We start from the raw sequence: 129,914 nt of genomic DNA, 5'->3' as shown, positions 1-129,914 counted from the left end.
TCTTTAATTTTTTTATTTTCGAGTTTCTTAACGAAAACGAGCAAAAAAAAAAAAAAAAAAGGTGTCAAGAACGTCATCTCTTTCCTTTATAATTTCCTCTCGCCGACACTTTCGGATCATCAATTAATTAACAAAAAAAAAAATCGATTACTTTTTTATCGTAAAAAAAATTACAAATAAAGCAGAATCGTCAATTGCACAAAAGAAGAAAATTTTTCTCAGTGGACTTAACGCGGAATGCCTCGATATTTTTTTTTTCCGCGGATGATAGTAATAATATGTCAAAAAAAAAAATGTACAGAAGAAGAAGAAGAAGATTGCCGAGGGCCTTTATAATAAGAAAAAAAAAGAATACAAAGAACAAAGATTTTTCATGAGAATTCAAAGTATATTTTTAAAATCTCTTATTGTAATATGAAAAAAAAACTGAAAATGCGAAGAAACGTTTCATTGGCGTGGACATATATAGAAATCAAGTATTTTACGTCTTTATTCTCGCGAGTAGACTGACTTTTGCTCTAATAGGCAAACTTTTGCCATGAATAGCTAAAAACTTCTTGCTCAATCAGCGAATCCGAGTGTATATATATATATATTTTTTTTTTTTAATGAGAATTTTCACTGATGTTACGAAAACTTTTTCAACACATATCAGTGAAAAGTGCGGTGATTTACAAAAGTTTTCCAAACTTGCTCCACATCCCCATTCGAGTCGTTGATTTTCATTACCTTCATTTTTCTTACATATATATATATATATATATATATATATATATATATATATATATATATATATATTGTCACTATATATACAAATACGTAAAAATGTCCTTTCTTCGTAAGAACGAAAAGAAAAGCTACTTTGATTCACTCACAGAAAATTGTTTTCTTCACTTTCACTTTGTTTTTTGCCATTTGCTTCGTAAATATTTCTTTCATATTTTATTCTTATTTTTTTTTGTTGTTATTTTTGTAAGTTATATTTTCTATTTTGTACTTTTTATTGTTTTCTACCTCTAGAAATTTTTATAATATTTTATTGTAATTTCCTATCTTGTTTTGTAATTCTTAGATTGTAACAACTTATTTTATAGTTCTTAGTCTCCGTTTCATAATTTTTTACATCTTGTTTTGTAATTTTGTGCTTCTAAAGTACTTTAAAGTATTTTTTCAATTTCCTTATTATTATAGAGGTTTTTTTTTGTAATCTCCCTTGTTCCTTTTAAATTATTTCTTTTATCTACATAAAGGAAAAATCCTACATTAGCCGGGAATCGAACCCTCGACCCTAATATGCCCACAATCCGACAACTTAACCATCTAACCACGCACATACTTTAATTATCCTTGATAAAAATATTTTATTTCTCTTACTTTTGGTGTAAAATAATTTTTTAAAAAGCAATTTTCTCGATGCCACACAAAATGTGAATTATAGCGACCGAAAAAAAATATAATCCGCTTGATAGATTTAATATTTATTATAAATAATAATTATAACAATATAATGAAAGTATTTGTAATGCACGAAATAAATGGTTGGATAATTAATCGATGTTACGATTTATGGATGTGTGTCTAAAATTATAAGGTATATATAAGTATATAAAATATACATATTCAATTTCCATATAATACTTTTGATGAGATATATATATATATACCTATACATATAATATGAGTGTATATATTTACGAATATTTAATATATTCCTTATATATAACGTTATAGTATAGAACTGGTCGCGATATCACATTTTTCCGTCAAATCAAATATTATACGTATATAGTATTTTTACTTACTCGCGGGCATGATAAATCAATATAAGAATTTTCCTCTCTCTCTCTCTCTCTTTCTTTTTTTTCTTTTTTCTCTATCGCATAAAGAAAAATCCGGAAATATGCATTTCATATGCATTCAAAGAAAAATGTTGATTCTTCAAAGTAAATTTCATTCTTATATTTTGATGTATAAAAGAAAGAGATAATCTTGTCAAAAGAAAAATCTTATTTCTGATTTTTTTTTTTTCAAATAAAAGTTCTATTCGTAGTCAAGTCATGACATTTTTGTCTTAGAATACTAAAAATCCCTCTATATATATATATATTGAATTTATATAAAAAAAATAATATTTTCCTTTGATTTATTGTTTATTAAAATTTTTTTTACTTTCACGTGAAAATTCAAATCAAATGTTAAGATTAAAAATTCCTTGAGAAATAATGAAAATTTTCAGAAAAATTTATTTCCGTAATGAAAAATTTGAAAAAATAATTTTCTTTTTATAGAAAATGAAAAATAAAATTTTTGATTAAAATTACTATAAATGTTGAAAATGTAATTTATCAAAAAATTTAAACATAAAAGATGAATGAACAAATATAAAAATAAATTGTCTGATAATTTTAAAGTATATATATAAGAAATGAAAATATATCAATATACTTTTTTCTTTCATTCGAAGTTTATATAATAAAATACAAATTTGATATTTATGTATGAACATCGTATTGTTAACACACATACAATTGGAAATAGACATGTTTTTATTTTTATTTCATTTTTATAGGATATAAAGAAGGATATTCTATGAAAATATTTCAAATATACTTTTATTTATATATGTTTTTATGTTCATAAAAAAGAGAAAAAATTTTCCAAAACACATCATATAGGAATAATATTATCATTCTATTATTCTTTATATATATATATATATATATATATATATATATATATATATATAATCTGTGTGGGAAGATTTAAAACTACTTTTGATAAATCCAAGATTGTATAAACAATTTTAACAAAAAAAAAATGGAGAAAAAAAAGTATTTAACAACCATGAAACTTGAGACTTAAGAATATCTAAGTAAATATAATTATAAAGGAAAAGAAAGTTTTCTTCGTGCATCAATTAAACTTAATTATGCAAGATATCCAATACACTTCACCAATGTAGATGAAATTTCATTCGCGAAACAAGATTCCGCAATTAAACTTTTCAAAAGTAACTCCCTTTCTTGACTGCGAAAAGTCTCTCATCCTTAGAAGTGATATTCGAGTTTTCGTAATTTTAGAATATTTCTCAAAAATTAAAACTCTCATAATTAGCAAAAAAAAAAAAATAATAATAATAATAATAAAAATAAGAAAATAAAAAAGAATACATAAAATATGTTTTAAAATTTATTACAATATTATCTTTAAAAAAATAAAAATATTGATAATATAAGAAAAATATTACTAATAATATTAAAATAATAACATCTTTTTCAAGAATTTTTTTCATACAAAAGAAAGAGAGAAAGCGAAATTCGAAAAATAAAAATATTACATTTTGAAAGAATAAATAAAGAATTTTGAATTATTTAAAATTTTTAAGAGACTGTCCTTGATGGGAATAAAAAAAGTTTTTTTTTTTTTCTCAGACGGATAATACAAAGAAGTTTTTCTCCTCTGGTTATAATATATGTATATAAGAAAAAAAATGATCAATGGTGTGTGGCATCGAGAAAAATATGTGTAGGATGCTGAGCTTGATATTTGTTAGAAAGAGTCGCCCAGGAGGCTGGGAATCGTGAGAAAATATCCATCAGTATTTTTTCGCGTGTACTTTTCTAAATTAATTTTTAATCGCGAATGCAAATAATGAGAAAAAAAAATCTCCGTTTATGCAGCGCGGGCGATGCGACTGGATTTTTATTATTCAGTTCATCCTGAGCCTCCCGTGATTGTCATATAGCCGAGATTATTATAAATATTAATAAAAGAAAAAAAAATTTGAAAAATTTTTTATATATCAAAATTTGTCGATATAATAATTTTTAATCGACTATATATATAACTGAGAGGAAGTGTTCCATGATACCAAAGGGCTCTCGATTTAACTTATTCATATTCAGCTTCAATTTATATATTTCTTTTTAATTAATAATTTTAATTTTTTCAAAATTTTATTTACTTTTAATTAATAAATTTTTAATTAAAATTTTATTATTTTCCCTTTTTTCCATTTAATTTTAATTATTATATTTTTAACTTTTTTCTAGAAAAAATTTATTATTTTGAATTTAAATTTAATTTTCAATTATTTCTTGAGTAATATAATTAAAAGCTGAAGCAAACCCGTAATTATTTATTTATAATTTGTATATACGCTTTAGTAATTATAATTTATCTCAATATGAAAGATGCTTTTATACAAATTTCACTGGGAAATTTGTTGTATTGTAATTTAAATTCTTAATTAAAAATAAATTATAGAAAATTAAATATAATTTCATTGAGGATTTAAATTTATAATTAAATACTTTTAAAAAATATGAATTTTTTGCAAGCTTATATTAAAAAAAAAATTATTAACTGTTTTTCCTTTTTTTTCCTCTAAAATACTTTAAATATATTTATTTTCTTTTGCATGAAAGAAAAAAAATTTCTTGAAGTTTACAAAAAAAAAAAAAAAAAAAATGATACGAATGAAAATTGAAAAGAAAAAATAAGTAAAGGAATGAAAAATGAAGCTTTTCTCGTCGTTCTCGATATAACACGTAAAGTACAAAATAAATAATTTTCTTATTCTCCTGAACATCCGTAATAATCCCTTCCATCCTTGATAATTCCACGCGGATTTCGCGAAAGCGTGACAGTTATTAAATATAGAAAAAGAATGAGAGATTTAAGGTCATCTCTTTTGTATTCCCATTGGACCATTTTTCTATTCATCTACTGTACAATTTCATTTTTCAAACTCCTTTTATTTGATAATCTTTAATCAAACAAAATGTATCTCTTCTTATCCTCAATATACAAATCCCTGATTGAACAATTTCAATCTTATGATTTTTTTTTATTATTTTCTCTTTTGAAAAATTTAATTAATTTTTTTTTTTTATCACTAATTCCCACAAAAGTAAATTTCGGGAAAAAGATGATTAAAATTTTCACTCTACAGGAAAAAAAATGTATTATTTTTCGAATTTTTTTAAAAGTACAATTAAAAATTTTAATCTCAATTCAAAATCGTGTTAAATTAAAAATATACTCGGTACAAAAAATAAAATGTCTTTCGATCAAAGGAAATTGAGTCCTGTTGATTAAAAAAAAAAAAAGTCCCACGCGTTTTTTGAAAAACTCGATTGAGAGATGTGTGATGCATTATCGAAGAAAAAATGATTGGCTTTTTTTTTAATTTAATTAAAAATATATTAAAATATAATTTTATAATTATAATTATAATATTTACAATATAGTAATTGTATTAAATTTAATTATATTATTATATTTTAATAATTATCGATTTTGCATCACTAATATTTGTAAAATTAAGAGGCAAAAGTTATAAAAAAAAAAAAAAAAAAAAAAAAAAAAAAAAAAAAAAAAAAAAAAAAAAAAAAAAAAAAAAGGGGGAACGATGAATGAATGAATCTAAAGCGTTCAACATTTTTAAATAAAAAAAGAGAAAAAAAAATTCTACATCACGAAAGCGAAATTTCGATAGAAACTCGATTGTTCGATACTATGTAGGATCGAGTCGATTTGAGGCTCCTAACTACTTAGAGTGTAGGGTTTGTACTTAGGTCAAGTTCGATCGTGATAGTACGCACCAAGATCAGGGTTTTGATCAGGCTTTCCATTAAAATGTCGCTTTTTAGAAATGAGATGCGCGCGCATAAAGAACATATACGTAGATGACGGCTGATTTAAAAAAAAAAAAAAAAAAAAAATTAAATCGATTAGAATATAGATCGCGATATCGTATAAATACCATACCGATTATATAATACATGTAAATAAAATCACACATACGAAAAAAAATTAAAATCCAAACTTTTTTTTTTCAAATAAAGGCTATTGTGGGAGAAGGTCAAGAATCGATTGATCATCAAAAAACAACCGGATTAATTATAGAAAACAATTTTTCTAAAGATGGCAATTTTTTTTAATTATTATTTTAAAGTTAAATTATTATTGTAGATGAAATAATAATTATTATTTTGAAATTAATTAAAAATCATCAATACTTTTTAATAATAAATCAAATAAATTTCTTCGATTATTTGAACAATGGCTATATAAAAAGGCGATAAAGCTTTAGAAAGGTTTTAATATAAATTTAATGTTTGAGGAAAAATGATTTTTTTTTACACAGACAAGTTTTTATATCTTGTTAAATGAAAAAAGTCGATTTTTCTGTGCAGATAAAAAACAAAATCAAAAATTTCATTCTTTTTTTTAATTCGGAGTGAAAAAGGAAAATTTTAAATATATAATAAAAAAAAGTAAATATGTTTTTCGTACATAAAAATATTTTCTTGTCCCACAAAAATATATACAAGGGATAATATTTTTCTAATTCAATGTTATTTTTCTCATCGTAACAATTAACGAGACATTTCCCTCTTTATTTATTTAATCATTAAAAACTTGAATTAAAATATTAATTATTGCATATTCTATATTTGAAATTAAAAGAATTTAAAAAAATAGAAATTACTTTTTAAATAAAAAAATCTAACTTTAAATAAAATTTGTGTAAAAATTTAATTTGAATCATTTTTATCCAGACGATAGAAATGAGTTTTTAAATTTCTCTATGTGCTATCAAAAACTTCATGTTAAAATCAGTTTTGGTTGATAAAAAACAGAAAAAAAGAACTTCAAATTCAAGTAATTACACTTTTTCACCCGAGGCGTTTTTTTTATTGCATACAAAATTTGCCTTATCGGTTTTGATAAAACGAAATGGACTGGAATGAAATTTCACAATCTTTTTTTTTTCTGAATATAACATTTTTAATGCAGATGCACAAAAAAAATCCCTAACCCCATTTTATGGAGAGTCGAGTCTTTAAATATCATTTTTAGTAATATAAAATATGGACAAATAAAAAAAATATATTTTGTGCAAGAGGAAAAGGGAAATTTTTTTTAATAAATGAGACACAATTTTTCAAAAAAAAAAAAATGAAAATATTTTTTAAAAAATTAATATTCTAAAAAGCTTTTAAAAATAAGATTTTTTATGAAAGCAATTTTTTTTAACGGGAAAACATTTTTTTTAAATAAAATTGATAAAACAGTATAAAAAAAAATTATTTGAAAAATTGGAAAAACGTTTTCAAAAGATTGCGGAATAAATTTTTAGGTAAATATATATATATATAAAGCTATATACAAGTTCTGTCAAAATATAATATATTGGAATATAGGAATAAAAATTTCCGATGTATCATCGATGTTATACTTTTATGACACTTTTGAAATTCGAAATGTTGCGGATATTTCCCCGAAAAAAAAAACTTTTACGATGTCACGAAACGTATTGGGATTCAACTCTTTTATGCATTCAGTCAACATTTTTACGCGACACATTTTTGATGATACTATATATATATATATATAGTTTATTATCCATTTTCATATATGCATTTGTATAATCGACTTTCCATAAAGTTTATTGTCTAATTTTATTGATTCAATTATTATTGAATTACAGGTTTTTAATTACATATAACTTTTTGATAAAAAGTTAATGAATTGAAAAGATTTACAGGATACAATAAATTTTGTTTTTATTTTCCGGCAATTAGAGAATTAGAAAAAAAAAGATTGTGAAAAAATGTTATTTCCATTGAGATTCTTATTGATATCTGTAAATTCTATTAACATCGAAAAAAGGAATTCTTTTATGAAAATATAATCTTGGCCTCTGTTTATGAATATATACAATTTTATTCTTACCAGTTAGAATATTTATGTTTAAAATAAGAATACTATTTTAGTATAAGAAACATTTCTTAAATTAAGAAAAAAAAAATTGAATTTTTTTTTCAAGCGGAAACAATTTTTAAATTAGGAAATATTATTTTAAAAATAGTATTCTTATTTTAAAAATATTTCCTTATTCTTACAGTTAGAATGTTATGTTTAAAATAAGAATACTATTTTTAAAGTAAGAAACAATTCTTAAATTAAAAAACGGAAATTTTTTTTTTTTTAAGAAAAAAAACAATTCTTTGAGGAAATATTCTTATTTTTAAAAAACAGTACTCTTATTTTAAGAATATTTCTCATTTTAAAAATAGAATTCTTATTTTAATAATATTTCCAATTTTAAAAATATTCACATAAGAATAAAAATTATTGTATACATAAATATAAAGATTACATATGTGACGTTCCATGAGGAAAGGGACCTTAGCTGCAAAAAAATGAAAATTGAGTTTTTGATATCAGTCGATAGATCTTGAGTTGCTCTTTCAGATACAAAAGTTAAAAATTGTACTTTTCTATTTAGTTTTTTTGTTATAAAGCATTAATCATTACCATGTTAATCGCGTTCCAGCACGGACTACAGAAACCATCCCCACCACTTCTACACTAGTATACTTGTCGTAAGCGTGAGCTGTAGGAACGATGTAGTAGTAAGGTGGTGGGGCTGATTTTCGATGGAGGGTCTCAACCAATCAGGGACGCTCTACTTTAAATATCTTTTCTGGAAAATGCGTCTATTGCAGCTAAGATCCCTTTCCTCATGGAACGTCACATATTCTTAAATTGAGAATATATTTTTTTTTTATCGATGATTGTGAGTATTTATGTAAAGGATTTTGGTCTCCAGAATGATCGCCATCATCGTTACTCAAAATATAACTTGAACGCGCATCTGAATCCTCATCTCTCAATGGAAAATTAGTTTATGGGCAACTATTAAAGGAAAGATATAGTCCTTCAATTATTGTTAGTTATACATTACTATATCGCACTCTCTCTGATGTGTGTACTAATTCCGTTTTCCATTATCTATGACCGCGTGCAATTCACCCTATAAATTTCATAAACATATATATATGTATATACATATATATATATATATATATATATATATATATATATATATATATGTTGCGTGGGTTCACTTTCAATTTCCCGAGATGTAGAACAATCAGTATAACAACCATCCAGGGTTAATGATTAAACGGAGCACAAAGTACCTGCCAGTTAGAGAGTGGTGTATGGTTCAGCCAAAGTTTCAACCCCCCATTCTGCGACCATTCTATATAGTTTCATCACACAACATTATCGCCTATCTCTCATCTCGCATATATGTATTTTCATCTCTATATTCTAAACCTGAGAATAAATTTTCCATACCTTCACCTTCTTATTATCGAAACTCGGCGACATTTATGATTTAAATATTTTTCCTCTTTTTTTTCATTTTCTTATTATTATTATTATTATTATTATTATTATTATTACTTTTTCTTTTGAGGGATTTTTACACTGAGATAAAAATAACTGAATATCCCACCTGAACTATATTTCTTCATCTATTTTTTATGTCAGTCGTTTATTATCCTTATGAACTGTAAATTACAACATGACATTCTTTGCAAAGTATGCTTTCTCAATTTCTATTTTTTTATAATAAGAAAGTTGTTTTTTTTGCATTAAAAAGTATGTTACAAATTAATAATTATGTGAGGCCTATGTAATTTTTAAATAAACAATAAAATTCTTTCGGATAAAATAAATATATTAATTAAAAAATATTCAATTCTAAGAAATTAGTTAAAACTTTTATTTCATCAAATTTAGAGAGTAAATTTTTTTTAAATTGAGGATCAGTATTTTTATCATGTTACTTATTTTTCTGCCCGTTTTTCTGTTGAAATTTTTGATTTTTTTTTTTTTTGTAATCGAATTTAATTTTTCATTTAGACAAGACTGTGATTTTCCTGTTTTTGTTTTCCGTTTCTCAATGACATTTTTAAGTGTTAGAATACACACGATCTTAGATCGAATTGTTAAATATATATATTGTTTAACCATAGACTGTTATTGGATTATGTAAATTGTTATATAGCAGTTCGACTGCCACATCAGTCACAAATTTATAATTAAAAAATTAATTAATTAATAATAAGTCAATTTTAGTAAATTAATAATTAGTTATTTCTTAATTAATTTTAAATAAATATTAATATGTGTTTACTAATATTAATTATATTATTATTAATAATAACGACTGTTATATTAATTAATATTACTAATATTAATTAAAATATTAACATAATTAATTATTAATATTAATATACAATAATTAAAAATTAGTTAAGAGTTAAATTAGTAAAGATGTGTATTATAGAATTTCATATTTGTGACCGAGTGGCAATCCCAGGTGGAAATTGCAATATTTTTCATTTTAATGATTAATGTAAAAAAAAGTATATTTAAATAAAGTGGGTGAAAAATTGTTTCTTCAGTAAAATAATTGTTAATTAGATATTAAATTTATGTATATATAAACTTATTTTCATAAACATGTTTTTTGTATTAATTTTTTTCTTTCTCTTTTCACCTGGGACATCTTTTGACTGATTATATATACAGACTGACACTTGTGTGTAAGTACTTTATGTGCATACACGCCCTAATTAAAGCGTGCGACAATACATATAATATCCTTTAATTCATTCTCATTCATCAAGAATTATATTATAAATTATATATTTTTATGATTAATTTTTCAATTCAAATTAAAATTAAAAAAAAAAATTTAATTAATATTATTTATTATCTTTTGAATATTTTTTGTTATTATTATTATTATGAAATTGTTTCAATTTTTTTTCTCAATGTCATTTGTCCTTTTCACCAATCACCTCGATAAATAAAAAAAAAATACAAACAAAAAAAAAAAAGAATATAAAAAGCTTGTCATGCAGAAAAGCAAGGATATCATTTGCTATTCGCATTTTTGTGAAGCACACACTCCATTGAAAGGAATAAGTCATAAATTCGAAAACAGCTTTCTGACTAAATGAATTTTCCACGTTTTGTTCATATATTTCCCTTGGGATGCTCCCTATTTTTATGAATTTTAACGTGAGCTTCAAAATAATCAAAATCCCATACCCGAAAAAAATTTATAAAATTGCCTGTACACATTTCCTGATGTAGAAAAATTTATTAACTTTTTTTGTTTTGTTTCCTTTTTTAATTTCTAGTTTTCTACTATTTTAATAATATAGAATTTTTATCACGTATTCCTTTTTTTTTATTTTTCAAGAAAAAAAAATTCTTTTGTGGTTTTTTTCTTTTTAATGTAAAAAAGAGTTTTTTATTTTTTAAAAAAGAAGCCTTTATTCCTTTCTAGCAAAACACACAAGGAAAATTATGTTGCTTTTGTGAAATTAAAAAGAAAAAAAATAAAAACACCTGTGGTCGCGCACGAAAAAAAAAAGAATATCAAGAGTTTACTTGATATTGGTAAATTAAAATACTATATGTGTTGTATAATACAACAATAAAGAGCCGGGTAAAGAAAATTTGATTGACGACTAAAAAAAAATCACAAGGGATTTTATTCGTCTTAAAATAATTAATCGATATCGAAGACAATCTTTAAAAAAAAAACAGAAAAAAAATTAAAAATATAACTGACATTTTGCAGGATTTGTCGAAAGTAGAAGAAAGAAAAAAAGAGGGATGCTGAAAAATGACGAAAATTAATTTTCATCTTTTCTAAATAATATATAAATATAAATGTATATATATATGATAAAAAAAACATACTTGACAAATTATAATTTTACCCTCTTTGTTCTTTCTTCGACCCCTCAGATTAATTCTCGCTTTTATCTCAGTGTATCAAGAAAAAAAAATAATAAAATAAATTCTACGTGTGCGGTATACAATATAAATAAACAAAAATATATATATACGTTTTTCACTATTCGTCGTAATTAAAATTCTCGCACGATGATTAAATTATAATTAATAATTTGTGATTGATTGTAAAATATTGTTATCATTATTTTTTAATATAATAATTAATTATTACTGAAACAATTGTCATAATTCAATAATTAACTATTTATTAATTGTTACTGTAATGAATCTTATAATTAATAATAATGATCAATATTTTAATTTTTAAAATTCAATATATTATTAACTAATTATACTTGAGTGTAATTATATTAACTATAATGACTGAGTTAATTAATTAATAATTAATTCAAAAAATTTTTTTTCAATGAAGAAAATTTGCACGATTTTTGAAAATTGGCCCAATGTGGTTCCCTTCTTCTACTTAAGACTGCTCATTAAAAAACGAATCGAATTTCTAAGATATTATTTGAAATTTCTAATATATATTATTTTAATCAATTATTATAATAAATAATTATTATTATCATTATTATTATTATTATAATAATAAAAAAATATTACAATTATATAATAAGAAAAACTCTTTGAAATTCGATTCAAAAAATATAATTCGTTAAAAAAAAGGCCATCGTCTACAGGTGTATAATGATACAATCAATTAAATTTATATAATGATTAAAGGGTTTACATATGTCAATCTAATCCTGAATTTGATATAGGTAACATAATATTAAAAGATCTAAAGAATAAAACGAGTTATGATATATTATTATATATATAAATAAAAAATATATATGTGACGTTCCATGAGGAAAGGGATCTTAGCTGCAATAGACGCATTTTCCAGAAAAGATATTTAAAGTAGAGCGTCCCTGATTGGTTGAGACCCTCCATCGAAAATCAGCCCCACCACCTTACTACTACATCGTTCCTACAGCTCACGCTTACGACAAGTATACTAGTGTAGAAGTGGTGGGGATGGTTTCTGTAGTCCGTGCTGGAACGCGATTAACATGGTAATGATTAATGCTTTATAACAAAAAAACTAAATAGAAAAGTACAATTTTTAACTTTTGTATCTGAAAGAGCAACTCAAGATCTATCGACTGATATCAAAAACTCAATTTTCATTTTTTTGCAGCTAAGGTCCCTTTCCTCATGGAACGTCACATATATGTAATATGGGTGACCCTTAATTTGGACAGAGATTGGTGTTTTTGTCAAATAGATTTTTTCAATTAAATTCTATTACAAATTTTTTTTCTGACGACACTCCATATATTAAATATATATATATACTTATATATATATATTCTAACAGAGAGAATTCTCGAGCCTATATTTTATATCGTATTCCTAATAATGAAAAACAAAAAAAGATAGCAAAGTTTTCCACTTTTTTTTTCTTGCGCGCACATTTTCAATGAAAATAAAAGTAATAATAAATAATATATACAAAATGATTGATAATTTTAAATAATAATAATAATGAAATTTGATACTTAATGGAAAATTTAAAAAAAAAAAAAAAAATTTATAGAAAAAAGAAAAAAATAATGGAATTCTTTGCACAATTCGCCTAATTCGTAAGGGACGCGAAAGAAAGAATTCAATATATTTTGTTTCTCTTTTGCTTTTATATTATTTTGAGTGGGCGATTCCGCAATTAATTTCAAGTATAGGTCATTTTTAATTAAAAAGCACCTCAAGTCGATGAATCCAAACTGATTTTTTTCTTAATTTTTCTAATTTTTAAATTAATAAAAAATTAATTTTATCACAAAATTAAATATTAATTTTTTATTTAATAAATTTTAATTAAAATTATTGTGTTCTTTATAAAGAAATAAAAAGAAAATTTATTTCCGACTCTTCCACTTTAATGTATAAAAATAATTATATATAGGATTTGACAAGAGGCGGCAGTCGTTTTTTGTTGTAAAATAACTTTTTATTATTAATTGCAAAATGGCAATTATAAGTTATTAAAAAAAATATATATATATATATTACCGAAAAAAAAGAATAATAAATATTACATAAATTGTAAGATATTAAAAAGAAAAGTGCGACGAGAGAAATGTTTAATGTGTAAAATCAAAAAAGCTATTATAGAGTTTATTGAGAGTATGCAAAAGAATTTTGTAATATAACGTAAGACTATTACTATTTTCAATGATAATTGTTTTTAAAAGAAAAATATTAAAAAAAAATCACCTTAACATAAATATTTTCTCTGAGTTGTACCATCATGAAACGTAATTATCACGATATTATGAAAAAATAATTGTTTAAATGAATTATCGTTTGTTTATTTAAATAAAATTGAGAACTAAAAATTGTTAGCTAATTAAATATTTTTAATTAAATAATTAATTTATTGAAACAATTATTAAGTGAATTAAATAATTATTTTTAAAATAAATTAAAAAAGAAGTTTTTAAATTAAATTCTACTTAATTATTATTGATTATTATTAATTGTTTAATTCATTTAATAATTGCATGTAGAATTAAAAAATATTTTCAAAGAAAAGTAATTTAATTATTTATTTCATTAGTTGATAACAATTTTTTTTTTATTTATTAATTAAAGAATTGCTTCAATTAATGAATAGTAATTTAATTACTTATTTCATTAGTTAAGAATTTTTTTAATTTGAAATATAAAATTATTTAATGGCAGAATTAACTTAGTTATTGTAAAATATCATCTATATTTGCAAGTGAAGAAATTGAGTTATTAAATATATTAAAATTTTTAGTATTTTTTTTTTCCCCAAAATTCGGTACTATTTTAGAAATATAGACAAAGTGTAATTGTATGAAATGACTCACAAGTGCTTTTGGAAAAAAAGTAATGTTTAATAATATTTTATATATAAAATTAAATATTAAATATTAAAAATTATATATAAATTTTATACTTGTTTGATAAACTTTTGTTTTAGTTTATTTGTTTTTTTTGTTTTTTTTTTTTTTGCTATATTTCGAGAAACAAAATTATTTTCACTTTATAATGTTGCGTGACTGAAAATGTGATAATAAAAGCACTATGTGGGTCGTTTACCTGCAAATAATGAACAGTGTGTTTAATACGACATCAAAAATGTTATGTGGTGTGTGTTGGCGAACGAAAATATGATTAGTGGAAGTCATCTAATTATTATAATGTATGCATATATTACTATTATAATGTCGATGTTCTAAAACTATAAGGTAAATCAATTACCCTGTTTATCGTTACACTTAAATATATAATATGATTAAAATTTAAATTTACAAAGCACGAATGCACATATGTGACGTTCCATGAGGAAAGGGATCTTAGCTGCAATAGACGCATTTTCCAGAAAAGATATTTAAAGTAGAGCGTCCCTGATTGGTTGAGACCCTCCATCGAAAATCAGCCCCACCACCTTACTACTACATCGTTCCTACAGCTCACGCTTACGACAAGTATACTAGTGTAGAAGTGGTGGGGATGGTTTCTGTAGTCCGTGCTGGAACGCGATTAACATGGTAATGATTAATGCTTTATAACAAAAAAACTAAATAGAAAAGTACAATTTTTAACTTTTGTATCTGAAAGAGCAACTCAAGATCTATCGACTGATATCAAAAACTCAATTTTCATTTTTTTGCAGCTAAGGTCCCTTTCCTCATGGAACGTCACATATATATATACATATATATATATAAATAAAAAAAAATCTTTACGCGACAGTTGCGTTTATGATGTGTATAACTATAATAGAGATTCAAAAATGCAAAAAAAATTTAAAGGAAATTTTTCAATTGTTAAAAAAAACAAATAAACAAACTGTCGTCTCGTTTTATCGATTCGAGGTGTTGAAATACCTTATTAATTATTAATTATTAATTATTAATTATTAATTATTAATTATTAATTATTAAATACATTCGTCGACAAAAAAAAAAAAAAAGAAATGAACTTGGTGTTACATTAACTATACTCTGAAGAGGCAGACTGAAGTAAATAATATATAAATATATAATAACGTTGTATACTTTAATGATATAATATATAAATGACGAACGATTAGCATTTAATTTTTGCTTAACTGATCCTCGTAGCGATCGATGGTTGCAATCTACGTCCTCCTAATTTTTCTATTTCATTTTATTTATTATTAATTCTCTATATAAATAAAATTCCAGACAGTATCTGTAAATTAAAGGGTCCCGGAAGAAATATATTTAAAAAAAAATGAAAAATAAAATTATTAGTGGCTAGCCTGCAATTGTTAATATTTCAATCGATATATTATATTATATCAGTAAGATGATATTATACATTACGATAAATATATGAATTATGTGTATATTTTACTATTATGAAAGCTAATTAACAAATTAATAAATAATAATAATAATAATAATAATAATAATAATGTGAAGAGATGGTATAATTGTATACCATTATCAAAAAATGAATGATCAATGTAATACAAAATAAACTTATGGAGATATATGGAATTATCATAATGTTATTGTGGAATTTTTAGTGGATACGTATGGTAGCATATGTATAATCTGATATGATGCCTACCAAAAAAAAAAAAATTGGCCAGATCAAAATGAAAAACCTGAGATACTGAAATAAATAAGTATATATGTATAAAATAAATGCCTCAGCCAGTGAAGTTGATTAATTTCTCTAATTCCCTTTAGAATTTAATTTAATTATAAAAATTGCACGTACAATTTTATTTATTAATCGTAATTCAGAAAAAGTTCGATAAAAACTTTTTTTTGTTATGCGATCAACTAAAAATAAATAAACTGCTTGATCATATAACAATAAAAATTTGATTAATTAAATCCTTATTTATTCTATTAATTAATTTTTTTAAATTTATTAATATTAATAAATATGATGACGTTTATTTATTATTTTTTATATTTTTAAATTTTCACTAAAATTAACTTTTATTTTATTCATATAAATAATAAAAATAATAGTTTAAATTTAAACGAATATTTATAATTTAATCATTAAAATTTAATATAGTAAACTTTATGTATAACTTTTATAAATAAGTAAAACGATAGTTCTATTTTTTAATATATTCTAAGTAAAATAAATTATAGAAAAAAAAATTCCTTTTTTTTACGTATTATTAAATAATAATTAAAATATTTCTATGCTTTTTTAGTTATATAAGGAAAACAATTTCTTTAATGATATTTTTTGGTTTATTTTGTACAAAATTATTGTAATTACCATTCAATGAAATTAATTAATAAATTAATTACAAAAATGTTTTAATAAATTTTGTAAATTTTTATTCATTTTGTAAATACTATGTTAATAAATTTTTATTATACCTAATTTTTTAACTAAAATAAAACATTAAAAAAAATCAATAAAATTGCCTGACCTTTAAGTGCACCTTATTTAATATTTTTATTAATATAATTTCGTATTGATTGTAAATTAAATGAGATTTTTATATTTCCTGGATAGAAATTGATTATAATTTTTTTTATGCTTATGGGGACTGAAAATAAAGCTTAATTATTTCTGCGACACGTGTACGTCGAATAAATAAAGTAACCATTAAATTAATTAATTTAAGAGTCAATTACATATATTATTTTTTAAATATTTTTTAATTTGTCATAAAACATAAAATAAAATAATTTATTTAATTTAATATAATCAGATTTATAGTATATATATGCAATCTACCTGGAGGGACAATCAGTTTTATAATAAAAAAAAATTTTAAGTTCATTATCTACACACAGTATTATTTTAAAATTCAAAAATAGTTTTTAAAAATAAAATATATTACATATATTATGTAAATTATATGTAAATTAGAAATAATTCCGTTTAATTAAAACTATTATTATCCCCATAGCATTAGATGTTATCCCTTAAATAAGTCACGTGAACAATTGACGTCAGCGGAAAATAAAACATTTAAATAACTTACAACTATATTCCTGATGATCAATATGTTGTTTAAAATTTTATTTGATATAAATTTTTTGAAATTTCGAGGATTTAATTAAAATCACTAAAGAAATTTTAGATTAAAAATAAAAAATTTCAATGAATTTTAAATTTGAATTTAAAACTTGTTTCTTTTTTACCGACAGTAAAAAATAAAATCAGGGTTTGTTAGGTATGATTTTATACGTAACATCTCGGAATTTACGTGTATTTACAAAGCATACTGTTGATTGGTTATTTGATTCAACATTCAAATTCCCCGCTATAATTTTAACAAATCGAAGATAATTTTTTTTTTTTTCTAAACGTTTGCAACCCTGATTTTCGCCACGCAAGTAATAACCTCAAAATTCTAAGTGTCATTACTGTCAAACTTATGTATAAAAAAAAATAATATTTTCTTCAAGTGATATATTAATTTATTTATTCGCACAAATGAGCGAAAATGAGCAATTCGAAGATAGTTACTGATAATTTAATAAAATGGGACGATTCGTCAATTAATGCCCTCGCGCCATTGACGATAAATCAAAAAGAATGGTTAGAAAATTTAGAGGAACAAATTTCATTATCTGATTCTGTTAATTTTATTGAATCAAATGAAAAAATAAATTCAGAATCAAAAAGTAATATTAATGGTACTGTCGAGAGAATTGAAACTTGTCAAGAATTATTACAATGCTATACAGAGTTGGAGAAAAAGTAAGTTCATTTGTTAATTGTTTTATTAATAAAATAAATGAAAAATAATTTAATAATGTAACAATTGTACATTTTATAATACTATTTAATTTGTTTATAAGTAATTTTTATAAATTAAAATTCGTGAATGAAATATTATTGTTTAATATTTTTTCGTCAGATACATTTTGGCAGAAGATGCAAAATACATGACTTATCTCGAACAATTGATGTGTCGTCGAGAGGAATGTGAAAATTTACATTCACAAATTGGAAAATCGCTGGATGATTTTACATCGCTCTCGAAACAATACAGTTTGGTCTCGGGTAAAACAACATCTCTCTATGATGCTAGTGAACAATTAATTGCCGATCAGGAAACATTAAATACTTTAACGAATAGTGTCGCTGAATATATTAAATATTTCAAAGAAGTGGACATTATTATGGATAAATTAGACGCACCAACACTCTCTGTTAATAGTGAAGTATTTTTCAATCTAATTGAAAAAATCGACACTAATATGGATTTTATGCAAAATAATTCAACTTTCAAGGAGAGTGCAATGTATTTAATGAAATATCGTCATTGTCAATCGAAGGCAATTACATTGATGACAAATTATATTTTTAAATCGTTAACAAATGCAACGGAAAGTATTTTAAATACAAAAAGTGGTGGTTTAGAGGAAAATTCTGATACAACATTGGCATTATTTTATGGTCGATTTCAATCGACATTGCCAAAAGTCAAATTAATTATTGAAAGAATCGAAACAATGTCATATAAACGACAAGAGTATGATACACTTTTGACTGAATGTCATCAGTACTATTTAAGCCAAAGAGGATTAGTTCTTGGACCAAGTGTTCAAAGGGCATTACAATCAGTCAAGGATAAATGTAATGGTGATCATTGTAGTCTTGTACGACATTCATGTGCATTACTTCTTCACGCTTCTATTGATGAACATAGATTATTTTATCAATTTTTCACTAAATTTTCACCAAGTCTCACCGCCTATTTGGAAGGTCTTTGTACATCACTTTACGATACTTTAAGACCATTTATTATTCACATTAATCATTTAGAGACACTCGCTGAAATTTGTTGTATTCTCAGGATAGAAATGCTTGATGAGCATGTACAAAATAATTTCGAACCACTACAGGGATTTGGAAATATTTGCCTTCAATTATTACATGACGTACAAGAACGTTTAGTCTTCCGTGCACATTTATATTTACAAACAGATGTTGTTGGTTATAAACCATCGCCTGGCGATTTATCATATCCAGAAAAATTGAAAATGATGGAAGAAATAGCTCAATCAATTCGCGAAGAAACTAGACAAATTAAATTAAAAAGAATATCAGTTTCTTCAATGGACAGTAATATTTCGGAGCAAATATCAAGAACACATTTGACAATGGATCCAATTTATCAGCGAACTAATATGGGTAATTCGCCGGCTGATCTTCATGGAATGTGGTATCCAACTGTGAGAAGAACACTTGTTTGTTTATCGAGACTTTATCGATGTGTTGATAGGCCTGTTTTTCAATCTCTTAGTCAGGAAGCAATTACACTTTGTGTTCAAAGTATTGAAGAAGCTAAACAACAAATACAATTGAGAGCTAGTCAATTGGACGCTGAACTCTTTCAAATCAAACATCTTTTAATATTGCGGGAACAAATTGCGCCCTTTCAGGTAAATATTTACTAATTTTATGTAAATTAATTTTATTTTTTTAAATGTGATTATCGTTTCTTAGGTGGACTTTACAGTCAAGGAGTATAGTTTAGATTTTTCAAAAGTAAAAACAGCAGCTTTTGGATTACTCGAGAAACGTTCACGTTTATTCACTCTCTCGAATAATGCACTTTTGGAATTTCTTTTGGAAGGCGCACCTCAAATGAAGGAACATTTAATCGATTCTCGTAAACATGTTGACGCAAAACTTAAATCAACTTGTCAAAGACTGATTCAGTACTCAACGAATTTATTAATCGAGCCAGTATTGAAATTGCTAGAAAAAGCAAAATCAACATCTTCTTCGGGAGAAAATAAAAATCCAGAACTAGGAACTGCCCAAGATGTCGCAACTTCCGTTAGCGACGCAATAAGATTAATAAAATTCAAACTACCAGGTCTTCAACAATCAATGCAATTATATTTGGCAAACAAAGAAACTGAATGCATTTTATTTAGACCAATTAAAAATAATATTGTCGCTGCTTTTACGCAATTATTGCAAATTTTAAATACCTATTATAATTCCGAAGATCTCATGTTAATTGCCTGTCCAATTCCAGAGCAAATTTCGGTAATGTTAAGCTCATCGAGTCTTATAACGCAAGGAAAAATAATTGATCAAGAGCAAAAACAAAATGTCATATCTGACGTTAGTTCACCGAATGTTTCCATTGAAAAAGACGAAACGTGAATTTTTTTTGTCTAAGAGCTTTTCTTAATATAGAAGACATTGTAAATATTGTTTTCAAATTGTTTTGCTATAATAGAATATTTTCAAGTATTTTTTACTGTAAAAAAAAAGAGAGTCGAATGTAAATATACATAGTGTACAGTTTTAAGGGTGTGTAAAATGATAATTTATACAGAAGAGAAAATTATTAAAGCTGAATATTGAAAAATAATGATTTATTATTTTTTTTAGAATTTGCTTTACATATATATACTAAATTTAAGTTAATAAACTTATATAAGTTTTTTTATAAACTTTATTATTAAAGAAAAATAAAAACTTTTTTCGATATTTTTTTTTAATCATCGCACAGCCAGAAATGATTTTTATAAACTTTAAATTATTAATACTTAACTTTCTTTTTTTTCAAAAACACTTTTTTGTCGTAAGATATAGAAACTAAGTTAATATTCTCTGTGTATATAATTGATAAATAGTTTTGCTTATAACTGGCCCTATTTGCCGTTTGGCCAAACCATATTGCAATGGCTCTAGAAGATTTTCTCCTCTACTTTCTGAATCGACTAACGCAGTATAAAGTAATTTTGGCGTTGGGAATATTTCCCCAATTGCCACAGCTTTATCGGCGGAAACTCCTTTTATTTGTATAAGTTGTCGTAAAAACATTTCTTTTACTTTTCTCGGCTGAAAAAATATAGAAATTTATTTTTAAAAAGAATTCTATCTTTTAAAAGTGTAATTCTTCAATAGGTGGGAAAAATTAATAATTATGTTCCCAATAAATTCTTTAACGTACCTTTGTTTTCGCATTATCTTTATCGAATTTTTCGAATACCATTAGTGATTCTGAATTTTTAGAAGTATTAGGGGAATTCAAATCCTTTTTGTCACAACTTGACAAACGTTTACTCTGAAAATAAAAAATAAATATAATGAAATATTGAAGATGAAGAAATTTTTTAATTAAATTTACTTTTGTACCTTATAAATATTTCTGAGATTTGTTGTTAAAATTGACAAATACAACATAGAATCCTGATGACTATCCGTGTATTTTACAATGAAACCATCTCGAATAAGGGTATTTACTGACAATTGAAAGAGAGTATTAATATCGATGGTGGTATGTTGATTTTTAGCATAACTCTCTATCAAGTAAATCAGATTCTTGATTCCCGATTGCTTTAATCTTACCTGTAAACAATTTTATAGTTTAAAAAAAGCAATTAATAAGATCATTCTTAAAGAGTCGAATGACATTTTTTTTTACCTTTTGTTCCTTATACCTCGAGTCTTTTAAACTTTGTTCTAAATCGTCTATTCGTTTTCTTTCGACAATATGCGGAAGTACAAGTTCTCTCTTTGTGGTTCTACATCTTGCAATCCACATAAAATCTCCTACATTCAAACGTCGAACTTCAAATTGTTGATTCAATGATCTTAATTCTGTGTAAGTTGGATCATCCTTTTGTTTTGCTTTTCTAAAATTAATTTTCAAAAATATAATTATAGTTTTTTAAATAATTCTTTAAAATACAGTGATTTGAATGTAAAACTAAAATAATTACTTTACCCGCTAGTTTCTTGACTATCAACCAATAAAATAATGTCAAATGTATTGGGTTCAAAGAAGAAAATATCTTTTTCTGGCGACGTTCTTTCCGATTGTTTCGTTGAAGTTGACGGTATATTTTCTATGTTATTATAAAAATTATTCAAACCAAAATCGGAATTTGATTGAGGTTTCGATTGTTTCCTTGATGTTGACGGTATGTTTTCTATATTGTCGTAAAAATTATCGAGGTCAAAATGAGAAAATGATGATAGTGGTTTCGACTTATTCGTTGAAGTTGATGGAATATTTTCCACGTTATTAGAAAAATTGTCGAGAGCAAAATTGGAAAGTGCATGCGGTTTTGGTCTGATATATATTTCCTCTTCATCTTCAGATGACAAAATATCAAAAGTGGCTACATTATCACGAGTAGTTATTACATTTCCATTACGAGCATTGCCTTGATTATTTGCATTTTCAATGGCTTCGGCAAGCTTTTTTCCTGCCTCTGTGAGACGAAACCTTAAATACAAGAATCACAAAATCATTATTTTTAATAGCATTCGATAAGATTTTTAAAAAAATATTCTATAATATGGTTTTTTTTTATAATTACTTTGCAGGATTGGACCAAGTTAGAACAAGTCCTTCTTTTTGAAGTGTCGTCATTGAATTCCAGGCAGTATAAAAAGTACCTGCTTGCGCTTTTTTCAATGATGTATCGCATAGAGGCTGTGCTTCAGCCTGTAACTGTGCTTTTGTCATGAATCCTAATATTAAAAACAAAATTCAAATTTATTTTATAGGAAATTTGTAATTTTGTAATGACAAATTTAGTTAAATAATTAATTTTTTTAATTTATTTACCTTTATTTCCTGATGGTGTTTGTCGATATAATGTTAGAAGTAACGCATGAGCACCTGAACCAGGTTTCGGAACGTAAGTTTTTGGAGTCTGAAAAAAGTAACATTAATTTTTAATTTTTATAATTACAATAAATATAATAAAAGTAAATAAATAATAAAAAATAAATTATTACTCTTTGATTTTGAGCTCTCCTGGGAGTTTTAGCAACATCATCAAAAGGTCCTGGCAGATTACCATTCTCCTCAATATGTTGATCGAGTCTTTTTTGTAACATAGCGCAAACTTTTGGTCCAAAATATTTAAGTTTACCGCAATCTTCACCACTATAAAGTGTCTCTCGGCATTCTTTGAGAGATTTAGCGGCTTTCATTAAGCATTGTTTAAGGGATTCTTTTTTCTCCCTCGCTGCCTCTTCCTTCCATTCCAGCAGCCATTTCAAAAAAAGTGGATTTGGATTAGGTTCACTTCGCCGCCTTTTCATATTAGTTTTTACTGTAAATAAAATATATTTCATTTTATTTAAAAAGTTCAAATAATCTTTATTCAAAACGTTTAAAATTTATTTTATATACTAAAAATTTACATTTTTAAAACATGAATATTACAATAATTTTAAGTTAAGGAAATTGTTTTATAAAATTAAATTAATTATTCATTCAATATTAAATTAAAATTGTATCCTTTCTTGACGTTTAAAATAACTTTTAATTTGAGGTTATGTCACCTTGTCATTGTTTAACCGGCAAATAGGTAACATTTTTTGAACTACAAAATATAAAGTTAAATGTAAATATTAAAGTAATGTTTATAAATTTCTTTTTATATTTTTTATAATTACTTACCGTGATGAAAACACGAATAAAAATCAGTGTAAAACAATTAAATTGTCAAAAAAATTAAGATTTCCTGGTTTGTCACTTGTTTGTTTGGTTTAATTGTTCACCTTGTGTCAGCAAGAGTGCGCCACTATCATTTCCGGTTATATTTAAAAAATAATAAATATAATTATTTCCGAAATAAAAATATTTATACTCAACGAAGCCAAATTGGTTTATTTTTCAATTTAATTTTGTTTATTTAATTTTAATCAATAATGTAAATTTACTAGATTAAAATTAATTAAATTAAAAAATATATTAAATTAATTTGTTCAAAAAACAAATAACAATTTGTTATTAAACATAAACTTTTATTATTTCAATAGATTTAATTGCATACTAAAAATCGCAATTTTTATATGCAAATTTGAAATGTTTGTTAATGTTTCTACCTTTTTTTTAAATTGAAATAAAAAAGCTATAGGTAATATTTTGAAATTTCTTCCATTTTTAAAAATAAAAAGTTTTTATCCAATTATTTGATGTCAAACATATCGATAAACATTTTCGATATCAAAAATAAAGTATAAACATAAAAATAAATAATATGCAATTTAACCATATTAGTTATATCTATGAATAATATTAATCATTTAAATGATGTTCTGTTTATCTAATCTAACAATTTCTATGTATTTTCTGGTATAAAAAAAAGTAAAAAAAAGGGGGGGTTCAGTGATAGTTGAACAAATATTTATATATAAATAAAACTATTTGATGAAAACGGATAAAATGAATAATCATAAAAGATGACTTGCACCTGTTAGAACGTTCAATTTAAGTCCAGTGACCAATCAAGAACATTATAGAAAAAAATGTTTATTCATCGAAATAGTGAAAAATAAATTTTAATATTTATTTTTATAATCAAAATTTATTTTTAATATATTTTGTTTTTAAATTAAATTCTACAGATGAGACTTTTTGTATGGTGCGTCAAATAAATAATTGTCTGACTATTAAATATATTTGTTTAATATGACCTTGTCAACAATGAAATTTACCGAGTTTTCATCTCGATTTTAGGTTGATTATTGATATAATACGCAAACAAAAATGTATTCCTAAACATTAAATATGACAATTTGAATGACAGTCACCGTCAGATTAGATCTGTCTGGAAATATTAACATGCAAGTTCAAAAAAAAGAAGAACTGAATAATATTACTTTTTTACTAGTCTCATTCTATACTCGTTATGGTTACTTTATTTTTTTTATTATTATTGACAATAAAATGAAATTTTGTGCAATTTTAATTTTCGCTATTTTGTGCCAAACAGTAGTGAAATCGACAATAATTCACAATGAAATTAATAATAATATTACATTTATTGAGGATATTAAAAATTGGTTAAAAATAACTCACGTGATTATTTTATATGATGACACTAGTGATAATGGTAAGTTACAAACCTGAAACATAATAAAATAAAATAATAAATAAATCTAATAATTTTAATATTACTAAAATAATAATATATAATAATTAATTTATAGATTCGGAGGAAAGTGTTTTTATTTTTGAAATTTGTCGACAACTCATTATGAAACAAATTCAAACCGTGACATTAAAATTTACAAATCTACAAGAATTAAATGTTATTTATGAAAAAAGTTCTAATCAACCATTAATAATTGTTTATTTAACAAATATGAATTCGTTAAAAAATTTTCAAAATTTTTCCGCAAAAGTCAATATGAAATGGGCAACTTGGCTTATTATTTTTACAAAAACATCAATTACCAATAATTGTTCAAATCAATTGGAAAATATTTTTCATCTATCGTTCAATAGTAAAATGATTGTCAAATGTTTTAATGACAATAATCTTTATAAATGGTATTCAATCAATGAAAATCAAATTGAAATTCGTAATTTAGCGAATTGGAATTTAGAAAATCATATTTTTAATATGACAACAACTAATATTTTTTTTGGGAAAAATCATAATATTGGTGGTAAAATATTGAAAAGTGCTACAATCGAGGTGAGTGATATTAAAAAAAAAATTTAATAATAATAATAATTATCAATGATTAATTTAAAAAAAAAAATTGAATTTGCATTTTTTTTCTCAATATTTTTAAGGATAAAACAAATTCATCAAGAAACAGTTCGGAACTTTATTTGATAGTTCTTGCTGAACTTGGAAGAGTAATGAATTTTACACATTTCACAGTATCAAAAGAAAGTCAATTTGGAACATTTGAAAATGGAGTTTGGACAGGAATAATGAATAAAACAGCATCAAATGAAGTTGATGTTGCAGCTGTTGGAATGTCAATGACAGCAAAAAGAATGCATCAGGTTGATTTTACACAACCAATTATTGAATCATATAAGGGATTATATTTTAGGCAGCCAAATGGCACTCAAATACGAAGATTTGGCTATTTTCAGGTTAATATTATCATTAAAAATTAATTAAAATAAAATAATAATATTAATCAATGAATAATAATTTTTTTAAAAATATTTATAATATTTAACTTTTTTTTAGGCATTCAATTCATATGTTTGGGGAGTTTTAATATTATTATTAATTACCATTCCATTATTTCTCACTTCAATAATGATGGGAGGAGAAAATAATAGATCTTTACCACTTTTGTTTGAAGAAAATTTTTTAGAGATTTGGCGTATTTATTGCCAACAAGGAATTTCAGGTATGGAGTAAAAAAAAATTATTAATTAAATAATAAAAATTCATTAAAACAAATATATTTTGTTTTTACAGATTTTCCAAAAAGAGGCTCATTGAGGATTATTTATTTTGTTACTTTTATGTTATCATTAGTATTATTATCAGCTTATTCGGCAGCTTTAATAAGTCGCCTTGCAGTTTCTTCACCAATTTTACCATTTTCTTCTTTAAAACAATTTATTTATCAGGATAAATATAAAATGATAGTTATTCATAAAGGAGAGACATACGATTCTATAAAAGTAAGAAATGAATGCGAAAAAAAAACTATTTTGCTCTTAATTAATTTTTCTATTATAAATATTATTTATCTGTTATTAATTTAGAATTTTAATGATAATTACGCCAAGAGAATGAATAAATTATTAAAAAAAGACAATGAATTGCCTCTAACTTTCACCGAAGGATTTAATATGGTATGAAAATTAAATTAAATGACTATATAACTAATTATAAATTAAAAATAATTCTATTTGATACAGATTTGCAAAGACAAATATTCAGTATTTTTGGTCGAACAAAGTGCAGAAACATCTATTGATAATTTTAATCTTTGCGAATTAGTAACAATTCCTACAATAAGAAAAATTTCTCTAGCTATGTCACTACCGAAAAATAGTCCTTATACAGGAATGTTTAATTACCAGTGAGTATTCTAAATAAAAAGGTATTATTTATTATTTATTTATTATTATTGAAAATAAATTTTCTATTTTAGCATACAGAGATTTAAAGAATTTGGAATACTCAATCGATTAGTGCGTCAAAGATTGAAAAGAAAATCAGATACTGAATTTAGAATTGTCGAATCAATATCTTTAGGTGGTGTTGACACGGTATTTGAAATTGTCCTATGTGCTTTTATATTGTCAATTGTTATATTAATTTTAGAAAAAATTCACTTTAATTATCATGAAAAAAAAGAAAGACAGAGGAGAAATAATATGATCGCTCTTTTCATTCGCAAAGACAATAGGAATAATTATTTTCAAAAAAATATTTCAGTTGATTAATTATAATCACTAAAAAAAAAGTTGTAATTACATTATTTCTATAATTGTAATTAAAAAAAAATGTTTACTTAATTTTTTACATGTAAAATAAATTTTATGCAATGTTAAATTGTTTAGTGTTAATTTATTTAAGTGTTTGGCCATCCTTTAATTTTTGCATTAAAGGAATTATTAGAAGCAACAAATTTTTAATGGGGAAAATTTATAGCTAATTTAACTAAACATTTATAGTTAAAAACAGCTAACAAATTATTTTACTAATTTTGTATATATAGTAAAATAAAAAAAAATTATGTTAATTGAAATTATTCCGGGACAGCGCGTACGCAGTCCCGACTAACAAAAATTATACGCCCGAGATATCCACATTAGGGATATTCGCAAGGGTCAGCTCAACCGTAGTGCAATGGAAGAGCCTCGCCCTGGAGGAACCGCCTTGTTGATCACGGTAGCCTCTGCGCCAGGTAAGTATGCTTTTCTCCCTGATGAGCTGCCTTTTATACCCACAGCGACTACACTCAACTGTGAGATAAAATAACATCTGACTCCTAGTGTCAAATCAATGAACTAAATTAGTTTTAATCAATAATACAAATTTCCCGCTAGAAAAATGTATATTTCCCAAATTTAATATAAAAAAATTATAATTAACTAATTTAAAATAGAGACAAAATTTTTTTTTTTTTTTGCTATTTTTACTACTTCAATAGTAAAATTTACAATATTGTTGAATGATATTTCATAATGAAAAATATTTTTACAGGTGTGATAAATAACATATTTTAAATATATTTTCTAATGTATCTCTAATGGAGGCGTAAAAGCTTTTTCTATTGGTCAATTATCTTTTCATGACAAAAAAAAAAGTTGATAAAAAAAAATAATATGCATTTTATATCATCAGATATAAAATGAATGGATGATTCATTTTTTTTTCTTTTATTCATTATTGTTTAACTTCACTAAAGACAAGACAATGTTATGTGATTTAGAATTTATTTAAAAATTATGTATAATTAGTAAAAAATAAACTATATATATATATATATATCTATAGAATAAAAATGCAATTAAATACAATATTAAAAATTTTGTGCATTTTATCAATACAATTGATATATTTTTTAGCGAGCGCTAAAATAAAATTAGAAGACTATGCAAAATTAATGATTAAAATTTTCGATCATAATAAGGAATCATCGATAACAATTTTTCATTATTCTGAAAACGATGGTAAGTTATTTTTTCGATTATATTATTATAATATGGAATTAATTCAATTAATTAAATATTATTTTCTATTTTAAAAATCGCAAATAAAGATTTCATTGAAAAGCAATATCTTCTAAAAATAACGACTCTGCTATCAAAACGTGATATTTTTTCAATAACGGCAGATTTTCGTGATTGGGACATAATGAGACAACATTATTGGGAAAAAAATAAAGAACAAATACATGGAAGACGACCAATGATTGTTATTTTACTCTCTGATGAAAAAAGTTTAAATCAATTTCGTCTTATGTGCGAAGAATTAAGTTCTGAGGAACAATTATTTTTTCTTGTATTATTTGTTAAAACAGATAAAGAATATTTAAGTGATTTTTGTGCAAATCCTGATAAAACATTTTTTAAATTACGTCTCGATTCTTTTATGGTAGTTAAATGTTATGATAATGATAGATTAAATGGTTGGTATACATTAAATGGAGATGACATGAAGGTATCATTATGGGCAATATGGGATCCACAAATTGAATTTTTAACAATGATTCTAGATCATCAACATAGAAGAATTGATTTAAATGGAAGAGTATTGAAAATAGCAACAGCAGAGGTAAATTTTTTGAAAAATTAAAATTATAGAAATATATTATATTGCAAATATAATTTTTCAGCCATCGGCTTTAACTTCATGGACAGAGGATAATAAATTAGAAGGATATTTCGGTCATTTATTGGATGAATTACAAAAATGTATGAATTTCACATGGGAACTTGAGTCAAGAGAACGTGAATATGGAAGTTGGAATGTTACCGGCAATTATTGGACAGGAGCCGTGAATGTACTTTACGAAAATAAAATTGATTTATTAGTAACAGATTTGGCATTATCTTCTTTAAGAATGTCAGCTATTGATTATACAATACCATTATTGAATGTAGAATCAATATTATATGTACAAAAACCAAAATCTGGAACTGTTATCAAGTGGTTAGGATATTTTATGGTAAAAATAATTTTATTTAATCCCATCCCAGGTATTATAAAAATTAATAATATTTTATAATTTCAGTTTTTCGATTATCGTATTTGGATTGGAGTTATTTTAATAATATTAATTTCGCCACTCATTTTAACTGTGATGAAAATAAAAGTTCGCGATTCCTACGTTTTATCTCAACTTCTTATGGAAAATTATCTTAATATTTGGGGAATATATTGTCAACAAGGATTATTAGGTCTTAAAATTTTCATTTTCTCTTTAAATTATACTTGTTAAATTACAATTTATGACGATTAAATTTTTTCAATCAATAATTCATTATCTTTATAAAAGAAATTAAATTGGTTTTCAATAAAAATTTTGCAGAATTTCCAGCATCACAAGCTTTAAGAATAGTTTACTTCGCGATTTTTATTTCTGCCTTAATAATTTTGGATCATTATTCAGCAATTTTAATAAGTCGCTTAACGTATCCAATACCAATTGTTTATCTACCGGATATGGAATCTTTTGTTGAATCTGGAAATTACAAGTTGATAACTCTAAAAAATGGTGCAGATTATAATATTTTTGAGGTAATTATTTATATAGTAAAAAATTCAGTACGTTTTTTTAAAAGAAATTTTACTAATTATTCTCTCTTTGTCATTATTATTTTTTAAACAATTCAGTTTGGGAAAACTGATATTTTAAAAGCAATGTTCAACATTATGCTGAAAACTGAAGATTTACCCGATTCTGTTCAACAAGGATTTGATATGGTAAAAATTAAAGAATTCCTCAAATATTTAAATTTCTATATTTCTTTTTTTTTAGGTTTGTGAGCAAGATGTTGGTTTTTTTGTCGTAGAAACGGCACGAAAAATTCACGATATTCAAATTAAATGCGAATTACATGAAATAAAAACGAATTTACTTGAAATATCAGCAATGGCTTTACCAAAACATAGTCAATTCAAAAGTGAAATTAATCGAAAGTAATTTAATTATTTAATTACTTAATTTAACTTATCATTTTTTTTTAAAAACGATTTTTTTGCAGCTTTTTCAATTTTGAAGTCAATGGTATGTTAAAGCGATTTTATGAAGAATATTTTTATCATGAGACAGTAGCAGATGAACCAAAATCACAAGTCACTATTTGGGAAATTATAATACTTTTAGCAATAGTTGGCACTGGAATTATTGTTAGTATTATAATTTTATTAGGGGAAATAAAATTTTTCTTTCTACACAAATTGACAACAGTTAAAAAAAGTAGTAGACATCGCAAAGTTAATTTCTTGGAAAATTTAAAACACAAACAAATTACTTTGGATCATTCTAATCGAAATGAAGCACCAAATGTCAAATTTACAAAAAATAATCGTGAATATAAAATTCTAATGAATTCTGGAGTTAATAAAATTGGTTTTCAATTTTAATGAATATAAAAAATTATGTTCTCAATACAATGTTATTTAAAAAAAAAAATTCGATTTTTAATCAAATGTTATTATTGATTAATAATAAAAAAAAAAATCTATAATTGAAAGACATTTGAAATATAAATGCATCGGAAAATTGTATCATCACTTTTAATCTAAATACAAATTGGGAATAAAAATATCGAATAAAAAAAAAATGGTGTCATCTATTATATGTTTATAACACGCTTTTATCTTTTATTTTTATTCAAATATGTGAATTTATTATTGTTAGTCTATCAAAAACAACTGAACAATTTTTCAAAATCCATAATATTTACGGAACTTGTATAAAAAAATTTTCAAATCATGAAAAAATCTTCAAAATTTTTGTGCTCAATGCTTCTTTGTACAATGATAAAATTTACAAATGCAAATTTTAAGGAAAATGTACAACTTATTTTAGACGTGTATAATTATTACAAGTGTTCATCTATTATTTTCTTTTACAGTTCCGAAATCGGTGAGTTTATATAATTCATTTGATTTATGATTATAAAATATATTAGAATATTTCAGTTTTTTTTATACCTATATATATATATTAAATAGATCTTACAGAGAGAAATGATATTTTAAACATAGCATTGCACTTCTCAAGATTGAAAATATTTACATTGTTTGTAAATTTTGAAAATCCAAATAAATACAAATCATCAGTAAATGATAAATTAGGAAAAAGTCGAGCACAAGTACCAATGACTGTAATATTTTTTACAAGTGAAAATTCATTTAAAGCATATTTTCAAATGTTTCAACAAACTGATAAAAAAACATCAAAATTTGCATATCCAACACATGATTGTTTGATGATATTTATGAAAACACGAAAGAATAATAAAAAACCTTTAATTAATTTTTGCATGAAACCTTTGGGTAATCCAATTAATTTACGTTTTGATTCGCAATTAATTGTTAAATGTTACGATGAAAAAATTATTCAAGAATGGTATTCATTAATTGAAAATACAACAAGTGTTTATGATTTAGCAATATGGGACATCAAAAATGGTTTCAAATTGAATAATAATCTCACAAAATACGAAAGAAGAGGTGGACTTAAAGGAAAGAAATTGAGGATAGCTACTTCTGATGTAAGTATAGAAATACGAAAATTTTATTTAAAAATTTAATTATTATATAATAATGAAATTAGGATGATGATCTACTTAAAAGAGAAGGCGACACGCTAAAAGGATTTATGGGACATATTTTTGTATTAATACAAGAATCTATTAATTTTACAATGGATTTTGTGTCAGAAGAAGATTCAATTGGAGTGTGGAATGAAACAACTGGAATATGGTCGGGTGTAATAGATCATTTGATTAATGATAAAATTGATTTGGCAGCTTCCGATGTATCATTGACTTCGGAAAGATTACATTATGTTGATTCTACAATACCATTGATGGTTGTTGAGAATTTTTTATATCTCAGAAAACCCGATGATTCAATTCGTTGGACTGGTTACATTAAGGTATAAATAATATTTAGCAATTTTTTTTTTTTCAAAATCGTTAATTAAAAAATCACACTGATTATTTCTAATTTAGACATTTACCAAAAATGTTTGGATATATCTTGGACTATTTGTATTAATAACTCCATTATATCTCACTTTCATGAAAATTGAAATTCGTGAATCGTATTATTTGCCAAGTCTATTGTCGGAAAATTATGTCAATGTATGGGGTATTTTTTGTCAACAAGGTTTAACAGGTACTAAAGAAATTTTGCATTTATTTTTTACTTACAAATATTTTTCCATTTAACGTTTGTTATAGAATTTCCTTTAGAATCTACTCTACGAATAGCGTATTTTTCAATTTTTCTTCTATCGATAATAATTTGGTCTGGTTATTGTGCATCGTTAACAGCTATTATTAATGTAATAAATACAGAATTGACATTTAAAACTATTCAGGAATTGGTCGCTGATGAATCTTACAAATTGATTGTTCTTAAAGACTCGTCAGCGTATGAATTTTTTCAGGTTTGATTATATAATTTAAAAAATTATTTTTTACATAATAAAAAAATATAAAATATTATATTTATATAATTTAAAAATTAAAATTAAATTTTAATTACATTTTTGATATTTAATTTTGCAATTTGTTTTTTAATAGCACCAAACAAGTGACGAAGATTTAATTGCCATGAAAAGTTTAATGATGAAGAGAAATCAATTACCGAAAAATATGAGAGAGGGTTTCGATATGGTATGAGAATTTGAAAATTTGTCATTTTTGAAAAATTTGAAAACATATATAACAATTTAAAAAATAGTTACATTGAATTTTTATTCAATTTTGATAAATATTGGACAATTTAATTTGACACAAGTTTAACTGACAAATGTCATTTTCGACATAAAAAAAAACAACTTATTAATTCGCGTTACATATGTTTTGATGAGTATACCGCGTAGTATTTTCAAATCATTATAACTATAAATACCGTATTTTATTTAACATTTGACACGAAATTTTTTTTTAATTATTGTTTAATCGAAAAAATATTAATATAATTTTTAAATTGTAAATTAAAAAAAAAGTGTGTGATAATTATTATTCGCAATTAATTTTCAGGTTTGCCAAGAAAAAGTGGCTTTGTATATCAGTAGTTATTTAAAAGAGATAATGAAAGATTATATTAAATGTCCTATTTATCAAATTCCAACTAATAAATTCGACAATGTGGGTTTAATTTTGCAAAAACATAGCGAATTTACAGACATAATAAACTATTAGTACGTTTATATTATTAATACTAAAACGAGTACTAAAATCAAAGCAAGATGAATATAATATATTTTTTTAAATTTTTATTTCAGCATTACTAAACTAAAAAATTATGGATTAATAGATCAATTACAAAAAGTCTATTTGAAAACATTTCTTAATAAAAGACTTCTACGTAGAGATACTTATACAAGAGTTGGACTATCAGTTGCTAAATTTCCCTTTGCAATTATAGGTTTCGGTTTTACTTTGGGTGTAACAATTTATTGCGTGGAAAAATGTTACTATCTTTTTAAAAATAAGAGCAATCTTCAAATCATAAATATCAATAAAATTAAAATATTGTTATACAAAATCATAAAATATTACCAAAAGACTAAAATTAGAAATAAAATTCCCAAAAAGAATAAAAATAAATAATAAAAAAATAATAATTAATAATTATTATAATTTAATAGAATAATTAAAAATATAATTATATTTTAATATAAGGGATCATAAAAAGAAAAGTTCATCTTTAAATATTATTAATAAATGAGAGAAAATATAAACAACTGATTTTATCATAAAAATTGACCTGTCCAATTAAGAAGTTTATCTTTAGTATAAAGTAAAATGTCAAGAGTAGAAACATTTGTCTCCTTTTTCATTAAAGCACAAGATTATAATCTGCACTAGCTCTGTTAATACTTTATTTTTATTTTACTTTAAAAAAAAAAAAATAAAAAAAAAAAAAAATTATCAGACAAATGTCTTGAATTTTACTTTACCCTAATTCAAAAATAAAAAAATAGTTTAAAAAAATAAATAATTGAAAAAATTAAATTAATAATAACAAAGTTAAATGTATAAAACAAATTATTTATCGAAAAAAAAAATATTTGCCCTTGATCATAATTTCCAACCAAGTATCGTGAATATATATCAGAGATATAATTTTCATTTTTAAACGCGTTAAATGGATCTTTACTAAATAATTCAAGGCATGAGATGGCAAAATTGCGATTTCACACGAAATAATTTTAGATTTCTCAGCAATAAATATGGGCTATAGGAAAAATGTTTGTTGATTTTGCACGCACTTTTATTTTTCAATTTGCAGAGAAAACAATTTTTATCAAAATTTACATTATAAAATGTTGAATAAATTAATTATATTTGGATTATTATCGATGTCGATATTAATAAAAGTGAAATCAAATTTATTAGGAATAGAATACGCTCAATTAATTTCCTCTATACATAATATATATGACACATCATCCGTTCTCATTATTCATAATGATAATATTGAAAGTAAGTAAAAATAAAAAATTTTTACAAAAAAATTTAATTAAAAAAAAAAAGAATTAATTTAATTTATGATTTTTTTCATAAGACATTGCAGCCCTTGGATCGATTTTTGATATAGTACAACAATTGTCAATTGAAGGGATTCCATCTCTAACGGCAAAAATAACACAATTAATAGACGTACAAAATTATTATAGAGGAAGTGTGAAACGAGAATTATATGTTATTTTTATAAGAAAATATGAAACAATGAAAGAATATGAAAAAATAATGAATAATAGTTTTACATCGGGTCCAGTGTGGTTAATTATTTTTCGATCGCTAAGTGGCGAATATATTTTAATTGATTATTGCAAAAATCCTCGTGGAAATCAATTTAATGTTGCATTCAATACAGAAATGTTAATAAAATGTTACGACGATCCAATTATTAGAGAATGGTATTCAGTGCATAAAAATGAAACATCTACTTTTGATCTAGCCCTTTGGGAACCTGACGAGGGATTTCGATTATTTACAAATAAATCACTTTATCAGAGAAGAAATCATATTGGAGGAGTTACACTACGAATGGTTACTATAGAAGTAAGTACCAAAAAAAAAAAAAAAAAAAAATAGGAAAAATCTAATTTTTGAAATGGAAAAAATAATTCAAGATGAAAATCTATTTTCTATTGTTTAAAGGGATCACCATTAGTTGAAAATCATGAATATGAAAAATTGGGAGGATTTTTCGGTAAAATAATGGAAGAACTTTCACAATCAATGAGTTTTAAAATGAAGATTATTAAAAAAGAAAAATTATATGGAAATTGGGATGAAAAGAAACAAGAATGGACTGGAATTGTAAAGCATCTTCATGAGAAAAATGTTGATTTTGCCGTTACCGATATGATTATGTCAACACGAAGATCAAAAGTTGTCGATTTTACTATTCCACTAATTACATCTCGTGCAATTCTTTGTTTTAAGGAACCAAATATCACAAGTATACAACAATTAGGATATTTTAAAGTAAGGTATTTTTTCAAATTTTTTTTTTTTAATTATAAATTTAAAACATTTTTTTTAATTACTATTTTTCAATTCTAGACTTTTAATAATCAAATTTGGAGTATCTTAGTGGTAATTACAATTGTAACATCAATTATTTTAACGACAATTAAAGCAAAAATGAAACGATTTAAAAATTTACGAATTTTATTATGTGAAAATTATTTAAATGTTTGGCGAATTTTCTGTCAACAGGGATTATTAGGTTTCTATTATCAAAAATTTACTACATTTAAAAATTTTAAATAATTGCTTAATTAATTTCATTAAAATAAAAAATTATTTTAATTTCAGAAATTCCAAAAATAATGTCATTGCGATTGATTTATTTTTCAATTTTTATATCGGCATTGATAATTTCTTCAGTTTATTCCGCGACTTTAATTAGTTATTTAACAGTACCGTCCACTGTTCTCCCATTTACAACACTTGAAGGTTTTGTAAAGGATGGTAGCTATAAATTAATAGTTTTAAAACAAAGTGTTCATTACGATATGTTTCAAGTAAGTTTTTTTTATAAAAATTCCGAATTTAATAGACTGTTTTTTTTTTTTTTTTTTTTTTGATATACAATAAAATTAAAATATATTTTATTTTTAAAAAAGGAAACAAAAGATCAATTACTGAAGAATATGGGAAAATTAATGAAATCTGAGAATGAATTGCCTGAGACTGAAATGGAAGCTCTAACACAAGTAATTTATTTGATTTCTAAAAACATTATAAGAAAATAACGAAAATCGTTTTAAAAAAAATTAAAATATTAATAAAATATAAAATAATTAATAAATTTAATTAAAAAATTTAATTTTAATAGGTGTGTAACAGCAAAACTGCACTTTACGCTTCTGAAGAAACAATAATTTTGCAAAAACTTCCATCGAATTGCAAATTAGTCACGATTCAAACAGGAGATATTAATTGTATAGCAATGCCGATAAGTAAAAAGAGTAAATACACAGGAATTATGAATTTTCAGTGAGTTATTATAAATATAATAAAAATTAATTAATTGTTTTTGAAAACTAAAATTATATTTAAAATATTTTTCAGCCTTGGTAGGTTTCTAGATAATGGAATGTTACAGCACTTTAAATATAAGAAAAAACAAATCAGTAACATAAATTTACGAAAAAAATATAATGTTGTTACATTTTCGAGTATTGCAACAATTTTAAAAATTGTTTTAATTGGAATTGTTTCAAGTATTTTTATATTTATTATCGAATTAACACATTTTCATGTAATAAAAAAATAAAATTGTGTTTATATAATAATTTTTAATATTTGTTTAATTGAAAAGAAAAATTAAACAATAAATAATATTGAAAGGAAGGTATTTAAATTTTCCCGCTTATGGCGGTCGCGACTACAGCGTTCTCTATAATCTTGTACTGAAACTGTGTATTAAATCTTGTTTACAGTTTTTTGAATTTTATTAAATTAAAAGTTGAAATATTTTAATTTATAAAAGATAAAATATTAAATAAATATAAAAATATATAATTAATTTGTTAAATATATAAAATTCAATGGTTTCTATAAAGATTAATGGCAATTGATTATTATTCAAAAAAAGCAGAGGGTATATGTATCAAGGGTGGAGCTAGAAATCAGATCAATGACGGGTGGGTGAAAGAGGTGTGTTTGTGATTATATTATTTTAACTTTTTTCGACTTTTAATTATGAAATTTAAACCATAATACGATATCATTCAATTACAGTAATAATTTATAATTTTTCATGTAAATGATTTTTGAAAAAAAAATAAGTAAACTTTAATTGTGATACATATAATAATGATGCTGTTTAAGTTTTGACTATATATACATAGTGATTGAAAGGACAATTGAACTGAATAAAATTGTCCTTATTTTACAGGTATGTATAAATTATTTATTTTATTATTTATATATTTGGTACTTTTAGGAAAAAAGAAATTTAAACTTTAATCTGATTTTAATATATTATATAAATTTATATTAAATTTGCAGACTATTTTATTCAAATGACAGGAGAAGATACAGAATTATGTGGCTTTATTGATGCAAAACTCCCAGGTAACAAAGGAGTGAGCCAAAAAGTGAAAAAACGATCATTAGCAGGATGGAAAGCATGGAAGAGACATTGGTGTGCTGTGAGAAAATTGAATGGAAATCATGGCATCGAAATTGTTTTAGATTATAGTATTGGTAGTGCAAAATCTGTTGTTCCAAATGAGAAGGACAATAGAATAAAAATTTCAACAAATTCATTGATTTGTCGTACTGAATCGAAAACAAAACAATTTTCATTTGGAATTTTTACGGTAAAAGATAAAAAACCTTTATTATATTTATCCGGGGCTTCTGAAACTGATACTCAACGATGGATGGAAAATTTACGACAATTATTAAGACCAAGAAAACATCGCTTTATGGAAGGATCTCTCAGTATTTCTATAATAGATAATGCACATTCCAAAGCCAGTGGTTTAACAGGTCCGATTTAATTAATATTATTAAATTATTTATTTATAAATTTAAATTACAATTTTAATTAAATAAATAATTTATTAACAGGTCTTCATGGTGATTTGATAGCTAGTAATTTAGGAGTATTTATAAAGGACGCTCATTCAGGAGAGATAGTACAAAATTTTGAATGGAAGGAATTTAATGAATTTCATTTATCAACAAACGGTCGTCCTGACGATGTGAAAAGAATTTGTGTTATACATACAACTAAAGAATTTCGTGGTGGTGTTGGTGAACTTTATATATTTTGTCTAAATGCTCAAAGATTATTACAAGATTTTGTAACACAAGGTCGTGGACCAAAACACAAAATTTTCGCACAACGACCATTAAGCCGTAGTGAAGGTGATCTCAGAATATCAATTTATAATGATGAAGATAATCATTCTTTTCCAACATTAAAAAGTAAAGCTACATCGAGTTTGATAAATGCAGGTCTTGGATTAATTCTCTCATCGAAAACAAGTAGAGATATTGAAAAATTAGAAAAAAAAATTCATACACGTGCAATTGATAATGTTTATGAATCTGAACCAGCATCAAGTAATCCCAATTTTGTTGCAAGCTTTGATCAATTAAAAAATCCTTGTCCAAAACGAGTATCTAATATTTCAATAGCTTCGGGAATTTACGAAGAAATTGTAGATGATGGAAAAGGCGTTAAAAATTTAATAGTTCCTTCTCATTTGTACGAGGATCCGGAAGATGTTATTTTAAATTCTGATATTTTACATTTTCAACCACCGCCACTACCACCACGTCATCAATGTGGATCGAATTCCAAAAAGAATGGAAGGTTAGTTAAGAAATAAATAATTTTATTTTCAAATTTTCCGAATTTATAGAATTTTAATTTTTTTTTTTTTTTTTATCAAATTTTAGTCCCAGTGATGATGGTTTAGATTCGGAAGGAGGAACAAGATCTGCGACACCTAATACTCAATCGGATACAACTCCAACTCCCGAGGAAATAAAGGTAATAAATCCTAATTTAATAGATACGTCTGATTATGTTCCAATGTCACCATGCATAAAAATCACGCACAAATCTGAAGAACTAAATACATCCCAAGAAGGAGTTTACATGGTGATGCGGTAAAATATTTTTACTGCTCATCATTTTCTGTTGTTTTTAAACGATAGTCATGAAAATTTATAACAAAAAAAAAAAAAAAAAAAAAAAAAGTCAAATAGAATCCATATCTGAGAAGTTATTTCTCAATTTCGAGTCAATAACTCCAAAAGTCTAGAATGATAATTCAAATTTTTGATATTTTAATTTAAAACAAGTATAATTTTATTCATATCTATATTATATTTTGATCAATATATAAGAAAATAATTGAGATATAAGAATATATTGCTTTGAAGAACTCATTACATATATAGTTGTGCTTTTTGTGAAAAACTATTTTTAAGTGCGTGAAAAGTATTGTGATAATTCATTGTAACTAAAACTATCATAAAAAGAAAGCTCAAAAAAATGTAATAGAATCATCGTCTATAATGTTATATGTATATTGTACTAATTATCTATTCACTGCCTTTAATGTGTGCCTCTGGTTTCTTAAAAAATTGAGCCTCGATATATTGATTTGAACTTCAATATTATATCAATAATTTAAAAATATAAATCGAAGCTATAAAAATTACATATCAAATTTCCCAAAGTGATGTTTTATTTTATTAAAATGTTATAAGGTATTTTTTCATTAAAATTAAAATCAATAAATAAAAAGAAATCACATGGGATTTGAAAATATCAATAAGGGAAAAAATGGTTCAAGTTCAATAATTTCGTAGCTCAATTTGAACTTGTTATTGTTTCGTAGCAAATATTATAATTTAGGCGTGAGTTGAATTAAAAAAAAAAAAATTATTTACACATCTGTTATACAAAAAAAAAGGAAAAGAAAAAATAGTATACGGATGGATAATTCGTGATAAACTTAGCTTTTTATTCGTGTACTAAATACATTTATATATACACACTATTGAATAAGTAAGGCTTAAAAATAAATATATCGTGTGTTCATATTTTGTTGCTTAAAAAGGAAATTCAAATTGAAAATCATTTCAAAAAAGTTTATAATATTCCCAAGAAGGAATATTTTTTATATATATATTTTATAAGCTTTCAAATGCGTTGTAAAAATTATAAAAATTTATACTGTATATTTGTTTTCAAGTTTAAATCCTATTATGAACGTTTATATTAAATTGTTTATTGAAAATTTTGGTGGTTAAATTTATAGATAATAAAAAACAAATTTTAACAATGAACCACGGAAGTAAAACGGCCTCTGCAGATTAGGATATAAATATAGATATAACAAACACATTTATATATTATATTATTATTATTATTTGTAAAATGCTTAAAAAAATATAAAGCTGTTTTTGCCTCTTATATACAATGTTTAATTACAATGAATTTTTACTGTTTGCATTACTTAACATAAACATTCTTGCCTTTTTTTCAAATTCCATTTTATTGTATTTAAATTCATCGGCAATTTCTGTCATCAATGGATCATCTGGATTTGGATTTCCCAATAAAAGTTGTACGGCCGTTAATAAATTTTCTAGAGATATAGTAGGATTCCATCCTCCTTTTGGAGGCATTTTTAAAAGATCCATACATATTAGACCAGTTGAATCTATGTTTGGATGATACACTGGTGTTAAAAATTTTATACGTGGTGGTTCAAATGGATATTTTTCTGATATATTCACTTCTAATTGAAATAATCCACCTTCATAAGGTGTTCCATTAGGTCCCATAATAACAGCCGTTAATAAATCCAATTTATCATCTTTTGCATAACATGAAATACCTTCTGGAGGATGTTCTGACAAACGAGCCAATTCTTTTTTTATTCGAGATTTTTGAACTGCCGTCATTGTTCAAAAAAAGTCTCTGCAAAATAAATAAAATATTTAATTATCTTATAACTTCTAACATAAATCAAAATAATTATTTTTTAAGTTGAAAAAATGTTTTTAAAATATTAGTATTAGCCGGTAATATAAAAGTACCGCATATTTAAATATAACCTTAAAATTTAATTTATTTTACATCAAACATAAAAAGTAGTATTTAAATACTTACCTGTACTTAGTAAATTGTAGAGTCTTTCAATATTTTCATGATTCTACATGTAAACAAACAAAAATCTTGTTATCAGTTGCGTGACAACCCAAACAATGTGATAACAATTAAAAACACTTTGATCGCGGAATTCGTAACGTAAATATACGCAAGTAATGTAAGTATCGTAACTAATTCGCAGTCAATTTTCAAACTTGCAAAATTTATTTTTACAAAATTTAAATTCTGAAGATTGTCATAAAATATAGTGCCGTAAAGTAAAAACTTTCTGTTTTTATTTGAAAAATGAGAAAAAAAAACTAAACACGAGAAAATTGTAAAGGATATTTTGAAAAGAACATGATATAAAAAAATTATTAGTTTAAATATAAAATAATAATTTTCATATTATGTACCTTTATTGAACCTATATTTAATAGTATGTAATAATAAAAATATATTTGTCCAGGGCACCAATATAAAAGAGTACGGTAGTGTCTAATGTATGCAGGCGTGTGGGAGGAGTAGCTGAATGTACACTTTGCATCACAAGTCAAGTGTACACATATACAGTTTCACATACCATACATTCATTATATACTGGTGTAAGTAGTACCATCGTGTATAGGATAGTAATGGTATAGTTACTCATAAAATATATAGTTAAGTTGAAGTTGGAGTGTTAAGAAAAACGGTTTTATTATGAACAAAGTTGCTTCGCGGATGAAATATATTGTTAAATTGGAAAATTAAAATATTATTCTAGAGAAAAGTGATTCTGACAGGCAAGTGGAAAATTTAGATTGTGATATATGTGACACATAAAAAGAAGAAGAAACGCCATCGTGCAAGCGCAGGTAGGTAGGTCTGCATAATATACATACAGATATTTTGGGCGTTGACCATTTACCGCGACGCGAACTTATTACTATTTAATTGATAATAAACATTAGAAAAATAAAGAAAAATTCATTTTAAAGTGATTTATCTTATTCTATCAAAAATTGTAAGTTTTACATTCATAAAAATAAAATTGAAATGAATCAATTCTCCAGCTCGGTAGATCAGATTAGGTGTCTATAAGGGCGTCAACGGCATGGTATTTATCGAGTGAGATCACTTTCAAATAACAATAATATTTTAATTTTTTTAAAGTAGAATTAAATATTTTTTTATGTTCTAAACTAACTTTTTAAAAAATTGAACATATTTTTCAAAAACTTGTAAATATTTCGTAATTATAAATATGTTTATTAATATTAAAAAAAATAGAAAACAATTAAAATGGGAGATAATTAAATTTATAATTTATAAAAAATGTAAATTTAACCTAAAACCGATATTTGTTATAAAATGCAACTTTTGTGTAAACAATTAGTTGACAAATTAGTTATTTTTTATTTATTATATTTTATTTTTATTTAATTTCAGAACTTATTTATATTTTTTTATTTTTACTTAAGGTGTTTTATAATGTATAATTAATTAATGAGAGTGACTCATTTCATTAACTGCAATATAGCAAAATGATCTCTATTCTATATAAATTATATTTAAAATTATTTTGTAAATTCACTTAATTTATGTAATTATCATTATCTAGTTTTGATAATAATTTTTGTTTTTTAATATAGGAAAAATGTGGGTCATACTGTTGTTGGCAGTAATTTCAACAACTGGAAAATGTCAATCGCCGGAAAATTCAGATTGGACTCCAGATCAATATAATCGAAATGATTTATCAACTCGACAACCTTGGAATAGATTCAACGAAAGAGATCCAAATTCAGGATTTGGATATAGACCAGAAAATCCAGAGTATGATCCAAATAGTGGATTTCAATACAGACCAGATAATCCAGTAGACTACGATGCAAATTCCGGATTAAATTACAGAACAAATCAAGATAGAGATCATCTTTCTGGAGTTAGAAATCCTTCAATTCAAGACACGAATATTGGGTATGGAGGTTATAAAAGTTCTGGACAGCCAGGAGATTTCATTATTAAAGAAGCGTGAGTAAAAAAAATTTGTTAATTTCTCATTAGAAAAAAATAAAAATATTTTGTCAATAATCTAACAGATGGATTTATTTTACAGAACTTATTTCATAGTAGCATCTCGAATGGTAAGACCGGGACAACTTTATCGAGTGGCAGTTAATGTTCTTCAAAGTCCTCTTCCAATGGTGGTGCAAGCATCAATTCAAATGAATGGTGTTGAAATAGCGGAAGATCATTCGGAAGTAAAAGAAGGTATTCCAGAAACTTTGGTATTACAAGTACCTGCAAGTTCAGTGGTGGGAAATTATCGTCTTCGAATTGCCGGAATGTATAATAGTTTAACTGGTGGACAGGCATTTATAAATGAAACTCAATTGGTATTCTCTCAAAGATCAATGACAATATTCATACAAACGGATAAACCAGTTTATATGCAAGGACAAACGGTTCATTTTCGAACAATACCAATAAACACGGAATTAAAAACATTCAATGATCCTATTGAAATTCATATATTAGATCCTTATAATAGAAAAATGCGTCGCTGGCTCAGTAAACAAAGTAATTTAGGAACTGTTTCTTTAAAATATGAATTATCTGATCAACCCGTTTATGGAAACTGGTCTATTCTTGTTATTGCACAAAGTCAAGAAGAAAGAAAAGTTTTTTCAGTCGAAGAATATTATCAGACACGATTTGAAGTGAATGTGACAATGCCAGCTTTCTTTTTTGATACTGATCCATATATTTTTGGTATAGTACAAGCAAATTATACTTCCGGTGCACCGGTACGGGGAAATTTAACTTTAAAAGCAAGTATTCGACATCTTAATAAATATTATACAAGTTCATCAACACAATATCAAGATGTTCGTGAGAGATATATGGAATTTGAAGAATACTATCCTTCATGGTTTACACTTCCACGTGAAACATATGATGAAAGAGGACAACGAGTTCCTGTTCTTCGATTGTTTAATGGAACCTATAGGTAAGTTTTATTTATTTATTTTTTTTAACAATTTAAGTTGGAATTTATTTGAAAATGTAAAATTAAAATTTCAGATTCCAATATCCATTGAGAGAATTGATTTCATATGGTTCGAGCTCAGAAGGAATGGAAATATTAATAACCGCAACTGTAGGAGAAAAATTTTTGGAAGAAATAATAGTTGGCTATTCGAAAGCACGAATTTATAATTCAACAATAAAAATTCATTTTGCCGGTGATTCGCCACAAGTTTTTAAACCTGCTATGCCATTTTCTCTTAATCTTATCTCATCATTTCATGATGGATCGCCTTTGAGGCCAAGTCAACTATTGGGAGCTAGATTGGATATTCGTGCAGATGTTGAAATGAGATCAGGTCGAAGAAATTTGGATAGTAGAACTATTACTCCAACAGCTGAAAATAAAGCGATATGGTTTTTAAAAGTTGATCTCGCTAAAGAACTTGGACTAAGTGATAATCCTCAACGAGCACAACAAGTTCTTAATGAAGTAACTTCTATGAGAGTTTATGCAACCCTCATTGACGGTGAGGGACATTCAGCAGCTTCAGAACTCATTCTTTTGGCTCATGAATCACCACATAATAAAAATATTAAAGTTTCAACGTCTACACAAAAACCAAAAGTGGGAGAATATCTAGTATTGCATGTGCAGACAAATTTTTATATTGATACATTTAATTATATCATCATGTCAAAGGGTATAATTCTTTTGAGTGGACAAGACGATATGCAACATAATATAAGAACATTTGCTATTCCTTTAAGTCCAGAAATGGCTCCAGTGGCCACGGCAGTTGTTTATTATGTTGGTCGTTATGGAGAAGTAATTGCCGATTCTTTAACATTCCCAGTTAATGGAATTTCACGAAACAATTTTACTGTTTTCATTAATAACAGAAAAGCAAGAACTGGAGAAAATGTAGAAGTAGCTATTTATGGAGAACCTGGAGCTTTTGTTGGTCTCTCTGGAATTGATAGATCATTTTTCACAATGCAAGCTGGTAATGAATTAACGTACGCCAATGTCATTTCAAAAATGTCTCATTTCGATGAAGAAACCAATGGTAAGTGTTTGAATAATATCTCTAAATATTCATTTTATAATATTTAATGAAAACGAATTTTTTCTGAGTTATTATTGTTCAATTTAATATATATTTTAAAAAGTTGTTAATAATATTGTTTATAGTCAACACTAATTCCAAAAACGAGCACAAAAATTAATTCTAAATTCTAGTGTAGAAATTTGTTAAAAAATATTAATTCACTCACCGATCTCGTTCAGTTGATAGGTGGAAGTTGTTCTCTAAGAAATATCCAAAAGCCACATCACCATAAATAGACAACACATTTTTTTTTATATTTTATTTATCACACATTTTTTCTATTTTAACACAAAAACACTCGATAATTTTTTTTCTACTTCTGTGTTCACTTTTAAAAAACTTGTCGTTGACCACTGAATACACTTACACTTTTCGAAATTGTTTTTATGAACTTATTTTACAAGTTTTTTTTTACATTACTCACAAGTCCATTAATAAATAGATTCACAATAATCAGTATTATTTACTGATTAGGACTGGTCATTACTTAAAACACTTTAAATTTACTGTAAAATTCGCGAAAAAAGTATAGAGCGATGATAAACTGAACCGGCAAACTAAACAATAAGAACAAAGATGGCGTCGCAGTCAAGACAATTTACCGCCAAAAATGTTCTTAACCAATTTTATCAATATCGAATTTCCCGAATCAATTAGTTAAATATCACACATTTCCCATCGATTTTTACTTAAAAACATAGACTGAATAGAAAATCATCCGAAAATATTATTATAAAGATCGAAAAACACGATAAATTGGTAATTTCAAGTATCGTCTTCAAATGACCCATTGCCAATGGGTTACAAATTTTTTCGTGAATCGTTTTATGAACATATTTCTTAAATTTCCGCACTATCACCAATTCTATTAATAAGCACACACGAACTAATCATTATTATTTACTAATTAAAACTCGTCATTATTTAAAACTTGTCGTTTTTTGCTTTAAAATTTGCGACAACGAGAGAACGACGTTACACATTAAAATCGTACCGGTAAACTGACAATGGCAACCAGTGATGCCAACCTAGTTCGTCGTACTACGCTAGTCAAATTACTTTCTTTTATTCAATTTCTAATATTTTAGTTTAAACATTTTTAATTGTTAATTTCAATACATAAAAATACAGTAAAATTATTTTTAAAGTAATTTCAATGTAGATAAATATATTTGTGTACTAAAATATTTCAATATAACCTTTTAAAACACGATTGCATTATTCGCGCCAAATTTAAATTTTCCCGGTGAATTTGAAATTGCAGATAAAGATAAAATTAAAAATCGTTTTCAATTAAATGCTTTAATATTTATTTTTGTCTTGTTTTTTTAGATTTGGCATAAATATAGGTTCTTTTTTATATTAATAAATATAATATTGGCAAATAAATTCCTATATTTATCATTAAATATTTAAAATCCAATAATAAAAAAATGAAAATCCATTATTAATACAGTCTAATTATTTATTAATTTATTTATTTATTTAATTACAAATAAGTTTCTAAAAATTATTGAAATATATATAAAATGATCACTCTAAAATTAATTAATTTTAAATAATTTAATTTAAGATAATTATGTAATCGCAAAACAAAATCGCTCAACGTTCTTTATAAAATCTAAATCAGTAATTTAATTAATTAAAAAAATAAATTTAATTATAAAAGTTAATGTAAACGTAATTAATTATAATAAATTTTTCAAAAATTGTTTCTATTACTACAATTATTATTTTTGTAAAATTAAATTAAAATTGTTTAGTTTTTTAAAATTATTATTAATGTAATATTACATTTTTAAAAAAAGTGATTTCTTATTTATTTATTATCATATACTACAAAACGAAATTTTTTAATTTAATTATAATTTTATATTTATATTGAAATGAAGAATATTTAATATAGAAGAAATTTTTTCACAGGTACACACAGTCACACCTGGTTATTCCACGATGGCGATCCAGATGAGACAGTTTATTTTCCATCATCAAGTTTTGGAATTGATGTCAATCGAACTTTTGAATATCAAGGTCTCGTTGTTTTCACGGATGCTATTATTTATCGTAAACCAGAAGTCTGCAATCGAACACTTGGTTTTGGTGAATGTCTAAATGGTCGTTGCTATCGTTTAGAAAAGAAATGCGATGGTATTTTTGATTGCGAAGATGGTACAGACGAAGCACGTTGTCTTCATTCTAACATAACAGATATTTCTGAATTTCGAAAATATCGTTTCAATCGGATTCAACGTCAATATGAAAACATGTGGCTTTGGGCAGATATTAATATTGGACCTCACGGTCGTTATATATTCAACATTGACGTTCCTCGTCGTCCTGTTCACTGGATGATCACAGCCTTCAGTATAAGTCCAACAGTTGGTTTTGGAATGCTACCAAAAGCTATTGACTATATGGGAATTTTGCCATTTTTCATTAATGTTGAAATGCCAACGAGAATTAAACAGGGCGAACAAATTGGTGTTCGTGTGTCTGTTTTTAATTATTTACAAAATAATATTGAAGCAACTGTTGGTTTAAGTGGATCAAATGATTTTAAATTTGTTCACGTTGAAGAAAATGGATATGTTAAATCCTACAATCCACGAACATCATTTGGAGAACATCAATTTTTCGTTTGGATTAAAGCGCAAGATGTGGCTATTATTTATCTTCCAATTGTACCAACGAGACTTGGTGATATTACAGTTCATGTTTATGCGAGTGCACTTATTGGACGTGATTCCGTCACACGAACTGTTCATGTTGAAGCTGATGGACTTCCACAATTTCGACATGAATCGGTTCTTTTGGATCTTAGTAATAGGGCTTATGCTTTTCAATATATGCACGTCAATATTACAGAGACTCCAATTATTCCATATTCTGAAGATCGTTATTATGTCTACAGTTCTAATAAGGCACGAATCAGCATTGTTGGCGATGTTGTTGGTCCAATTTTCCCCACAATACCAGTCAATGCAACAAGTTTATTATCATTACCCATGGATTGTGGTGAGCAAAATATTTTCAATTTTGCCGCTCATTTATATACGACACTTCATATGCGAGCTGTTAATTTGAGAAATCGAACACAAGAAGAAAAAAGTTTCAATTACATGAACATTATGTATCAGAAGCAAGTTTCCTTCATGAATCCCGATGGTTCTTTCAGTCTATTTCGCAGTGATTGGAATCAATCGTCACCAAGTGTTTGGCTCACTGCCTATACTATTCAAGTATTTCAAGAAGTAGCCAGTAATTATGAATATGAAAATTATTTGTACATTGATCCTGATATGCTTGCAAAATCGGTACTTTGGCTATTGCAACATCAAACTGATGAGGGCTCATTTTACGAAGTCACTTGGTTGCCCGATAGAAAAATGAATACAACTTTTATTGATGAATATGGATTTTATCGATTCCGCAATATTTCACTTACTGCACATGTTTTGATAACATTAGCATCGGTTAAAGATTTATCGAGTGGACTTGGAACGAGAGTTGCATTGGCAGCGGACAATGCTGCTAAATGGTTAGAAACAAAAATTTCTTATTTAAGGGAATTTGGACAACCATATGAGATTGCAATTGTCGCTTATGCACTTAAGGAAAAGGGTTCTAGTAATTACGATGAGGCATTTGAAATTTTAAATAGACACTCGAGAGATGAAGGTGAATATAAATATTGGGGTAGAGAAGCAGTTCCTCAGCCACCAACAAAAATTGAAAATCAAAAACCATTTTTACTACCACGATTGCCTTATCGTTATGATTCAGAGAATATTGAAACCACGGCGTATGCATTATTATTGTATACGGCTAAACAACAAATTTTCTTTATTCAGCCAATTGTGAGATGGTTAAATTCTCAAAGATTAACAGACGGTGGATGGGCATCAACGAGGGATACTGCTTGGGCAATGAAAGCATTGATGTATTATACTCAAACTCAAAGACTGAGAGAAGTCACGCAATTGTCCGTTACTATTGAGGCAACTTCCTTGCCAGGTGTCACTAAAACTCTTCACGTTAACAGTAAAAATCTAGCAACTCTTCAGTCAGTTGAGGTAAAATATTTGTTATATTTAAAAAAAAATTTAATTTCCTATTTTCAACTTGATAAAAAAAAGCGTACTTTATTAATTTTTTTAGTTTAAAATTTACTTAATCATAAAATATTTTTAGATACCAGAAGCCTGGGGAACTGTTAAGGTGCAAGCTCAAGGAGCAGGATACGCAATCTTGCAAATGACTGTGCAATATAATGTTGATAATGTTCGATTCCAAACACAACCTCCAGTTAGGGCGTTCGATTTACGCTGGAATGCCAAATTTCATGGAAGAAATCAGTCTCATATTAGTTACATCAGTTGCCAAAGGTAATAATATTTTATATTCAAAATAACATCAATTTCCAAATTAGAAAAATTTAAGAATTAAACTAAATATTAAATAAATCTTTTTTTAGATGGATAAATATAAACGAGTCGATTAGATCGGGAATGGCAGTTTTGGACGTGGCTGTTCCAACTGGATATATTATACAACAACAAAATCTCGATAAATACGTTCGATTGAGAGAAGTTCGAAATCTTCAAAGAGCGAGATTCCTGGACCAAAAATTACTTTTCTACTTTGATTATCTCGATGAGGAAGAAACTTGTGTTGAATTTACTTTAGAAAGATGGTTCCCAGTGGCAAATATGTCTCGATATCTTCCAATTAGAGTCTACGATTATTATGCGCCTGGTAAGTGAAAAATTTATATATAGTTTATTACCTTAATTTTTTTTCTGAAAATGAATTGTATAATTAATTATTTTACTAAATTTCAGAACGTTTTAACGAGACAATGTTTGATTCATTGCCTACCTATCTTCTCAATATTTGCGAAGTTTGTGGTAGTTCACAATGTCCATACTGTCCAATTTACAACATTGCAACAATAATAACATCACCAAGTTTCTTCACATTGTGTGCATCTCTCGTTGTCATTCTGACGAGGTATTTTAGAACCCAAGAATTTAGCGTAAGTTAAAGTCATTCTAAATTATATAGGAGACTGTCATATTAAATTTCGCAAAAACACGAAATTTGCGATAATTATAAACGCAATCATAAGTAAAAACTAAAATCATACGATGTTTCATAAAATCGTAATACAAAGACTAGGAAAAAAGCGATGATTCGACAACATTTACACAAATTATTAGAAATCTCTTTTTTCACCTTTTTTATTAAGTGCAAAATTAAAGCCTTTAAAAGGCTCTAAGGTCTGTTATAAATTACAAAATTATATTTTGTTAAATTGAATATAATGAAGACTTGAATTCAATAATATTAAAATTTTAAATTCTATTAAATGTATATGAATGTGTCATGTTGAGGATTATTATAATCAAGAGATTATAAAAAATAGGAAAGAGAGAATGTGATATACATTGCAAAATATGTATACATATATATTTTTCCATATAATGCAATTAATTAATAATAATAATGAAAATATGATTTTTAACATTGATTTTATCTTCCAACCATTCATGCCTTATTAAAAAGAGAGTATAAAAAAATAATTTGATTATTTTGTTGTTAAATTCTAATATTATTTTATCGATGAAAAAAGTCTTGTCCGTAAAAATATGGTCAAATTGTGCCTTAAAATTTGGATCTTAATTTTTAAAAATATATTCATGATTATAAGATCTATTTATAAATTGACTTCTAAAAAGGGAGAATTGAATGTAAAACAAAGATTTTTTGTTAATAGACTTAACACAGAAAGTCATTTTATCTGATACCGTCCAAGACAATAAGTCACTAATCTCGGCGTTGTCCCGTCGAAATAAATTGTAATATTTTAAGATCTTCTCATTATTGCGCTTAAAAAAAATAGTTTACGATCGTTTTTATACAAATCCACGTCATTAATAATATGTATGTAAAGGAGTTATTTATACAAACTCTTTTTAAATAATTTTTATGAAACTTTAACAACTTTACACATAAACAAACCAAAGCTAAATGGTTTTTACAATAATTTGTATTTTATAAAATTGAGTAAAAATTACTCAACTATGTTAAATTTTGCTATTAGTATTGCGTCAAAAATTTTAAACTTAGAAAGTAATTGATCAAAACTGTAACTTAAATATTTTAAGTACCAAAAGAATATTTTAAAAAGAAAATATCCGTCCAAACTTAAATTACAAGTCATGTGAATCAATAATTATTATTCTTCATTAAAATACGTTCAAGGAGCTTTTTTTATAAAATTGATTTGTTTATACATACTCGCCATTAAACTTAAGGAAATATTAAGTAGTTTTTTAAGAACTTCAAAGATTTTTATATGATCTTGAAAGTTTTTTTTTAATAATAAATTTTAATTATAAAATATAGTACAAATGTCAATTAAATGATCTGACACTATATTCTAATATAGCTCCTTCAACTAATATCAAGAAAGCCGTCCAAAACAAAACTTATAATATGTAGATTGTTCAAATTTAATTTAGTGTTTTATACTATCGTCGATTTATATTTTTATAACGATACTACATGTACATTTTATCATTCACGCACAAACGTAAAAAATAGATTAATTTTATGCGTTTTTTTTTATTCATTAATGCAAATTGTATGTATACAAAAAATTAAAATAAGTTTAAAGAGTCTATAAATTTATATAGTTAGTGCCTCTGATTGTACAGCAAATAATATTAGCTCTTTACAATTTAATAAAAATTGTACAGTTTAATTACTGACACATATAAAGTTACCGACTGTTAAAAAAAAAATAAAAAATAAACAATCGAAAATCTGATATAAATTGAATTGTCGGAATAAAAATAAAATAATCTCTTTAATTTTTAAATAATTTATCAAATTCAATTTATTAATTATACGTATTAAATCAGATCTTATTTTACTCATAATTAATTGTGCCACTCTTTTGTATATTGATTTTAACAGTGTAATTACAATAAATCAAAAGATTGTGATTATATACATTAATAATGAGCTTTCTTTTTTAATTAGATAACATAAATAATTAAACTATGAAATTATAATTAAAAGTAAATTAATATGATATAATTATGTAGCTTTTAACGATAAATTAAAAAATATTCATTCATCGGAAATAATGTTCTATTGTTTATTTCAATATTTTTTAATTTCATTGTTTTTAATTAAAAAGAAAACGTTTGAATTTAAAAATTATCTTTTTAAAAGGAACTCACTACGCTGCTCATATATGTATGTATGTACAATTAATTAATTCATTTATTTTGATATATCATTACAATAATTATAATTATAATATATTATATTAATAATTATTTTTTTACTACTATTATTACATTTATTAATAATAATTTAATTAGATATTTTTTAATCAAAATAGTAACATATTAAATAGCTATTTTGACTCTGATAGTAGCGATAGCAGCGCCTCTAGCATCAAAAGATCAAGTCTTCATGTTACTCGCATTAATTGTTGAAAGTTTGTCGGCGTCATTAGTGTCCAAATTGTACAGGTAAATATCGTGATTTTAGAAAATGATTTTTCTTAATAAAAGTAAAATATCGTTTTATATGCATAACGTAATAAGCATGAATATTTTTGATAGTGTATGTCGTTAATTATGTCTGACATTAAACTTAGAAAAACGAGTCAAGTTGTAGGTTATGGCGCAAATCACCACAAATCGCAATCCGAATTTCATAAATTATTAATATCTATTATTATTAAAATATTATATTAAAATTTGAAACAAAAAACAATATTTTTTTAATAGGAATTTATTACGGTGCTCCTATATGTATACATGTTCAATTAATTTATTCATTTATTTTAATGTAGGTATACTTATAATAATTACAATTATAATATATTTTATTTTTAATTATTTTATTACTACTATAATTATATTTATGCATAATAATTTAATTAAATACTTTTAATTAAAATAGTCACTAATTAAAGTGTTATTTTGACTATGGTAGTAGCGATAGCAGCGCCTCTAGCATCAAAAGGTCGAGTCTTCATGTTACCGGTTACCTATTAATTTATTGTTGAAAGTTTGTCGGCGTCATTAGTGTCTAAATTGTGTAGATAAATATCGTGATATTAGGAAATGATTATTCTTAACAAAAGTAAAATATCGTTTTATACGCATAAAGTAATAAGCATGACTATTTGTGATAATGGACGTCGTTAATTACGCCTGATATTAAACTTCGAAAAACGAGTCAATTTTTAGGTTATGGCGTAAACCGCCAAAATTCGCAATCCGAATTTCATGAGAAAATCATAGTAATTTTGTTAATCAATATTGAAATTAGCATCAAATAATTGAGTAAATAAATTTATAGGTCGCGAGTGTTGTGTGCAATAAGAAGAATGAAATAATGAACTTGGAGATAAAACAAGAAAGATTTCCGTTTTATTCAGCTCTGTAAAACTACAAAAAATTGGTGAGTCGATATTTTTTTTAATTTTTTCAGCATAATTTATTATTCATATTTTATATACATTTACAGCTATTAGTATAAAATTATTTTATTTACGACAAATATATTAATTATTGTTTTATAGTTATAACTATATAATTGAAAATTGGTATATTTAAAAATTAATTAAAACGTGTACTAATTTATTGCATTTATAATGGATTTCTAATTTACTCATAATTAGAAAATTTCTTAATATATAATTATTAGTTAGATTTACTGATAATTTTTTATAGTAAGGAACTAATTTGTGAGTCAGTCCATTACATTTCAATAAAATCGGTTTAATTAAATATAATATGGATTCTTGCAAACATATAGTATAAACATAAAGAATTTTATTTAATTTGAATAAGGAAATATAAAACTATTTTTGTTATATGAAATAATTTTAAGTTAAAAAATTAATGAATATTAAAGGGTTTTGATGTTATTCTTTCAAAAAAAAAAGTTGTATAATTTTCTTGGAGAGAGGAAAGTGTATGAATAATTATATATAATAATTATTCTAATTTGTATATAATAGGTATATATTTTAATATATATCTGTATAATATTTTATTATTATATATTTTTTTAGAAATATAATCTATAAATTATTTTCAATTAAAAGCCATATAAAACATATACTTTTTTTTCATTAAAGTTGATTAATCAAAACATTCAAATCATCATATATAGTCAGATGATTCTTCCCTACCAATCAGAGTTTAACGTTTGACTCAGATGATGTGAGTTACAAATTTGTAGCATCCTTATTTTAACGTTAAAAATAATCATGTCTTTGGATATTTATCTAACTGTTAGTCAGGTTTAAAAATAAATAAATGCAATATTTAAATGTGATATAGGCCATGATTTTTAATATTACATCAGGACAGTTGCCATTGTTACCATCAGTTGTTAGTGCAACTTCCCTTACTTTTCTATAGTGTTCCCAGTGTTGAGCGTAAGCGCATTAACATAGGTACAGCTCAGCTGGAGTGTACAACACAATCGTTGCAAATAGTTTTCTGTCAGCTTGGTGCGGTTACCTACTTCTAAAGATTTTGCGAACAAAATTTATTCTACACATGTTTCAAGGCTACAAATATTAAAGTCAATTCAATTGACTATATAACACCCATTTTGACGTTGAGTGATGAAGTTAGTGAAGATAAAGTTTTTATTGAGTTTGTGTTATTCAAGAGAACATTGCCTTGGCATTTGAGAAGAATAACCGGTTATTGAAATATTTCGGAGTCTGAAGGAAAATCAAAAAAGGATCAATTTCTACTTTTTTCATAAATCCTTATGAATTCGTGGATAAGCGTTATTTTTGACAGTTACTTTCATGATAACATTAAGGCAAGTAATTTATGTTTCATTTATAATATATGAGTGTATATATGTATATAGTATATATATATAATTTTTTTTAATGCCATATGTTTTAATTGTCATTAGTGAAACAAATTTTAATGTTATAATAAGGTAGATAACAAATTGGTAATAAAAGGAGTAATTGAAAGATATTTATTTATAATTGACAGTAAAATCTTGTTTATATTTACAAATTTGCGTTGAATTCATGTTCCATCTGGTGGTGAACTTCATAATTTTTGCTTTATTTCCACGCTAATAAACTTTATTAGTTTAATTTTTATTGTAATTATCTTAATATAGGTATAGATAAAACATTAAGTGAATTACATTTTTTTTTAAATATACACTTTGTGGATTAATGATCAAAGTTCATATTAAGTAATATCTGAAATTAATTTTAATTAATTGATATATAATTTAATTTATTATTTTAAAAGAATCGAAAAATTTTAAATTTATTTTGAATATTGTTAAAAGCTTAAAAATTGCAATATATATTGAAGCCTGATATTGTAGCAATTGTCGTAATCATTCTTCCTATACGATAACGTAGTCATATAATTTAGACAATCATTGTTCGTCTGTATTATCATTTTTTAGTGCAGATAATTTACTATTGAAGAATTAATGACTTTTTTTCTTGAAAAATTATTATTATCATTGATTATAATTTAGCTTTAATACGCGAAATAAAAAGTCCTTTTATTATCAAGGTGAACTAATCTATGATTACATATATTTAAAATTAGATGATGATGATGAGTGTATGATATAAATTAAATTTTGTTTTATTTGCAGATATTGAAAGAGTTCTTTAATTGCTTCAAAAATTATCAAATTTAAACTCCAAGAGGCAATGTAATAAGAATTAAATATATTAATAAAAACAAACATGATGCAACGTAAATAAGTGCCAAATGTGTGTAGCTAAAGAAGCTACTTTTTTAAAAATGGAAATTCTTGACTCATCATTTAAATGAAGAATAAAATTGAAAAATTAATATTTTAACATCTATTATAAATGAAATAGAAATATATTTTTGTCATCATTTAGAAGATTTTAGTAGAAAAAACAAGAAAATATTGAAAGAATTTTTGTAAAATTTTAAAAACAACTGTTGAAAAAAAAGAAAACAATAGTCATAAAACTTCCACAATATATAAAGTGAAAATATTTTAGAAAAATTTTTGTGAAGTAATATTTAAAAATGTTTCTCTTGACTTCCGTATTTCATCGAGTTACATTCTCAGTTGTGGCAATTTTATTGCTTTATTTTATATTCATGGATACACTGTTATATTCACGAGTACATAAATACTCGATTAAACCAAATGATAATAAGCCTCAATATGAAGGAATAATTCCATGTTCATTTGATCCTCTTTGCGTGGTAACTGTCAAAGGCCTAATGTTGGATCATCCAAATTATTATCTACTTGGTCCACTAGCTGCAATTGTAAATCAAGCTTTTGGAATAAGTGACTGTAAATGGATTTCACCAAATTTAATTAGTGGATTTCATGTATTAGTAGCAATAGCGGCGGGAAAATGTGCCTCAAGTGATTCACTTTCTCAACGGCGTCTTGCTGTATTACTTTTTGAAATTAGAACATGGTTAGATGATTTAGATGGACATGTAGCTAGAAAAAGAAAACACATTGACGGTGAACATTCTGATGTTGGTTCAGTTGGATATTTCGTCGATGGAATTTGTGATGCACTTGGCTGTATAGCATTGATGATTGGAATATTTTGCTATTTTCAAAAAAATCCACCTGGACGGGGATATGAGAAACTTAATAATGTGATACCATTTGTGGAAAGTCGTGATGTTGATCCTGAAACTATTTATAAGAGACGACGCTCTAGAAATGTTATTGGAACAGTAATACTATTTGTTGGTTATTTACTGGTCAGTAGTGTCGGATGGAATCGTTATATTTCACTTTATCAAGATTTATTGGAAACCGATACCAGCTCGTCTTCCATAACAAAAGATGAATTACTTTTTAGACAAGCAAAAGTAATGCAATCAAGTTCATTTTGGGCAATGTCCATTGCTTGGAAGCTTGTCAATTTCCACATTGCCGTTGATTGTATGCTTTTAGCAATGTTTTTAGATAGACTTTGGGAATATATGAGAACATTAAGATGGCTTGGATATATTGTTGTTCTTGTAGTTGTTTATTTTACGGAATTTCATTTTCTCGAATCTTATGCATTTGTTCACGGTTCAGCATCGGTTCCTACATTTGAATTCACATCAACTGACACTATGCCTATATGGAACGAGACAAATATTCAACGATAGTAGTTTAGGAGAAAGAAAAAAATAAAAAAAAAAAACATTATTTTCAAAGACTTTCTCAGGAAATGGATCGCATTAACTTTCCACCTATAAATAAATATGCGTAATATAAGGATATATACATTTTTTATATACAATTTTATATACTAGAAAAATTATATCTATTTGGTAATACTATAATTTATTTATTATTTTGCATTTTAATTTTATAGATTTTTTTTTCTACCAATAAAATATTTTTCTGGGAAAAATTGTGTACAAATGTATTTTAAATAACGTGTAATTCATAATGCAATATTTATTATTAATATAATTTATTAATTTAAAATAATTTTTTTATTTCAAGTGGATTTCAATATATTTTAGATTTAAAAATAACGTAAAATATTTTTGAACCTTGTTTACAATTTTTTTTGTAGCTGAAGGGTTTGTGTGATCCATTTTTTTAAAGAACGGGAAAAAAGAAACGTTGTTGAAAGTTATATTAACGGAAGGATTAACTGCCTATATATTAGAACAGAAATTGAATGAAAGCTCAAATTAAGATAAATATATTTTTAGATCACCTTGAAAATATATTCTACACATTTTTAATCTAGAATTTTAAAAGATTTGAGAATTATATGTGTAATTCTCTAAAAAAAAATATATATATATATATATTCCGATAATTCGTCTTTTTCATGAAATATTCTAATAATAATACTGGCTTTGAATTTCTGTATATAAAATAAATTCGTAATGTAATTTAATAAAAATTTGTGAATGTAAACCATTTACAATGAAAATAGGCAATCATTAAAAAAACATAGAAATTTAATATTTAATAAAAAAAAATTTCATGTATGTTGAATTGTCTTACTGACAAAAAATATTTTGCTTAATTAGAAATACAACTTTTATGTAACTGACAATTGATGTGAAATTTTAACTAAAATGTAAATATATATATATAAAATATAATATTTCAATTGTTGGTCAGCTTATCAAATATATTATATTACGCGAATATATTAAAAAAAAATATAGTAATATTAAAAATGGTTCATTCTTCCGTTAATTTGCTTGAATGTTTCGTATAAACATATCTTTATAAACAATGCAATAATTTATTTAAATACTTCGAAAGTCAGATAATTTTTTTTTAAGTTTAAAAATTTTGATATTATATTAAACAACAATAGATGTTTTGAGATTCTAAACTATTTATAATTTAATACAAAAAAGTATTTAGCTATCAATATATTTTTCCCACGTTGTTTATATTATTATTAAATATAAAAAATACGTTGATAAGACTGACAAGAAAATAGTTTTTCTATTATATTCCATCTAGATTTCTTGATTTTCAGTATATATTTCAAATAAGTATATATGTTCATAATAAATAAGTATACATTGTATATTAGATAAATATCTACATCGAAAAGAAATTATAGATTGTTAACAAATATTCTACTATATTTGAATAACAAGTTAATTATAATTATTTATATATAACAACGCAAAATCAAAGAATTTTTTATAATTATAAATTTCTTCCGTTTAATAAAACCACATTAATATTTTATTATTATTATTATTATTATAATATATAGTTATACTACTAGCGGCGAGTTACTTTTCACATCTTTTATATAAATATTAAGGTATATTTAAATGGAACCCTGATTGATTTATAATTTATTATAATATACTATATACTATACACCATATATTAGAATTTATGAAAACATGCAACTGTTAAATCCTTTAATCTTTATTAAGCCTATGTCAAAAAATTTTCTAAATAATATACGAAAGAAGCGCTGAAAATATATAATATTTATTTTATTTCAATTTTAATCACTAATCCCATAATGATTATCAACATTTTCCTCTCTCGTTCGATTATTTTTTTTAATTATATAATTTATTAAACATTTATTTATTATTATTTATTTAAATATATTTTTATTATTTATTACTATTAATGTATTAATATAATTTAAGTTCGATTAATATTTGTAAATAGAGATGTTCTATATGTTTGCAAGAATATTTGATTATTTTGATAAAAAACAAAATTGTTGTGAATAATTATTATAATTGTAACTGAAAAAAAATTATTTGATTCAAATAATCGGTTAATTCATTATTAATAAATAAATATTTATTTTGTATCAAGAAATTATTGAATTATAGTATTTATTTTAAATACAGAAATAATTTAAAAATAGATTAATCAAATAAAAATTATTTGCTTGAAATAAATATTTATTTAATAATAGTCAAATTAAAAGTGATTATTTTACATTATTCAAATAAATTCTTTCTCAGTATATTAAAGGAATTAATACTTAATTGATATTTGAAATTATATTATGTTTATAATTAATGAATAAATAATTAATATATTTTTTATTTATAAAAAATTAATATTTAATAATATCATAAAAATGGTTTAAAGTGATCGTTTTTATCGACATAATATAATGATGATTTCCGCGTTTCCGACATTACTATACGATTAGTTACTATTCTCAGTAATCGACAGATGTCGCTTTGAGTATCAAAAATGAATGTAATTTCTTTAACAGAAAAGTTTGAATTAATTTTGAATTAACATTTTTAATTAAACTAATAATGAAGTAGATAAATTATTCACAAATATTTTGTTTTTTTGCAAAATAATAATTTATAAAAATTTTGTTACTGAAATAATAAAAATTAAATTATTCCAATACGTTACAGATACATTTTTTTTATCTATATTGTAAAATGATGTATAATAATAATACATATCAATAATGAAGCAATTATTTTTGCATTATAAAATTTAAAAAATGTTTCATTCCAAAATTTTTTTTGAGATAATTTTTTTTTCTTATTTTATATATAAGAAAATACGTGATTTCTATTTAATTTATAATAACGTTATAAATTAACAACATTTTTATTGTTTCCGTCGAAATGATTTCGATTTCGTTCAAAAGTGTATTCCGTCAATACATTTTTAAAAAATGTTTCTCTTTTTCTAATTTTTTACACCTCTATACGAATTGTTATCGATTATATTTTGCGGAAAAGTAAATTCGCCTTTAATTATCCCAATTATAGGACAGAAATGAGAGGATAAGTAGGAACTTGATGGCTAACTGGTTTTAATAACACGAGATATTTTTATCGTGCTTATTCTGCTGTGGTTGAAACTCGAGCCTCGCGCATTCCAGGACGGTTTGCGCGAAATATGTCAAGCATATATAATATTGACGGCAAATGACGATCAGTGGCATTATAACACTTTTAAGGGACTTTTTTTTCAATTTTTGACAAGACAATCAGAAATTAAATATTTTATCATTGTCATCATTATTATCTTTGAGTTATAAAAATATTAATTCTAAAAATGGTTTTAGAAATACAAATTTAATCTGCTATGTAGCTTGCGAGGGAAGAAAATGTCACCTAAATGGCGGATATTTACATATAAATATAGCCAGTAGTCTTTACCGTATCTTTTGTGTATGGAAAAATTTATTTAATTCAAATAAATTGTTACTTGACGTTGACTATTATCAAATAAATATTTATTTGATAAGCAAATATTTGTTAGATTTTAGTTCTATTTTTTCAATTACCCAATTTGATGTAATTTTCAATATCATTGTCTTCATCGTGAAAAATCTCTTTTTAGAAACTTTATATATTTCACTTTCAATTGCATCAGAGAAAAAGTTAAGTTTTTTAGAATTGTATTATTAATTAAAATTCTTCTCTTTTTTTTAATCGAGACAGAGCTACAATAGTCATTCCAATGTGTGACAGAATAAATAGTTTTATACAATAATTTATTAAACAAAGATTGAGTTTCACAACTTTAATTATTTTTGTATTAAAGATTCTTCTCTATTATGGTTAGGCCTTAACAAATTGTTGTTGTAAAAATACCTTTAAGGGAAATAATTATTGCTACTATGTAGAAATTTCTTTAGTTAAAAACAATACGAATTCCTATCTTAGGATTTTTTATAGTATAGTATTAAATTCGGAATTTAATACTAAATCGAAGATTATTAAATATATATATAAACTATAAGATATGTGCGATCACTTATATATATATGTTTAGAATCAACACATTATATGCTGACATTTATGCACTTCGTCAGATAATGTTCTGTTCGTTTAAAATTGATCGAGTGACTGAAACAGTCGGCAATTAAATGTAATGGACCGAATGGAAATTAAGGGAAACGTTATGGAAGAGATGAGATGAGAAAAATTCTGATTGAGATGTACATAGCTTTTTTTTTTATCGATTTCGAATCAGATATGCAACGAGATGAAAAGAGAGTGAGTTTAATTATACTGATTCATATTCCAATATACAGGTAGTATGACATCTGCTCATGGTATCATATCAAAAACCAGAAGCTACCGGATTGCGAATCATATATAATCTCTTTAACATATATAACGGATTTTGTCTTAAAAATTGTACATATAAAAAAAACCCAGAAAACCGTTTCTTATTTTAATCAAAGAAATTTGAAATTTTGTTGATTATGCGTTTAAAATATAAATAATTGGTAAAGTTGGGGAAATTTTTTTTAAAAATAAATTTATTTTATGACAATTTATTTTAAAATTAATTCTTTGGTGTAAACAACTTGATTCGGACATATAAGTCAATGTACGTGAAGCAATAATAATATTACAATATCAAATGCCCCTGCAAATACCGTGTTTAATAACATGTTAGCCGTCAGGCATAAAGATAGAAAAAATTATATCGACTTGTTATACTCAAAGTCATTGGAGAGCAATATTGTAAATCACATAAAACATTGTAAATTACTTTCACTGTATTTATATTGTATAATTTTTTTGTAATTTTCACTTTCATTTCTTTATAAATTATTATTAAAGTTTGATGCTAAAAAAATTATTTCAATTCAATTCTAATTAAAACTCAATGAATTTTAATTTTTCTTTTTGCAGATTCTATCCTCGATGGCTTGTGCTGTCACGTACTTCAAAGATAAGGGCGAAAGTAAAAAAGAGTTGAAGGACACCGAATTCTCCAGTTGTCGACTTTTTAGAACTCGGTCTATTTTTACGGTTATTTTTCACATTTTCCGAATGGAAATTTAACTTGAAAGTAGGGATCCCCGAGGTCTATTTAGTTTGCAAGCATCTCATTGAAGCTGAAAATTCGTCATTATAAGGTAAATATTTTAATTTATTGGAAAAATTTTATTACAAAAAATTTAGTTGTATTTTTTGACGTGACAACATCTTACTCCGAGGTCTAGGGGAGTCAGTCACGATCAAAATTCTCCGTCCGTATAATGAATACACACCCCGCTTTAATTTTTTATTTCAAATAATCTGATCATTGATTCAGATTTACAGTACCAGGGAGTTTTATTAAATATTAATTTTCTATAATGTACAATATTAAATTTCATAATTTTGTTTATCAAAACATATCAATATCATGGTTAAAATGTCGATCTCTATCTCGAGAGGTGTTACCCTCTCTGAGCGAAATTATTAATAAATGATATTATACTGTACACGAGTCAGTGACTTTGACAACTTAGATTTTATGGTTCAACTCTATTAATCATTTGTTCGTGCAATGTCCCAGGGCTGATCTAGATCTAAATCTTTAGGCTTTTCTATGGTAGGCAAAATGCTCTTGAGCTCTGTCACGAAGTGTTTGAAATAAACGAAGATATTTTTTTTTTCCTCCTTCTCAATAACTTTGACCGCGGTCATGACGATCAGTAAAATTGACCGATAATATTTCTAAAAAGTAAATTGAAGATGGATGCGCGCATTCTTTCTTTATAGTTGGTTGTCATCCTTTTCCATATCCACCAAGGTCACTAACCTTTCAAGACTTCGCCTGCAGGGACTCTTTGGCGCCAATCTCTCATGTATTTTTTATTTCTCTTTTATATATATATATATATATAGAAAACAATACACTGGGTAATAAATTTTCTACCTGTTTCTACTCATTCATAATCGATATTTTCTTCAATCGAATCGATTTTCGTTTTAATATATAGTATCAAAGTTACAAAAAACTTTATTTATTTAAGAAAAATTGTAACAATTATTATTTTCTCTTTTTTAATTGAAGACAAAATTAAATCTTGATGTGCATCATTAATTTATTAAATGCAATGGAAAATAGGTTTATTGAGGCCATAGTTATATATATGTTACCGATCTCTTTATAAATGCTTCCTTCATACTAAACATGTAATAAGTGTCGAGGGCACGTGATCATGGTGCGTATCATGAGTATTAGGGGGTTGTACACAATTTGTAATTGACTAGTATGAAATTATTATTACTATATGGCGCCAGTCATCGACGCCTATTTTATATATCTTTTTCTGCCTCTCTCTCTCTCTCTTTTTTTCTTTAATCTATCCTTCTCTCGTGTATAATGGATTTCAAGGGAAATTAAAGGCACACCTCCTTCGATCACACCAAAGAAAATTATAATATACAAAAACAAAAAAAAAAAAACATTTACTTGGCGTTTGCTTCCATTTTTCATGATAACTTTTTTACCCTCTGGACAATACTTACTTTCAGTCTTGACAACTGAAAAATTGAAAATTGAAAAACAAAAATAATACGCATGAACGGATATATATATATAGGATGTCTGTTAGGAGAATTGTTTTCAAGATCTATAATTAAATGAATCAGACGGGATAATGAATAACTATATAAACGTCACTGTCTTGACAGAAAGTTTTAAGAATTTAATTAGAGATACGTAAATAAAAAGTAAATCAATATTTTGATATGTAAAAATAATTTACCTAAATTAGAAATTGTTAATTAGTGTTTTTTTTTTATTTAAATAATAAACAAATTGTTTTTAACCGCTAAAAATTCTATACTGTCGTGGAAAAAAAAATTAACGAAAATTCGTCTCCGATTGCGTCAAGATAAACGCGTCTTTTTAATTTCTTTTTTTTTCTTTTCTTTTTTTTTTTTTAAAAAAAAGGGCTCTGAATTCTGTATTCTTGAAGGCGGTAGATTCAAAGCAGAGGGACCGCGTGTAGTACTATAATGTAATGATTTGCGCGTTCACGCATGCTGAATAGAGAAAGTGTCTCGAAGTGGAAAAAAAATCACTGAAGTAAATGAGCTGGATTATGGCTGTCAGTAGCTCATGACAATGATTGCATTGATTCGTATAATATCGCGCGCACGTCATCACATACGTAATATTTTGCAAAAAAAAAAAAAAAATAATAATAATAATAATAATTATATAAATTACATAATAGTTCCAAGTTAATAAAATAAATGAAATTAGCAATGATTTGTGATTACATTATCTCAAACATGTGTTTATTTATATTTAAAAAAATTTTACAACTCTATACCTGAGAAAACATAATATACCCCTTTGATTCGAATAATCATATATTTTCTATATAATTTACATCAAATATAAATTTGTTTAATCATTGACGATTCTATAAATTTTTGGCTTTAATTTTCGATAGTTTTTTTTTTTGTTGATTTCGTTATGGACCGAGAAACATTTTTTGCACGCGGTATATTAAGATATTGACTTGAAGTTTTTGCTTCTTGTTGTTTCGCGCAAAGGAAAAGGAGGAGGATCATCGCCTTAGAACGGGTTAATCGAACGGAAGTGATCGATTCACATGGTTTCGATCGGCGATCGATATAACGAAAGTTTCATCTGTAACTGTCATGAAGAATCTTTAAACGTCTTCTCGAAAAGTAATGACCTTGAAATGAGGGATAAAATATGTTAACGGAAGTATATAATACAAATATGAGAAAGAAAATATATTTTTTGTTTAATAATACATTTTTTTATAATAAAATAACTTTTCAATATTTTCTCTCTTAACTTTCATATATTATAATTCGAATTTGAAGAAAAACAAATTATAATAAAAGATTTTGAATAATTGGAGGCGCTGCGATACTTGTCACAATCATTTACATTAAATTGTTTTCAATTTTAAAATTTTTGTATTTTAAATTGACTTTCAGATATAATTAATTTTTTTTTTTTTTTTGAACTTTTTGTTTCCGTTATTGTTGATTAGTAAAGAAAGTAAATGCATATATAAAAATTGTAAAGATAGTTCTTAGTTATATTAAATGAGTTGTTATTTGGACTTAATGGTACCAATTATTCATGTCAGAATAATAATGTTTTAATCAAATGCAGTTTGGTATTGAAAGTTTCGAGAGTCTAATTTTTCTTATATTTATATATATATAGCAAGTAAAAGTTACAAAACAGTAATATGCAAATGGGGAAAGTAGCGTTTATTTTTTTAAGGTAATTAAATTTAAATTTATTGCAATTGAAAAAAATCAATGATATTATATAGTGTTACGTCATATATATAACTCGTTAAATATAATAAACCACACAAGGTAATTTCATACGCAGTTAATTAACTTTTAATTACTCTGTATGTATATTTCAATGAGCGCGAAATTATAGATTTTACCAATCAGAAAATTCTTGTTTTTTTTATTTTTTGGCATTAAAGTTCATGAATAAATAATTTACGATTATCTTTGAGAGTACCAAAATTTGGGAAGAGTCCCGTTCGCCGCGTGTAGGAAGAGGCGCGTCCTGAATTTTTATATTGAAACTTGCGTTGTATTATCTTAAGGCGTGGGTGCTCTTATTACTGTTTCTTTCTCTCTCTATATATATCAGAAAACCAGCTATTGTAATTAAGAGTTTAAAGAACCTTTTTTAAATAAAAGTTACAACTTTTTTTTCAAGATGCATCGGGAAAAGAATTGTAAGATGAAAATTACGTTTTTTAATTTAAAAAAAAAAGTGTTACTCGTTTGTGAGTTGTAAATATTCTCATCTTAGAATATGAGAATATTTATGTTAAATTAATTTTTCTTACTAAGCACTTTTGAACCAATTTTCATATTATGCTGCATCACCTAAAGTATTCTTTATAAGGAAACAGTTTTTAGAGTATCAATATATATATTTGTGTGTCACATTTTTATAAATTAAAACTAAAAGTGACTTTTATAATCTGTATGACCTTTCTTTGAGTTAGCTTGAAACAATTTCTTAATTATATATTAAAATGTCACTCTGCAACAATATTATTATATATAATTTATTACATGTTGAGAAATATGTGTTTATACAAAGATGAGTATATTATAGCTACCAACAGCATTAAGAATTAAGATTTGCACACAGAGCTTGTTTTAAAATTATATGAAGGAAATAATAATTGTAGCTTAAAAGAGATCGTTATAACTCTCGAACAGATAGTTCTCACGTTTATAGGCGTTATTTAGAGAAAGTTTTGTAACCTTGTTTGTTTTGTGAATATTAGTATAGTAAAATTAAAAAAAAAAAAAAACTTTTTTATTTCAAATTGGAAAAAAAACAGAAAATAGTAGGTAAAATTTCAAAAATACCAGAAAAAAAAATTATAAGAGTTTAAATTTTTTATTTCGAGGAACTATACTCCCACCCATATAGTTCGAGGAACTAAATCATTATTTGAAGGCTCATCTCAATCAAGAAGACCAAAAGTCGCGCACTCAGCCAGAGAAAATTCACTGGCATTGACTCTATAATTTGTGTCTTTTGTTTTATTGTATTTATTGAGACCAATTGGGTATTAAAGCTTGTACAATATATTTTCTTGGTGCATGGGCGCGATACATATTGGCCTAATAACAATAATTCGTTTCTCATGCACGTGATGGAACGTCTGCTGGATTTTTCAGTACGTTTCCTATACGTGCTGGTATGATTTTTATATTATTTTAAAATCTTTGTTATTTAGTTTTGTAAATTACAAAAAAAAAAAACAGTTCAAAATGGTATACATTTCAAAATTTAACATAGTTTATCAAATAAATTTCTTTTTTTACTTCATGTTTCTGATTTATTTATACTATACAAAGCAGTCAAAATAGAAATCAGGTTTTAAGTAAATCAATAAAACCTGTTTGGCTAATATATAGATCTTAAATCAGATGAGAGGGAAAATTGATTCTTGCGGGGACAATAATAAATTATATTTATTCTGAGAGATTAATATTAAACCGTTACTGACGATAACTATAATGATATACATATTTTCACCCACGCTATTTTTTGTGGCTATAAGGTAATTATGTCCAAATAACATTATGTTATAATGTCCCATTGTTGCCAAGTTCAGACTTCATTTACTACTTGACATTTTGTTACTTTATTGTTTTCTTCTGGTTTTTGAAGTGTTCAAATCTGTCCGCCTTCTTGTTCCTTCAATACAAGTTTCATTTTGTTTCTTAATTGGCAGTTTGTTTCAACCATCATTCTTTTACCTTATAATACTCATCAAAAATGCATTTCGTTGATTGCTCACGTACTGAATGAAGTTTCTTTTATATATATATATATATCACAAAAATTCTAAAAGTGAAAGCTTCTGAATTATGTACTAATTTTTCGATTTTTTAAACGAATAAACGAGTAGATTATTTTTAAAAATAGTTTTAATTAAAAAAATATGATTTTAATATTAAAATTTCTGTTTCAGATTTCTCAGCATTCGTCTCTTTTGGAAACTTGGATGGAATTGCTGCTTCTTCTAATGTAAGTATATGTTTTTATTTTTGCTATCAATTTACTGCATTATATTGGAATGGAAAAATTTTTTTTCCACAATTCTGTCATAAAATATATATATATGGATTCCGTACGACCTTCGCGACATCATATCTGATTCAAATTTGGTTTACGAAACGTGACAAATGTTGCGATTTTGCGATAGCTTTTAAAGCCTGAATAATACCATAGGATTATAATAAGCAAATGTGCATCGTATCGTTGCAAGTATATCAAAATTGATTATATACGACCAGAAAGAGAGAAAGAGAGAGAGAGAGAAATCTTTGTGTTCACTAGTATTCGCATAAAAGCCGCACATACCAAGATACAGTTTAGATATATTGCAACAATGCAATGTGGCGCTGAACTTAGTATATAAACACTTTAAATATTTCAGTATCACTAATTATGCGATTTTATCGTCTGTAGAGTATTCCATTCACTGTCCTGGATTCTGCGCCAGGTACATTGACAGTTATGTATTAGAAGCTTGAACTTTATATATCAAATGTTTGTATACATGCCAGAATATAATAATTCGCATTTTGAATATATTTTTATTTTTATATAATCTAAGGAAAATCAGTAAAAATATGAATGAATATGATTCTTCAGTAAATCTATTGCCATATATTGTTAGCATCATTTATTTTCAAGATTTTTGTGTTATTCCCTATACTGGAATCATTTTTTTTCGAAAGAATAAAATTTTAAGCTAGATTTCTGAATTACCGCAACCCGTGCAGAAATTTTGAAAGGGCCCTACCAGGGCCCTAGTATGGAATGAAGCGCCACACCTGATCAGGGGCAAATCAGGGCGACCAGAAAATGTGGATTTTCTAATCAGGGCCACATCAGGCGCGCGGCGTTTCATTCCCTAATAAAGCAGCCTAATCTGGCTCCGATTTGGGCCCTGGCAAAATTTCTGGATGGGACGGTATAAAGTATTGCAGTTGGTGACTCTGCGATACTTGTCACGATTTAACATTTGCTTTCCTCCTGCAACATGATGATGTAGGTTTATGTTTATTGAAAGTTGTTTCATTGCTTCTTTTGTTAATTGTATAATTAAAAATTTGAAAATTTTATGAAATGATAAATTTGAGAGTGTAGTTCCTGGACAACACGACAAAATCAATCAAGAATATAATGACCGATTAGAAAGTGAAACTAAAATACAACACACTGGTTGTAATTTGCTATAAAGAATGACAATATTCAATCCTGAGTGGTTTTACATGACGATGCTGATAGCTCAGCATGCTCTGATGGCTTTGAACCATTTAATGTTCACTATTCTTTGACAGTTGAAAGTACAATATTCATAACCAGAGGGCAGTTAAACTTTGAAGAGTCATATATTCAATAAGATACATAGATATTTTTAGTTTACAATTTTTTGTCTAGTTCTAATGTCTTATTTGAGACTAGAATAGTCTAGAATGTTTTTATTTTCTCTATTTTCTATTAAATTTGTCAAGAATCTTTAAGGAATTTAGAATTTTTATTTTTGATATTCAAATATTTTCAATATACGATTAGTGTTTGGGTTCAAAGAACCGTCGGTGAGTTAAAAGTGGTCCTTAAGTTGGTATGATGGCAGTAAAACTCCAGGGAGATGCAGTAAAAACCACCATGCCATTATGGTAACTCCACCCTTTACATAATGGAACTGGTTTATGAATGAATTATAAAAGGCGAAAAAAAAGAATTTCTTTCAAAAAAAATTTATTTTGCAATTTCCATAATTATCAATTGTATATTGTATTTTTTTTTCCTTCGATGAGAAATTAAATCTTGATATTGATCATATTGTGCAAGGGGTCAATTTATTCTTACATTTGTTTAGGCATTCGGAACATAGTAAAGTTTTCTTTGCATCATATATGCTCGTCTCTCTTGCAGTGTATGACCAGCAGGAGAAGTCTCTTCTCTTGATCCTGATTAATGCCGTCTAGCATTCTGTCGCAACACTGCAAACTCGATCCTGATTAATTCTGTTTACAACCGTAGTAAACGCTATTAATCAGGATCGAGTGTTGTGTGTCTATGTCTCGCTTCATGATTTGCGTGCTCACAATCTCTTAAACCCTTCGTTTGCAATTGAATCTCAATAAAATTAATAAACATTGAATAAACACAAAGTTCTCACCTTTATATAGTTATATATACAGATGCAACAAATTGCAGTATAGAAAAGTTTTATTTCATTATTGAGAGAGAGAGATAGTAGAGATTAGTGAAGATAATCTGAAAAATGTCCTTTCATCTTAATGATATAGTGGAGATTTATTTTCTTATTAATGAGATATCGCAAAATGAATGCATTTACATTGTAAATATTATATTCTTTTGATTTAAAATTGTAAATGCTTTTATATTTATATGCTATTAGACTAAAAATCAAATTAAAAATATCTTCGTGGCATTTCTTTTCAATTTAAATTAATATTTAAAGCAGATCCACACTCTATGATGACATTTATATATCTAGGTATGTGAAAAACGTGTAGTTCAAATTTTAATCTTAAAGTCACGATCTGTAATAATTTTAACTTGATTAATTTCCATTGTTATTTGAAGAATCGATGTGACATTTTTCATATTTTGAAGTTAACGATCCATAAATTCTGAAAATGAGGACAGAGTATTTTTGTATATAAATCGGAAAGTTTATAATATTTAATTTCTTGCAATGATTTAAATGATTATTTAAATTACAATTTAAATTAAAACGAGTTTAATAATTAAAAATAGTTTAAATTCACATTTTTTAGATTTTTATTAAATTTTTTTTTTGAAATGAGGTATATAAAAAGAAATTAGGAATGTTTTTTTTTTAAATAAATCTTTATTGGTCGTGTGAATGGACTTTATAAATATTACTTTCATCTCGATCTTTGACTAATAAATAAAAGAGTGAGAGAATGAAAGAGGACCGGACTTTCTGCAGGTGTCAGTCGTCTCCTTTTCATTTCGCACGGTTGAGCTTAATCAACGCCGGATCTTAGTATTAATTAATATTTTTTACATTTTATATGCCATATTCGCGCTGCGGGATTTCCTATAGGGTGTTCATATTGACGCTTAGCAACTGTTATAGGAATGCGGAATTGACAGTCAAACTGTCAGACCTTTGATTCAAGTAGGAAGAAGTAGACATTTTTTTTTCTGTTACCCAGTAACAGATTTTGCGATTTATTAAATTTCATTTAGAGAAAACGATCTCTCTCTCTCTCTTTAAATCTTTGAAGTTTCCTATTATAGAAGACAAGAATATGATGTTTCTCTTTATTAAAAATTTTGTTGGGTAAATTATTAATTAATCGGAAGAGTAATTTGTATAATTAATATAATAAAATTTTTCGTTAAAAAAATATTTTTTATAAAAGATGAATAAATAATAATAAAAAAAAAATATTGAGGCCATTCAACTTTTTCTCATATAATTTTGAAAATGGCAGATTTACGTTGAGAGTATATCTCCTTCGATAAAAGGAAGACAGGTGAAAAATCAGTGTGAAAATGTTTTTGCACGATTCGCCATTTGCACGAAGGTCGAACTTTGACTCATTAGCTGCCCGGTATATAAAAATAGGGGAAATTTTGCGAAAGATTGATTTGCTCTCTCGAGTGCAATGTGCTTTAAGAGAGAAACTGATGGTGTTGATTTAACAACAATCGCGTGATTTAAAATAGATGCCGTGAGGTGATAACTTTAAAATTTTCACGCTGGTCTCAAGTTTCAAAACTTTCTTCATATATACCTTCAAGGTATAATCATTTGTGAGGGGTTAAAATATAGTATATATATATACTTTTCTCTATAATTCTGAATTTTAATTGTGAGACTCCAACGTGAGTTAAACTTGAAAAAAAAGAAATAAATTGAATATTATAGGAAAATACGGATAGAATTTCTTTAGTTGATGCATTTTATTGTTATTTGGTTTAAAATTGGTTTTTAGGTAAAAAAGATTATTTATTAAATGTTGTATTAATTGGCTTGTTTTTGGAAAAGTTGTAAATAATATTAGAACCCCTTTGGAAGTTTATTAAATCAAGTAAATGGTACTTTGATCCACTCACTCGATTATAATTTATCTTCATGCTTGTTAAAATTCTGAATGAAGCGACTGGTTGGAAAGATTGGATCGCATCCACGTGTTTAAACCTTTAAAACCTCGCATTACCTGTCAGCTACCTGTTGCTAGAACCTAGAATGTTTAGGTGTATGTATATATATGTGTAGAGTATTAACACCCACGACTTCGTCAATCGAGCAGTGAAGTTACACCGCGTCCGTATCGAATTTCGACTCTCGCTTTTATGTGCGATGTTCGTTTGCAATATCATCCGCGAAAGATGAAGTGGTGCCATGTTACAATCTTCTATCTTTCAACATTTTTATTTTCCAACATTTATTATCAATTTTTAAAAACGAAAAATAGGGAATTTTTAAAATTCTTTTATCACTAAAAAATTATTTTATTCAATTAATTAAAATTTATTGAAATATTTAGGTCTACTAAATATTTATTTGGTTCAAATAATTTTTTTCGATGTAAAAAAAAAATACTGACATAAAAATTCTATTGTGTGGAAATTATATATTTATATTTAAGTAGGCGTAATCCAAGAATATAATAAAACTATACAGAGGCGATCAGGGGAATTAAGTCATTTTGTATTATCGTTTTATAATACAGAGAACTGTAGCAATATCCTTTTTTTATCTTTTCTTTTAGTCTAAAATAAGGTTTTAACTTCAATCTAATTTATGTTACATCGATGCAGAATACCCCTTGCGTAACTTCTTTATCTTCTTCTTATATTATCATCAGTTCCATACACTTTTATTACTGTGGATAATAACTGTAAATTGTCTCATTTTTTTATATTATCGTGTAAAATTTCGTTTTGAAATTCTCAATTTCCGCGTTTATGTCCGATAAAGTTGTTAATTAATGAAGTTGATAAGTTGTAATTTAATAGTTTAGGATTGTATAAGAAAAGTTGAATATTACGTAAAAAGAAGGTATATTAGTTGTGTGTATTAATTCAATTAAAATCTGATCATAATTTTGATTTAAATTTTTCCAATTTTTTGAATTTTGATTATTTCTTATTTTGCAAAATATATTGTCTCGTTTTATTAATATAGTATTCTGGAAATAGTTCTTGAAGAATTTACGTCAACGCGGTTATTGTTCAGACATCACGAAAAAAAGTATATTTTGGCAAGGAACTCTTGTGAAACTTAAAGAAAATTTCAGAATTTTTTTTTTCGCTAAAATATAATTTTTCTAAAATAAATTTTTAATAAAAAATAAAAAAATTTATCTTTATTTCTATAATAGGAAATGAAAAATATATATACAATTGTGTTTATATTGCCCCATGGATTTTCATAAAGTAACATGAAAATGTATTTTTGCATGATGTAACAATAAGTTTAACTTCTATCACTAGAATATATCGCATATCGTAAAGTGTGAAAATTGAAGGTGTTGAAATTGTCTTTTATGCAAAGAAATGTGGCGCCTATTGAAGTTTGCAAGCCAATATATCTGTATAGTTTGTCAATAATATTTTCGAAATCTTTTCTATAATAAATAACCAGTGGCTATAAAGCATTAAATGACTTCTGTACAATAGAACATGTAATTAAAATTTTTTATTTTATCACAAATTTCTAATTAAAAATTACAAATTGGCATAAATCTTATCTATTATTTGATTGAAAAGAAATTGATTTTTTTTTCATGAAAATGATTTAAAGAAATAATTTCTTTAATTCATTATTGTAACATGGTATATGTATTTTTTTTGTCGCCTAAAGGTTAGGCAGAGAATACATTAGTGTTTTTATAAGTTACGCATTTTAGAGCAAAATATTCTTCATCAATCACAACAACTACTGAGAGGTTACCAATCTCATGCGCAAAATGCTTTAGGCGTAATTCAGATTTTATGTACCAAAAGAAAAAAGAAATTTCTTGCCACCATAAGTGAAAACGACACTGTAATTCTCGTTAAAATTATAGCCAAAGCTATTCAGGAATTTGCAGAAATTATAATAATTTTGACTTTTATCAAAATATAATATAAATTATAAAAAATTGGTTTTATATTAAATTTTCATATTGTTGGTCACTAAAATTTATTAGTGTTTTAATATTATTCCGGTGCAAAATTTCAACAATTTTCAATACTGTGGCAATTAATTTCGAAAAATTTTAAATTTGTTTTCTTTTTGCAGATTCTATCCTCCGATGGCTTGTGTTGTCACGTACTTCAAAGATAAGGGCGAAAGTAAAAAAGGGTTGAAGGACACCGAATTCTCCAGTTGTCGACTTTTTAGAACTCGGTCTATTTTTACGGTTATTTTTCACATTTTCCGAATGGAAATTTAACTTGAAAGTAGGGATCTCCGAGGGCTATTTAGTTTGCAAGCATCTCATTGAAGCTGAAAATTCGTCATTAAGGTAAATATTTTAATTTATTGGAAAAAATTTTATTACAAAAAATTTAGTTGTAACATTTTATTTTCGACATTTAATTTTTGTAATATTAATTTTTGTTTTCTATTTAATGACTCAATATTATTTATATAGAAATTTATATTTCTAATTTTTCATTTAGAGGCAATTTTTAAAAGTTTTTGCGTTATATTGGTCAGTATATTTTCGAGTAAAGCGATAGTAATCGATTATTGTTTTTATATATATATATAAACGAATAAAGGTCTCTTCATGTATAAGAACCAATAGACTTGAGATTAATAGCTCAGCAATATCATAAACTAATAACAGTTCAGACAGTGTAAATCACGTTGTTTCGTAATACACTCTGTGCGGAAAAGGGGTTGAGACCAGACACGTTTTTTCTTCACGATATAATTGCCTGGCTCTTGCTCTTGCAAATGCTACCGCAAATTGGCGCAATAATTATCCTTGAAACAAGGTCGATTTAGATACTTGCAGTACCGTAGCTTTTCTATATAGAAGTTCTTCATTAATGACTTTCCATATTGTTTATTATAATAACTTCTTTTATTTTACAATAAATTTTTAATATAATTTTTTTTACAATTATATAATTTGAATTTTTTTTTTTTTAAGAAACGCATTCTATTTTTATTTTACATATCGTGCAAACTGATAAATTTTATAGTTTACTATAAATCTTCTTTTAGAATTTCCAATACTTGTCATTATTTTTAGATTCTATTTGAGAATTATTATTCTTTACAGAATGAATGGAAAATTCTTTCCTTTTAGAGAGATGGCGTGGAATTTTTTATTAATGACGTATTTATAAAAGGGAAACAGTTTTGAAAGTGAAATAAAGCAATTACGATAATACTAATTAAGGCAGTGAAAAAGTCAATAGATGTAATATTTTTCTTGACTGAATCAATAGTCAATTAATCTTTTTTTGCGTTCTTCGCGAAAATGCTTTCATCCACAATGACTTAGCACATTGCAAGTAAAACGCAAATCCCCATGGCGTTCAAAACGGGAAATGCCAATTTTTCATTGTGCTTTGAGGAGGATTACCATAATAATAGCAATTGAGTATCTAATAATTTATAACCCTTCTAGCAATAATTATTGTTTCAACGGCAATAAATAATAGAAGTTTGATTTACAATAGTGCTCATCGTTGCTCCTAACAGTAGTTGTAGACTCCTTTTATTATTGTTATACAAGATACAATCGAATTAGGTCAGAAGAATTTTTTTAAAATATACATATATATTTTATTATGAAAGTATAAATTTTCATTTTATTTTCATGATTTTTTCATAATTATCGAAAGTGATAAATCATTAATGAACTCTAGAATATTTGAAGATTGTAATGTAAATATAATAGTGAAATCAATACAAACAGGAAGAAAAATACTTCCTGATGCAATTTTTCATGAAATCTTCTAATGTTGCACTAATTCGATAACCTTCTTATTCTCTCGGTAAATATATTTTAAAGAAAATTATAATAGAACAAAAGGGAGACTGATATATATAAAATAGAAACGTGATTCTGAAAGTAATTTAAATCAAGTGTGTGTATATATATATGTTGTTTACAAAAAGATATTCAATTGCTCGAAGCAGAAAATCCATTTATCGATCGTGATCGTTTTCTTGATGCTTTAACGGTGTTTCTGATTCTATTTCATGCGCGATCTTTGTCTTTCTACTTTGTTTAAGAGAAGTTGCGCTTTTATCAACACTATTTATTCCATCCGTGTGCATCGGTAATTTATTCCCTTTCCTTACCCTCCCTATCTGTAACTAAAGTGAATTACGAAAGTTTACCTCTCTTCCTTTCACTCACATAACTAATCTATTTTATGAAGAAAATTTGGTTTTTTTTTGTATTAAATATCCTTATTATCATTATTTAGTTTCTTCTCTAGAGATCTACGTCTAAAATTCTATGGATTCTCTATTTCAATTGAGTCTAAAATTTTAGGCAAATAAATTATAAATGAAATTTTGGACAAATGTTATTTTGGGATATTTGAAAATATTATAGGCAAAAGAAATTTAGGGCAAATAAAAATTTAAAATTCTGTTAATTAAAATTTTGGTTAAATAAAATTTTAGATGATAGAAAATTCTTAATGAAATTTTGGCAAAATTCGGTTTGATGAAAATTTATGAATATTGAAATATATTTATTCGGTTAAATAAATAATTTAATTTTTAAAAAGGGGGACTGAACAATACACAAACCAACTTTGATTGTCTTATAAAATATTTTTGATTTATTTTAGTCTTTTTGTGTATGAGCCAAATAATAGAAAATTAAAGGTTTAAAATATAACACCCAACTTCACTGAACATAGTTTATTAAATAATAAAATTAAAGAAAATCACTCCACATGATATAATATAATAATAAAATAAAATTCAAACTATATTCACACACACGCATACGTATAAGTAAACAGTCTTTGTCAAAAATGTTGTTTATCGCTCGCACGCTAAACGAGTACTGATCATTTCTAATTAATTTACATATTTATTTTCTTTGATCGATTTCATTCGGAAATTTTCGTCGTCAAATTAGTCACGATTCTCGACAGGGACAATAAATGACTGAAATTTATAAAATATTCAATTTTTGTAAATTGGATATCTTGCAATCTTTGAGTATATTTCAAAACTTTGATGTAGGCTGTGTGGTAACAACTGTCTTTTATTACTGTTTTTGCGGTAAACTGGTAACTATAAAGCGAAAACCAATGAATTTGAAAGCAACCCTAAGCGCATATACACATGGTGTCTTGTTTATTAGTTTGTCCTACAAGACAGAAAATAATTTTATATAAAATTATTTATAAGGGGAAAAAATATTTCTTGTTAGATTTCTTATGGTGAAAATTAATTTGCATTTTTCTTTTAATTTTTTATTTTACAAATCTTCTAATCTGATTTCATAAAATTTTCCTTATCTTCAAATCTTCAATAAATAGTTGTATACAAGGGTGGAATTACAAAATATGTATGTCATTTTAACGTGAAAGTTATTGAAATGAATGGTTTAGACCCGTGTAGAAATTTTGCCATGGCTCGGATCGGGGCCGGATCGGGCGGGAATGTGACGCTACGCCTGATGTGTCCCTGATTAGGAAATCCCCATTTTTCTCGTGGCCCTAATCTGGCCCTGAACAGTCCCTGATCGGGACCAGATTATTATTCACTACCAGGGCCCTGGTAGGGAAATTTCTACACGGGGAATGGAAAAAAATTTATTTTTTTTTGTACACATATAGGAAAAACATGTTTTTATAGGACACCCCATATAAGTCTAGATACTGGGGCAAGAAAGTAGCAATCTCACGTTCTTTTGCGGTTAGTTGATGCTGTCCGCTGTATTATTATCTTTTGTTTTCTTCATTTTGCACCCCCTATGTATCGCGCGCAGTTTAACATTCATGTTGACTTAACGCAATTTTTCTACATTATTTTCCCCCTCAAGCAATGTACAATTGAATTTTATAAATTTTAAAGTAAATATTATCGATAATAATCTGCGATATTTTTCATCTTTTTTCCTTCAACTTAAAAGTTTTAAATTACAGTAATTTTTTTATTGTACTGAATAATTAATTTTTTAGCTTAAATTTTTCTTCTCATTTTTAGGGGAAAAAAAAAAATTTTATCTCGTTCATGAATTAAATCGAGGATAATTTTTTTTTTATAAAAAAAAATACTAGAGCACTTTGAACAATTTTTGAAAAAAAAGTAGGAGAGTAATATCGAAACTGTTTTTAACATACATTGTATGGAATATTGTCATCTGGCGCCATAATATCGCGTCTTTATAGTTGTAACTTCCTGGTATTTCCGATTGCAGGAAGAACATTCACGGAATGTCATTCGGGCACTTTTTCTTATTATTAACTGACGAGTTGAATCGCACATTGCAGATATAATTTTTCTCACAAAAACTATAACATGATTCTCTTAAACGTTTCTGTATATGTTATCAACTCTTTTTGACACGTTTCGTGAGTTTTTTTTTTCTTATTCTTATATTTATAATATTTATTAATATTTCTTTTGATTTAAATAAAATTTCAAAAATCACTTAATTTAATTAATTTTTAGTTTATGTAGTGACAGTTGAAGGAAATAGAGTTGAATATGTTCTATTGTTACAGTGAGCGTATTATTACTATAAGTTTTAAAATTATTGTTATGGTTCAACTACTTTCTTGCCTTCAGGGCCTGAAATCAGAAGACTTCACACAATGCAATGTTCAACAATAATTATTTTCTAAATATATATATATAGGTTTTCCCGATAGAATATGTCATATTTAGAAAAGAATCCTTTGAAATTTAGATTTTCAAAAAATTTTACTCTTGATTTATCAAGGGAAAATAATCAAGAAATAAGTCTAAACTCGTGCGATTATTATTTTTTCTATATCTTGAAAGATAAAGAAAATTATTTTATCTAGAATTCACACAAATTTTGCAATTAATTTTTTTTTTGAAATACATGAACCAAATTATAAAAACATCTAAAAATTCAAGTATCATTAGTTGTAAATAAGAAAGTTTAATCTTATTTACATAACGATATAGCAATTATATGTATTTTCTTTTAATGCGGAAGTAGTAGGATAGTACAATAAATTGACTCTCCAGCCAATATTACTAATTAATAATTGATATATTATTTATTCTACGCGCTTTTTCATAATACATGAACTTGCACCTCTCTTGTGTTGTATAGAAATTTAATTATCCATAAGGGATTATGTCTTCAGATATATCGATAATATACGAATTAATAATTACCTGATTGAAGTATATATATATAATTGAACAAAAATTAGTCTCGATTTACACGATGAGCATTAAATGCAATTGCCAATCGATTAAATTTTACAAGAAAACAAATCTTGTGTTTCAAATAGAATCTTAAGAAAAAAAAATACATATAAGTGAAATTACAGTATATTGGCTAGAACTTTATTTATAAGTCAAATAAATTTCACGATAAGAATAGCCGTTTTCATCAATATAATAATTTTTTTCAAAAATAAATTTTTTTTTTTTGACTAATTCTTCATATTACGGAAATAAAAGCGATATTATAATGTATTTAAAATGGTTATGAGATTGATTTCATGTACTTATAGCGATTTCCGCTTTCATAAGTGCTCTGTCTTCGTCGTCATATTATTTTCAAATCGAGTCTCATATATTGGTATGCAGTCTGGGATATAGAATAATTTTTAAATTTAGTTATTAACTCCTCCATAATAACTAAAAAGACTTCCTGCATTTGTGAGAAATATATTATATTAGCGCGACGAAACGTGTTAGTCGATATAATTATATTCTATACCTATAGAACACGACAATAATTATTATTATATTATTATTGCCAGAGGGATATCAAAAGGCAATTAAATGGAGTATATGCGACTAAAAATTAGCAATTCTAAATTATAACAAAATATAATTAATGATTATAATAGATTTTATTCAAAAAAAAGAAAGAAAAACCGGTTTTAAAGAAAAGTGTCAATTGATGAATGATTATTCTTATAATTAACGTTGGAACGTTGCTTCTATTCGAGTAGTTAATCATCCTATTCATCGATCTCATCAAGATCGATGGCACGTGCTGTAAGAGGCGTACATTAGATTCAATCGATCTTCGAGATTTGATGAGCATGGCGATTTACTTGAATAAAAATTCCTTATACTAAATTTAATACTATCCAATAGAAAATATTTTCTGAAATCCCTCTAAAACAATAATTTATTATAATAATTTCATAATTTTCCTCTCTGTAATTTTTTGTTTTTTCATTTTTATTATTTTTTATTTTACAATGTTACAACTATTTTAATGTTAATTTAAAAAAAACTCATTATAAACCTTCTTTTGTCACGTAAATAAGATCGTTTTCTTTATCTTCACTTTTTAATCTTCTTTAATGTTTATTTCATATGCAATGAAGATCTCTTTCTTATACTACTTTGCGATTATAAATGTTCTTATCATTTTTATTTCTTATTAATCTCTTGCACTTTTTATGGTGCGAATAGAAAGATTGAATAAATATATTATTACAATTCAAAATGAGAAATTAAAGACAGAAAATATAATTTTAAAATCGTTTTTATTTCACTGTTTTTATAATTTCGATGATACTTTCTGTGATAATTTAATTGTAAATAGAAATAAAATAAAATTCATTTAAATGTTGTCAAGCATGTTTTGAAACATTGCCAACACTTTACATCCCTTCACGATATTGATTGATAAAAACTAAATTGCAAAAAAAAAAAAAAAAAAATTAAATTAACTGATATTTGCATAATTGAAGATAAAATTGCAACAACTTAACCAGTTTTATAATCATTGCCTTAAAAAGAGAGTGAGAAGCCCTGGGATTTGGAATTATACGTGAAGTATTCTGCTTTAATTTTCAATTTTCTCTTTCGATATTATACGTAAATTGTATAAAATTTTTGTTTTGTTTTGTTTATAAATAGTAACTACCCCGATAATAAAACGAAGTCACGCGATCCTTTATGAACCACATTCAGCAATCATGTTTTCTTAATGAAGAACATTTTTTTTGACTTTCAATTGATTTTCATATCATTCTTACAAGTCGTAGGTAATTGCAAATTTCTTTTTGAAAACGCAACATTCTTGTTTAACTCTTTGATAAGAGTTTATGGTAGTTGCGATGTTGAAGAAAATAATGTAAAGAGAAAATGATGTCCTTTTTTTGTATATACGATTCTATAATTGGTTTCATTTTTTTTTCCATTAACACTAATGTGCAATTCCAAATAAATAAAAAAAAAAAAAATATTTTAAAATGGAAATTTCCTAATAAAACGATAAATTATGAGAAATAATTCTTAAGATAATTTTTAATTGATTTAGCAATTATAATAACTAACTACAATATAAATATGTTTATAAAAATAGTTTTTTTAAGTGATTTTTGTAAAAGAATTTTTTTCTCTCTCAATTTTCAATTATGTACCGGAAATATAGAGAGTGTTTCAGTTGGAAGTTTATTGGGTACAGGATCTTCGTGAAACCTCGTTCAAGAAAGTTTAGCAAACCTAATGTTATCTCGACGAGTCTTCTCTTTCTCCCTTTGCCCCCTTTTTCATCCTGAATGTCCAGCAATAGTATAACTTATCCGCCTACTTGTCCTGTCTTATATATAGGATAAGAATAAACATCGTTTCGCAACCAAAGGGCCAATAGTTTCTTTTAAATTTCAATTCTTGTATTTGTAAGAAGAATTTTCATTTTTAAATGTTTATAAATCTTCTAAATTTTTCATATTTCTAAATTGAGAGATTCATGATTTTCAAATTGGTAAATTGAATTGTGGCCCTCTGTCAGTAGCGTACAGTGGCAAATATAACATCAAAAAGGTGTGTTTGCACCTGAATAATAATTTATAATTTCATGTCCTAAATTCTCGACTAATTAAAATCACCTTCAAGTACAGAATTTGTTTTATACGATCTTGTTTCTTTTTATAACTCACGACTCTATATATATACACACACCCATCATCGAAATTGGAGCCGACTTGATGAACATATTATCTTTCTCACGCATACTTAAAATGAGTTCCGTCAGCAATGTGTATATACTTTCGCCAAGAGAAAGATACTTTGTTACATGTTACCATATGGTGTGCTTGTAAATTTAAAGAACTTTAAAACTTTAATGCATTTTAAATGTAAAGTATGTCCAATAATAATTAAACACAGTCACAATTAAGAATCTCTCATTGCGAAAAACATATCAGTTTTCAAATGAAATGCTACTTTTATTCAGATTTTGATTTTAATTAACATGATCCAATAAATTAATTATTTATGCTTAATTATTGTTCTATATTAATTATAATTTTCTTTTTGTTTCAGAATCGAGTGAGCTGTTTCGGTGAGTTTAAATAATTTATTTTTTATTTATATATCCTTCGAAAAGATTGGGGTTTACAGAAGTTGTAAAAAATAAGTTCCAACCCAAATGTTAGAAATGTTATTAAATGTTCCAAGAAATATAAAGTTACAAAGAATCATGTTTCAAAAGTTGTGAACGTTCAAACGAACAAAAAATCTTTCCGAACCATTCCTAATAATCAGACTTATTCTCAAGCTGATTTTTAAGAATTCTTTTATATAATTCAGTATTAATGCGCATTTAGATTGGTAAGGATTTGAAATAAAATTCAGCCTCGAAATGAAACGAATTAATTTGGTATAATTTCAAAATTTCTTTTTAAATTACAAACAAAATTTTAGCTTCGGATAGAAACTAATTGTCTCGAAGATAAACAAAATCCTTCGGAATTGTACTTCTGATTGAACATCAGTCCGAAATTTTCTTTAGTAATTATTTAAAAAACAACTGTATTATTTTCAATTATTCGATTTTTTTTAACTAACGGAGTGGAATTTATTTTTTGCAACTCCCAATGTTCGAAAATTTTAGATTTAAAAATCGAAATACAGCTTACAATTGTAAAAAGTCGTAGTAGACATTCCCCTACTTCATTAATTTCTTACAATCGAATTTTTTTGCGGTTTTTTTTTTAATTCCTCGCAAAAATGCGGTCAATAAAAAGAAAAAATTATATAAATTTGTATATATTGCATATATAAAAAAAATGTTACAAAAATAAGGATCAAGTAAAGCGGTAGTTGAGGGCTTTTTTTGGGTTCAGTACCTATTAAATTGGCGACATGACACTCTTGTACTAACGGATCGTGTCTCGTGAGGAAGACCAACCGCATTAACGCGTCGTGTTGGATGGCTCCAACGAATTTAGCGCTCGTGATATGAGATTAAGGAATCATAAGTCACGGTTTCGAGGTCATGAGTATAAGTGTACACTCTTACTGAAAGAAGCTTCAAAGGGGGGGGGGGAAAGCATTTGATATTAAAAATGAAAGGCAAAGTATATACATACAGATTTTCTCTTTTTTAATTCCATTTGCTGTTGGTGCAAAAAAAAAGAAAAAAAAATTGTTAAATTATAGTTTATTTTTTCTTTCGTTTTCATCGTCAAAAATTGTGTTTATTTTATTTTTCTCTTCCTCATGAGAGAGAGAAGATGGATTTGCATCATCTCGCTCTCTGTGGGTATAAAGTTCGTGTTAATGGTGGAAGCATCCAAGTCAATATTAATGGTAATGGTGCTTGCATAAAACTGGTTTAATCTCTATAAACTTCATGTATATATAGAGGTATACAAAAACTTCATATATGTATATTTTTTGAATATGTTCAACTTTCATATATATATATATATATATATATATATATATATATATATATTTATACAATTTGAGTGTATATATAATTCTGATATATCTTTGCTAAATGAAAGAAATAAATGAAGTAATTGTGTAAGGAATCTTCGCGTTGACCAAAATGACATCGAAAACCTACGGTCATTAAGACCAAGCTCGTAATTTTTCGTTTCTTTTTTCTCTTTCTTTCGTGAAAGTCGACTTTAACCTTTAGATGCATTATTGCCAGGGTAATTTTGAGACAGGAATGCGTACATAATACTGCATTATGCAGAAATTCTTTCTTGTATTTCGTCTTCTGTTTTCGAACTATATAGAAAAAAAAATCGCAAATTCAACTAGAAAAGAAGGTTTATATTAAACTCTAATTTATTGAAACAATTTCCCTCTGCAATTATATATTTAGAATTGTTGTCGTATTGTAATTTTCAACCCTTGTAAATAAGATTGCATTTTCATACTAGAAATCCATTTGAAATATAACACAAGAGTTGAAAATAGTTGTAATATTTTACTGCTTACTTGCGTGTGAAGATAATTTTGTTTCGGGAAGAAATTGAATCTTCAAGACATCCTTTTTTCACCCTCTTTCGCCCTCCCCACCCCTAGACTTTGTACGATAATAATTGCAAATTATTACCTTGGTTAACAACATAACTACCATAGAGACATCCCACTGTGAGATTCTCCAACATCCATTGCACGACCTTGAGAGAGATCTTTGGAACAAAGAGAGAGACTATATCATTAAAAAGAGCAACTCTTTGCTGATTTTAATCGTACACATTAGTTTTTACAATGTACACCTTGCGCACGGCATGGTCCAAAGAAAAAATCTTTGGCACAAACTTCCCATCATACGTAAAGGAAGCCAATGAAAAGAGATCCCTCCCCCACCCAAAGGAATATGTCGCGATAATCAAAAAAAAATTAGTTTATTGCAGCTGTAATTGCATTAAACATTTCCCAATGAGACAGAGATTCTTTAGGAATTAGTCCTGTTTTCACCAATCTCAAATGTAAAATGTTTCTTCCCGCATTGACATCGCGGTTCCAGCGGGTTTTACAGTTGGAACTGTAAGTCGTTTATTACATTTGCTGCACATTGCAGTAGTTCTATGCTCATTTACAAAAACAACATATAAATTTTCTGATTTACGTTGCTTCTCGATGAGCTGTTTGACCACTGCACGCGATGACATTCGCACGTGTTCCTTCAACCATGCCGGAATATTAGGTTGTCCAACAACAATCAATTGTTTTTTTTTATATCGCCCACGAGATAATTTGCGAGCAAATCTGTCTCTCGGCGCACAGACATGTATTTGTCCCATTTTAATTTTGCAATTTTTTGTTTCTCTAGAAGTGGTTGATTTCTAGAAAACGATGTCAAAAAAAAAAAAAATTGGTGGTTGTTATAATTAAACGTGGGTCTTTATTGTTGACTTTTTCCTTATAATCGGGAGTTTCAAGCAAAGCTCCAAAGCTTTGGAGCTCCAAAGCTCCACCAAAGCTCCTTCAAGCTCCATTCCGCCGAAAGCTAAATTCAATCCCGGATCAAATCCCTTGAAAACATCAAAATTTTCCAATTTATCGTTGATGACTGGATTTTTTTCTACAGAAAAGACCACATTTTTTTGGTTTGACTAAATTGAAAAGGACAGATACACCTACTCCATCAGACATGATGGTTTCGGAGAATTTAATTTCTTTCTCAATAATACGTAAATGAGAGAAATCAAACATTGTTTTCCAGCGATTACTATTTTCATCGTATTTTTTTTCGTGTCTCTTTTCAACTATTTTTTGTGTGCCTTTACCACTTTTTCCATTTCATCGGAAATCAACTTTAATTCTTCATTGCAGTGATGCCAGGTTGCACACCAATTCCAATTCCACTCCCACCATGCCGCCCGTGCGCCTCCCACCATACGGTATAAACCGTGCGCTTACTCTTGTAGGTTTTCGTTTTCCTCATAATATTCGCCCGCTTATGCTGAGCAATATGCCTGTTTTTACCGACAGCTGGATAATTGCACGCGCGAACTTTTGAATTCTTTATAATATAAATATACTTTTATTAATGTTTTTATAGATATATATTAATAAATAATTAATAAATATACTATATACATATATACTATATTATAAATATAATATATTACATATACATAATGTAATATATTAATAGCACTCAAAAATAAAATTAATGGTGATAATAATTAATATTAAATTAATTATACCTAATTATAATCACTATAAGTAAAAAAAGATATTTTTTAAAATCATAAGATTATAATAATGTAGTAAATAGACGATTGTTATTATTATTAGTAACTGAAAAATTTTTAACTTTTTTTTTATAAAAGTAATAATAAAAATTTATTTTTTAACATTTAAACATATAATTAAAGTACACTAAAAAAACAAATTTATTGTTTCAAATAATTGATTACTTGTTTATTATAATGAAAGTGTTTATTTGTATTGAATAATAAATATTATTTTAGCGAATTAAATTGTATTTCTTTCAAATACGGTAATTTTTGGCTCAAATACAATTTATTTTATTCTAACAATAATTATTTTAGAGAAATATTGGCTGGGAAAAGTACATTTTATTTTTTCTAGTCTTGAAAACATTTAAAAGATACAATTTTTCAGATTTTGGGAATATAACAATAACTATGTACTTTTCACAGCCAATATTTTAAAAAATATCTTTTTTTACTTATAATGATTAAAATTAGGTATAATTAATTTAATATTAATTATTATCACCATTAATTTTATTTTTCAGTACTATTTATATATTACATTATGTATATGTAATATATTATATTTATAATATAGTATATTTATTAATTATTTATTAATAAATATCTATAAAAACATTAATAAAAGTATATTTATATTATAAAGAATTCAAAAGTTCGCGCGTGAAATTAACCGGCTGTCAGTAAAAACAGGCATAATCCTTATTTGTCTCAAGTTTTTTTTTCTTTTCTTACGACCTTCCTCGTACGATTCATCCTGCTTGATGTAGAAATAATCTTGAAATTTGTATTTCAATTATTACTATTTTGTAATTTAAAAATTACTAAGTCTATAGTAAGATGTATTAGACTTTTAAATAAGAATTGCTTTAACTGGTCAAATTACAGAAATTATTTTTCAATTTTTAGATGCTATTATTACAATTTTCAGTAGTACACGGAAAAAAAAGTACAACTACATCTGAGATTTTGTTCGCCATAACAATTAAACGTTTCGTCAAAAATGAACCAGCGATATTGTATTGCCAAAATGGCTGACCAGAAAGATTGAACTTTAAATTCACTATAGCCGAATTGGCTAAACTTTCGGCTACTGCGGTGAAACTTATTCACAGCGTTGGATGTTTCGTTCCTTCATATTAATTATATTCCCAAATAGCTCGTTCTCGTCGTAAAATTTTTTTCCGTGTACAGATCGTTTTCAATTAGACGTATTTTAAAGAAAATGATTATACTAACTATTTTTATATTTATAAAAATTATAAATGTCACTATTTTGCAATTTTTATTATAATTGACTGACCTTTCGCGAGTTCTCTTTGGTCCATTAAAGTACCATTCTATATATGTAAAGGGCGATGCAGCACGACAAGTCTGTACAAAAGTTTCCCCGTATTTATTATCGACATTGCATCGAGACACTGAATATGCAGAGGCGTACAGAGGCTACCGATTTCGTTGCACCAAAAATATTGCATATGTGACTCATATGTGTGTGTGTGTGTTGGACAAAGAACAAGAAAATGATAAAGTCAGGATATGTTAAATCTGAGAATTATTCTTCGTTCTCGAAAGCCGGTATTGAGAATTAATGATAAAAAAGTGTTCGTGACGTATTAAGTAATCTCTAATTACATATATTAAACACTCTCTTCTTACAATTTACGTAGACTCTTAAGAATGTTGTCTTCATTTTATGCATGTTCAACATCAATATGTCTAGTAAATTATCTGCAATTTTATGAATATTTTTTTTTTCTTTTTGTTTGAATAAAAAAATTAATGATATAATAAATAGTAATTGTAATAGTAATAGTAATAATTATTAACACTGTAGAAGAATCTTAAAGTATCTTAAAATACATTGTATAATTTTTTAATTCTAAAAGCATCATCTGTATCTCCTTCTTAAATATCTTCAAGTATCCTGAATTATCTGAAGTATTGTTAATTTTGTTTAATAATTTTTTTTCTTATAAAGAAACAAGATATAAAATTGAAAAATAAAATGTATTTACGGGGTGTAAAAAGGATTGGTAAATTCAACAATATTAATTTATTTACAAGTGACGTTTGATGTAGATAATTATTTCTTAGACTTAAACGGTGTAATCCGTTATTTTTGTGTTAAAAATCTGTTTCTCCTGACTTGGTGTCAGTCGAGAGTGACTCTAATGGGATCTTCCTGCTATCTTAACCATCCGCATTCTAAATTGCCGCGAGGGTGACGGAGGTTGCTCCAAGACTCATCTATTTCTTCTTTCATATAAAATTCCTAGCTTGAATATCATTATTTTCAAAGTATCATTTTTCGAATTATTTTAATTACAAGCAAAAAAGTTATAAATCTCGAATTTTTTTTCTCTATTTTTAGATTTCGAATAAAAATATTAAATAGTTGTACACTATCAAAATTTGCTGTTAAAATATTTATTCTTTTTAATAATATGTCTGACATTATCAAAAGACTGTGGAACAAGAATTTTTGGAGAAAAATTAATTATCTTTTATATACATACTATTGAATTCTTCAGTATTTCTTGCAAAAAAGAATTTCGCACTTTTGCCGCACACACAGTGTGTTCTCATTATCTTATCTTTCATTGATTGAAACAACCTGTGGTGGAGGAGAGAGAAACTTAAGAAAGATAAAATCTCAATTTTGTCGAATTCCCATATAAAAACTTGTATATTCTCTCATTTCGCGAGTGAATGTATTTGTATTTAAAAAAATTGTCTGTCTTGTTCACGATTTTCTCGGCGCCTTATGTCGCCCACGTGTTTAAATAGTTTGCGGCACGAGCCGATTCAAGAGAGATATTTCCATTTCACGCGAAGACGATTTAAGCCTCAACAGTGTTCGTGAGAATATGCGCCTTTTTTTTTCTTCTTAAAAGTAAAATAATATGTGAAATTTTACTATACAGGTGGTACACAAACAATGTTACAATAGAGATCATAATCAAGCACCTCGACGTTTATAATGACTTATGGTCACCGCATACGAACAATAGACGATTTTATGGACAAAAACTTCTAGTAGTAGTAGTTCAATATTCTCTTTATGTTCAAATAAACTTTCTTGTCTTAGCTGATTTTGCATTTCACAATTCTTTTTATTTTTCTGTCAAAATAAAAGGTACCTAAAAAAAATCTGTTAATAAAAATTGTTTTAAAAAAGAAATTCTGTCAAATGCTAATCCGAAACATGAGAATTCGTCTAAAAAATAATTATAATGAAAAAAATTTGTTTGATTCAAATAATCGATTATTTAATATCAAATAAGCCGTGTAGAAATTTTGCAAGGGATCAGATCAGGGCCTGATCAGGCTGCCCTATTAGGGGCATGAAACCTCACGCCTGATGTGGCCCTGATCAGTGTTTCATTCCTTACTAGGGCCCTAAAAGGGCAATTTCTATACGGAAAATATTATTTGAGTGAATTAATTAAAATGATATTTGCTTAAAAAAATTATTCAAATACAGTTTATTTAATTTAAATAAAAATTATTTGGTTCTCGTAAACAATTATTTGGTAGTCAATTGAATCAAATACATTTTTTTTATATCTTAATAAAATTCTGTAAAATAAAAATTTTATAGATTTTTATAGGTTTATCCTCCCCGGCGTAAATTTAAAATGTATTTCTAAGAAATATGTTCTGGTTATACATATACCAATAATATTTTGAAAATTTTGACTTGGCGAATGAACCAGATATTGTTGGCCATGAAATCGATGATCACACACAAGTAAACATTCTTGAAAAGTCGGACATGATCTTGACCTTTTTTTTTTTCTTAATGTTGATTTTCCACAGGATGGAAGTAATAATAATAATGTGATCTCTCACATCTTGTCTTCGCGACGAGTAGGAGAAAGAGGAAATGAAGCCGCTTTTACACATAAGCTTCAATTATAACGGCTCACGCGAAAATGCAGTTTAAATTGCAGGCGTGCGTGAATACATTTTCGGATCTGTCGGTTCGAAATGATCCAATCAAATAATACGAAACCCCAACCCGTTATCCTCGACGTGAAAGCCATAGACACTTGCGTGCTTGATATTAAAAAAAAAAAAAAAAAAAAAAAAATGAAAAAAATGGATGAAATCATTTCATGAAAAAAAATATTATTTCGCGATTAAAAGAGAAAATTATTAAGAAAAAAAAAATCGCGTATACAAATTAAGATGAAATCTGATACAACTTTATAATAATTGAATTTCTAAAAACATGAATCGAATATTTTTAATGCGACAAAACATAAATGTTGTGTTAATTAAAAGTTACTTCGCTCTTAGAATACATGTTGCAATAAAATTCGAAAAGTATTGTGCGGAAATTATTTCTATTTTTCTCTCTTATCGATATTGGAAAAAAAATTTGTTGTTTAGTCGAAAAGTACATATGTTTCATGTAAATAGGATTTTTTTTCTTCTTGACTTCAAATAGAATTAGGATCTTAAATTCACATTTATATTGCTGTAGGAGTAATAATTTCAAATCTCTATGGTTCACTATATGTTTTGAAATGAAAAAAAAAAAATGTCAATAGGGGGATTTCTAATTAAGATTAAGTCCCTTTTTCGAAAATAAATTTTAATTATCAAAACGTAATATGAGCAACTATTACCAGTACTTAACTTATAATACAATGTTTATGTACGCAGATTATATAAACTTGTGTTCTTAGTGAGTTTATTATTTTCCGCGATATAAATACAAAGAAAAATTTTGTTGATTCAGCCGATAAATAGGTAATTGGAAGCTATGTTTACATGCTCATCAGAGAAGGGTATTAATTTTAATTGTATTCGACTTAGGTGTACAAATTAATTTTATTCTAAATTTGCCAATTAGTTAATTGATAACATACTTTTTTATTTAAACTCTTTTCATTTTAAAATTCAATTTTTTTCTTGTTAATGAAGTGGAAAGTAAATTATAATCATATCGTGTTTATTATTATATATTTATGTTCTGTGTCAATGTCAATGTACCGACAGAAGGTCTCGCTCCCGTATGTGATTCGTTGCCTCAGCAATCTACATTCTTTCATGAAGGTGCACTTTTTCACACCAAACCTGCCAACAACTTGGCGCCGGGTAGCTTCTCGTGTGTCAGACTTTATGTTTACTGGTAATTAACGGGAATATAAAGGAAATGAGTACCTCACACTGTTTTTCAGTCTTAACTTGATATATATCGAGACAAAAAAACCAACAAAAAAAAAAAAAAAAAAGGTAGAATCTTCTCTCTCCCTTTTCTTTCTGTAACTCACGTTTAATATATACACGCGTGCTTGTATGTATAATACGAGTTAGTTGCGCACATACATACCTCCGTTATCGATACACTTTGAGAAAAAAGTAAAAAAAAAAAAAAAGAAAAAAAAATCAACGAGTAGAAGCATGACGAATGACCACAAGCCTTTTTCAATCAATAATTCTTCCTTTTGGAGTCATAAATTTCGGATAAGCTAAGTGTCGATGTTTGCGCTATACAACAACTTTACTTTCCCCTGGTTGCGAATTCAAGTTCTGGATGAGCAATGCCTTTCATGTCTTATATATATATATACCTTGGAAATTGGCCTCTCATGTTTATCTTATTTTCAAATTATAAAATTTTATTATTTTTTTTTTCACGTCTGTTTTTTACATTATATATTCTTATGTCAATTGGTTATGCATTAAGAAATATTTCTGAAAATTGGTTTCCTCGCTGAGAACAAGAAAGGTATTTTTTTTGTTCGGAAATATTCTGTTTTTAGGACTTCATTTTTTTTTTTTTACAAAAAACCTCGAAAATCGAATTTAAAAAAAAATTGTATGAATAAAACATATGATTATGCTGTGCAAATTTTGATATTAGAATAAGGAAAGTAAATATCGAAAAATGTGTTAATTGTCCTTGTTTATAGTCAACTATTATAGTGACATTTTTTTTAAATTTCAAGGCGTTTCGAAAATGATTTTACATAAATCGTTTTTTAAAAATATTTCGCTAAAATCAATAGGAAATTTTTTTTTGGAATTACTAGTGCAGAATTGTTTCACTTTAAAATAGGACTTTGGTCAGGGTTTCTTTTATTTTTGATAGGATATTTACTAGATTTAAAATTGGGCTCTGATCAGGGCCTCGTCTAGTTTTCTTAGTTTAAAGAAATCGAAATAAATTCACTAGATTTAAAATAGGGCTCTCTGATAAGGGGTTTTCCTATTTTGAAAAATATAAATTCCATGTTGAAATTACCACAATGTATCCTATTTGAATTGGGGCTTTGTCAAGGACCTCGCCAGTTTTCTTATTTTGATAAAATTGAAATAAACTATTTCTACAATTACTTTCTGTAAAACAATTTATTAACAACGGAAGGTGATCTTTGTAGCAATTTGATTAAAATTCCTTGTAGAAACCCCAAATAGGGTATTCACTAGATTTAAAAGAGGGCTCCTGATCAGGGTTTTGACAGTTTTCCTATTTTTAAAAAATTTATTCTTAAAAATTACCGTTTAAAAGATATCTATTTAATCATAAGAGATATAGATAGATTATTTTAATTTCTGTACAGGTAGTAAAATATTTTGTAATTTTTGTTTGGTAAAGGTTTACATAAGTATAGTATTTCTATTTATGTCCAAATTCCTGCAAATTGTCATTGTTTAGTTTTTTCTGTTTTTTTTTTTTTTCATACATCAGGGGCCAGTGGCCTGTCTAATGAAGTTTCCCTCTCACGTAGACATTTCAGAAGTATTCGTGTTGGCAAAGTAATGTTCGGACCTGTGCATGCAACTAACGACCTAATGTGATTTGTTTACTCCAGAAGTATTCATGAATTATTAGACGACAAATGGCACAGCTGTTTTCTCAGGAATCCATTTCGCATTCCTCATTCTCTCTTCTAAAAATCTCTTCTCTCGGACGATAATATTTTGTGACAATATACTATGTTTTTTCAAACATTTTTCTTTTAATGTTTACATATAAAAAAATCGAAAAAAAAAAGAAATATATAGACTTTTGTCAAAATAGAAAATTATATATATGCCTCCAAGATATATAAATTGTAAGAGGTTTTTCGAATTAAATTCCCACAACTTAACAATAAATTTTTGTATCACCTACATATTGAAAATGATTTACAGCCATAAATTGAATTTCTGGGCATAAAGTTTAACGCCCGAGTTGGATTAACTCAACGAAATTGACATTTCCGGCCGCGCCTAATCGCCTTCTGCCACATTTCTCCTATTATATATATATATATATATATATATATATATATATATATATATATATATATATATAAATAATATCGCAAGGAACGTGGAATATATAGAAGATATACCCGTGAAAGTTATTCCATAGCCTGTCAACATGGCACGTATATCCTCACGCTTCTCCCTTTCGCGAAACGATTCTATTCTGACGCAGCAAAATGCCATATAGTATATAAATGTATAAAATGCGTGTGAAAGTGGAACACTTGCAATTTCCGATAGCACATATTGTTTTAAAATATAAAAATTAACAATTTATATAAAATAGAGATCTCATTTCTTCTCTTTCAAGATTATAAACTTTCCATTTGGAATATTGTTACAAACAATAATGATTTATTTATATTCACTTAATTATGAAAAATATTTTCATTTTTTTCCTTCATATGTGATTATAGTGTGTTTTATTAAAGCAAACAATGCTCTTTAAAATATCACTTTCTTTTAATTAAAGAAAAATTAGTGGAAAATTCTTTTTTTCATTTATGGGTATTATTTTCCTTATATATATATATATATATATATATATATGAAATATTGTTTTTCTAATATATATCTAAGAAAGTGTTGTACAGTTCACTGGGCTTGTGATTCATTTATCAGCTTAATGTCAGTGTTTCACGATGGTCCTGTAACACGGTTGTTTATTTAAACGATAAATTTGAACACGACCGCCCAGGTGCAGGCGAACCTTCGATCGTGAACTTTCACCGCATATAAGACGCGAGAGCATCCTTCTAAAATTATTACTCATCCCCGTTGAATTACAGGACACTTATGCGCCCCAGGTTTGCATAACACCAATTTACTCATTTCCTCGCTATATAGATATATATAGAGTCGTTTATAATATTTCTAAATTCAAGAAAAGAATTTGAGAAAAAAATTTATTTGATTCTAATAATTGGTTTACTATTATTAAATAAATATTTCCTTGAACCAAATAATTTTTATTTAGAATAATAATCTGAATTTTCACTCAAAAAATCTTTGTATTCGACCGGCAATTTTGGTCAAATTTAACCGACTTGTTATTTAACTGATTTATTTAAGCATAATTTGCTCTAACCGAATTTTCGTTTGATCGAATTTTTATGTAACCAAATATTCTTCTTAATGATTTTTTTTTAAATCGTATTTTTTATAATCCATTAATCCTCATGGGTACAAAAAAAAACCAGATATTGTAAAATTAACTATTGGGAACCTATAGAAATAATTTCACAGAAAATTAAAAGGCATTAAAATAAGCTGCAACGCTTATTATTTTAATTCAATTTTGCTTATTTTAATACCAAAATAGATTAAAATGAGCAAAATTGGATTAAAATAATAAGCGTTGCAGCTTATTTTAATGCCTTTTAATTTTCTGTGTTTTGACTAAAAATTATTTTTAAAAAAATTGTCTAAACAATTTACTGCTAAAAGTTTCGTTTTATGAAAAATTCGGTCAATTCTCTTAAATGAAAATTCGGCTAAATTTTAATTCGATTTTTAGAAAGTTAGTATTAATATAAATATTCGGTCAAATGAAAATTTTGTTTTGTTTAATCTTGTGAAATTTTGAAAATTAGTTGTAAATTGTTTCTATCATTGATATTTTAATATGTTTACAATGTCACACGCACTTATATAGTCATATAATATTGATTAGATCAAGATGCATTACAGATCTTTGAAGGCTATCAAATACAAAGATCTGATGCACTCTTATATGTGAACACAGAATTGTATGTACATAAACGGCCTACAAATATCTGTTAACATGACGACGACGACACATTTGCCTTGGCAAAATTCCATTCCCGAACACATGAATCGTAAATCGATTGTATATATATATATATGTATACTCAGCAGACAGATCACCATCGTCGTCGTGTCTCCGCAATGCATTTCATTTTCAGAGATATATCCAATTTTATATGTATGCAACATATAATGCATCGATGAAAAAAAAGTGTCGAATTCAATGTGTTGTAAAACGTGACTGACTGTAAAGCAAATAAAAAAAAAGTTTATAATTATCTGCGAAGATTCATTTTTTTCGTGAAATGAATTCTTCTTTATTGCCAACACAAGATTTCACGAGAAAAAAAAAAAACAAATATTATTTGAATAATCCTTTTTTGGCATGTTTCAACCTTCTCCGCATAAGAATTATTATCTTCCAGGAAGAAACTTTCATATTGTGCGGTTGATTTCATAATGTAATTTATAATTTCTTTAGAAAAATTTTTTTCTTTTGAACAAAAATTGGATATTCTGAAAATGGAATTTATTGGGAAAATGTTTCGATATATTAGATTATAGGAATAATTTTGATTTGAAAAATTTTTTGATGACAAATTTAACGATATGTAAAATGGTTAAAATATTGTCAGAAAAGGTTTAAAGTACGAATCTTCTCAAAAAAAAAAAAAATAAAAAAAAAATGTTTGCATTCCGTTTTGGAAAAGCATACATGATTTTAATCTTGTAATTCTCGTCGTTTTAAAAGCAATTTCGGGAGGCTTTTTTTCCTTCACTCGTTTTAACCACACAAGGTTGAGTGCTAATTTCTTCGAGATGAGTGTCTATAGAAGCATCGTCTTCTGACTAATTGTAGTCACCTCTGGATAATTTAAATAATGTATATTTAAGTGTAAAGAAGTAAATGTGTACCTTTTTCGAGTGGTGGTATATAAAAATGTATATTTATAAAAAAAAGGACATTAAGATGTCATTTTACAATTCTTTGAAATCCACAAAAACTTAAAATGTACAAAATTGATAATTATAATTATCAAAGAAAACAAAAAAAAAATTATTTTATTGAAATAATCGGTTATTTAATAATCAAATAAATACTTGAAACAAATAATTTTTATTTGAATTAAATAAACTATTTGAGCCAATAATATCTGTATTTGAAACAAATATTTTACTGACACAGATTATAATTGTTTAAAATAAATATTTATTTGTTACAAGTAAATATTTATTTGACAGAAGTAAATATTTGATTCAAATAAATTTTTTTTCAATGTACGTGAAGATGAACTGAAATTCTAATAATAGAGGAACGATAAATTTTCAATTAAGCCTAGTTGCAATTTACAATACTGTCCTTTGAGAATTGCTCCTTTTCTTTTTGTCGATTTCTCATTCGATTTTGCGCATTTAAACGAGTTTTACTGAGGGGAAAAAATTATTATTTTTTTTTTTAAAGAAATAGAAGAAGGATTACATTGAAGGGCGTGAAAGTTATTATACCTGAGGTTTTATGAGAATTAATCGGTGTAAGTTGGAAAATATAATATACGCATACAATACACACCAGATGGGAACTCTCGCAGTGTAAATATAACATTCCAAACCGGTGGCACGAGAGCGTGAAATTGAATTACGACACGCATATTTGTGCATCGAATAGTTTAGAGGCAATCACACTCGACAAAACGATTATGTTCATTACGTCGAGTGGATGAACAGAGATTTAAAGAAATTTTCACTGTTGATCAAATGCATCTCGTATATTTAGTTTATCTTTGATAGTATATACAAATAAATAGATATAATCTTTTTTTATAGACATACAAAAATTAAAATTTATTTTATTCAAATAATCTACTATTATCTAATAATCTACTTTACTATTATCATGTAAATGTTTCCTTGAATCAATTTTTATTTGAGTCAATTAAATTTTGTTTCAAATAAAAATTATTTGATACAAATAAATATTTAATTAATAATAGTAACCCCGATTTCTTATATAAAATAAATTTTTTTCTTCAATGTTGTGAAATTTTAATTTTCCGTCGCCATTTTGAAGCCGCCATATTGAATTTTTTAATTTCTGATTTTTCTTTTTCAATTATTTTCAATATGAATAAACGCATTTATCTCAATCAGCAACAAATCTTATCTTATAACAAGAAAACATTCCACATAAATTACCAAGCTATTATTCTTCAGGGAAAAGGTCATACATAATTCTCTCACCTTTTTAATTAATTGAGCTGGAAAAATGTGAAAAATTATACGCAGACAAAAACAAATATTTGATTCGCGTAATTTACGTATATATATATAAAGAAATACATATTTGTATTTCTATATACATATATATATATATATATATATACAGTAAACAATCGTATGTTTTGCATCAGTTATAATAAATAAGTCCATCGCAGGTACATTGTTAGTGTAATTCATTGATATACGTTTTAGGTATGAAACGACTTGTTGAAAAATAATTAGAATCTTGTAAATTCAATTTTACATTTGCGATCTATAATCGTATATATACATCGACATATTTCTCGCGAATGTACGGGTTACAAATTATATATATGGGGAATAGATCGATGGGAAAGGCGCCTAGTGAACACTAATCAAGACATTTTGCGCAAGACATATTACCAACGACGTATATACATATATATATATATATAAATAATAATAAAACGCGCGTGCAAAACGGTTTATTAGAAAATTATTAGAAAATTTATTTTAAAAATTACGTTGAATGCAAAAAGGGCGTTTTCCAATGCAAATTTTGCTCTTGTAACTTACAAATAACGTTTTATGTTTGCAGCATGTTATTAATTTATAAGGAGAAAAAAAAAATTGCGGATTTAAAAAAAAAGAATAGTGTTTTAAAAGAGTAACAAATATTTCAACACGTATATAAAATTCTAAATAAAGTTTAATTGTATTTTTTTAAGCTTCTTTATTTTTTTTTTCTATATACTTCCTTATGAATTAATTCTCAAGTGCGTGAATTTTAAATTGTGAAGGTCATCATTTTATGAATGAATATATATTTAGAAGGTTTAGTTTTTTAGCTGGCAAAAACTGGCTTTCACTCTGCGTTATGTAATATAATGCAAAACAGGTGCCATTTATTCACGCTATATATTGTAACGAATTTGACTTTGGTTGGAACAATGTTTCCGACCTTGACCTGTATACCGGAGACTTCTTGAATTTCAGGAAGTCTAATTTAAACATTTTCTCGTTTATGTTTAAAAAAAAAACTACATTTTAATTTATTTTAGTTTCTTGAATTGTATTCTCCAGAAATAATATTTAGGTATAATAAAAATTCTAAAAAATTAATTTTAGAATCTAATTGAAATATTTTGTTGAATCAGTTTTTTTTTGCAGATTTATGATTTTTAAATGGTTTTTAGCGTCACACAAAGAAGGCAATCAGTAGAAACATGTTCAAGTTTTATGATTTGTGGTCCATTAAAATTTACTCCCTATTAGGAAATGATTAAATTTTTAAAAGAGTGTATAGAAGAGATGTTGTATGAAAAGGTAATTAGTCGCCCTTGATGATGTGGAAAGTAGTTGGTAGTTTTTTCTATGTACTTTAGAAGGAACGTTGAAGACGTTGATTAATGTTGCCTCGTCCCACGACTTGGGTCACTTCGTCGCCATTCGTCTTGGTCCTCATCTCCATTATAATGTCACGCACGCGGGGTAATCTCAACTCTATTCAAAAGCACTTTCGACAAAAAGCTTCGTTTATCTCTCCCTCTCTTTTCTTTTGCAAGTGTCTTTTAATTTTTTTTTTTTATTTCAAATTTTTTAATAACTCTAAAAAATTTGAATTTTCATTATTTTTTGTTTCTATAATTGTTTGTGGGTAAAATTTTGTATAAATAAACTTGTTTTCTGTGTATTGTGTATATACATAAAATACTTCTTTTGTTGCTTAAGAAACCTGTTACAGGTACAAAGTAAAGGTACTTGAAAATACAAGGACCTCGCCATCTATCATTTGCAAAAGAATTACTGTCAAAAAGTCTAAGAGTCATAACTGATGCATAGTTAGCAAACCGCCTACGATACGTCAAGTAGGTTTTTGCCTAATCTTGCAATTTATGGCAGTACTCGTATACATTAACTTTGTGGATTACAAGGTGTTATATGATTATTAAAAATAAATTGATGCCACGTGGCAAAAGTTTTAAATATATGTTCTTTTAATTATTTAAATAATTTTATGATTTTAAAAATAGATCGTGATTTATAAGATATCGCACGTTAGAGAAAAAAATGTTGGGAAAAAATAGAAAATATGAAATAAAAAATAGAATTCTTTTTCTTTGATTTGAAAAAAAAAAAAAAAAAAATGATGCGAGCAGGTTAATGACCGATCGCCTATACTCATGGAAAAACAACATTAAATGATTGCTAATTAATAGATATATTATGAAGTGTAAAAAATTTAAGAAATAGTTATAAGGAAGTTAACAGAGTTGGCAGCAAACCAGTTATTTGAAACGTTTCCGTATAAGCATAAATTATGTTAGTCTTCTCTTTCAGCACAATTACCCAGTTTAAACACTGGTAATTATTACGCAAATAACTTTACAACCAGCAATCAGTTGTCCTTTCGGTGAGCGCTTATACACTTTAAAAGATCAATGTACTTAACAAAGATAGATAAGTTAGCATTTCTAATATTTGCTTTTTCTCAGGATATTTTTTTTCCTACATACATATATATATATATATATATATATATATATAGGATTCAAAACATTTTTTAGCATCCATTTCTGTTCATTTATCAATGATGATGCTATAAATTCTAATGCAAGTTTTGATGAATAAAATTTCAAAGTCAATTTGAAGATGTTTCATCTTGAGTGACATTTCATTAATCTGTTGACTCGTCTGTTGATTTAAAATGTCAAGCATCCCAAATTGATTATAGGATAGTATGCGAAACACTTTCGACAGCATGTTAGATATTGACCTTTTAGAGTTAATTTTTCCAAGTGTATTTTTTCATTACTCTTTTTAGAGTTCTTTAATATATACTAAAAGTTGTTCTTTAATCTTTATTAATAGAATTTCTTCAATTTCAATGAATCTATTCATGGAAACATTCAAAGATTTTCAAGATTCAATACTTTTCATTCGTATCTGATATTTTAGAAAATTAATTTTCATCAACAATTTGTTTATATATTTCTTTTAGAATTTATTTTCTTCACTATTTTTCTGGAAAAAAAATTTCAATTATAAAATGATTTTTTGTTTCTCACGACTAGATTTTCTGTTCTTCTTCTTCTTCAATTTCCGCCTGTCGGTCAAAATAGAGGAGTAATAAAGCAACCAGGAACTTAATATCTATTACGTATTAAATCCGGGGTATTGATAAGCGAAAAGGTTAACTTGAATAAATAAGTAAGACGATTAAGAGTGTCATTTGTATATGTATTGTTGAAGCTACACTATACTGGTAGACATCTCTTCCGCGTGTGGAGAAGAAACTTGTAGGCATGTTTTTACACCTTCTGTATATATATATATATATATATACGATTCATAAAATGTTACTTTTATTCGTTATTCTGTAGTAACAAATAAAAAAAGTTTTTAATTTTTACGAAAGGAGTTTTGCATTTATAAAATTTATTGCAGCAGATAATTCAGTTAGAAGTAATAATAGAGCACCTAAATGTCTTCCAAGGTTATGCTAACCCTATTTGTAGAATACAATTTTTCATTAGAAAAGACAGAATTATTTACTAAAATCAGAAAAAAGAAAATATTTTATTAATTTTCAATTCTTTTGAAACCAGTTTGAAAAATAATGATCATTTAGATCATCCCTATTCTATACAGGTTTCAAACTAGTGAGATAATCTGTTTGTGCTGAAATCGATCCTTATCTTATTCTACGAGGTAATTTATGTAAATTACATATATATATCGATAAAAATTCGAGACAAAAATTTCCGGCGTTTAGAAATATTTTTTTTAGCCCCCCCCCTCCCCCTAATTTCCTTTAATCTTCTCTCTTGTATATGTCAATGCCGACAAAATGATAAAAAGATATTATGGAGTAAAAAAATATATATAAAGCAGGTTTGAAATAGTTTTTATAAAACTTATGTAACTTGATGTTTTTCAAGTGAGAAATTGAATAAAAAAAAATAAATTTATCAGTCTTGACCCAGTCTAATGGATATATTTATCTCTTAATTTAGGGATAGGGAATAAGGCGCGCACGCTGATGAAAGCAGGTGTAGTAGGGGGAGGGGGAGGGGTATCGGGGTTAATAACTTTTTAATTAGCCAGGCACGTTTCGCACGCGGCACGATCACACGAATGAAGCAGGCATCTAACAGGTAATTAAAATAACCGATTGCACATTCGCCATGGCGCATATAAAGAGATATCTCGCGCGATAGTGCTGAGACATCCTGTGGTTGAGAGAGGCAAAAACAGAGGAATGTCGTGCACACATACCTTATTTGCTTCTATCGTAAGCCACTTCTAAAATACTCTTGTCTGTTTGTCCTGTCCACTAATATAACAACTATTCAATATGTATTTAAATCTTCTCAAAAATCGGATGCTGTGATAATTTTAGTATTTTTAATACGAGCATCGATCGATAAAAAATTTAGATAGGCACGACAAAATTTACTGTCGGGTAGTTTTTTTTTATTTCCTTTTGTAGGAATTGATTTTTTATAAAAAATTTCGGATGTCGTAACGCATAATTAATTTTATAATAAAAAAAAGATTCGGAACTAAAACAAATAATAATATTCAATACGATTTGATAATTTTAAGTAGAATACTAAAAAGAAAATTAAGATTTTTTGAAATGTCTGACCAAAGCAGCATGCTACTACTGATATTCTTCTTTCTATTATATAAATTCAGGAATTTTTTTTTCTTTCCTCTTTGTAAATATTATTTTCTTAATAGAACTGTTTTATTTAAAACACTTGAGAATTCTTCTATATATATGCCTACAGTAAAAAAAAATTATTCAAATAATCTTATTAAATTATTATAATTGTTATTTTGTATTATAATATACAGGGCTGATGTTTGGGATAATTTTTTCTAAATTTTTTACGTATTTTTTGAACACCCTGTATATTTATAATACAATTAAAAATTTTTATTTCCAAGTATTTTAATTGTGTCGAAGCAATTTTGTAATTAACTTTATACCTGCGACCCAAGCCGTATGTTTACATTTGAAGTACACAGGGTACCTTCTAGCCGAAGGTCGTCATAACAATTCAAATTCTCAAATAATTAAATCAGTTGCAATTCGTGTCTTAACCTGTTTGGTCATTTAAATTGTGTAATTTCTAAATCAAAAAAAATTTTTTTTTTCAATACATTTTCTTTATCGTTTTTTATTTTTTATTTTCAGGTAAAAAGCTTCGGGATTGTTCGAATTTTTTGAAACAATTTTAAACTTTAATTTTTGTCATTTTATTAAATTTTTTTTTTCGGGAGTGTTCGAAATTCTTAAAATCGCGATCGTTAAAATAAAAAAAAAATATTTTGTTTATCTTTTTAATTTAATTTTTGTCATTTTATTAAATTTCTTTTTCGTTTCCGGGAGTGTTCGAAATTCTTAAAACCGCGATCGCTTAAATATTAAAAAAAGTATTTTTTTTATCTTAGTAATTTAAAATTCGGGAGTGCGCGAAATTTTTTAAATCGTGTGTATCTTCTCAACCGAAATATCTTCAAATCTTTTCATCATTCATCGGTTGCAGACAAAGGTTAAGAGACATATTTTTTATAAACATTCAATTGTTTTTCTACTAAACTTATAATAATTAAATATTTAAGTTAATAATTAAATTAATAATAAAATTTTTACTAATTTTAATTAGTAAACGATTTTTTTTCTAATTCCGCGAGAGTAAAATTAATTATTTAACTTAGGGAAATTTATATAAAGATAAGGACAATTTTCTTTATAGTTATACTGAGAGAAATTTATTTGATTTAAATCTATTACTTGACTATTGTCAAATAAATATTTATTTGTATTAAATAATTATTATTTGAATCAATTAAATAGTTCTTCAAATACTAAAAATTATTTCTTCAAATATAATTTACTTAATTCAAATTAAAATTATTTGGTTCAAATTAATAATATATGTATTTAGTATAATGAAATGTATTTTACATTATTTAAAACCTCTTTTGAAAAATTCGCATCATTTCCAAATATAGATTTCCAGAAATTAATTACTTCAAATTAATGCAATCACATGAAGCCCGCGATTAATTATGAAACTTCACTCCCAACATCTTTAGCATCCTCAGTTTCCACCTGTTCTCTGAATATTCATGAAGTTCGAAAAACATTTTTTTTCTTTCTCTCCCTCATAAAAAAGGAGAGCATGAATTTATTTTTATTGAAATGCTTCTTTACGAGGATGAATATAAATATATTTTTAAAGAAAATGAATTCCAAATTAAAAAATTGTTCTCATATTCGACAATGTAATAATTTTATTTATTTATTTAAAAAAAAAAATTCTTAGATGAATGTCGCGTCTATTGTTATCGAACATCGCGGGTCCTCATCACGCCTTCTATATAGGGTTTCTCGAGCTCACTTCGAAGTATCGTGATTCCTTCGCCATCGATATCGAGCAAAGTTATGCAACTATGTAAATCTCGATTATCCCGCTCGAGGAATCGTTACTCATTAAGGAAAAGCCAAGATAGAATCACTTGCAATAAATTTGAAACCGTATGTGTGTGCACCAAAGATGATGTTTAGTTCTTTTTCCCATAGGGTCTAGTTCTTCATGCATTCCATCTGAACTATGGAATTTAATTCTAAATGTAGCTACTCTTAATTACAAATTAATTATAAACGAAACGAAACGAAGTTTAAAAAATTAAAGACAATTCTTTGGAGGTTGAAAACCAAAATCTAAATGTTTCACGGGTAAAAAATATAAGGTAACTTTTACTATACTTACAAAGTAATACCTAAACTGCCCGAAACTTTTGCTTTGGAAATAGAAAAAATTACTCCTCTAATAGTATTTTTTTTTACTATTTCTAGAGAAAAAGTTACCAGAAATTTTCGGGTAGTTTAGGGTTTACTTTGCAAGTAGTAAAATTATTTTCTTTTTGGAAATTTAAGAAAATTAAGTTTCATTTTTTAACGCACAGTTTTTAGGATCGCTCTTTACGAATCTTAGGTCTATTTTTCAAAATTCAAAATGGCGGATCCAATATGTCGGTCAACAATTTAAAAGTCGTTTAGATTTGTTTAAATTTTTGATTCTCGGTGGTTTTCAAGGTCGCTGATTGAGAATATGAGGTTAGTTTTCCAAAATTCAAAATGACGGATCCAATATGGCAGCCGAAAAAATTAAAAGTCGTTTAAATTTGCTTGAAATTTGATTCACGAGGGTTTTTGGGATCGCTGATAACGAATTTGATATCAGTTTTTTTAAAATTCAAAATATTGTACCCAATATGGTGCTAAAATTTATTTTAAAAAAAAACATAAATTTTTGTTATTGGAATTTTTGTAGGTAGGACATAGGTCTATAGACATGAAAAGTTAAGGACATGTGATTGTCAGATCACGTGATTCCGTGAATTGTTTATAAAGAAATTTTTTTTTTTTCCTTTTTTTTTCTTATAAAGGGCTGTTGTGTGAGGGGATATCACAGCAAAGTATGTAAGTACATATTCGCATATATATTCACATTATGCATCGACCCACGCGGTCGCGCGACCGCCCCTTTTAACGTCGCGGTTTTCGCGTGATTTATTAAAGCATTGGTTATATTTAACATCGTGTTCTTCATTGAAGACATGCCTTTAGGGTTGTAACCGAACGAGAAGTGTAATGCGCGTAAGGACAGAGTCTTCCGCCAAAAAAAGACAACCCGCTTGTAAATATTATCTTGGCTAACAGTACATAAGGCTACTATTTTTTCTGAATGGAAGTTAAAAAAAAAAATCATACATATCGTAAAATTACAATCGTAGTATATTTCTAAAATATTGCAAAATTAAAATCAAAAATGTTTTTAGAAAGAAAAAAGATTTTTGAAAATTTTTATGTTTATCAATGTCAGATTACATTCTTTTTAGATTATCACTAAACGAAAATAAAATTATGTACAAATGAACGATTATTATAATATATATGATAAAAAAAAAAAAAATATATGAAGAAAGTCGTGCCAAGTATGATTAATGATTTCGTGAGAATGCAGAACGTATGGGATTCGTATTTAATATATATTTTTCTTCTTTTTTGTCGGTTCTTCTCTCTTCCTGGCGACACACTTCCGTAGATCCTCTTTTACATCTCCTTAAATACTCCGCCTACGTCATCGCCTTATACTCGAGTCGTATAATTGTTACCTTTCGGCTTTTATCATCGCTTTCGTTATTTATTTCTTGCCGCCTTCTGTGTACAACACGCGCCAAAATAACCAGCCACATTTCTCTTCCATCACCATTATCTTTACCCGCGCAATGTGATTTATCGATAAATGATCCTTGACAGTTATCACCTTACAAATGAAATTTAATATTTCTTTTGGCGACGAATTTTTAATTACACACACATATATATATATACATATGCGTTTTTACATTTCGACAATTTCAAATATGTGTTTCAATCAACTTATAATTTACGTGTGAAAGTTGTAAATGTGAAATTTTCATTATTATAATATATAATAATTATACAAAATTTTACCGAAAATATATATACAATCTCTCTTTTTTTACATTGATGTATTAAAAATTTTTAACTATGTCAAAAATATACACAGGATGACAGTAATTAATATTTGTGTGTAAAATTATGAATAATATAAAAATGATTATTTATATACTTGGCTTTCTTCGCATTTTCAAATAATAATCATAATAATATGAGAAACACGAATGACTAAATTATAATTTCACCCAATCTCGCTTTTCAGCCCACGCATATATGTACGGAAAGTTGATCATTATTTAGACGGAATCTAATCTCAATTTCACACCATACGGAAAACACGTGTATCTATCTCTAACTTCATGAAAATCTATATACTCTGTCAGAAAGTAATCATAATGGTGTGTTATATGTTATTATTTGTTGCCAATTATAATAAATATCAATGTTAACCGAAGGCATAATCAATGTAATGTCGAAATCATTTTGTAAATAATCATTTGCATTTCATGTGTACATGGCACGATTTTTTTTTTGATATAGAAAATTAATACTGAAATACCAATTTTCGAAATTGTAAATATTATATAAAAAATTATTTGGTTCAAGTAAATATTTATTTGTTAATAGTCAACTAATAGATTATTTGAATAGAAATTTTTTTTCAGTGTTAACGGAGAAAAATGAAAAACAAAAATAAGGGAATTTTTACTATACTTCTAAAGTAAATTCTAAGCTGTCTGTAATTTCTACGCATTTCTGTCAACTTTTGCTTCGAAAGTAGAAAACATTCTGAAATAGTAAAGTTTACTCCTGAAAAAGTATTTTTTACTATTTCCGAAGCAAAAGTTGCCAGAAAATTCGGACAGTTTAGGTTTTATTTTGTAAGTATAGTAAAGGTTACTTTATATATTTTTTCCGTATTCTACATTTTACAAAATTATACCGCGCGTTAAATAACTTTCCAAATAAATAATACAAGAACAAAAACAAATATTTTTTTTTCTAATCATTTAATATTAGTTCTTTATTTTGTTGGTATTATTTTGTAAAAATTTTTTTCCTCTTAACCCTTTGAAGCACGAATTTTTGACATGGATGAATTTCAATTACTTAAACACATATAAGGGTTTTTGGGGTCGCTGATCACGAATCTGCTGTCAGTTTTTCAAAATTCAAAATGGCGGATCCAATATGGCGGACTTTTTTTTAAAAATCGTTCGTATTTGCTTGAAACTCTCTACTCGGGGGTTTTTGGGGTCACTGATTACGAATCCGAGGTCAGTTTTTCAAAATTCAAAATGGCGGATCCAATATGGCGGACTTTTTTTTAAAAAATCGTTCGAATTTGCTTAAAATTCAATACTCGGGGGTTTTTGGGGTCACTGATTACGAATCTGAGGTCAGTTTTTCAAAATTCAAAATGGCGGATCCAATATGGCGGACTTTTTTTTAAAAATCGTTCGTATTTGCTTGAAACTCTCTACTCGGGGGTTTTTGGGGTCACTGATTACGAATCCGAGGTCAGTTTTTCAAAATTCAAAATGGCGGATCCAATATGGCGGACTTTTTTTTAAAAAATCGTTCGAATTTGCTAAAAATTCAATACTCGGGGGTTTTTGGGGTCGCTGATCACGAATCTGCTGTCAGTTTTTCAAAATTCAAAATGGCGGATCCAATATGGCGGACTTTTTTTTAAAAATCGTTCGTATTTGCTTGAAACTCTCTACTCGGGGGTTTTTGGGGTCACTGATTACGAATCCGAGGTCAGTTTTTCAAAATTCAAAATGGCGGATCCAATATGGCGGACTTTTTTTTAAAAAATCGTTCGAATTTGCTTAAAATTCAATACTCGGGGGTTTTTGGGGTCACTGATTACGAATCTGAGGTCAGTTTTTCAAAATTCAAAATGGCGGATCCAATATGGCGGACTTTTTTTTAAAAATCGTTCGTATTTGCTTGAAACTCTCTACTCGGGGGTTTTTGGGGTCACTGATTACGAATCCGAGGTCAGTTTTTCAAAATTCAAAATGGCGGATCCAATATGGCGGACTTTTTTTTAAAAAATCGTTCGAATTTGCTAAAAATTCAATACTCGGGGGTTTTTGGGGTCACTGATTACGAATCTGAGGTCAGTTTTTCAAAATTCAAAATGGCGGATCCAATATTGCGGACTTTTTTTTAAAAATCGTTCGTATTTGCTTGAAACTCTCCACTCGGGGGTTTTTGGGGTCACTGATTACGAATCCGAGGTCAGTTTTTCAAAATTCAAAATGGCGGATCCAATATGGCGGACTTTTTTTAAAAAATCGTTCGTATTTGCTTGAAATTCAATACTCGGGGGTTTTTAGGGTTGCTGATTACGAATCTGATGTCAGTTTTTCAAAAATCAAATTGGCGGATCCAATATGGCGGACTTTTTTTTAAAAAATCGTTCGGATTTGAATTTTCATTATCTCTTCATTGCCTCAAATGCTAATTGAACAAGCAAAGATGTCAATGTAAAAATATTTTGATGTGATGAAGATCACAGTGAGCACATTTATGACGTAGATAAATCTGATATGCTAAAGTGGACAGAAAGTCAATAAATGGTAACACAGAATAATTTAGTGTATTTTAGACAACAATGTCACGAATGAATCTATCATCTATCAAAGCAGAAGTGTGTTTGAGATAAGTATGAAACAGTGTCGTTGAAAAATCACCGACTGGCTGATTATTAGAACATTACCTATAGAGCTGGGTAACAATCTTTACAAGTAACTTTTATGAGACCCGAAAAGAAGAAACTGACACCAGATTCGTAATAAGCGACCCTAAAAACCCCAGAGTACTGAATTTCAAGCAAATTCAAGCAAGTTTTAAAAAATGGTCCGCCATATTGTATTCGCCATTATGAATTTTGAAAAACTAACATCAGATTCGTGATCAGCGACCCTAAAACCCCCCGAGTACTGAATTTTAAGCAAATTCAAGCATGTTTTAAAAAATGTGTATGCCATTTTAGATCCGCCATTTTTATTTTTGAAAAACTGACATCAGATTCGTAATCAGCAACCCCAAAAACCCCCGAGTAGAGAGTTTCAAGCAAATACGAACGATTTTTTAAAAAAATTCCGCCATATTGGATCCGCCATTTTGAATTTTGAAAAACTGACCTCAGATTCGTAATCAGTGACCCCAAAAACCCCCGAGTATTGAATTTTAAGCAAATTCGAACGATTTTTTAAAAAAAAGTCCGCCATATTGGATCCGCCATTTTGAATTTTGAAAAACTGACCTCGGATTCGTAATCAGTGACCCCAAAAACCCCCGAGTGGAGAGTTTCAAGCAAATACGAACGATTTTTAAAAAAAAGTCCGCCATATTGGATCCGCCATTTTGAATTTTGAAAAACTGACCTCGGATTCGTAATCAGTGACCCCAAAAACTCCCAAGTAGAGAGTTTCAAGCAAATACGAACGATTTTTTAAAAAAAGTCCGCCATATTGGATCCACCATTTTGAATTTTGAAAAACTGACAGCAGATTCGTAATCAGCGACCCCTAAAACCCCCGAGTACTGAATTATAAGCGCATCCAAGCAGGTTTTAACAAATTTTTTCGTCATATACTATAATCTAAGTAGGTGGTACACTGGTGTACCGCTGTGCTTCAAAGGGTTAAATTGTCTTTCGACAATTTTCGTCACGCCGCATCCATTATATGGTTTTCCAGAAAAAAAAGTTAATGATGTTCGCCTTTCAAAAGTATAGTTTCGGTCCGAAAGGTAAATATGATTGCAAAGTTAAGGATGGGGAAAGGGGGGGGGACATACGAACGTGTGGTAGAACGTATTATGGGAGCTATTTTTTTTTATTTTCATCAATTTATGTTCGTCGTCTTGCATTCTTCATCTCAATATGCAGCAGCCGGCTCTGCATGCGACTGCATTATAACATTTTTGTGTATCTATATAGCGCGTTGGAAAAAAAAGGAAACCTAAAAATATTTGAGTAGTTTATACTTTTATATAGCCATTTTACTTATAACACGGTTGCAGAAGAAAAATGAATATATTTTTTTAAATTATAAATGCAATTCGCATGGTTGTTGCTTCTAATTTTGAATTTATCGCCGGGAACGGATTCTGTAACGAATTTACATATTTATAATGACAAATGGTGTTTAAAAAAAACGTGTATTTAGATTCTGTTTCTTCGAATGAATTTTTTTTTGGAATTTTTAATTAGTATAGTATTTTATTAACGAATTAGTAGAATCAAATGCTTTTACAATAATTAATAATTAGTTTATTCCGATTCAAATAGTGAAATTGTCACGTGACGCGAAGATGGCGCACCTAGTGTTCACTAAGCGGTACTACTAAACGTCGCGTAAGGTGTCAAGTAGGTTTTACTTCGTCGAATATTTTTTATAATTATCGTCATTCGAAATTAGTCTTGAAATTATTATTATTATCTATTTGTTAGTGACGTACAACAATTATCAATTACAGAAGCAGAATTTATAAAAAGTAGATAAAATACAAGTGCAATAAAAAAAAAAGAGACGACAAATTGTCTCGAGTTTTTTTTCTGAATTTGATAATGGAAAAATCTTTCTCTCTCAAGGTTTATAAATAATTTATCTATAAATCCTGATCATTTCTCTCTGTGTGAGTAATTCTGATGCAGTTTTTTTTTTTAATAAAAACAGTACTTATTGATACTAATATACTTTTGTGCAAAAATAAAAAAAAGTTACTGTCACATGTGAATAATCCTAGACAAGGCTTTTATATATAGGAGAAAAGAAGCGATGCGATCCGTCTGGTTACCCTAAGTGCATTGTGGTCACGATGGCATCGATTATCTCATTAATTATTCATGGAACTATCATGCTATATTAACGTTCATTCGTATATGTCGATACATGTCTTTCTTATTGTATATTGCGTACAGTTGACGTTCTCTTTCTAGATCTCTTTTTTTTTCTGTCAAGTTCATCTCTTTTACTCTCTTTTCTTTTTCTTTCTTACACACATTAGTACTATGATTATACGCAGATGTCTCTTATATTCTCTCTAACGCTGAGGAATGTTGACGAAACTGGTTGTAAATGACCGCGAAATTATATTTCTACCCGCGTTACATATAGATATATATATATATATATATATATATATATATATATATATATATATATAGATGAGTAGTGCGAAACTATAATGAAGGTAAAAATTGATGAATTGGAATTAATTAAACATACGCTAAGAGATAGTGTTCATTTTATTCCCGAGAATTGAATTTCTCAAGGTTTATAACAATTATTATTTAATAATAATGTGATTTTTGGAGATTTATAAAAATTCGTGTGAATATTTCAATATTTAAAATTAGTGACTATGGTAATTATTATATCGAAATAATACTTTTTTGCTTCGACAATTTTTTTTTTATAACTGTTATTACTTCCGGTATTCAATATAGCGTAGTTGTATGGGAAGGCGATCGAGAAATGTAAATTAGCAACATGCATATACATATGTATATAGAGACTTTGATACTTCGTGGGTGTTTATTTAATTCTCGGAATTTAAGGGAATAAGGGAGGTTTAAATGGCAAGTTTTATTGTATTAAGGGAATTGTGCCAGTACCGCTATTGCGATAAACAAGTCATGAAACTCGTTGAATAACCGTGCTAAATGCAAATTTTTTTTTAACATTCAAATTCACACATTTACAAAGGAATTTTTCATAGAATGACAAAACACTGTTTTTATGTTATAAATTTCAAATTTTTTTTTTTATAAATTAAAATATTCCGTTCAATTGTTAGAAAATATTTTTATTTTCAATTACTGGTTTTAAATATTCTGATTAAGAGTAAAATATTAATGTTTCCTGTTAAAAGTATTTGCATTTAAAAAAAATTTTTTTTTTTTAATCATTCGTATTAGTAAATAACTGATTTTCTATATGTATGTGCCAAACGGTACTAATAATTGTAACACATATTATGTGTAAAACTTTACACACTGAAAATCTTTTCCGGGTCACAATACTTTAAAGAGACAGTAGTACATTAAGAATTTACAAATAGTCTTTAAATTATGTTTACAACACGTTTCTCAGCTGGGAAATATTTTGCAAAATTTAATTACTATACTTTATTTCCCATAGTTATTAAAGTAGTTGGTAGTAAAGTACATAGTAATTTTTTTTTAAATATATCAATGTTATATTAATATTTAATATAAATGTAACTTTTTATCTCATGTAAAAATAAATATGTATAAATAATAAGCAAAATTTGTTGGTCAACGATCTTGTTTTGTTTGAAGAATATTATAACGATCAGAAAAAAAAGTCAAATCTTCTAAGCCGTTCTACATTTAGATCATAGATAACTTTTACTTGACAATAAGGAAACGCCCCTTCTTTAATTTTTTTTTTCTAAGTTTGTAATAAATATTATTATATAATATAAGGCGTTTCCAATGTGTCAGATCTTCTTGACTACTTAATTGCAGAGTATATATACTCTTCAGAATTAGTAAATTTTTTAAATATTTTGAAATAAAAAATAATTTTATTTCCTAAAGAAATATAATGAAATTTAATTTTAAATTCAGAAAATGGATACATTTTTTTTTAGAAATATAAAAGGTTATTAAAATTAATGTGTAAATAATAATATCTCTTATATTATAGAATATCTTGTTTGAAATCATTGATATATTTAATTAGTTTTATACTCGATTTGGATCGATTGATTTTTTTTCTTTTTTTTTATATTAAACTGCCGATTGTGGGAGGTGTAACGGTAACTTACTTACTTATGTACTAATATACAAGCAAGCTTGGCAAAATAACGGAGGTAATTAAAAGGATGTTTTGTGAACCCTATTCATTTGACTTTGCCATTACTTAACAAGCAACCATGACATTGAGATTTCAGACAACTTATATATATAACATTATTTTTTTTTCTTTTGATTAAAGATAAAACTAATATTTATAACTCCTGGAAAAAAAATTATTAGATTCAAATAATCGATTATTTGGCTATTAAATAAATATTTACTTGAACGAAATTTTGCTTCGAAAAAATTTTGTAGACCTGAATTAAACAATTTTTATTTTTTTTTCAAAATTTTCCGGATACGATTTTTAATATACAAAAATAAATTGAAACGAAAGTTATACTTTTTTACCCGAACAATTTCCTTAGAGTAAAAATAACTTAGAATATATTGCATATATATAAAAGCAGTCTTATATGTCGTGCTTCGACAATGATGCAAATTATCTATTTTGAGGACTCGTTATTCGAAAATAGCATTCTGGTATATTATTATATGGGACTTCGAATATGTGCTGACGTTTTCTGAAATCAAACAAATAAGTGGCTAAATCTGTACTATAAATGATGATTACAATATTTGTTGTTGCTATTTATAGTATCAAGTAAAGCCATCTTATCTCTCAAAATATGATCGTTGGCCCTCAAAACCAGTATATAAAGAGAGCATTTTGTCAAATTGACATTTCTATCGACTTGCAGACAGGTCAAATCTCATATATATATCGTTCATAAAAGAAATTTATTTGATTCAAATAAAATCGGGTTTCTTGACTATATTATACAAAATTATTATTTTATTTATTTCTATAGAAAATAATTTAAAGAATTATGAAAGTTATGATTTTATGTGCGTCTTTTTTTTTTGAAGAGTTTCTGTCAAAGAAAAGATAAAGGGACCACATGTTAGCCTACTTGAAACTTTGTGTCTGACTATTTCAAACCGTAACCACTGTGTTGTTCGTACACTCTGAAACAAAACTAATTAACATAACAAAATAACTTTAATTACATATTCGCTTGACATGTTGCATGCGTCTTAAACATATTTTTCTCTTATTCAAAACAAATAAACAAAAAATTTTTTTTACATTTTATTATTTTTTTTTATTATTATTATATATTCTTACAGTCACAGTTCTTGTTAGGATCTCAAATTGAGAGCATAAAGTGTATCAAATTGTTGATAATGCAACGTTTTGATGCTGTTTATGGTCTTAATTTGAGAACCTCAGAAAACTGTGGTAAGAATAAAATTCGTGGTGAAAATATTCTGAAATAGGCGCTAATTAGATATCCTTTAATTTAGTTTCTTTATTTCGTTGGTTATGAAAAGTAAAAAGCAGAACATTTTTAAATTATTTTTTAAAGGAAATGTTAAATTTTTTTGGGAAAATGATTTTTTTGGAGAAAATGATTGAAAGTTTATTTCAACTTTTGAAAGTGGGAGTACATAAATAATAATATAAATAAAGAAGAAGAGGTTCCAGGATACATTGACAAGTGAACGGTGTTTTGCTCCATTCTAATGTCGCCACGGCAAAGCGATGTGGTTTGCACGTCTGTATTTCGCTTGAAAGTAAACCGACGCACTGTCGTCTATAGCAGCTGTTACCCAGTCATCGCTTTGCTCTGGGACACATATATCTTATAAGTAATTCACATTTGTGACATGTTTCGTTCGCAAAATCTTATAAGCCCCGACAATATTTACAATCTTTCTCATTAATAATGCAAGAGGAGATTTTTGTACACACAAAATATAATAAAAAAACAAAAAAATAAAGAAAAAATTCCGCGAGGAATTTATACAAATCGAAATTTAATTCTTGGTCCTTGAAAAAAGTATATGGTCTAAATTTTTTAATTTAAAACAAGTTTTATCCCTTGCAGAAATTTTTCCAGGGCCCAGATCGGGGCCAAATCAGGCTGCCCTATTAGGGAATGAAACGCCGCGCCTGATGTGGTCCTAATTAGGAAATCCACATTTGGCCCTGATCAGGTGTGGCGTTACATTCCCTAGTAGGGCCCTGGTAGGGCAATTTCTACACGGGATATTTTTAATAATTTAATAAAATTTTTAATAATTTAATAAAATTTTTAATAATTTAATGTCATTCCAAATAATTTAACGTAATGTCAAATATTTCAATGTAATTCAAAATATTTCAATTTAGTGCCAAGTATTTCAAGATAATTCACATATATTTGTACTTCAATGTTACTTCAAAATATTTTTAAATAACTCTTTTTGATATTCTTCCGGATAATTCAGATCCTATATAATTTATATTATTTTTAAGTGGAAAGAATTTTATAAAATTTTATAAATACTTGAGAATATTTCAAAAGTTATTTTATAAGTTTTTTCCAAGTATTTCATATTTTTAAAGTTTTTGAGAATAAATCAACGTAAATGTTTAACAAGTTGCGTTTTACTCCTTGATTAAAAATTTACTTTGACAAATTACTTTTTCTTTTTTTTTTTTTTGAACACTTTTTTTTTTTTAAATTTTGAATTTTTTGACGAAGGGAAAATTGCGTGTACATAATTTTTTTTTGTGTGTAAATTTTATCGTCACCGACGAGACTAACGGCGAGAATTACCGTTGCTTTATTTTACGAGACGAAGTTTATCCCACCTACGTTTAAGCGTTTAACACGGTACCAAAGGTAATTCGAAAGACGTCCTTTTTCCAGGTGCGAGGCTATATTTGCCGCCGTGTCGTCGCTTTTATATATATATATATATATATATATATAATGCAAAAATACCTTTTTGATAAAAGGTTGCGAACATTGCTCTGAATTACTGGGTGTGTCATATGACAGTGGGTCGGCTATCGTGATAATGTGTTTTTAGGTCACTCACCGTGTCTTACAATATCTTCTCGTCTCGAGAAAAGAAGCTTGCTAAAATCTTGTTACAACTATACACAACACCCCTCCCACATTCCAGTTCTCATGAAAAAAAAAAAAATTCAATTCTCCCTCTTTTATCCAATCACCAAATTTATGATGGCTTTAAAAAAAGGTGCCTTCCTTGATAGGGTCACACTTTACGAGTTCATAATTTAATTCAAAACATATGTCTCGTAAATAAAATTGCAGGGATTACTTTTGTGCTTTTTGAATTTAAAGTAAGTTCAATCGCCCCGCTGTCTTTTTTTTTTCCTCCCCACAAAGAAGGTGTCATACAATGTTTTTTTTTTATGCTCTTAAACAGTTTTAAGCTTCCGCAGATGTTTTTTGAGCCTGATTTTACATAAATTTTTTGATAAATAATTTTTAAAATATGAATATGTGTCGAGTGGGAATTATCTTTTGTAAAAAAAAAAAATATTGCAAGGATTATTCTAGGGGAATAATTTAAAAATTTTTTTAAATTTATACAATTTGAAAATTTCTATTGTAATATATATATATATATATATATATATATATATATTGCAGAGAGGTAAAATTACACCTTAGCTTTGCAGATTTGTATATATATATATATATATACTCTTTCTGCGTATCGTTTATTATCGCTGAACACTCTCGCTCACTCTCTTGTTTTGATAAGAAAAAAAAATTATGCTTTCAGTGCGAAGCTGTTTTGCGGGAGAGAATAAAAGACCATGACGGAAGGAGAGGTGCCAACTTTGATGGGTTGAAAGTCGAAATCGGAGCCAAGTATAAAGGTAGATTAGATCTTAGCTTTCTATGCAGTTTTAGATCTTGAAATACATATATATAGGAGCAAGTTTTTATAATATACTAAAAAAATATTTTCTAAATGATACTCATCATTTGTAGGAAACAGATTTCGGATTAGAATATTATCAAGTTAATGTCGTTTATATATAATAGGGTAATTTTGACATGGGTTTATTGACCCAGGAAACTTCTCAACGGTTCAGAAAGTATACGTATTTTTTTACTTAAACTTTTAGAGTTAAAATTCCAAATTAAACTTTTTTAATTGTCGGATTTTTGAATTTAAAATTTTTTCAATTGTCAACTGAAATTGGATCAGTATTTACCAATTGTAATATACGCTCAGGGATTATTAGAGATTATTTAAAACAAATTTTTTATTTAAACAAATAAAATTTATTTAAATAAATATTTATTGCGTCAAGTAATCGATTATTTGAATCAAATAATTTTTTTTTGTCAGTATAGTAAACAAATAATTAATGCTTCAATTTCTCTCATTAAACAAAACTTGGAAATGAAAATAATTTAAAAATTATAAAAAATAATTGCAAATTGCAGGACTAAAGTCAAAGATTAATAAACTTCCCTCAATCGACCTTTCAATGTCCTTGGGGCAGCACATGCATGTATTGCATAATGTTGAGAGTGTGTTTATAATGCACATAGAGCTTTCTAGACGATCGGAAATGCTTTCTATATGGGATTTTGCCATGTGTTGTGTATATATACATATACATACTTTCTACTATCGTGAATGATCTAAGTACTGTATCTTCCCAAGAGTTGGGAATAATTTCAGTGTTCTTGTCATAAGGGTCATTTATTACATTTTCGAATGGCAGAAATAAATCATTGTTTATATTTTTAAAAAAATTTTACATTTCCTTCAAAGATTGTCAGCATTTTTTTTTTTTTTTGGTTCTCTCTGTATACGCCTTATATATTTAAAATAATTTATCAAAAAATTGATTCATTTTCGAAAATTGATTTTTTTCTTTTTTGAAAATTATTTTCCTATACAATTTTTAAAAACAATAACAATAAAAAAAACAAGTAAATAATACTTCCGACAGTGTAAACATTTTAGGGTCGCCAGGGCCCCGCGCTGCTTTAAATTGGAACACTTTGAAAATTCTCTAGACGTTCTAATTTTACGATCTGGTGAATACCAGTACTCGACGTTATCCATCTGCTTCATTCACTATATATTAAAGTCGTTGGAAAATTATCGAGATCACTTAGAATATTTCTGTTTAAATTATAAAGAAAAAATAATAACTAAAAATATATTGTGTCACAAAATCAAAAGAATTAGTTAACTGATTTTTATCATTAATCGGAAAAACAGTTTCTTGGATCTAATTTCTACTTTTTCTAATAATTTCTAATAATTCTTTCAATTTTCTCACATAATAGACGTTCTTTATCATATTTTAGACTCTTCCAAAAAATTGCAGATCAATCCATGAAATATTTTACGAGAAAATTTGTCGACAAAATTTTAAAGATTTTACTGATGTATAGAAAAGATTTTACTGATATAGAGAATACTTTCATAATGTATAGATAGTAATTAGAAAAAAATAATTTTTTCTTTACTAAAATTTTCCGTGTCTATTTCATGGTGAATTTTGATTATTATTAATCTTTTTTTGTCAATTGTGTCTTTCTTTCCTGTTTCATTCATTGATAATAATAGAGAGGTTGTAATTTAAAATTACAGCCCAGGCACACCTTTTGAAATATTATGGATGCATTTAAACGTCCCTGAAATGTTGGTCATTGACGTCACACTATATATCGCACCCGGCAATTGTCTAGCATTGTTCCTTCACGGCTGACGGCTTTCGAAAAACGTCTTCTTTATCTTTATAATAATGCTTTCACCCGAATATTAAGCTCCAGCCAAAGACATTCGTCATCCTCTCTTCTCCCCTCTTATACGGAAATATATTATAATATTTCTAAATTTCATATAAAGTTTCTATTTATTATTCTTATCGCTTCATTTTCTATAAATATAATAATAAATTCAAATTAGAAAGTTAGATTTGGAGGAAAAATTGTCAAATGGACAGACAATAGATTTTCCTATATATCCTTACCAAAGAATTGTTAAAATGGTTCTAAAAATAAAATGAATTTTAAAATTACCAATAAATAGAGATATCAATGTGAATGAAACTGGATTTTACGGTGTGTGTCTCTTGAAAGTGTGGGATTCAAGTGAACATCTTGAGCTCTAAAGAAACAATATAATCGTGATCCAGAATATAGTGCGGCTGAAAGTGCACTTTGTGAGTTTTTTTTTTTAAATATTTTTTTTCTTATTTTAAAATCGCAAAGAGAAACAATATGCGGAAATCGAATTACAACATATTCAATATAGGCCTCGGGGTAGAAACTACCACAATCGAGTTTTAGTTCCATGTTAACAAATTAAATTTTAATCTTCTTTAGATATAATAGAAATTGATTCATGCAGTGAAAAAAAATTATCAGTTACTTGACTATTTTTGTAAAATAAATATTTGCATTAAATAATTATCAATTAAATGGTATTTGAAAATACCATTTATACAAATAAAATTTGGTTAAAATACGATTTATTGTTATTAGAATTTATTTAATAAAAATTATTTGTTAAATAAAATTTTTTTTATATATTTCTGATAATTCAAGAAAATGTTACGATCCTGAGGCTACACGCCCTAGATATTTTGTGTGATTATCACAATTCACAAATGGGAGGTTTGAATCACATAGAGAGACCTTTTTCTATATCGATGAGGATAATTTTATATAGAAAGAGTAAGAGAGAACGAACAATAGGATTGTATCGCACATAATTATTTATAATACTATTCGCATTACGGATGCTGCAGTTTCTCTAGCGTACTTGTATATATATATATATATATATATATATATATATATATATATATATATATATATATATGAGATCGATATGGTTAATAGGCGTGTTGATCACAATATTTTTTTTTCTACTTTTTTCTTTTTTTTAATTCAACCAAGATAGAAGCAGAACAGGTCACGATGTTTATCCCCTTCTTGCAACTTCTTTCAATCTTACGCTCCTCGTTATTTTCCCCAAGGACGATGGAAACTTATCTTAATTATACACTCATTCCCTTTCTCTATAGAATCATTTCTCTAAAACAATAAATATATTATTTATCGGGATATCCTAAACTGTTTGATTTAATAATCAATTACGGTAATTTACAATTTAATTATATAGACAATTTTTTTTACACTTAAATATGTTGGCTTAATTTTTGTCACTGAAAAAATCTATTCATTTGTTAGGATTCAAGCCTATAAATTTTGCATCGCAAGTCGAGAACGCTCACCATTGAGCTATAAACTAAAACAAATTTATCATTCATTGAAATTAAAAAATTTTACAGAAGCAGCCGCATGGCGCCTCCATTGCATAGTTTCGTGGTCTGTTAAGGAAACGGTCGTTATGGCAACAGTTACTTTGGTACCAGTTAATATGGTGCCAGCTACTTTGGTACCATTTAGTTACTATTTTACGAGTTACTATGGTACCAATTACTTTGGTACCAGTTACCATGGTACCTGTTACTTTGGTACCATTTAGTTACTATGTTACGAGTAACTATGGTACCAGTTACTTTAGTACCAGTTACTTTGGTACCAGTTACTTTAGTACCAGTTACTTTGGTACCAGTTACTTCGGTACCAGTTACTTTAGTACCAGTTACTTTGGTACCAGTTACTTTATAACCAGTTAATTTGGTGCCAGTTACTTTGGTACCATTTAGTTACTATGTTACGAGTTACTATGGTACCAATTACATTGGAACCAGTTAATTTGGTACCAGTTACTTTAGTACCAGTTACCATGGTACCTGTTACTTTGGTACCATTTAGTTACTATGGTACCAATTACTTTGGTACCATTTAGTTACTATGTTACGAGTTACTATGGTACCAGTTACTTTAGTACCAGTTACCATGGTACCTGTTACTTTGGTACCATTTAGTTACTATGGTACCAATTATTTTGGTACCAGTTACTTTGGTACCAGTTACTTTATAACCAGTTAATTTGGTGCCAGTTACTTTGGTACCATTTAGTTACTATGTTACGAGTTACTATGGTACCAGTTACTTTAGTACCAGTTACCATGGTACCTGTTACTTTGGTACCATTTAGTTACTATGGTACCAATTATTTTGGTACCAGTTACTTTGGTACCAGTTACTTTATAACCAGTTAATTTGGTGCCAGCTACTTTGGTACCATTTAGTTACTATTTTACGAGTTACTATGGTACCAATTACTTTGGTACCATTTAGTTACTATGTTACGAGTTACTATGGTACCAGTTACTTTAGTACCAGTTACCATGGTACCTGTTACTTTGGTACCATTTAGTTACTATGGTACCAATTATTTTGGTACCAGTTACTTTGGTACCAGTTACTTTATAACCAGTTAATTTGGTGCCAGTTACTTTGGTACCATTTAGTTACTATGTTACGAGTTACTATGGTACCAATTACTTTGGTACCAGTTACTTTAGTACCAGTTACGATGGAACCTGTTACTTTGGTACCATTTAGTTACTATGGTACCAATTATTTTGGTACCAGTTACTTTAGTACTAGTTACCATGGTACCTGTTACTTTGGTACCATTTAGTTAGTATGTTACGAGTTACTATGGCACTAGTTACTTTGGTACCAGTTACTTTGGTACCAGTTACTTTATAACCAGTTAATTTGGTGCCAGTTACTTTGGTACTATTTAGTTACCATGCTACCAGTTACTATGCTACTAGTTAGTGTTGTACCAGTTACTTTGGTACCAGTTACTATGGCAACAGTTACTATAGAATCTGTTATTACTAAATCTGTTACTATGGAAATGGTTGCTGTGGTAATAGTTACTTTGGAAGCGGTTGCTATGGAAATTGTTCCCATGGAAACGGTTCTATAGAAATTGTTGCTATAGTAATGGTTGCTATGGAAACGGTTCTATGGAAATAGTTGCTATGGTATGTCAACTATACAAATGTACAACGGACGGACGGACTCATTTTTTTTCAAAGTAGATAATTTTATTAAAATAGAAACAAAATTCCTTTTTACTAATTGAAAATTATTAATAATTATTTTTTTTATATTTTTTCTTGTTTTTATATATATTTTTCCTTTTCTACATTCTTTTTTCTTTGGTATTTTCTCTTTTTTTTATATAATTATTTTTTCATTCCTTTTTTCTTTTTCATAATTTTTGAATTCTCGTTATTCTTTGATTAGAATGTTACTTATCAAAGTACAATAGAAATAAATAATCAAAAGTGAAATGATTGAACAAGGCACAATGTAAAACGCGTGTTTGTAGGCGCGCACAACTGAAGTCTATATATCCATTATATCACGGCGTATAAAATAAAGATGTATTGTCTTTACACACGGGAAGTTGGTTCATTTATTACTTTGAAACTTACAACACAACTGTGCTCGCATATATGTTGTCGTTTCTCTCTTATATATGTATATGTATATAATATGAAATCATACGCCACGGTGGTCCTCGCCAATCGGATCTCTCGCGAACCTATTCATTTTCAGTTTCCTCAAACGATTGCCGCTCCTATATATATATTAAAGAGAGAGGGAGATAGATAAAGATTGACTCTTATCCTTCCGGTATCGAAAGGTAGATCAACTAATCGATTGCAACTTTGTTGTATACATAGAAGCCCGATAATATCGTAATATTTCGAATTACATGCCATAATGGTAATCACCTTTTTATCTGGTACAAATCACATATTTGATTAAAGTCGTGAGACTTCAGATATGTAATTCCCTGCCATCCCTGAATAGAAAGTTAAATCTAATGGGTTTTTGGTTTCACTGGTTATAGGTTTGCTGTTGTTTTTAGTTTTTAAATTTTTTATATTGTGATCTAAAAAAATAGTATTGATTCAATTAAAGAACAAATGAAATTTGGGAAAATTGCCATTTTTTTTGGTAGCATTAATTTTTTTTTAGTGAGAAACGAATGTAAACGAAATCGTGAGTTCTAATTTAAAAGATAAAATGAAAAAAAATAATACTTGACACTAAAAGAATGTTAGCGTCTCTTACGAGTGACTTTATCTCGCAATAAGTCTTATATATCTGAGAGAGAGAGAGATGCAATAATCCTCTTTGGACAGGTGGAGTTTTAAAATTATATTTACTATATTTTTTTTTTGTTGTTTTTTTGAGTGGCGCCAACGTTGTTTGATCCGTCCCTGACCGTGTATAGTGGTATTTGGCGCGATTCTCAAAACTTGCGTTTTTATTTTATTTTTCTTCACGCGGCGTTCACTGCAAATTTTTTTTTTTTTAATAAATAGTTTCGCGTTCGAGCTTATAAACTACGAGAGCAGAATTTTTGCTAACATCCGGTCTTGAGAGATTACAATATCATTTAAAAAAAAAAAATCATTCACCAAAAAAATTGCAAATTGTTTACATTCGTCATTAAATATATTAGAATTCAGTGACTTTGGCGTCGATTTTAATAATACGCGAAAGAAGCCAACACGTGTCTTTATTGCCATCGTTATCATTATTGTCGTCGCGCAAATGGTTTAAATGTCAAATAAAGATTTGCTTAAGATATAGATAATTTTCATGACGGTTATGTCCCTCTGACATTAACTACACGATGGAGATTTTAATTTGTAAAATATGTGAATTTTCAAATAATATAAGTATTTCTTTTGAAAAAAAAAAAATTTTTACTTCATCCACGTAAAAAAAAGATGAAATATTTATTGAGTTCATTGAAAAATAAATTTTAATTTTAAATCCTGAATAATTAACAAAACAGATTTATAATTCGATTTTTTTGGAAATAAAAAATTTTTTTTTCTGTAACGAAAAATATTGTCTTTTAGAAGGCAAATGACCATAAAGCAAAACTCGTAGTATAAAAAATAAGGGGGAACTATAATAAAGGAATGTGTGAGAAGTTCCGATTTGCTGAAACAAAGGGATAATTTAGCGGTCGCTAAAAAAAAAAAAGAAGAGGGAATGAAAAAAATAACCGAAACTTTTGTTAGCAAGCAAAAGACGTATTTTGAACGGCAGGTCATCTGTGGAGTGAATGAGAGAAGAAAATTATACATCACGACAGCCAAAAATAACTCTTTCTAGAAAAAAGCGACTCTACTTAAAAATAACAGCAATATAACTTCTCCTGGTCTTGAAATATAAAGAGATAATATTTATTTCACACTTACAATATGGGATGCAATTTTTTTTTTTTTTCTTTTTGACGATTATTACTACTTCTTGTGAATTTGACCCGGCAAAATATTGTCAGTCCTCACAAAGAACACACAATTATTTTTCCTATTGTTTTAAACTAATAATATATTTAAAGAATATTAAAAGAAAAATATAATTAGCCCCTTTAGAATAAAATACTTTTGTTTTAAACTACAGTCTTAAAAATTAATCCCAAATTCTTAAATTAAAATTACTATTTTTTTTATTTTCTTTTTAATTTTTTTTTTTTATTATCCATTTTTTTATTGAAAAAATATTTTTATGAAAACAATTATGGAATAAATTCCACGAATATATAAAATTTGAATCTTTTAATAAACCAACATTCTTAAATTTAGAATAAAAAAAATGTTTCAATAAACAATATTTACGGTTATTGTCACAGTCTTTCATTTTTCTTTTAATCTTGTTAAAAATCCAAGTTTTTTGATGTACAATGAGAACCAATTTTTTTGGCAATTACATTTCTTTGTGATATTATTTTCAATGGGAAAAAATATTTTAAATTTTTTTCAGAGGAACTCTCTTTGAAAAAAAAAGATGAATTAGTATGTGATATATAAACGCGTATTTGAAAGAAATTTTTATTGTTTACGCGAGTGGTGTGATAAATAAAGTGAAACATTTAACTTTTAAATGCGACAAACTGCAATCATCGTGTCTATTAATCATTTTACAAACTTCAGAGAAATCGCATTTCCTACCAAAATAATTGTATATTATCTTGGTTATATTCAAGATTTTTCTATAATGATTCAAAAGAAACAATAATTTAAAAATAAAAAAAATTTATAATAATAATATTTTATTTATTTAATTAATTTTGTTTTTTATAAAAAAAAAATTTTTTTAATGGAAAAAAGGAAGTTAAAATATTTTTCTTGCAAATACTGTTTCGGGATAATTTTTTTTTTTTGTTAATTTTGCGATATCTGCGGGTAGATATATTCGTAACGGCAAAAGTTGGTACGGTATGGCGTTCGAATTTATTGACGTCTCGTACGAACGAAGTAAAGATTGGATTAAATGTCCATAAAGAGGCACGTATTCTGGCGTGCAAAAAAAAAAAAAAAAAATATTTAAAATTATACGCGACCAACGCGTATGAAATATATAATATATATAAACGTTGATTGAATCACCGGATCACGATCAGCTATTAGATTTCTGAATTCCACATTATTTTATATAGATATTTCCATTCATACCGTTCAGAATATAAATTGTTTTTTCCCCAAAGAAATTTCATGAAATACTATATAGTTATGAATATAATATTTCTCCACGAGTTATAAATAATTTTATATAATATACAAAGTTAGTAGTAATGCTTGAACAAAATAGGAAAAGTACGTTCAATTTACAGGAATAGAAAAAAAAAAAATTATTTTCAGTAGAAAAAGTTGATACATAGTCAGACATCAAGACGAAAAGTAATTAGAATTATTATAATGATTAAATTTTTTTCCATGAATAAAAAACATATTCTAAATTTATATTATATAATATATAATATTATAAATATATTATAGTATAGTATATCCTTTTTCTTTCTTCTCGTCTTTTTATTTTAAATATAATTTACCTGATTATATTTTTATTTCGATTATTTATAGTAACTGAATTTGTTTATAGTGTGAATGTACTTAAAAGAATTTTCTCCATTACTTTCCTGGAAGAATATATATGACTTTGATGATGTACTCGTAAAATATATAAAAATGAAGATAAGAAACACAATTTACAAAATCAACTGTAACTTTGATGCGCATTGCATTCGCGATAAGAAATTCGCGACTTATATTTTATGTCGCAAAACAAAAAAAAAATTTATAACAAAATTAAAAAATAAAAAAAATATATATACATATATATATATTTACAATGAAATTGCGTGAATTTTGTTTGAAGATAACTTTTGTTTCATTTAATAAATTTTTGAATTTACATTAATATATTAATTTTCACATTCTTATCATATATTATTTTTCATCATTATTCAGTTTATTGCTTTGATTTTGAACTTATAATTTCTTGGAATTAATTGCGTACTGTTTCCAAAGTTTGCTGAAAATCATTTTTTTTTACATGTTGCATAAAAACAGTGAATTCTTTGTAAATAAATTTTATACGCATTGCCATCCTCAACTGTGTGTGTATATATACCAATTTACTTGCACAAATTAATCATGTTTCAGCAATTATTTTCTGATATCTGGCAACAAAAATCAGATAATTGAAAAAATAAGATATAAATAAAGAGAAGTTTCCTCTTTTTATTATAAATATAATTTTATTGTTTCTATTTTTTATTTATTTATTTACTTAAAAAGATACGAGCCTTTTCGTATTTATATATTTTTTTTATTAATGAATAATTAAATAATAATAATTTTTTTCACTTTTAGTTATATATTTTTTAATTTTGAAAACAATTTGTTTTCATTTATATATTCTATGTAAAATTGAATCAGCTTTGTATAGTTAAAGGACACACACTGTCTGGGCAGTTTTCCTATGATTTTCATTTGTAGAGAGTGCTCTTAAAATAAATTGTGCCTAGTTCACTCTCTTGAACTTTAAAGTGTCTTTTTGGCCTAGCGAATGTTATGTGGGATGTGAGAGAGAGACAGACAGATATTATCTCGCAACTCCACGTGTATGTTTTAGTGGTATAAACACAGCCGGTGCATTGGCCCTGCAGCTCACGACACTTGGCTCAGAAAAGCTCAATGCATTTATAACCTCTAACATATAACAAAACCGAGGCCTTAATATTACATATATGTAAATATTTTATACGGAAAATTTTATGAAAATTGTCTTGACCTTAAAAAAAAAAAAAAAAAAAACGTATTTTAAGGATTCTCAAAAATTTTTTTTGGCTAAAAGTATTTTTTTTTCTGAATCAAATAGTAAATAATTTTAATATTAGAAAAAAATATATTTAAATATATTTTTAAATATTTTATTTGAATTTTGTCTTGTTTCAAATAAATTTTATTTATCTGAAATAAACGCAAACAAAATATTTCTCTGGTTGTATATTTTTAATTCGTTTTGAAAGACGCATTGAAAATTTGTTAAGGCTAATTAAAGTTTATTAATATGCGACCGTGATTTTATATATATATATATATATATATATATATATATAGATATATATATATATATATATATTCTGTTTATTATAAAATAGGTTAGCATTATATGCTTGACACGTAGACAGAGACTGCATTTTTCTTTTAAAAATTACTACCTAGTAATTACTCAAGACGTCCGGTGTGTGTCTCTTAGGGATCACGGATCACGTACCAGCTCTAAACTTACTATCAAACTGGCTGACATACGCAGCAGAAGCAGCAGCACTGAAAACTCGTGCCATTACGTCTTTATATGATAAAAAGTTTTATTCCATGTAATATTATCATTTGAGACTCTAGAAGAATCACAAAAATCTAGGCTTCTATGTATACCTAACTGTATATATTTCTATACATTTATTTTCAATGGTACTGTTAATATATATATATTGTTCTATATTTTGCTCGCAGCTTCCGAAAAAAATAGGTTTCTGGAGCAAACGTTTTTGCGGTTACAAGACACAGGAACATGTGTTTGATATAAATTTCATAAATCTGTTTTATTTAATAACAATCTAGAAAAACATATTTTTCGACATTGCATTTCAAATTTCTCACTTGAGAGAGATATAGATACTAAATGTAAAAATTTATTTTTGCAGAAATTAGTTTTCGAATTTTCTTTGTTAATTTCGTTTTACTTTTTTTGTTACAGGTGTGAAAACAACTCCGAAATGGAAGTCTGAGGCTGGCGATTTTTTAAGGTATGTGATAATTGATAATTAAATTGAGAAAAGTGGGCCACTTTAATATTTCTATAAAATGATTTTAATAACTACCAAACTTTAAAAATATAAATAAAGTTTCCACAAACTTACAGTGTTTAAAAATTTAAGCATTCGTATAAATGAAAAAAAAACTATTTTTGATGTAGGGAAAAATCTGAATTAAAAAGAAGTTTATCTGAAACAGCGAAAGGTTTCACTAGAATAGAGAAAGATTAAAAGGAATTATATATTTGCCTCAGAGCCAAATAAATATTTGTTTGTTTCAAATAAATTTTATTTGGTTTAAATTAATTTTGTTTATGCTAAATAAAATTTTACTTTTTGTAAATTAAATTTTATATTTGAAACAAATAAAAAGTTGTTAAGCTGTGAGAAAAAAAATTTTATTTTTATTTGATACAAATAAAATATTTCTTAGGATAAAGTAAAATGATAGAAAAATCATCGTGATATTTAAGAAATATATATATATGCACGTGACTAAAAAGTCTCGATGTTAGGACAACAAACCTTTCACGACAGCCACGGTCAAATCGATTGTCTCTCCGACGGAAGGGTTACATGCCATTTAAAATTAGATCGTCGCGACGACGATGGCAGGGGCAAGTGTCTCATTTTAGACGACGAACTGGGGTCTATCGACCCCAATTACCTGCACGACGAGAGTGATCAGTTTTGACATTTACGGGTGTATTTTCCCTCTTGATTTATCGCAAAGATGATGCCTATGTCTTGACCAAACCCATCTTTAAAAAGATCTTACAAATAGCAATATATATATATATATATATATATATATATATATATATATAACCCTTGCCAATATTTTTCATACAATATTTTTAGTTTGCTGAGAAATTTATATACACGATACATTTTTTGCTTGTTTGCTACAAGTTTTTTGCTGATTTTTCTTTCATTTTTCTTCTATGTCAATTATTCTCTTGTTTCATAGCGAAAGAGAAAAATTAAATTCTTTTAATAATTTGTGTTTCAATTTTTTCTTGTTTCTCGAAAGAAAAATTCAATTTTTTTTGAAAATTTGATGATTTTATTAT

General features: G+C 26.5%; 9 protein-coding genes, 1 long non-coding RNA gene and 1 other non-coding gene across 12 annotated transcripts; 8 read left to right on the top strand and 3 right to left on the bottom strand.

The window, feature by feature from the left end:
* Positions 1-17,989: 17,989 nt before the first annotated feature.
* LOC127278791 (conserved oligomeric Golgi complex subunit 3) lies at positions 17,990-21,007 on the top strand. Its single transcript, XM_051300668.1, has 3 exons — positions 17,990-18,369; positions 18,530-20,060; positions 20,125-21,007. The coding sequence occupies exons 1-3, from the start codon at positions 18,113-18,115 to the stop codon at positions 20,794-20,796; spliced, it is 2,460 nt and encodes an 819-aa protein (XP_051156625.1). The 5' UTR covers positions 17,990-18,112; the 3' UTR covers positions 20,797-21,007.
* Positions 20,995-24,192, bottom strand: LOC127278792 (crossover junction endonuclease MUS81). Its single transcript, XM_051300669.1, has 9 exons — positions 24,062-24,192; positions 23,392-23,711; positions 23,219-23,306; positions 22,968-23,121; positions 22,370-22,873; positions 22,067-22,277; positions 21,778-21,990; positions 21,593-21,706; positions 20,995-21,480 (listed from the first exon to the last, which is right to left on the bottom strand). Exons 2-9 carry the CDS (start codon positions 23,698-23,700, stop codon positions 21,235-21,237), a joined length of 1,839 nt encoding a protein of 612 aa, XP_051156626.1. The 5' UTR covers positions 23,701-23,711; positions 24,062-24,192; the 3' UTR covers positions 20,995-21,234.
* Positions 24,193-24,789: 597 nt separating this feature from the next.
* Positions 24,790-27,920, top strand: LOC127278790 (glutamate receptor ionotropic, kainate 2-like). Its single transcript, XM_051300667.1, has 8 exons — positions 24,790-25,499; positions 25,597-26,087; positions 26,189-26,500; positions 26,601-26,766; positions 26,838-27,046; positions 27,131-27,220; positions 27,287-27,450; positions 27,523-27,920. The coding sequence occupies exons 1-8, from the start codon at positions 25,187-25,189 to the stop codon at positions 27,815-27,817; spliced, it is 2,040 nt and encodes a 679-aa protein (XP_051156624.1). The 5' UTR covers positions 24,790-25,186; the 3' UTR covers positions 27,818-27,920.
* Positions 27,921-28,127: 207 nt separating this feature from the next.
* LOC127278843 (U1 spliceosomal RNA) lies at positions 28,128-28,289 on the bottom strand. Its single transcript, XR_007842549.1, has one exon. It is a non-coding gene; the product is annotated as a U1 spliceosomal RNA (small nuclear RNA).
* LOC127278731 (glutamate receptor ionotropic, kainate glr-3-like) lies at positions 28,224-32,997 on the top strand. Its single transcript, XM_051300566.1, has 10 exons — positions 28,224-28,281; positions 29,401-29,654; positions 29,716-30,048; positions 30,115-30,280; positions 30,412-30,620; positions 30,717-30,806; positions 30,862-31,022; positions 31,964-31,974; positions 32,457-32,605; positions 32,668-32,997. The coding sequence occupies exons 1-10, from the start codon at positions 28,224-28,226 to the stop codon at positions 32,995-32,997; spliced, it is 1,761 nt and encodes a 586-aa protein (XP_051156523.1).
* A 2,288-nt stretch (positions 32,998-35,285) lies between these two features.
* Positions 35,286-37,098, top strand: LOC127278730 (glutamate receptor ionotropic, kainate 2-like; the record flags this gene model as incomplete). The annotated part of the gene is made up of 5 exons (XM_051300565.1): positions 35,286-35,554; positions 35,637-36,136; positions 36,236-36,565; positions 36,644-36,809; positions 36,899-37,098. Coding segments are annotated over exons 1-5 (1,356 nt in total), but the record flags the coding sequence as incomplete, so codon positions are not given.
* A 935-nt stretch (positions 37,099-38,033) lies between these two features.
* LOC127278788 (uncharacterized) lies at positions 38,034-41,531 on the top strand. Its single transcript, XM_051300665.1, has 4 exons — positions 38,034-38,486; positions 38,600-39,085; positions 39,167-39,917; positions 40,004-41,531. Exons 2-4 carry the CDS (start codon positions 38,614-38,616, stop codon positions 40,218-40,220), a joined length of 1,440 nt encoding a protein of 479 aa, XP_051156622.1. The 5' UTR covers positions 38,034-38,486; positions 38,600-38,613; the 3' UTR covers positions 40,221-41,531.
* LOC127278789 (ubiquitin-conjugating enzyme E2 T-like) lies at positions 41,463-42,401 on the bottom strand. Its single transcript, XM_051300666.1, has 2 exons — positions 42,234-42,401; positions 41,463-42,041 (listed from the first exon to the last, which is right to left on the bottom strand). The coding sequence occupies exon 2, from the start codon at positions 42,023-42,025 to the stop codon at positions 41,546-41,548; it is 480 nt and encodes a 159-aa protein (XP_051156623.1). The 5' UTR covers positions 42,026-42,041; positions 42,234-42,401; the 3' UTR covers positions 41,463-41,545.
* Positions 42,402-42,720: 319 nt separating this feature from the next.
* LOC127278787 (CD109 antigen) lies at positions 42,721-52,224 on the top strand. 2 transcript variants are annotated; one of them, XM_051300663.1, is made up of 8 exons: positions 42,721-43,069; positions 43,847-44,228; positions 44,314-45,207; positions 45,282-46,294; positions 48,260-50,409; positions 50,528-50,721; positions 50,811-51,091; positions 51,178-52,224. In XM_051300663.1, exons 2-8 carry the CDS (start codon positions 43,852-43,854, stop codon positions 51,378-51,380), a joined length of 5,112 nt encoding a protein of 1,703 aa, XP_051156620.1. In that variant the 5' UTR covers positions 42,721-43,069; positions 43,847-43,851; the 3' UTR covers positions 51,381-52,224. The 2 variants fall into 2 exon arrangements, with proteins under 2 accessions (XP_051156620.1, XP_051156621.1); XM_051300664.1 differs by having other exon boundaries at positions 42,721-43,073.
* Positions 52,225-53,818: 1,594 nt separating this feature from the next.
* LOC127278837 (uncharacterized) lies at positions 53,819-117,619 on the top strand. The gene is made up of 8 exons (XR_007842548.1): positions 53,819-53,883; positions 54,722-54,823; positions 63,517-63,743; positions 69,120-69,175; positions 75,453-75,678; positions 83,640-83,658; positions 103,788-104,145; positions 117,523-117,619. It is a non-coding gene; the product is annotated as an uncharacterized LOC127278837 (long non-coding RNA).
* On the top strand, positions 57,027-60,346 carry LOC127278833 (ceramide phosphoethanolamine synthase). The gene has a single exon (XM_051300756.1). The coding sequence runs from the start codon at positions 57,433-57,435 to the stop codon at positions 58,534-58,536; it is 1,104 nt and encodes a 367-aa protein (XP_051156713.1). The 5' UTR covers positions 57,027-57,432; the 3' UTR covers positions 58,537-60,346.
* Positions 117,620-129,914: the final 12,295 nt, after the last annotated feature.

This window comes from Leptopilina boulardi, unplaced genomic scaffold (assembly GCF_019393585.1).
Source record: "Leptopilina boulardi isolate dan_hultmark-lab unplaced genomic scaffold, ZJU_Lbou_2.1 LbouV2_211, whole genome shotgun sequence".
Classification (NCBI taxonomy): domain Eukaryota; kingdom Metazoa; phylum Arthropoda; class Insecta; order Hymenoptera; family Figitidae; genus Leptopilina; species Leptopilina boulardi.
The sequence above is the reverse complement of the archived record's forward strand: the minus strand, read 5'-3'. Positions and strand labels throughout refer to the sequence as shown.

Bases quoted from the DNA above. Each gene is read 5' to 3' on its own strand.
- LOC127278792 (XM_051300669.1), bottom strand. From the start codon at position 23,700: ATGAAAAGGCGGCGAAGTGAACCTAATCCAAATCCACTTTTTTTGAAA. The intron at 22,874-22,967 runs GTAATTATAAAA...CTTGTATTTAAG, and splicing joins ACTTGGTCCAATCCTGCAAA to GTTTCGTCTCACAGAGGCAG. The intron at 21,991-22,066 runs GTAAAAAAAAAT...AATTGTTTACAG, and splicing joins CGAGGTATAAGGAACAAAAG to GTAAGATTAAAGCAATCGGG.
- LOC127278788 (XM_051300665.1), top strand. From the start codon at position 38,614: ATGACAGGAGAAGATACAGAATTATGTGGCTTTATTGATGCAAAACTC. The intron at 39,086-39,166 runs GTCCGATTTAAT...ATTTATTAACAG, and splicing joins CAAAGCCAGTGGTTTAACAG to GTCTTCATGGTGATTTGATA. The intron at 39,918-40,003 runs GTTAGTTAAGAA...ATCAAATTTTAG, and splicing joins AATTCCAAAAAGAATGGAAG to TCCCAGTGATGATGGTTTAG.
- LOC127278787 (XM_051300663.1), top strand. From the start codon at position 43,852: ATGTGGGTCATACTGTTGTTGGCAGTAATTTCAACAACTGGAAAATGT. The intron at 45,208-45,281 runs GTAAGTTTTATT...TTAAAATTTCAG, and splicing joins TTGTTTAATGGAACCTATAG to ATTCCAATATCCATTGAGAG. The intron at 50,722-50,810 runs GTAATAATATTT...ATCTTTTTTTAG, and splicing joins AGTTACATCAGTTGCCAAAG to ATGGATAAATATAAACGAGT.
- LOC127278731 (XM_051300566.1), top strand. From the start codon at position 28,224: ATGGAAGAGCCTCGCCCTGGAGGAACCGCCTTGTTGATCACGGTAGCC. The intron at 30,049-30,114 runs GTAAAAATAATT...TTATAATTTCAG, and splicing joins AGTGGTTAGGATATTTTATG to TTTTTCGATTATCGTATTTG. The intron at 30,621-30,716 runs GTAATTATTTAT...TAAACAATTCAG, and splicing joins CAGATTATAATATTTTTGAG to TTTGGGAAAACTGATATTTT.
- LOC127278833 (XM_051300756.1), top strand. From the start codon at position 57,433: ATGTTTCTCTTGACTTCCGTATTTCATCGAGTTACATTCTCAGTTGTG.
- LOC127278790 (XM_051300667.1), top strand. From the start codon at position 25,187: ATGACAGTCACCGTCAGATTAGATCTGTCTGGAAATATTAACATGCAA. The intron at 26,088-26,188 runs GTGAGTGATATT...AATATTTTTAAG, and splicing joins TGAAAAGTGCTACAATCGAG to GATAAAACAAATTCATCAAG. The intron at 27,221-27,286 runs GTATGAAAATTA...TATTTGATACAG, and splicing joins TCACCGAAGGATTTAATATG to ATTTGCAAAGACAAATATTC.
- LOC127278789 (XM_051300666.1), bottom strand. From the start codon at position 42,025: ATGACGGCAGTTCAAAAATCTCGAATAAAAAAAGAATTGGCTCGTTTG.
- LOC127278791 (XM_051300668.1), top strand. From the start codon at position 18,113: ATGAGCAATTCGAAGATAGTTACTGATAATTTAATAAAATGGGACGAT. The intron at 18,370-18,529 runs GTAAGTTCATTT...TTTTTTCGTCAG, and splicing joins TATACAGAGTTGGAGAAAAA to ATACATTTTGGCAGAAGATG. The intron at 20,061-20,124 runs GTAAATATTTAC...ATCGTTTCTTAG, and splicing joins AACAAATTGCGCCCTTTCAG to GTGGACTTTACAGTCAAGGA.